Consider the following 144,179-nt stretch of genomic DNA (forward strand, 5'->3'; position numbering starts at 1 on the left):
TTTAACCATACTTAACCAAAAATTACCATTCTATATAAAGAGTCTGGTACAACTTACCTTGTGATTATTTCGTGTGGGCCATCATCAGTACAGTGTACAACCATGTTGCTTTCCTAGTCCACATAATGTTATAGTTTGTTGTTATAATGAAACCAGAACAAAGCATGAGTGTAAAGTAACCAAACAAACAAGTATCTCTGTGATGACACCTTCTCTAGTACATAACACCGTGATGACATCTTCTCTAGTACATAACACCGTGATGACACCTTCTCTAGTACATAACACTGTGATGACACCTTCTCTAGTACATAACACCGTGATGACACCTTCTCTAGTACATAACACTGTGATGACACCTTCTCTAGTACATAACACCGTGATGACACCTTCTCTAGTACATAACACTCTGATGACACATTCTCTAGTACATAACACCGTGATGACACCTTCTCTAGTACATAACACCGTGATGACACCTTGTCTAGTACATAACACCGTGATGACACCTTGTCTAGTACATAACACCGTGATGACACCTTGTCTAGTACATAACATGTGATGACACCTTCTCTAGTACATAACACTGTGATGACACCTTCTCTAGTACATAACACCGTGATGACACCTTCTCTAGTTCATAACACCGTGATGACACCTTCTCTAGTACATAACACCGTGATGACACCTTCTCTAGTACATAACACCGTGATGACACCTTCTCTAGTACATAACACCGTGATGACACCTTCTCTAGTACATAACACCGTGATGACACCTTCTCTAGTACATAACACGGTGATGACACCTTCTCTAGTACATAACACTGTGATGACACCTTCTCTAGTACATAACACCGTGATGACACCTTCTCTAGTAGTACATAACACCGTGATGACACCTTCTCTAGTACATAACACCGTGATGACACCTTCTCTAGTACATAACACCGTGATGACACCTTCTCTAGTACATAACACCGTGATGACACTCTTGCGAGTACATAATTTGCGATGACACTGTTGCTAGTACATATATGATGTCACCTTCGCTAGTGTATAAGAAATGATCCCAGAAGGACTTTGGTGCCCACCATTGAACGGTCTTTATATGATCTATGCAAGTTTTATATTTTCTTTAATTTTCTCGGCCTTCCTCCATTCCTCTTAATATGATATCCTGTAGGCCATTGTTTTCTGGATAGTGTCAAAATGCAATATCCAAAGAACAAGTGGAACCTGCATACGGAATTTGATGAAGATTCATGAAGAATATTTTTGGGAAATGGCAACATCAAATTTTAAGATTAGAAATTCAAAATGGCCTCAAAATTGAAATATACACAAATAGAGACCGACAGAAACCAACATAAGAAATTTTTGAAAGAATGATGTAGAACTTTCCAAGAAATGACTATAGTAAGGATAGGCAATAGATGAAAGAGCAGACCATAGGCTACGGACCACAGGCCATGGACCATAGGCTACGGACCACAGGCCATGGACCACAGACAAATGGCGATTTGAATAGACCCCCATCTAATGATAATGGATTGAAATTTAACCCAAACTATTGTACTACCTTTCACACATACAACTCTAGCAGCATGCACCAGAGCATCATACCAGGCCTTTGTATGACCCACTGAATCACATCTCATTCCCAATATTATACACCCTTCCATACAATCATACATAACCTTCAACAGCACCCAAAACGCCAAACGCAACAATCCCTAGGGGAAACATCCCCCCTCAAGCTCATCATAACATCCTACAGTGTTGTATGCCGACCCCTAGGGGAAACACCGCCCTCAAGCTCATCATAACATCCTACAGTGTTGTATGCCGATCCCTAGGGGAAACACCGCCCTCAAGCTCATCATAACATCCTACAGTGTTGTATGCCGATCCCTAGGGGAAACACCGCCCTCAAGCTCATCATAACATCCTACAGTGTTGTATGCCGATCCCTAGGGGAAACACCGCCCTCAAGCTCATCATAACATCCTACAGTGTTGTATGCCGATCCCTAGGGGAAACACCGCCCTCAAGCTCATCATAACATCCTACAGTGTTGTATGCCGATCCCTAGGGGAAACACCACCCTCAAGCTCATCATAACATCCTACAGTGTTGTATGCCGATCCCTAGGGGAAACACCGCCCTCAAGCTCATCATAACATCCTACAGTGTTGTATGCCGATCCCTAGGGGAAACACCGCCCTCAAACTCATCATAACATCCTACAGTGTTGTATGCCGATCCCTAGGGGAAACACCGCCCTCAAGCTCATCATAACATCCTACAGTGTTGTATGCCAAGCCCCAGAGGAAACACCGCCCTCAAGCTCATCATAACATCCTACAGTGTTGTATGCCAAGCCCCAGAGGAAACACCGCCCTCAAGCTCATCATAACATCCTTCAGTGTTGTATGCCGATCCCTAGGTGAAACACCGCCCTCAAGCTCATCATAACATCCTACAGTGTTGTATGCCAATCCCTAGGGGAAACACCGCCCTCAAGCTCATCATAACATCCTACAGTGTTGTATGCCGATCCCTAGGGGAAACACCGCCCTCAAGCTCATCATAACATCCTTAAGTGTCCCTAGGGGAACAGAACATGAACACACCAGTGCATCACTCTCAGTACATCACGCTCCAGTGCATCACTCTCAGTACATCACGCTCCAGTGCATCACTCTTAGTACATCACGCTCCAGTGCATCACTCTCAGTACATCACGCTCCAGTGCATCACTCTTAGTACGACACGCTCCAGTGCATCACTCTTAGTACATCACGCTCCAGTGCATCACTCTCAGTATATCACGCTCCAGTGCATCACTCTCAGTACATCACGCTCCAGTGCATCACTCTTAGTACATCACACTCCAGTGCATCACTATGTTTTAGTGTGTTAAGCATCATTCTATAGTGTCATGTATACCTCATCTTCTAGTGCATTAGACCATAACGATAGATTGTCAGATTACGAGGTTTGACCAAATTAAATACTTATTTCGCAAATATATAATGATAAATAAATACAAATCTATTATAAACAATTATGATTATCAATAAGAAGCTAGCTCCACTGAAAAACACACAATAACATTATAAACTACTTACACTAAAAGAAAATACAATATAAAATGTATATCAAACTTTTCCTTTAAGGGATATTGCACACAGCCAATTGATGAATGAATGATACAGCTATTTAGAGAGTTAGAATAAAATTAATTTAGTTATTTTTCAAACAAAGATTAATAATTATTCAGTTTTTAATTTAGAAAAAATCATGAAAACAATAGAAATTGAGGATTGAGCTGGGTTTGCCTTTTTCTTTTGTTGCTCATCATTCATATTGATCATTCAACAGCATTAAAGAATTGTTTTTTAACACTGAACCTAAAAATACCTGAGAATGCATTAAAAACCTGAAATTAAACAAAACCTTTATCAAAAAGCCTTTTTATCTGATGAATAATCAAATTTATCACCGGAGACCTATAATCACATTTACCACAAAACCTTCAAGAACCTTTTTATCATATAAATATTCGAATTTACCACAAAACCTTCAAGTACCTTTTTATCATATAAATATTCCAATTTACCACAAAACCTTCAAGTACCTTTTTATCATATAAATATTCCAATTTACCACAAACACCTTTATACGTTAACAATAAACCAACAATAATGATTTGCCTAGACAATATCTCCTGACTGACTAAAACCCTCTTAATCCTAACACTCAGTAACAAGAGGAGCCACCCGAGCGCTTCTCTTCCTCAGGAATGGAAACAATCTCTTCAGAAGCCCAGGTTTCTTGGTTTGACGGCTGTTTAAGTTGCTTGTAACATCTCTATCCTCATCAACATCTGAAATTGAAAACTAGGCATAGCAAACACTGGAATCGAAAAATTCTTAAGAAAAAAGAAACAGAGGCCTAATGGGCCTGTATAGCTTGCCTGTTCTGCAGCTTTTCGAGTGAAGACTGCTTCAGCACCAAATTATACCATATCTGGTACATTTCAACTCTCATGACTTTAAATGAAGGTCAAGACGATAAAATTGAACAAACTTGGAAGACCCTTATCTGAGCATGCCAGCAGCTATATATCATTCTGTTTTATCAAGAGAATATAATGTACTACTTTGTCAGCTAGCTAGAAATTTACTAGATTCTTGTTTATGACTATCTGAATGACCCAGCAGCATGACGATGTAATTAATATGAACCATATATATTTTAATGTAAAATACACGCTATAATGACCCTCCGAGACAGTTGATTTAAATCACAAAACAAATGGAAGATAATTGTATAACAACGTAGAAACACCTCTAAAGGATGAACGATGCCTAACATGGATTTCTACAAAATGTGAATGATGGGATATATATGATGTTAAACAGATCGGTTTGTTGTGTAACTGCAAACCGAAATGTGATGTACTCAATCAATATTAACTTTGCATCAAAATATCCAGTTGGCTATTGACTAGCACTTGTTGTCTAGTTTGTTTATGTTTTGTGTGATTTGATTACATATTGTGTGATTTGTTTACATATTGACTAATTTGATTGTTTTGTCGTATTTGTTTATGTGTTTTGTAATCTGTTTACACTTTACCTACATTGTAAACAAATTATCTAATATGTTTATGTGTTGTCTGATTTGTTTACATGTTATTGTTTCAATTTTATGTGTTGTCTAATATGTTTATGTGTTGTCTTATGTGTGTATGTTTTGTCTAATGTGTTTATGTGTTGTCTTATGTGTTTATGTGTTGTCTGATTTGTTATCGTGTTGTCTGATTTGTTTATGTGTTGTCTAATGTGTTTATGTGTTGTCTAATGTGTTTATGTGTTGTCTTATGTGTTTATGTGTTGTCTGATTTGTTATTGTGTTGTCTGATTTGTTTATGTGTTGTCTGATATGTTTATGCGTTGTCTAATGTGTATATGTGTTGTCTAATATGTTTTTGTGTTGTCTTATATGTGTATGTGTTGTCTAATATGTTTATGTGTTGTCTAATGTGTGTATGTGTTGTCTAATGTGTCTATGTGATGTTTTATGTGTTTATGTGTTGTCTGATTTGTTATCATGTTGTCTGATGTGTCTATGTGATGTTTTATGTGTTTATGTGTTGTTGTATGTGTTGTCTGATTTGTTATCATGTTGTCTGACTTGTTTATGTTGTCTGATTTGTTTTTGTGTTGTCTAATTTGTTTATGTTGTCCGATTTGTTTTTGTGTTGTCTAATGTGTTTATGCATTGTCCAATTTGTTTACATGTTGTCTGATTTGTTATCATGTTGTCTAATTTGTTTGTGTGCTGTCTAATTTGTTTATGTTGTCTGATTTGTTTTTGTGCTGTCTGATTTGTTTGTGTGTTGTCTGATTTGTTTTTGTGTTGTCTAATTTGTTTGTGTGCTGTCTGATTTGTTTATGTTGTCTGATTTGTTTTTGTGCTGTCTGATTTGTTTGTGTGTTGTCTGATTTGTTTATGTGTTGTCTGATTTGTTTGTGTGTTGTCTGATTTGTTTATGTGTTGTCTAATATGTTTATGTGTTGTCTGATTTGTTTGTGTGTTGTCTGATTTGTTTGTGTGTTGTCTAATGTGTTTATGTGTTGTCTGATTTGTTTATGTGTTGTCTGATTTGTTTGTGTGTTGTCTGATTTTTTATCATGTTGTCTAATTTGTTTGTGTGTTGTCTGATTTGTTTATGTGTTGTCTGATTTGTTTATGTGTTGTCTGATTTGTTTATGTGTTGTCTGATTTGTTTATGTGTTGTCTGATTTGTTATCATGTTGTCTGATTTGTTTATGTGTTGTCTGATTTGTTTATGTGTTGCGTAATGTGTTTATGTGTTGTCTGATTTGTTTATGTGTTGTCTGATTTGTTATCATGTTGTCTGATTTGTTTATGTGTTGTCTGATTTGTTTATGTGTTGTCTGATTTGTTTATGTGTTGTCTGATTTGTTATCATGTTGTCTGATTTGTTTATGTGTTGCCTAATGTGTTTATGTGTTGTCTGATTTGTTTATGTGTTGTCTGATTTGTTATCATGTTGTCTAATTTGTTTATGTGTTGTCTGATTTGTTTATGTGTTGCCTAATGTGTTTATGTGTTGTCTGATTTGTTTATGTGTTGTCTGATTTGTTATCATGTTGTCTGATTTGTTTATGTGTTGTCTGATTTGTTTATGTGTTGTCTGATTTGTTATCATGTTGTCTGATTTGTTTATGTGTTGCCTAATGTGTTTATGTGTTGTCTGATTTGTTTATGTGTTGTCTGATTTGTTTGTGTGTTGTCTGATTTGTTTATGTGTTGTCTGATTTGTTTATGTGTTGTCTGATTTGTTTATGTGTTGTCTGATTTGTTATCATGTTGTCTGATTTGTTTATGTGTTGCCTAATGTGTTTATGTGTTGTCTGATTTGTTTATGTGTTGTCTGATTTGTTATCATGTTGTCTAATTTGTTTATGTGTTGTCTGATTTGTTTATGTGTTGTCTGATTTGTTATCATGTTGTCTGATTTGTTTATGTGTTGTCTGATTTGTTTATGTGTTGCCTAATGTGTTTATGTGTTGTCTGATTTGTTTATGTGTTGTCTGATTTGTTTATGTGTTGTCTAATGTGCTTATGCATTGTCCAATTTGTTATCATGTTGTCTAATGTGTTTATGTGTTGTCTGATTTGTTTATGTGTTGTCTGATTTGTTTATGTGTTGTCTGATTTGTTTATGTGTTGCCTAATGTGTTTATGTGTTGTCTGATTTGTTTATGTTGTCTGATTTGTTTATGTGTTGTCTGATTTTTTATCATGTTGTCTGATTTGTTTGTGTGTTGTCTGATTTGTTATCATGTTGTCTGATTTGTTTATGTGTTGTCTGATTTGTTTATGTGTTGTCTAATATGTTTATGTGTTGTCTGATTTGTTTTTGTGTTGTCCAATTTGTTTACATGTTGTCTGATTTGTTATCATGTTGTCTAATTTGTTTGTGTGCTGTCTAATTTGTTTATGTTGTCTGATTTGTTTTTGTGCTGTCTGATTTGTTTGTGTGTTGTCTGATTTGTTTTTGTGTTGTCTAATTTGTTTGTGTGCTGTCTGATTTGTTTATGTTGTCTGATTTGTTTTTGTGCTGTCTGATTTGTTTGTGTGTTGTCTGATTTGTTTATGTGTTGTCTGATTTGTTTGTGTGTTGTCTGATTTGTTTATGTGTTGTCTAATATGTTTATGTGTTGTCTGATTTGTTTGTGTGTTGTCTGATTTGTTTGTGTGTTGTCTAATGTGTTTATGTGTTGTCTGATTTGTCTATGTGTTGTCTGATTTGTTTATGTGTTGTCTGATTTGTTTGTGTGTTGTCTAATGTGTTTATGTGTTGTCTGATTTTTTATCATGTTGTCTAATTTGTTTGTGTGTTGTCTGATTTGTTTATGTGTTGTCTGATTTGTTATCATGTTGTCTGATTTGTTTATGTGTTGTCTGATTTGTTTATGTGTTGTCTGATTTGTTATCGTGTTGTCTGATTTGTTTATGTGTTGTCTGATTTGTTTATGTGTTGTCTGATTTGTTTATGTGTTGTCTGATTTGTTATCATGTTGTCTGATTTGTTTATGTGTTGCCTAATGTGTTTATGTGTTGTCTGATTTGTTTATGTGTTGTCTGATTTGTTTGTGTGTTGTCTGATTTGTTTATGTGTTGTCTGATTTGTTTATGTGTTGTCTGATTTGTTTATGTGTTGTCTGATTTGTTATCATGTTGTCTGATTTGTTTATGTGTTGTCTAATGTGTTTATGTGTTGTCTGATTTGTTTATGTGTTGTCTGATTTGTTATCATGTTGTCTAATTTGTTTATGTGTTGTCTGATTTGTTTATGTGTTGTCTGATTTGTTATCATGTTGTCTGATTTGTTTATGTGTTGTCTGATTTGTTTATGTGTTGCCTAATGTGTTTATGTGTTGTCTGATTTGTTTATGTGTTGTCTGATTTGCTTATGTGTTGTCTAATGTGCTTATGCATTGTCCAATTTGTTATCATGTTGTCTAATGTGTTTATGTGTTGTCTGATTTGTTTATGTGTTGTCTGATTTGTTTATGTGTTGTCTGATTTGTTTATGTGTTGCCTAATGTGTTTATGTGCTGTCTGATTTGTTTATGTTGTCTGATTTGTTTATGTGTTGTCTGATTTTTTATCATGTTGTCTGATTTGTTTGTGTGTTGTCTGATTTGTTATCATGTTGTCTGATTTGTTTATGTGTTGTCTGATTTGTTTATGTGTTGTCTAATATGTTTATGTGTTGTCTGATTTGTTTTTGTGTTGTCCAATTTGTTTACATGTTGTCTGATTTGTTATCATGTTGTCTAATTTGTTTGTGTGCTGTCTAATTTGTTTATGTTGTCTGATTTGTTTTTGTGCTGTCTGATTTGTTTGTGTGTTGTCTGATTTGTTTTTGTGTTGTCTAATTTGTTTGTGTGCTGTCTGATTTGTTTATGTTGTCTGATTTGTTTTTGTGCTGTCTGATTTGTTTGTGTGTTGTCTGATTTGTTTATGTGTTGTCTGATTTGTTTGTGTGTTGTCTGATTTGTTTATGTGTTGTCTAATATGTTTATGTGTTGTCTGATTTGTTTGTGTGTTGTCTGATTTGTTTGTGTGTTGTCTAATGTGTTTATGTGTTGTCTGATTTGTTTATGTGTTGTCTGATTTGTTTATGTGTTGTCTGATTTGTTTGTGTGTTGTCTAATGTGTTTATGTGTTGTCTGATTTTTTATCATGTTGTCTAATTTGTTTGTGTGTTGTCTGATTTGTTTATGTGTTGTCTGATTTGTTATCATGTTGTCTGATTTGTTTATGTGTTGTCTGATTTGTTTATGTGTTGTCTGATTTGTTATCATGTTGTCTGATTTGTTTATGTGTTGTCTGATTTGTTTATGTGTTGTCTGATTTGTTTATGTGTTGTCTGATTTGTTATCATGTTGTCTGATTTGTTTATGTGTTGTCTAATGTGTTTATGTGTTGTCTGATTTGTTTATGTGTTGTCTGATTTGTTTGTGTGTTGTCTGATTTGTTTATGTGTTGTCTGATTTGTTTATGTGTTGTCTGATTTGTTTATGTGTTGTCTGATTTGTTATCATGTTGTCTGATTTGTTTATGTGTTGTCTAATGTGTTTATGTGTTGTCTGATTTGTTTATGTGTTGTCTGATTTGTTATCATGTTGTCTAATTTGTTTATGTGTTGTCTGATTTGTTTATGTGTTGTCTGATTTGTTATCATGTTGTCTGATTTGTTTATGTGTTGTCTGATTTGTTTATGTGTTGCCTAATGTGTTTATGTGTTGTCTGATTTGTTTATGTGTTGTCTGATTTGCTTATGTGTTGTCTAATGTGCTTATGCATTGTCCAATTTGTTATCATGTTGTCTAATGTGTTTATGTGTTGTCTGATTTGTTTATGTGTTGTCTGATTTGTTTGTGTGCTGTCTGATTTGTTTATGTGTTGTCTGATTTTTTATCATGTTGTCTAATTTGTTTGTGTGTTGTCTGATTTGTTATCATGTTGTCTGATTTGTTTATGTGTTGTCTGATTTGTTTATGTGTTGTCTAATATGTTTATGTGTTGTCTGATTTGTTTTTGTGTTGTCTAATTTGTTTATGTTGTCTGATTTGTTTTTGTGTTGTCTAATGTGTTTATGCATTGTCCAATTTGTTTACATGTTGTCTGATTTGTTATCATGTTGTCTAATTTGTTTGTGTGCTGTCTAATTTGTTTATGTTGTCTGATTTGTTTTTGTGCTGTCTGATTTGTTTGTGTGTTGTCTGATTTGTTTTTGTGTTGTCTAATTTGTTTGTGTGCTGTCTGATTTGTTTATGTTGTCTGATTTGTTTTTGTGCTGTCTGATTTGTTTGTGTGTTGTCTGATTTGTTTATGTGTTGTCTGATTTGTTTGTGTGTTGTCTGATTTGTTTATGTGTTGTCTAATATGTTTATGTGTTGTCTGATTTGTTTGTGTGTTGTCTGATTTGTTTATGTGTTGTCTGATTTGCTTATGTGTTGTCTAATGTGTTTATGTGTTGTCTAATGTGTTTATGTGTTGTCTGATTTGTTATTGTGTTGTCTGATTTGTTTATGTGTTGTCTGATTTGTTATTGTGTTGTCTAATATGTTTATGTGTTGCCTGATTTGTCTATGTGTTGTCTGATTTGTCTATGTGTTGTCTAATGTGTATATGTGTTGTCTAATATGTTTATGTGTTGTCTAATATGTTTATTTGTTGTCTAATGTGTCTATGTGATGTTTTATGTGTTTATGTGTTGTCTTATGTGTATATGTGATGTCGGATTTGTTTATGTGTTGCCTGATGTGTCTATGTGATGTTTTATGTGTTTATGTGTTGTCTTATGTGTTGTCTGATTTGTTATCGTGTTGTCTGATTTGTTATCATGTTGTCTGATTTGTTATCGTGTTGTCTGATTTGTTTATGTGTTGTCTGATATGTTTATGTGTTGTCTGATTTGTTTATGTGTTGTCTAATGTGTTTATGTGTTGTCTAATGTGTTTATGTGTTGTCTGATTTGTTTATGTGTTGTCTAATGTGTTTATGCATTGTCCAATTTGTTTACATGTTTTCTGATTTGTTATTGTGTTTTCTGATTTGTTTATGTGTTGTCTAATGTGTTTATGTGTTGTCTGATTTGTTATTGTGTTGTCTAATGTGTTTTCTGATTCGTTATCATTTTGTCTGATTTGTTTATGTGTTGCCTAATGTGTTGATGTGTTGTCTGATTTGTTTATGTGTTGTCTACTGTGTTTATGTGTTGTCTGATTTGTTTATGCGTTGTCTAATGTGTTTATGTGTTGTCTAATGTGTTTATGTGTTGTCTAATGTGTATATGTGTTGTCTTATATGTTTATGTGTTGTCTGATTTGTTTGTGTGTTGTCTGATTTGTTTGTGTGTTGTCTGATTTGTTTGTGTGCTGTCTGATTTGTTTGTGTGTTGTCTGATTTGTTTATGTGTTGTCTGATTTGTTTGTGTGCTGTCTGATTTGTTTGTGTGCTGTCTGATTTGTTTGTGTGTTGTCTGATTTGTTTATGTGTTGTCTGATTTGTTTGTGTGCTGTCTGATTTGTTTGTGTGCTGTCTGATTTGTTTGTGTGTTGTCTGATTTGTTTATGTGTTGTCTGATTTGTTTATGTGTTGTCTGATTTGTTTGTGTGCTGTCTGATTTGTTTATGTGTTGTCTAATTTGTTTGTGTGCTGTCTGATTTGTTTATGTGTTGTCTGATTTGTTTATATCAGATCTCAGAGTCTAACAAAAAAAAATGAGAATATTCTTGAAATTTTTAGTGTATTTCATATAGTTATCAAAATTACCTTGAGGTGATGTACAGCATACTAAACCAAGACATGGCAACTTCAGTTTTAGAGAGCCAATGGATCTTCTCCTCTGAAAAAACAAAACACAACCTTATGATTGCACTTGAAATTCTAGCATATTTCTAACAAGGACAGGTTTGACCAAGGTTTGAATCTTCCCAATCTACTGATATATCTACAAATAAATCCTATACACAATTTATCTAGGATCTGTTTTAGTATTCAACAAAATTTATCATATCTGGGAGTTAACATCTTTGCCAAAAAAAAATCTGTAGATGGACAGTATTAAGTCACAAAATCTATGTGAAACATGTCTTACAGAATAATTTATCTAAAGACAAACATTTTATAGCTTCATTTGTTTTTATTCTAATGAATAATTGGAAAATTTGAAACTGGAAACTTGTTTATTCGTCATGATTTTTTATATATTAGATACTTCAAGAGAATTGTTTTAGCCAACATCATTGAATTAACCTTGAAAATGAAATATTATACCTAAACGAATGAAACCTGTTAATAATTCACTGTATGATTTTGACATTTTTTTTATTTCAAAGTAAATTGATTTGCAGTCATTCAATATTTAAAATTAACTGATGGTTGTTATTTGAAACAAATTAACGACATAAAATACTTACATTGAAAATGAAACCAAAAACACTTTTGGAGGATTCCTTGGCATCGATAGTAGTTTCAGCTTGGTCTGCAAAGGATGGAAAATAAATCTTATGCCAAATATTTTCTGTTTCTCAAGTGATTAAAATTTCTTGAAAATATCCTTACTAATAATACAACATAGAATACAGTGTCATACCAAATGACTATATCCTCAATCAAAATAGCATACATATATTCATTTTTGCCCATCATAAAAGCATCCGGAATCACTTTTTTGCCTCATAATAAAATAATCCCGGATTACTTTTTTGCCCATCCTAAAAATACCTTAGTGTAAGATGTATGTACTTTGAATATTCTTACTTACCTAGACTCTCTTTGATAACAGTGACATCTTTCTTTTCCTCACTGCAAATGGAAGCTGGTGCACACTGAATAGAGTGGCCTTCTTTGTCTTTGGAGAATTCTTTCTTCGTCTCCTTCTCAGCCTCACTGACAGTAGATGGTGTGGCAATCTCTTTCTCCGTGTCTCTCTCAGCCTTGCTGGTGTGAAGCTCTTTCTCTGTGTCTCTCTCAGCCTTGCTGGTGTGAAGCTCTTTCTCCGTGTCTCTCTCAGCCTTGCTGGTGTGAAGCTCTTTTTCTGTGTCTCTCTCAGCCTTGCTGGTGTGAAGCTCTTTCTCCATCTCTTCCATTGCAAGCATGGATGCTGTTTCATCAACAACTGCCATCAGAGATCTGTTAATGAAATCATCAACTTGATCATCCATGGTTTCCTCATCCAAAGCATTTTCCCTGGTAATAGATGACAGAGATTCACTGACAAAGTCCCCGATTTCATCATCCAAATCATCATCAGTGTTGTTAGTTGTTTCCTTGCTTGCGACACACGATGGATCAGATACTAGGCCGGCAGCTGTTTTCTTGCTTGCAACACTCGATGGATCAGATACTAGGTCGGCAGCTGTTTTCTTGCTTGCGACACTCGATGGATCAGGTACTAGGTCGGCAGCTGTGACTCGTCTTGAGCTTGTTTCTGGCTCCTCTCGAATAACAGGTACATGATTCACATAGGAGTCAACCATAGCCTTCCGATACTGCCTGATCAGTATATTCCTCCTCAAATCCAAATCAAGTCTCACAGGGGAGGGCTTCCTCTTTACACTGGGAAGGGAGCTAGTTCGCTGTGTCTGTGGACCAGCTTTTGGAATGCCATCCATTTGCTTCAAATCTAGACAGGGCAGTGACTTTGAAGGTGAAAACTCATTATTTGTTTTTTTTTGGTTCTGATTTTTAAAATCTGGTAACGGTGATTCCTCATCCTGAAATTCACCAAGAGTGTTATCCTCCTCTATTAGATCAGTGATAGACTGGTCCACCAGTCGATTGAGATATCCCGCCACTTCATCATTGGTACCTAGGGCTGGGTCATCATCGCAGATCGGGTCCCGTTCAAATTCCGGGTCACACCCACAATCCATGATATACTGAAAAATGCAATTGCTCTTTAACAGACATATTTCGAAATTTGTGATAGAATGATCAGTAAGTAACATGTTAAAATCACTAATATATATTCACTAACTGTAAGTTTATCATTATAGCACTTTTAGTGACAAAAGTTCAGAATTTCTATAATTATAATAGTTTTAAAAAGAAAACACAGCTCAAAATGCATTTCAACATTTTGTAAATTGTGACAACTCAAACAAAAAAGACAAACTAGAAATGGCTAAGTAATATCCCTCCCCTCTTTTATTGGCAATGTACACTTGTATATCAGACAATGGTTGGAAGTATCAAGGTCATAGATAGGTAACCAGATAGACACAAGCTTAAGTAAGAAGTAGCCAATCATCAGATAGCCCATCTAAAATGTGTGCAGTTAGTGACAAAAATAGAGAGTTTTAAAACACAGACTCACTGTGCTATACTTTTTAGCTAAAATGTTATGTTTGATGACCCAACACTGCTTCAATATCACCAATAAACCTAATTTACCTAATCTCCGGCTTTAAACATTCATAATTTGCATTATTTATAAATGTTTGTGCCAACACTCCAACAATAATCAAACTGTTGACATACTGAGTACATGTATGTAATTCTACATTCACAAAATCAACTATTACCATGCATTTACAATTACTTTCATTTCATTAATATATTCACTAACTGTAAGTCTATTAGTATAGCACTTTTAGTGACAGTCACAGAGTTCAGAATTTCCATGTAAGCACAAAATATGCATATCACATTGGAATTTTATTTAAATTCACTGTTAAAAAAGTCAACCTGGAGGCATTATTCACCAATTTACCATCTCTACTCTAGCTACAGCTCTACCACATCATGTTATTGTATTGTCATTGAAAACACTAATTGACTAAGTTTTCATAAAATGAAACATATGACTGTTGAACCAATACACAAAACCTGTGTTAAATAACATGTTAAAAAGTCAATGGCAACCAACATTTGATTTCTGCTGAAAAAAAGAATGCTCATCTACACATGTGCCTAGCTATTGTGTGAAGTTTCATTGAAATTGACTTACAGGTTTAGTAGGAGTTGTCCAGACATTTTTTTTTGATACAATATGAACACAAAACTTTTGTTTAGTGACCTGGTTATCATACCGAAAAGCAACCTCACAGATTAAAAAGATATTTTTTTCTATGGACGGCCGGACAGACAGATGACGGACAGACAAGCTGACTCTAGTGCAGGTTTACCGACATAATACAACCTAAATCAACACAGCATTCAATGCAAGCAAACAGTTTTCGTCTCAACCCTTTATGAATGTGTTGACAGACGATTTTTTTAAAATTGAAATAAAAAACGATATACAATCTGCTTTTATAACAACAATGTATCGATACTGTACAGTATTGAAGGCGAAATCCATACTTTACAGTACCTAAGACGACTAAACTTAGAACGAATATTCATAGGCCTACCCTGCCTACACTGCTCTACGACCTTCTATCAGAAATTGTCCGTCCATCGTCCAGAGCTACGTTATCGCAGACTAGACTAAACTATACCTTGATGCAATATAAAAAATAATTATTGAAACTATAGCTAAGTGAGCTTACCTGTTTTTGTTGCTATAAAAGCAGTTAATCAGCAATCAATTATGACGATTTTGTAAACGAACTAAGTCCACAAAAGAAAACAATGGCTAGCTTAGTTAGGCCAAAATCCGCGCGGTTGCCACGCATAAACTTCCAGGCAACAACAACAGGAAGGGGGATAACTCTAAACATTATATGAATCAGGTTCGATTACTCTGGATTGACACTAACCACTGGCTAATTCAGTTAATAGCTGTATTTTACGATACGGTTTAGAAAACGAATTTCGGAATGACTAAAACACTCAAACAAGAATTTTATTCAAGAATCAAATAATATACAGGTGTACAAAACGCTCTTTCATTAAAAGAAATATACTATCAAAAAACAATATATGGTCTGAAAATTTCATCTTAAAGGGACATTGGACCTTAGTAAAATGAGAATTGAGGAATATTCAGGCAGTGAATGTAGGTATAAACAGAGTTCAATATTTGAAATGGTCGAAATTAATCACAATATGTCCAATTGCAGAACAATGCAAGATCACGTGAGATACAATATATGTGTAGCCATAGCCGCAATGATGACGTAAGAGTTGTATGGTATATATAGATACATATATACCCGAAATTGTCAAAAAATTAGGATGACACGAAGCTAATTTCAATAAATAATGTTGCAGTTAAAGTAATTCTAAGTTTGCGCCAGTAGACATTCCTTGCAGTATTTGTTTCATAATTCCTTCAATCAACGACTTCCAATACATTTAATTTGGAAAAAGACCATTATCTAGGAATGTATTACGTTTTTAGTATTCTGACAATTTCATGTATATAATATTATATCATTTTATTTTTTACTATATATTTGATATCGATGTGCTGCCGTTATAAAAAAAAACTCTTGATATCGATGTGCGGCCGTTATAAAAAAAAAACCTCTTGATATCGATGTGCGACCGTTATAAAAAAAAACTCTTGATATCGATGTGCGACCGTTATAAAAAAAAACCTCTTGATATCGATGTGCGACCGTTATAAAAAAAACTTCATATTAAAGAAGTGTATGTATCCGTTCTTGTTATTTTCCCGAAATCTTGGAATGATTTTACAAATCAATGTTAAGCCCTCTCTAACATCAGTAGCTCTTTGTTTGAACGTACATCTGCAGAGTGCAGACGGGTAAACTTCAGATTTACAATTTTAGCAACGATTAATGGGTTTAGTGCGCATTGCTGTGCCCCAGAACGTTTTATTTATTTACTTGTTTATTACACGCTTGTTTTGTTCTTTCAATAGAATTATTTTTGTCATTCGAAAATGAGTGATATTTGAAATAATAGGCAATGTGATACAGACACGTGATGTTTGTGAGTCTTTGTTTAAGAATACAAGTTTACTTTTTGACGCTAAATACAAGAAACGCCACTTTCGATTGTATGATTCACAAAAGGTTAACATTTTAAGACTTGTAATATTTGTACTTGCCCAACAAGTACCATCTGCCTGAGTTAACATGTTATCCATTATCACTGCACCACGAACACAGTTGTCAACCTCATTCAATAAGTCATTAATAAAGATAAGTACATTTTTTGCTGAAATTTGTTTGTTTGTTTGTTTGTTTGTTTGCTGGGTTTATCGCCCTGTGAGCAGCCAGGGTCATTCTGAGGCGGGGTTTCCTTGTAGTAGTTGGTGACTACCTCATCGAACATACGGGAGATTCGTCGCATGCCATACAGAGTAATAGGGATAAAGTGTCTTGACACAGCCACGACAGAACAGACCAACCCGTTTTTAAACTTCTCGAGAAACCATGTACCTCTGACCTTCCCCAGAGATTGCGTGGCCGGCACTCTAATCAATTGAGCTATCGCGGCCACATTCATACCATCCATCGTCTGCCACGCGTCGTCATTGTTACATATGTGTCAGTAAATCCAATCTGCTGGCAAGATATGTTCACCAGCAATTTACTAACAACTGTTGTGGAAAGCATTGCCTGACGAACGCACATGAACATGTCGATGGATAAGGCAGCTTTAAAAAAATTAATTTGATATTACGATAACTGGTTCTGTCGACATCAGAAACCAGTACCAATTACTACAGCTTATGGTTGAAATATCTGTCGTATAAATGTCAAATAAGTGCCAAAACTAGAAAACCATTGAATTGTTTTAACTCAATTCTCCTGAGATAACCAGTACGGCGCGGGAAGGATGTCATAATTAAATTTTTTGCCTAGGCAAAAATCGGTTTCTGTCTAGGCAAAATTCGATTTTTGCCTAGGCAATAATCGAAACAAAATTATTTTTGCCTAGGCAAAAATCTAATATTGCCTAGGCAGAAATATTTTTGCCTAATCAATATTCGATTTTTGCCTAGGCAGAAATAATTTTGCCTAGGCAAAAGTATTTAATTATGACATCCTTCCCGCAATAGTATATGTTGAGGGTTTATAGACCACCCTCCAACTCCAGGGTGGGGGTGCATGACGTCACACGCCTCCAAACCGTATAAAACCGGAAAATGACTGACGTCACAGGTCTTGTAATGAAGCTAATAAAGTGGTTAAAGAAGCAAAGTCGTGCATCATTGAACCGTAATGCTGTCTTTCATGTATATTGCGTGGTGAAAGTTGTCTCAAATATTCATGATATACAACAAATATTGTCGATTTAAAAGTGAATCCAAGGTCGCTGTCGCTTTTGCGGTGGAATTATCCGTTCGTTTATCATGTCTTTGGGTAGACCGGGTGGAACCTTCCACTGTAGAGGCGGTGGAATTATCCGTTCGTTTATCATGTCTTTGGGCAGACCGGGTGGAACCTTCCACTGTGGAGGTGGTGGAATTACCCGTTCGTTTATCATGTCTTTGGGTAGACCGGGTGGAACCTTCCACTGTGGAGGCGGTGGAGTTCGGTGGTTATCGATGGCTAGCGGTGGTTGTCGGTGGCAGTCGGTGGAACAGGTGGAGGGGATGTTCCACATGTGCCACTTTTTGACTGTGTGTGGAGGGGATGTTCCACTCTTCGGTGGAGGTGGTGGAGTTCTACGTTTGTTTACTATGTCTTTGGGTGGAACGTTCCACTGTGGAGTTCGGTGGCTAGCGGTGACAATCGGTGGGAGTTTCCGTACGTTTACAATGACTGTGGGTGGAGGCGATGTTCCACATGTGTCACTTTCTGGTGGAATTTTCCGTTCATTTACAAGCGGAGACGGCGGGACTAAATTTCTAGCGATTGGACATGGTGATGGCAGCTATGCCGCTGTCTTTCGTTTGGTTGATGGTTCCTTTGGGTGTTTTTTCTCTGGCGTGTCGTAACATGGCATCTTTTCTCGAGAACGCTGCTTCACAAAAAAGGACACGCCCCAATCTCATCGTCGATTGAAAGAGTTTGTAGTCGATTGATGAGACGTTGGTGTTTGTCGTAAGGAATCGAGATGGATTTTGTAACCATGGTAGATGGTATATATTTAGCACGTATTGAATGGGATTGACTCCTTTCTCTATGATTTGTCGCTTTTTAGAGGGTTTCGACTTCTTATCGCCAACTGCATACAGGTGCGAGGTAATGTTTTAATGATGCAGATGCAATAAGAATTTTTTAAGCATGGGGAGAAATGATCGTATTGAAACTCAACCTTTAAAATTGACGGACGTATACCGAGTGAAACGTCAGTGTTGATCAAACATTGGAAAATATCTGTCTTGAAAGCAAGGAAGCACTAGTTACATTCAAACAAATAAAGTATTCGGCACGGCACTAAAATCTTTCTTGGCCCTAATATTTCCGTATTGGTCGTAATGCTGGCCGGTGAGAACACCTGCCTTTCCAGGTTTTACTCTGGATTCATATACAGCAGTAGGTAGCCTGTTAATATTGACTGGTGCCGCAGGGATTGCTGTGCGGGACAGTTCCCATAGAATCCAAGAGATTTAGAAAAAATTCTGCACTTTTTACCCATTTTCTGAGATTACTATGAGTATTAATTTCAGCCGACCTTGCATATATATAGTAGAATATCTCTGCTAATGAAATTATCGGATAATGATAAGGATACTTTTAGGATCATTACAAAAGCTAAATGCTCCCCACCCCCTATTCTGACAGATCACTCAGACATCCCACCTGAGGAAGCTGAATGGCTATCTTTGGTTCCCAGGCTAAATCTTGCTGCCGTTGGTTCTTTATATCGAATTGTCATAAGCTTCACTAGTACAAGACAGACTTTCAGTTACTTCTGCATTTAATCATTTTTTAATGTGAGATTTTAAACGAAATTTCACGTTTTTACATAATTATTTTAAAAACATTGTAAAGATTTATATTAAATCTATATACAGAATTTTTTAAATCTTTAGTTTATTAAAGGTACATGCCTGTACCACAAGTGTACAAAGTTTGAAGAAAATTGGTTTATAATTTATAGGTAAACAAGGTTTCAGCGCAGGTCACGTCATTGCAGTTCCTGACATATCCAAGGTCAGATTGTATGACAGCACATCAGGGGAGATAATCTGATATATCTCGGAAACCACAAATTGCAGCTTGCTGTAACTTGGGATTTTCCTCTACGGGAACATGTAGATTGATTCTAATGAATTCACAGCTAATGAAAAGACAAAACAGAATTCCTTAAGGTCTCTCACAACTTATTCAGCCAACCAGCTGGTGTTTCACTTGAACCAAGTCCCTTCAGAAAATGCGTTTCTTAGGTTTGTAGCTATTTCCTGAGTAAATGACACATGAAATGGGTACTTTTCTATATACGAAGATAAAGAGTAGGGCCTTTGGATTTTGAAAATCAAAAGTATTCACTCCTGGTATAAATAGAAAGACGTAGGATTCCAGGTGTAAAAAGGCCGGAATTCCCCAGTCCATTGTAAATATCAGGGTTACTGTCTTTCAGGTACTGGTGTATATGCTATAAGTCCTATCCAATAACATCATTTTTTGTGGTAGGGAAATCATCAAACTTTAATTTGATATAAATTTCACAACATTTGAACTTTAAATGAGCGATTGAGAGGATGGAGTCATTGGTATTGACATATAATGAAACAATTAGTTGTGTGACACCTACCTTGTACTGGACATTGCTACGGGTCATCGATCGTAACTTAATAGTGATACATATACATTTTATGTAGTCTCTGATAGTCCATTCCGACAGTTATTAAGGATTAACATCAATTATTTTTTCTGTTATACAGTCATAACAGAAAAAAACTGGAGTGTACTCTAAATAAACCGCGAAACGGTTTATGAAGAGAGTACACTCCAGTTTTTTATGTTATGACTGTATAACAGAAAAAAATAATTAATGTTAATTCTTATAATTTAATTTCGTCTTATACACACCAAGATATTTCACTTTCTTTGGCGAACTCTTTTCTGTGATAAATTATTACGCAACGTCATAAGCCAATCAAAAATGACGTTACTTTTCGCAACGTCAAAAATTTTGTTATGGAGGTATAACAAAATTATTTCAGCCAATGAAAATGCGCGTTTCATACAAAATTAAATTATTACCCAATAACATAATCAATGGTGTTTACTATTTTATCAGTTCATCACTATACTACCTAAGGACCTATATAACTGTAAAAAAATAAAAGATTTAAAGTGTGTTAGTGTTCAATACGTGATAAGGCACCATGTGGACCGATGACAGCACCAGTAGAAATGTAAATAAGCATGCTCATATGTTTTCCTTTCGTCAGGCCTTGTATCTTGCAAGACATTTCAGAAACAAATAAAAACTGTTCATTTAGTTCATTAGGAGAGATATCACAGAGAAATACCGATATTTCTCGCTTTTCCAGTCTGGAATGAACAATACTTTCTTTTGTAGCAGACTGGCATAGGGTCCAAGTGTCCCGGTGCCTTCTCTGAACGATCTACATTTACCATAACAGTTCAACGTGTTGGTGGCAAACCCCAAACAAACACCTCCTATTTTGTCGATGTTGACATATCAGTCTATTAAACCTGGACGGAACGTACTTGACATTGACGAGTAATAGCGGAGATGGTGGTGTTCGGTGTCCAGATGGATAAAGAAAGACAAAAGTGCTTGAGCCAAAACGTAACCGGACAACGAACACCGCCGTCAATGTACTCCTAGGTAAAGGTCGGGGAACTCCGGGAGGGGGGATAGCTGTTTATAAATCTAGTCTCTTGTGCACTCGTCGTAGAGTTGATTAAGAATTCCAGATTGGTGAAGTTGTTTGGACAGAGATCCAGTTTCCAAGGAAGAAATACCTGTTATGCACTTTGTTTATAGACCTTCTGGAATCACTTTCGCTTATCTGTCGCTTGTCTTTCATGAAACTCCTTACGTCACAATCGTAAGTGATATAAATGTTGACCTTTTAACCGTAGGAAACACGCATGTTATTCATAACTTAATTCAATCATTTCACCTGAAGAACGTAATAGACAATCCGACAGGAATCGGACGCACGAGTGCTACACTTCTCGACCCAGTTTTTCTGTCTGACACGTGCACCTCTACATTCTCTGACGTTATTGACACTGACACAAAACTTTCCGACCACAAAGCGACTACCGTAGAACTGACCGTTGGGACTGCTGTAACCAGGACTTATAAACGATAAATAACATGTTATAGTGAGGCAAATTTCGAACATTTTAGAAACAGATTGAACAATATTGACTGGGTAGAGTTTTTTCGCCGACAAACTCCCCAGATGAGATGTGTTACAAATTTACAGATAAATACCTAGCCGGGGAGTGTATACCGACAAAGACTGTAACTATTCGACCTAATGACAAGCCTTGGTCTAATTCGGACTTATGATGCGAGATAAGAAAAAGACATCGACCATTAAAATAACTGAAAAAATCGTACACCAAGCAATAAAACAAAATTAAGGAAACACGTAATCACGTTAATAACTTAAATAGACGTATTTAAATGAATTGTTTCATGCGGACATACATGGAATGTTAGATCATTACTCTAATTGGGACCCTAGAAACTTTTGGAAGATTGTCCGTAGATTGTTAAAATCAGCCTATACTTCAAACTCTATACCACCTTAAATTAATGATGAATTTAAAGCCAACATCTTAAATGATTACTATGTTTCTATTTCTACAATTGACGACACTGACAGAGATGTACCTGAAGTTGAATTACGTACGGACGCTACTTTATCAGATATACCCTTTAGTTTAGATTACATTACTGACTTTATCAAACCCTTACAAACAATGGTTGCCAATGATAAAAGGGACTAAATGTAAAATTAGCTAAATACAGAGATTAATTTCATCATTATGTAGTTTTTTCCGTGTGTCGTCAATGGATCAGAGGACGACTACCCTTCCTGAACTCGGATGTGAAAATAAATCAGGGTCACTGTTGATTATCACGCCGGAGAACGTCAAAGTTCGAAACTTTTCATGATTTCGTTTTTTTTTTATATTGGAAAATGTCAAACGGTAAGAAAGAACTATGAAGTTCAGGTAAGCGTCTACTATCACGTGTTATAGTTATAGGTTCCGAAACCTGAAGTCGAAGAAAAAGTACATGGCAGACCCCATTCTCCTTTTTTATGGCCGCCATGACCAATGATACAATTTATAGAGTTCGCAGTGACTTCGTTTATATTTAGACATGCCTCCTTTTTATTATTTTGTGCTCGTCACCCAAGTTTTATGTCTGTATATAAACTATTAACATATATTTTCTCCAGACGAATACCTTGTCATCTGGGACGAACGAATGAAATCGATTTGTTGGGAGAGAGATGTAGGATGTTATAGTTTTTACTGAAGGTTATGTTGGAGATACTATAGTGGCGGTTATTAACGTGAAAATCCCCGTCAATATGAAATAAAATGTCAAAAAATATAATATGAATAATCAGTATACATTGGGTGCCGACGGTAGTTCGTCACCGATTACCTAGACGGTAGGAGTGGCCGGCGGAGATAATTATGGGGATTAGTGTATAGAGGTACTGACTTGGCCAGGGATTAGTAACTGTATTGGGGAGGAGTGAACTGTACTTAGTCTACCTGGGGACAAATCAAGAGTTACCTCCTTTATATTTACCTTGGAATGAATTAAAATTTAATGCATGCAAGCACTTTATTTTAAACTTTTGAAACAAAATTAATATGTAAATTTTTAGAATACTTTGAAAAGTTTCTTAAATATTTTTTTTTAACATGAAACATTTGCAGTGATAAATAACACGTGTAGAAACTATGAACACCTTGGGAAATCGATTTTCTTTGGTATAAAGTGGTATGATTTTGCAAGAAGGATGCGTTTTTCTTTTCAAACACAGGTGCGAATATGTACCATCGTGAAATCAAAGGTCCCCTAAGCCCCAATTGGCCTTCCTGTATGCTTGCCCTGGTGCGAATGTAAGTTGATACAGTGTACTAATACTACACTTTCATCTACATTTGCAATGCTCCTTTGATTGAGCACTACTGCTGTAGCAATTGTATTGCATCCTAGGGGTGTCTTAGTTTGGCAGGATTGCACTCTCTGGTCCGAGTTCCTACTTTGGTAGGATTGCACTCTCTGGTCCGAGTTCCTACTTTGGTAGGATTGCACTCTCTGGTCCGAGTTCCTACTTTGGTAGGATTGCACTCTCTGGTCCGAGTTCCTACTTTGGTAGGATTGCACTCTCTCGTCAGAGTTCCTACTTTGGTAGGATTGCACTCTCTCGTCAGAGTTCCTGCTTTGGTAGGATTGCACTCTCTGATCGGAGGCCCCTGCTGTGGTAGGATTGACCCTCTGTTTGCATACTCTTTGCTGATAGCAGGTGTGCTTTTATCTAATTGGAGATGTCCTAAGAGAGAGGACGTGTAAGGGAAGGGGGTGAGAGAGGATAATGAGGTAGTTAGAGAGGGAGAGTGGAGTGGAAGAGAGTGTGAGACAGAGAGAGAGAGAGGGTGTGGGAGAGAGAGAGGGTGTGGGAGAGAGAGAGGGTGTGGGAGAGAGAGAGGGTGTGGGAGAAAGGGTGTGGGGAGAGAGAGAGAGAGAGGGTGTGTGTGTGAGAGAGAGAGAGGGAGTGAGGGAGAGAATGTGTGAGAGAGAGGGTGGTGAGAGAGAGAGAGGGCGTGGGCGAGAGAGAGTGAGGAGAGGGGGTGGGGGAGAGAGGGTGTGGGAGAGAGGGTGTGGGAGAGAGAGGGTGTGGGAGAGAGGGTGTGGGAGAGAGAGGGTGTGGGGGAGAGAGAGAGGGTGTGGGAGAGAGAGAGGGTGTGGGAGAGAGGTGTGAGAGAGAGAGGGTGTGTGTGTGAGAGAGAGAGGGTGTGGGAGAGAGTGAGTGGTGGGTGTGGGAGTGAGGAGGGTTGGGAGTGCGAGGGGTGGTGTGTTGAGGGTGAGGGGGGTGTAGTGAGAGAGGTGGGTGAGAGGGGTGTGAGAGGAGGGTGTGGGGAGAGAGGTATGGGAGAGAGAGGTGTGAGGAGAGAGGAGGGTGAGAGAGGAGGGGGGGGTGGGTGAGAGAGAGAGGGTGTGGGAGAGAGAGGGTGTTGGAGAGAGAGGGGGTGTGGGAGAGAGAGAGGGTGTGAGAGAGAGAGAGAGAGAGAGGGGTCTTGTGGGAGCGAGGCCTGAGAGGGTGTTGGGTGGGAGAGAGAGAGGGGCGTGTGTGAGACGAGGGTAATGGAGAGAGAGAGGGTGTGGGAGAGAGGGTGTGGGAGAGAGAGAGGGGTGGGAGAGAGGGTGTGAGAGAGAGGGTGTGGGAGAGAGGGTGTGGGAGAGAGAGAGGGTGTGGGAGAGAGAGGGTGTGAGAGAGAGAGAGGGGGGGGGGTGTGAGAGAGGGTGTGAGAGAGGGGTGGGAGGGTGTGGGAGAAGGTGTGGTGTGGGAGAGAGAGGGTGTGGGAGAGAGAGGGTGTGGGGGTTTGAGAGAGATTAAGGGAGGGAGGGGAAGGGTTGACACAGGAAAGAGATGGAGGGAGAGGTAGTGAGCTTAGTGAGAGAGGATGAGATTGTGGGAGAGGTGGTGAGAGATGATGAGATTGTGGGAGAGGTAGTGAGAGTGGGTGTGATTTCAATTTAATTTTAATGGGAGTGAGTGAGAGGGTAGACAGGAAGAGGTATTGCCAGGTATCTTGTATGTACAACTTATAATTATAGAGGAGTGTTAGATCATAATTAGCAGACAACTTAAGGTAATTACTAAAACACGGAACGACGGAACATATTAAAATACGGAACGACGATGGATACTTTTAAATACGTAATATTATGATAACGGAACATAAAAGGTCAGAATCCAAACCGAGACACATGAAATAAAGTTAATTGGTGATTTCGCTCTGGATATTTTTTTCTGAAGATTGGCTTACAGCAGTTATATAGTTCAAGTTGATAAAAAAGTGATGCGAATAATTTTCGTAGAATAACCCTCCCGAGTTGTATGGCGAAACTCTTTGACTCTTTTGAATAAAAGACAGATAGATTGGTCAGAGTAAATCGATGTTTTAACTAATACTTATACTAATACTTTGGTAGTAAGACTTTAGATAGACTATCAAGGTAAGATAACTAAGATCCAAATAGTATCATCTTCCAGTCACAAGTATTTATCGTGGAAAGAAAAGTGATGTTTTAGAAGTTATATTTCTCGTTATTTGTAGAAGTTCAAATACTATTATATGCATTTTTATTTTTGTTGTTGCTGTTATTGCAACTGTTGTTGATATCATTTATCCTGTGAATAGAAATTAATTCATTTGTTTAAACATTTACAATTGATATTATCCTACAATGGAATACACATGGGTTGGGTTCAAATGCACTACTAGATTTGGGTACTACAAAGTGAGCGAGGGCGTTCATACTCGTAGTGTTCAGCCATGGATGCTAAATCTTTTGTCCGAAGAGGGCGTGTCTGTTGTAGACGAGCAGATTATGAAAATGTTAGGAAACGGCCGCGACCAGAAAGCAATGAAACTGATGATGAAGATGTGAGTAATGACAACGATGTATGCGATATCACAACCACGTCAAACGCGAGGTATTCTAGCATAGATAACCTCTAAAAAAACCGGCCTCACATCGGAAGTGCATTATATGTTGCAAGTACATGGAGGATACATACAAAATACCTAATAAAGAGCTAGGCACCAACTACTGTTCAATTACAATATATGGTGGTCTAAAGAGTCTATGGTATGTTCCAAACATTTGATTTGAAAGGACTTGAACCCTGATGACAGACAAATCGAAAGACAGCATAAATGATTTTTTGGAGATCAGCTGTGATTTGAGAGATGATCGTAGGAACTATTTGATTTTGAATACACGGACAATGACGATTTGATGGACAGGATGGAACAGCGACCAATTAAAAAAAAATCCATTCTACCATTATTACAAGGCATGTCAACACCTAACGCATTGTTAATGGTCTGGATAAAACTTAAAACAGATATTTCTTTTACCCAGATAGCATCATTATTCCACAAATCTACCGTAAGTAGATTGTTCCAAACCCTATGTGGCGTGCTTAAGACAACTGTTGTACCGCAAAAAAACCCCAAAAAAAACAAAAAAAAAACAACAAAAAAAAACAAAAAAAACAAAGAACTTATATTTAATAAATACTATTTTGGTTTGCTTTCCCATTCTCTAATATCGATTCTCAATTCGTCTTTCCATTCCGTAACTTGGACGTGACGTCCAGCTCACACCTCTATATTACAGCGTTCAGACATGTTGTATCCTCGAAGTCAAACTAAAAAGTGACGAACGTAACGAGGGTACAGACGTTTTATAGCAAGGAAATGCGATATTGTGATTGGATGTTAAACTGAGTGGAGACCTAAAGCGTGTGATTGGATGACCACCGGAAGTATCCTGGATCCTTTGCACGTGCACATTAGTTTACACTCGATTACAGTTTCTGTGCAGTCCGATGCACAGGATCAAAACCTCATGTCAATAAAATGTGCATGCCTCATTCAGTAATTCATCCAATATACATGAAAGACAGCATTATGGTTAAATGATGCACGACTTTGCTTCATTAACCATTTCATTAGCTTCATTACAAGACCTGTGACGCCAGTCATTTCCGGTTTTATACGATTTGGAGGCGTGTGACGTCATGCACCCCCACCCTGGAGTTGGAGGGTGGTCTATAAACCCTCAACATATATTACTTCCCGCGCAATAAACCAGTACACTATTCTTTGCGATTTTGAACGTTTTGTAACATTTGACCAAAATGCGCTTTCACTTCACATAGGTTTTGCCTGAAATTATATTACGATAATTGCAGAACGTTGGTGTAAATCGGAAAATAAGAATACAAACATCCTTCATCAACCGTTGTGCAATTTTTCATATCGCCACATCCTCCTGTATAACGGGGACATACCTGGAGCTTAATATTCAAAATAGGCCAAACAGCTATTATAATAACAGGCTCTTAAACTACAGTATAAAAATATAGTATAACGTTACATGCCATTTTAAAATCGATAATTAACAGTTAAGTACTGTATACAGTACATATGCAGAGGTTAATCTAAGAGCTTAGACGATTATAGTACCGAAATTAGACCAGTATTCCACACAGATGAATAGAAACCAATTCCCCATCAAGAAAAAATCCCATAAAACGGGAAAATACTCAAAAACAGGGGAAATCACCCAAGAAATATGAAGAATTTGAATTTGAAGAAATATGTAAGAATTATAGCAAAAAATAGCTATAGAATGTTAAAGTTTAAAGAATAATTCTAGACACTGTGGCCCTTCATTTCCCCTAAATCTCATAAAAGGTAGTACTGCATCAGTAGACTCTATTCCCTAAATCCTAACCTCTGATATTGTTCTTATTCATAGAACGTCAAAGACTATCAAAGTAGAAAACATTGAAACAATAATAAATGAGCTTACCTGTTTTTGTTGTAGTAAAAGTATTTTTGCAGCAATCAATTATGATGATTTTGTAAAGGAACAAAATCCACAAAAAGAAATCAATGTCTTGATCAGCTTATTAAATCCACGCGGTTGCCACGCATAAACTTCTAAGCAACAAAAGGAAGGGGGATAACTCTAAACATAATCTGAATCAAGTTCTATAACTCTAGATTGAAACTAAATGATAGTGTATACATTGTACTATACCCGTATGTTATGCTACGGTTAAATAAACGGTTTTTGGAATAACTAGAACTGCATAGCAATGGTATTAATTAAAACAGTATCTTATTCAAGAATTAAATAATAGTAATACATGCTACTAAAAAAATAATAAAATAGAATAGAATAAAAAACAATATAAAAAAATGATATGTATTGGAATTAAAAAAGGGCTGTTCAAGTCTCTGGTTTCAAGTTTATGCAGTCACACTTTCAGACCCGGATGATAGGGCGTTTTATATGGAATTAATTAATCCCATGTTTGATCACCACTAGTATTAAATCCTTAGAGAAACATAGCTACACATGGCATTTATTATAATGCTTCTCTAATACATAGCTACGACTGACGAGAAACGTACAAGTTTACACACGACATTTAAATACGATTGACGAGAAACATACAAGTTTACACACATTTAGTTACTACTGACGAGAAACATACAAGTTTACACACAACATTTAGTTACGATTGACGAGAAACATAAAAGTTTACACACAACATTTAAATACGATTGACGAGAAACACAAGTTTACACACAACATTTAGTTACGACTGACGAGAAACATACAAGTTTACACACGACATTTAGTTACGATTGACGAGAAACATACAAGTTTACACACAACATTTAGTTACGATTGACGAGAAACATACAAGTTTACACACGACATTTAGTTACGACTGACGAGAAACATACAAGTTTACACACAACATTTAGTTACGATTGACGAGAAACACACAAGTTTACACACGACATTTAGTTACGATTGACGAGAAACATACAAGTTTACACACATTTAGTTACGATTGACGAGAAACATACAAGTTTACACACAACATTTAGTTACGATTGACGAGAAACACACAAGTTTACACACAACATTTAGTTACGATTGACGAGAAACACACAAGTTTACACACGACATTTAGTTACGATTGACAAGAAACACACAAGTTTACACACGACATTTAGTTACGATTGACGAGAAACATACAAGTTTACACACATTTAGTTACGATTAACGAGAAACATAAAAGTTTACACACGACATTTAGTTACGACTGACGAGAAACATACAAGTTTACACACAACATTTAGTTACGATTGACGAGAAACACACAAGTTTACACACGACATTTAGTTACGATTGACGAGAAACATACAAGTTTACACACATTTAGTTACGATTGACGAGAAACATACAAGTTTACACACAACATTTAGTTACGATTGACGAGAAACACACAAGTTTACACACGACATTTAGTTACGATTGACGAGAAACATAAAGTTTACACACGACATTTATATACGACTGACGAGAAACACACAAGTTTACACACAACATTTAGTTACGATTGAGGTATTTTGAAGCGTAACGTCATTTATGCCGTATGTGATGTCATCCGTCGTTTTTTTTTTTTTTTTTTTTATTTATGGTCACACCAGATACCTATATATAGGTCTCAGGACACACATAATTCATTTGTGATTTAGTTATGTTCTTATCAGACATGATATGGAATCTTTTTTATTGAATTATTGCCAGTGAAATACAGAAATGTATCAGCGATGAGCAGCGAAAATACAGTTTTACAGTGAAAATACATGTATAAGTTTTTTTTGTTTTTGACTAATCAGAGCGAACCTTTAAATTTGTATGACTTATATGCGAGTATACCCGTGGTGCTATACGTTACTTGAATCCATCGATTGACTTATCGATTTAATTTATTTGTGGTTATATATCATTCATTCGTGATTTACCTTCTTTACAGACATAACATATCTATACTTTATTTCCTGGACAGTTATTAGTATAGAAAACATTAATCAAATACGGAGTATACGGAGACTGGGGCAGAGGTTAAGGGGTCAAAGGTAATCTTTTGTATTTTTTCACTGATGGACATTTCTGGACATATTGAAGCAAAGTTGTCAGAAATAACCTGAAAAAAGGTCAAGATTATCGTCAAAGGTAAAAGTATTTTCTCAAAGATATTTCAACTTATGGACATTCTTTGACACTATGAAGCAATGTTGGTAGGAATCAAACAATATGTCAACCAACTGACAAATTGGCAATGTCACTACATTGTAGGTCAGTCAAGGTCAAATATTGTAGCTTTTTATTGAAAAAGTATTTTGTGAAATGATGAAGTAAAGTTGGTCAGATTTAAACAAGGAGTCAACTGACCAAAGGCCAAGGTCACTGAATCAAAGGTCAAATTATGTATCTTTTCACTAGTGAATATTTTTTATGACATTTTGAAGTAAAGTTGGTCGGAATTAAGCGAGGATTCAGCTGACAAAGGTCAAGATCACATGGACAGGGTCAAAGGTCAAGATGACGGGATCAAAGGTCACGGTGAAAGTTTGTATGTTTTTACTGATGAACATTTTGTTGTCACTATGAAGCTCACTGAAATTGGTTCGCACTTTCTAAGTTGAGACTGTTGACCAGGACATATTTATTATGATATATCCAAGATTGCCTGTTAGATCGATGATTTGATCCAATGGTTTGCTAAAAGTCAACATTCACACATACAATCTCTTCTATTTTTCCTCTAGGTTCGAGTACTATAAATAATACAACACAATATAACAAATGGAATGCATGTATTTTTTATTGAAATGTTACACAAAATCTGTATGAGCAACACAATCATTACTACTATATATAAAGGTTAGTTTTGTTTATTTACTAAAGAGTTGTCAGAAGACAACATAGGTTCAAATTTAGTATTAGTTTTTCTAAAGTAGGTCAAGGTCTCTGGCATGGTCAGCAGGTTTTCTAAATTTAACACCAAGGGACAGGTCTTGTTACAAGGAACATGTATGTATCCTCAGAAGTATTGACACAACAATGTTTTACAAAACCTTTAACACAGTTATCTAAGGGCGCTGGGGATATAGCAAAAGCTCGCCTGGACACATAAAAAATAAAAAATAAAACTGGTACATCAAACACAGAACACCAGCCAAATTCAATGAAGCATTTTTCATCAACGTTATATCATTGTAATTGAGTAAAAGAGTTTTCTACAAGTCAGAATAATGAATTATCACAGTATTTGCACTTGGCTAAAATTTTCTAAATTTCTTTTTAAATTAATGGAATACATTATGTAAACATTCTAATAAAATGTTTTTAAAATCAATGAATTATTCTATAAAATGGGACTAGACTGTTTAAACAAAGAAATGATACTACAGATCATGTTCCTTCAATACCAAATGAGTTCAGCATCTTAAACTACATAATAATTGAGGATTTCTATAAACATGATGCTACAATAATGAATACACATTACTAACAAATAAGATAGGATTTCACTCAAGTTTGACCTTCATGAATAACAATAATTGTGTAGATGAGATCAGATTCAAAACACTAGTTACTAGATTAGAGAAATCAGGGAGGGCTTCACATCAGACAGACTATAATTAATTATAATTATAATTACAGACAGAAGGACAGACATAATTACAGAAAGACAGAAGGACAGACATTATAATTACAGACCGACAGAAGGACAGACATTACAATTACAGACTGACAGAAGGACAGACATTATAATTACAGACGGACAGAAGGACAGATATTACAATTACAGACCGACAGAAGGACAGACATTATAATTACAGACAGACAGAAGGACAGATATTACAATTACAGACCGACAGAAGGACAGACATTATAATTACCGACAGACGGAAGGACAGACATCATAATTACTTAAGGGCATCTGTCACACAGAGTCCTAATTATAACTATCACACCAGCATAACAAGAGATTCCGGAAGGATCTCGGTCCAGAGAAATCTTGGTGTTAAGGGTCATCTATATAGCAGAATAATGTTGAATTTCAAACACGAATACATATATAAAGATTTGCACAAAAATAGTCATGTAATATACCAAAATGTTTGTTTGGACATGTAGCTTCTTACAATCACCAATAATTTGCTGTAGATGATATCAGTTTCTTCTAAAGAGTAAATTTGTGGTAAGATGTAGCGTGGAATAATTCTAAGTCACACAAATGACCAAACCTGAAAAATAGCCAACCTGTTATGTTCACAAGTGTCTATATCACAGGGTAGGAGCGTTTGTTTGACCGGATTTGACTTTACATACGTATAAACACTTATTTTGTTTTGACCTTGAAATGCAAATGGTGGCTGTGAATAATATTACACAAATATGGCTTAAAGGGAGTCATTTCAGTTAATAAAAATGATCCCATATTGTACTTTTAAGACATCTGATCATAGTAATAAGGACCTTTTAAAGTCAAATTGTTAAACTGGTGAGTTTGCGGCCTTTTACAGAAGTAGGCATATTTTACCCCAAACTCAACGGTTGAACATTTTTTCCTAAAAGCAGTCTTCTTGCCACTTCAAGAATTCTTCATATTGTCTAATTAGAGCATTTTTGGTGTTTAAAATATCTCCTTATATGCAATATGTTTGTGATATCATTCACGACCGCCATTTGCATTTCAAGGTCAAAACAAAAACAGCGTTTATACATATAATAACATCAAAGCTGGTCAAACCAATGCTCCTATTTTGTGCTTTAGACACTTATGAGCAAAACGACAGGGCAAGTTTGTGTAATATATGATTATGTCCCCCTTTCTTCCGTTTTGTTGAAATTTACAAATAGCTTAACACATTACATGTCAACAGCAAGTCCCACGGTTTGCCATGAAACATACTAAAACTTCATCATGTTACTTCTTTGACATTGCACCATAGTAGGGATTTATAGGCCTGTAAAATATCAATGTTTTTACTGGATTTGCTGTTTAGATGCCCCTTGGTTCTTGGCCCAGACAGATCTTGGTCCAGAGAGATCTTGGTGCCCTCTACTAAATTATCCTTATAAGTTCTATGACTGATCTTTCCTCTATTTTCCCCTTCCATCACCTTTTCATTTTCCATCTGATAACAAGGGGAACCTACATAGGAAGTCTAAGAAAGATTGAAGAAGAACTTGAATCTTGCGAAATGGCGTTAACAAATTTCAATTGTTAGAATCCAAGATGGCTGTATGTTGGCCATTGCTTGTTTGTTTTCCTGATCAACTGTAAGAAGGGCAAATGATGTTACAACTTTAGTATGATTTTAGTATTTCTAAAGATACAGCAATAACCAATTCCGAATATGTTAAAAAAGATATTATTTTTATTTTCCAATCACTTTCAAAATTGGAAAGGTGTTCTTTACAAAGGAGTCTGAATATTACCTAATTCTAGCCTAGTCTCACTCCCTTCTCCCTTTTAAACATTTGCTGTACACACTTGGGTAGGTCCAAATATAAATTATCATGACTGTGCGATCTAGTTAGGGCACATGATGAACAAGGGGAGGGAACTCATACTTATCATTATGGAAAATCAACAGTTCAGAATAGTAGTATGTGAATAAAACAAGTCATTGTTTACTTTTTTACATTTTTTTTTTTTTTTATCTATTTTTATTTATTTATTTGATGGATTTCACTTTCAGAACTTGGATATGATTATTAGTGATAATGGTACACAGAGGCTAATACAACCCCTATACTAAATGAGTACAAATTATTCAAAGGGGGTCGGTTACCTTTGATCCTTAAGATTTAATTGACTTTGAAAGTTGTCAAGTGTGACCTTCAACTTTTAACTCTAATCAATGATAAATAAAATTTGACCAGATGTAAATGTTTTTGGAGTGAATATGAACCAAACTTTCCATAGGTTCATTGGACACAAACTTATCACAAGACACAGGCCTATTACCAGACATGGGCCTATTACCAGACATGGGCCTATTGCCAAATATGGACCTTTTACCAGACATTGGCCTATTACCAGACATGGGCCTATTACCAGACATGGGCCTATTGTCAGACATGGGCCTTTTGCCAGATATGGGCTTATTACCAGACATGGGACTATTACCAGACATGGGCCTATTATCAAACAAGGGCTTATTGCCAGATATGGGCTTATTACCAGACATGGGACTATTATCAAACAAGGGCTTATTGCCAGAAATGGGCCTATTACCAGACATGGGACTATTACCAGACATGGGCCTATTATCAAACAAGGGCTTATTGCCAGAAATGGGCCTATTGCCAGACATGGGCCTTTTTTCCAGATATGGGCTTATTACCAGACATGGGCCTATTATCAAACAAGGGCTTATTGCCAGAAATGGGCCTATTGCCAGACATGGGCCTTTTGCCAGATATGGGCTTATTACCATACATGGGACTATTACCAGACATGGGCCTATTACCATACATGGGACTACTACCAGACATGGGCCTATTACCATACATGGGACTATTACCAGACATGGGACTATTACCATACATGGGCTTATTACCATACATGGGACTATTACCAGACATGGGACTATTACCAGACATGGGACTATTACCATACATGGGACTATTACCAGACATGGGACTATTACCATACATGGGCTTATTACCAGAGAAATGTGGTATTCAAACAGTAGCAGACATTATAATACAACAACACACAGGCTGACAAGGTTAACACCAATTCAACATGAATTCCAGGAATACCACATACATTCATTGTGTTATAATTGTCAGTTGTAAAGCACTGTATACCTTCAGTATTTACACAATGTTTCATCTTGCTGGATGATTTGATCTTTTAGATTTTGTGATTAAAAGTACCTTCTGCTTTATCATATTTATTGAGATTTGGTCCACTGTTATCAAAAGCATAACATTTCATAGACTACACTGGACTCAGAGTGTTAGTGTGGTATATCTACAGACTACACTGTAGTGTCAGTGTGGTATATCTACAGACTACACTGGAGTGTCAGTGTGGTAAGTCTACAGACTACACTGGAGTGTTAGTGTGGTATGTCTACAGACTACACTGGAGTGTCAGTGTGGTATATCTACAGACTACACTGGAGTGTCAGTGTGGTATATCTACAGACTACACCGGAGTGTCAGTGTGGTATATCTACAGACTACACCGGAGTGTTAGTGTGGTATATCTACAGACTACACCGGAGTGTCAGTGTGGTATATCTACAGACTACACTGGAGTGTCAGTGTGGTATATCTACAGACTACACTGTAGTGTCAGTGTGGTATATCTACAGACTACACCGGAGTGTCAGTGTGGTATATCTACAGACTACACCGGAGTGTCAGTGTGGTATATCTACAGACTACACCGGAGTGTCAGTGTGGTATATCTACAGACTACACCGGAGTGTCAGTGTGGTATATCTACAGACTACACTGGAGTGTCAGTGTGGTATATCTACAGACTACACTGTAGTGTCAGTGTGGTATATCTACAGACTACACTGGAGTGTCAGTGTGGTAAGTCTACAGACTACACTGGAGTGTCAGTGTGGTATATCTACAGACTACACTGGAGTGTCAGTGTGGTATATCTACAGACTACACTGGAGTGTCAGTGTGGTAAGTCTACAGACTACACTGGAGTGTCAGTGTGGTATATCTACAGACTACACTGGAGTGTCAGTGTGGTATATCTACAGACTACACCGGAGTGTCAGTGTGGTATATCTACAGACTACACCGGAGTGTCAGTGTGGTATATCTACAGACTACACTGGAGTGTCAGTGTGGTATATCTACAGACTACAATGGAGTGTCAGTGTGGTATATCTACAGACTACACTGGAGTGTCAGTGGGGTATATCTACAGACTACACTGGAGTGTCAGTGGGGTATATCTACAGACTACACTGGAGTGTCAGTGTGGTATATCTGCAGACTACACTGGAGTGTCAGTGTGGTATATCTGCAGACTACACTGGAGTGTCAGTGTGGTCTATCTACAGACTACACTGGAGTGTCAGTGTGGTATATCTACAGACTACACCGGAGTGTCAGTGTGGTATATCTACAGACTACACCGGAGTGTCAGTGTGGTATATCTACAGACTACACCGGAGTGTCAGTGTGGTATATCTACAGACTACACTGGAGTGTCAGTGTGGTATATCTACAGACTACACTGGAGTGTCAGTGTGGTATATCTACAGACTACACTGGAGTGTCAGTGTGGTATATCTACAGACTACACTGGAGTGTCAGTGTGGTATATCTACAGACTACACTGGAGTGTCAGTGTGGTATATCTACAGACTACACCGGAGTGTTAGTGTGGTATATCTACAGACTACACCGGAGTGTCAGTGTGGTATATCTACAGACTACACTGGAGTGTCAGTGTGGTATATCTACAAACTACACCGGAGTGTTAGTGTGGTATATCTACAGACTACACTGGAGTGTTAGTATGGTATATCTACAGACTACACCGGAGTGTTAGTGTGGTATATCTACAGACTACACTGGAGTGTCAGTGTGGTATATCTACAGACTACACTGGAGTATCAGTAAGTGGTGAAGTCCTGATTAGCTTCTTCCTGGTATAAAGAAAGGCGAAAATCATCAAAAGAATCACCGAAGATAATGCTTCTGAAGGCTGCATGGAGGAAGGAAAAACTGAAACCAGAAAAAAGTTAAACATAACATTAAATACCTTAGTAGTAGTTAACCACATGAAACTGCAGATGTAAGTCTGTGAATACAGTAACTGTGACATGTAAATACACTAACTGTGACATGGTAATACAGTAACAGTGACATGGTAATACAGTAACTGTGACTTGTAAATACAGTAACTGTGACTTGTAAATACAGTAACTGTGACTTGGTAATACAGTAACTGTGACTTGTAAATACAGTAACTGTGACTTGTAAATACAGTAACTGTGACATGGTAATACAGTAACTGTGACATGGTAATACAGTAACTGTGACATGGTAATACAGTAACTGTGACATGGCAATACAGTAACTGTGACATGGTAATACAGTAACTGTGACATGGTAATACAGTAACTGTGACATGGTAATACAGTAACTGTGACATGGTAATACAGTAACTGTGACTTGTAAATACAGTAACTGTGACATGTAAATACAGTAACTGTGACATGTAAATACAGTAACTGTGACATGTAAATACAGTAACTGTGACATGGTAATACAGTAACTGTGACATGGTAATACAGTAACTGTGACATGGTAATACAGTAACAGTGACATGGTAATACACTAACTGTGACATGTAAATACAGTAACTGTGACATGTAAATACAGTAACTGTGACATGGTAATACACTAACTGTGACATGGTAATACAGTAACTGTGACATGTAAATACACTAACTGTGACATGGTAATACAGTAACTGTGATATGTAAATACACTAACTGTGATATGTAAATACACTAACTGTGACATGGTAATACAGTACCTGTGACATGGTAATACAGTAACTGTGATATGTAAATACAGTAACTGTGATATGTAAATACACTAACTGTGACTTGTAAATACACTAACTGTGATATGTAAATACACTAACTGTGACTTGTAAATACAGTAACTGTGACTTGTAAATACACTGACTGTGACATGTAAATACAGTAACTGTGACATGTAAATACAGTAACTGTGACATGTAAATACAGTAACTGTGACTTGTAAATACAGTAACTGTGACATGGTAATACACTAAGAATCTTACATGGTAATATGAAATGGTAACTATGAATTTGTCAATACATGTATTGATCAATTTTGTTTTTATTCTACTGCTACCTATCAGCAAAATGTCAACAAACAAAAATTAAAAATGATAAAAGTGATCAAATCTTTGGTACCTTTATTTAAAAATGTAAACTGTAAACAGATACAAGATATGATAACAGATAAAATGGGCTTAGAATATTATTAATTATACTGAAAATATATTTTTAGCTGAAAATACATTACCTTCGGGTTAACTTTAGATATTTGCGATATAAAAAGTGAGTTGTTATATGCCAGAATGAGCGTGTCTTTTCCTCCTTTTTCATCCCTTCTTTTAGCAGTTGGTCTTTGTACTGTGGGACGTTGGGATCATTTGCAAACCTTTTCATCAACTCCCCTGTTAAATCTGAAAATAATCGTGAAAATATGCATTTATCGTCATCTGAGAGATTTTGCCAAAGAAATCTATCAAACTGATAAAACTTATATTTTGTCTGCAGCGATGAGCAGTGTAAATATAAGATTTGCAGTGAAAATATAAGTTTTTCTTTTTTTGACCAATCAGAGCAAACCTTTGTATTCATCTCATTGAAACTTGCCGACTTTTCCAATCGAAGATAGATAGATGAATGGTTTATTTTGCTGTATTTCTGAAATATTCAGACTAGTTTTTGACAAAATACTCTCTTGACATTAGCTTTCCATGCACAGATTGATGAAATCTCAGATGACCTATTGCGATCAGATGGATTGACAGAAGGATAAAATTACCTGTGGACATGGATTGACAGAAGGATAAAATTACCTGTGGACATGGATTGACAGAAGGATAAAATTACCTGTGGACATGGATTGACAGAAGGATAAAATTACCTGTGGACATGGATTGACAGAAGGATAAAATTACCTGTGGACATGGATTGACAGAAGGATAAAATTTCCTGTGGACATGGATTGACAGAAGGATAAAATTACCTGTGGACATGGATTGACAGAAGGATAAAATTTCCTGTGGACATGGATTGACAGAAGGATAAAATTTCCTGTGGACATGGATTGACAGAAGGATAAAATTTCCTGTGGACATGGATTGACAGAAGGATAAAATTACCTGTGGACATGGATTGACAGAAGGATAAAATTTCCCATGGACATGGATTGACAGAAGGATAAAATTACCTGTGGACATGGATTGACAGGCTAAAATTACCCATGGACATGGATTGACAGAAGGACAGAATTACCTGTGGACATGGATTGACAGAAGGATAAAATTACCTGTGGACATGGATTGATAGGATAGAATTACCTGTGGACATAGATTGATAGAAGGACAGAATTACCTGTGGACATGGATTGACAGAAGGACAGAATTACTTGTGGACATGGATTGACAGAAGGACAGAATTACCTGTGGACATGGATTGATAGAAGGACAGAATTACCTGTGGACATGGATTGATAGAAGGACAGAATTACCTGTGGACATGGATTGACAGAAGGACAGAATTACCTGTGGACATGGATTGACAGAAGGATAGAATTACCTGTGGACATGGATTGACAGAAAGAATAAAATTACCTGTGGACATGGATTGACAGAAGGGTAGAATCATCCTAGGACATGGATTGATAGAAAGAATAAAATTACCTGTGCCATTGGCTGAGGCATTGACAGCCTGCCTGTACTCCTCTAAGTTGTGCATGAAGATTTCCTTGGTGGTGTTAATGTAAATGTACATGTAGCAGGACGGCTCCGATGACACTGTATGCACATTATGGAAGGCATCTGGAGGTAGCTTTAAAGACAACAAAACAAGCATGTAATCATTCAAGTAAACAAGAGGTCCATAGGGCCGATGTTGTCTCACTATCCTAAACAAGATTTCCAGAGGGCTCACTATCCAAAACAAGAGGCCCAGAGAGCCTGCATCTCTCACCTGGATATTTCAGTAAGTATGGCAAAGTACTCTGAGATTTAAGTTAAGTTTCAAATATTTTCCTACCTGTGAACTGAATCTACCAACAATGGTTCAAACTACAGGTTGACTAAATCCTGTCATTCTTGAAAAAAATAAAAAGTAATTAAGTTTTATTTTTTTTGCTACATTATCCTTCTTTTGGGGCCCCTTTCTCTCATCCTAAGGTTGTCACATCCTTCATTTATGCAACATACAACATTGCCAAATAATTTTCCAGACCAAATTTTATCAAAATCCATTTAGTTTTGAAGGACTAGTAGCATTCTTGAAAGATTTACCCTTTGGGCCAGGTGAACTAAAAAATTGTTCACAATAACATATTTCAAAGGGCAATAACTCTGTAAGTTACAGATGAATAATTCTCATTGTCGAACTCAAGATCAAGAGCTTGGCTAAATGCAAAGTTTCATCAAACTTGGTTGAAATTTACTCCATTTACCATGTTCACCAGGTCCAATAATGATATTATTACAAAGGGCTATAAGTCTGTCAGTTTCTCGTCCGAGATCTTGCTGATTTATGGCTGCATACAAACTTTCATTAAATTTAGTTGATATTCACTCATGTTATCATGTTCACAATGTTATTGCTGATGGACGGACGGACAGATGGACGCCAGAGTATGGCATAAGCTCACCTGGTCTGTGGTTCTTCACACCAGGTGAGTTAACAAGGGAAGTAAAGACTGTAAAATTCTATATGTTTTTTGAAACTTTAAAATTTAAATTAGTCTACACACAATTTTATAAAGACAATCATTTTTCCATCTTTTTGTCATGGAATTATTGTATTTTCATGAGAGTACCTGCATCTTCTGTCCCTCTGTGAGAGAGAAGTTTTGTTTCCTGTCCACAAGTTCCACAATGATCCTGCCTTTGAGTACCGTGATGCTGGTATTTCCTAGATCAGGCTGTATATAGTTTTCCAGTGTCAGTCCTACAAACCAAATACCGATATCAGTACTGTTTAGGATCTCTACGTAGCAGTTTGATTACCTTGTAAACTGGGGCCATTCTGGGTCACGTACCTCTGCCACTGGGGAGGGTAAACCCTCCATTTGTACAAAATAAAATTCCCTTATTCACAGATTATTGTTTCAGACAAAATTTGATGAAAATCTTTCTATAGGTTTCTGTTCAAAAGAAAAGATTAATCTTTATTTCTCCTACTGGGGCCTGGACAAACCTTTATTTCTCCAACTGGGGCCCTGCTAGTGTCCATAAGGAAGCCGGGCCTTTCATTTGAGAATAATTGATTCCCGTTCATTAATGACCTTGAATATGAGTCAGGGTCATTACCTTTTCAAAAACTACAAGGATCGAACTACAAATCAACTCCATGCCTTTTGGTTCTGTTTCAGTGTTTGAACCAATATGACCCCTGTGACCTTTGAACATGGGCTTTGTTGGGCTTCATACCAGCCAGCACCTAGCCCAGTAATTTTAACTTCAACTTCAGAAATCCAAGACAGCTGTCTGTCAGCAATTTTGTTTTCCTGATCAGACTCAAAATCAAATAGTCACACAAAGGGACCAAGGGTCATGACCTTTCTGTACTTCTCAGAAAATAGTGTTAACAAAGAGTTATTACGAACAGGTGGATGGGATGATAGACCACACACAAAGGGCAATTGGAATAGCCCACTTTCTGGTGATGGTGGACTATATGATGATGGGTAAAAACCTGGTAGCCCTTAAATTCATCCCTCCATATTGCTGACCCCATATCATGACCCCGGGTTTCACTTAATGAAAAAGTCTTACAAGATTTTAAGACATTTGATTCCTATGGCCTTGAAAATAGGTCAACATGATTGATTTGAAAAAACTCGGTGGCCCTTTAAGCCTTCAATTATCTCAACATACGACTTACTCCATATTATGACCCTGAGCCTCTTAAAGGGAAATGTTGGGCAGATGATTCCCAGACAGCTGAAGGAGGAATGCTGGATGATACACCATGGTAATAAAATGTGACTTTGAAACTTCTAATGGTCTCACCAAACGACAGATTTTTCTTTGGATACCTGAGTCCTATGTTTGTTTTTGGATACCTGAGTCCTATGTTTGTTTTTGGATACCTGAGTTTTACATGAAATATAGGGAAGCATACCTGGAAAGTCTGCCACAAATACGACATCTGTGTAGTTTGATAAACTGTAAAGTTCTGCCTGTATCTCGGACAGCTTCCGTCTCCAGTCCGACAGGTCACTCAGTAAGGGAAAGCTGAAGGATACTTCGGAGAACGCTCCCCACTGAGTGGTAAGTAGGTTTACATTGGGATCATAGAGCCTGAAACAACAGGAATCTTCAATCAGCATTCTGTAAAATACATCTCAACCAGAGTTTGATATACCCCGTAAGTAACATTTGTTAAGATTTTTATCATAAACCCAGACAGCAATTGAAAACTGTGATTGTTAGCGTTCAAAAAATACGTTATAACAGAAATTTTCCTTATTTTACATGAAATGTCGCAAAATTAAAAAAAATGAGTTTACCTTTGTTGGAAGCGGTCATTGAGGGACCTCCACACATCCATATACAATTCTACATTGGTGATGTTGTACTCTGTCAATCGATCAGCTATACATGTTGTGTATTGTTTGACCATATCAGCATGACTTGACCAGCGGTTACTCTGGCTTGGAGCCCACGCCTAACAAAGAAAAGATCATTCATTACTTGTCTGTAACCCAGGCTTAGAGAGGAAAAGATCATTCATTACTTGTCTGTAACCCAAACTTAGAGAAGAAAAGATTACCCAATAACGATTACATGTAATGATATGTATTTTATGTCCCTACTTCTGTATATAATCATGATCAGGACTAAGCCAACATATTTATACATTTGTACTTTGAATTTAATAACCTGAAGATTTCACTCAAAACTAGAACAAGAGTACCCTAGAGTAGAACAATGATATATTCATGTCCCATACAAAGAGTAATTATAATTGTATCTACTGAATACAAATATTGAAACGCAAGTCTTATCAAATTTTTGTTAATGTAGAATTGTCTTAACAAATTCTACAAATACTAAAAAAAATGTTGAAAACTGCGGATGAGGATCTACAGGGATAAACATATAAGGGCAATAAATCTTGAAAAAATAAAAAATCATTGTGAAAATGCCACTCAGGAAAACACCACTATGATATTATCATGGCTATGAAGCCCACTAAGTTTTAAAGAGATTGGTTGAAAAATGTAGGAGGAAATCTTTTTTTACAGGAACTCTGTAAATAGATAACAGACATAAATTGTAACACCTACTCAAATGGCCATCTACTCCTGAAGGCAGACATTGTTGGACATCAGACACCCTTAGACAGCATTTAGCAATTAAATCCGAACTTCCAGGTGACCTTATCTACCTAACCAACAAACCATGATTTCAGGTAAAGACTTGTGTACGATAACAAGATTTCCGGTATAGTGTATGATGACACCTGCTATTGTCTATAATGTAAAAGTTATTGTGGCTGACAATGAGAGTATAAAAGTTGTATGTTTTTTATCCCAAAATACTGAAACAAAATTTCTAAAAATCACAAATTTGCCAATATTTATTGGCTGCAACATATTCTTTACAGAGGTTTTACTTTGTCTGAAATAAAGCTAAATGAAGAACCTCCAATCCAATTAGCAGTATTCATTAACAAGAGGTCTATAGGCCTTTATAGGGTTTATAAGGTTTCATTTAAATATTTTGGCCAATTTCACTCTTTCAAACTTATATTATGATCAAGGTCATTCATTTGAACAAACTATCTAGTCTTAAATATATACATATATATATGTAATGGTCACCTAGCTGAGTCTTGAAATATTTAAGTTAATTTAATTTATTTTGGCATTTTTGGGTCATTTTTGCCCTGCCCATAAGCCCAGGGGGTCAGTCAGGGCCAACATGTTCATACCATTAAGCTGTCATCCTATGCTGATAATGTTTACAAAGTTTGAATGAATTCCAATAGAAATCAAACAAGGGCCCAATGGGCCCGAATCGCTCACCTGCTTTCCAGTGATCCTTTTCATACATCAACATAATTAAGAACATGCAAGTGTATCAGAGACCATATACAAGATCTCAGGGCCTTGCAGTTATTTGAAAATGTGTCTTTTAAATATTTTAGCCAATTTGACACTTTCAAACTTAAATTATAATTCATTTGAACAAACTTTCTAAAATTTTACGAGCCAAATATAAGGTCTATGGACCTTTCCATTATTGAAAAGAAGTCATGGAAATATTTTAGCCTATTTAACTGCTCTCACCATGAAAGGTCAAGGTCATTCATTTGTACAAACTTGGTAGCCCTTCACCCCAGCATGCTACAGACCCAATATCAACTCCCTGGGTCTCTTGGTTATCGAAAAGAAGTTGTTTAAAGATTTTAAGTTATTTGATCCCTATAAGCTTACTTACCCTTCAGGCAGGGAAGCAAATAAATTAAATGTCGTCAACAGCAAAAGGCACAACTAGGGCACTAACATGATATATACAGAAAGTTTTGTGGAGTTGAGTGGAACAGTTTTGAAGTTGTGGCCCGGAAAGGAAAATAAACAGTAATTTTGGATGCACATAAGGATGGACGGACCCAAATTTAATATCCCCACAAAACGCAGTTGTAGAATCAAAAAGGTCGCAGGTTTGATCCCTATCAGAGACATGGAAATGAATATATTAACAAAAAGGACACAACTACATGTTCATACCTGAAAACAGCTTCAAGGCGTTAACTCCAAAATTTAATTTCTGTTCCCAATCTTTTTCTTTAGACATATTGCATTTAGCTGTCTCCACACAATAATAACAAATTCTGGAATACTTACATGCGGATCCAGGTAGCCTTGCTCTCCAGTGTCCAGGTCACGGTAGGTAATGCGTACATGTTGAGTGGACCATGAGTGTACCATCATGTCCCAGGAATACCCATACAGGCCATTAGTCCACGAGTTGTAACCCTAGATAATACAGGACAAAAGTGTACCATTACGTCCCAGGAGTACCCATACAGGCCATTAGTCCACGAGTTGTAACCCTAGATAATACAGGACAAAAGTGTACCATTACGTCCCAGGAGTACCCATACAGGCCGTTAAGTCCACGTGTTGTAACCCTAGATAACAGGACAAAAGTGTACCATTACGTCCCAGGAGTACCCATACAGGCCGTTAAGTCCACGTGTTGTAACCTTAGATAATACAGGACAAAAGTGTACCATTACGTCCCAGGAGTACCCATACAGGTCGTTAGTCCACGTGTTGTAACCTTCGATAATACAGGACAAAAGTGTACCATTACATCCCAGGAGTACCCATACAGGTCGTTAGTCCACGCGTTGTAACCCTAGATAACAGGACAAAAGTGTACCATTACGTCCCAGGAGTACCCATACAGGCCGTTAAGTCCACGTGTTGTAACCTTAGATAATACAGGACAAAAGTGTACCATTATGTCCCAGGAGTACCCATACAGGCCATTAGTCCACGTGTTGTAACCTTAGATAATACAGGACAAAAGTGTACCATTACGTCCCAGGAGTACCCATACAGGCCGTTAGTCCACGTGTTGTAACCTTAGATAATACAGGACAAAAGTGTACCATTATGTCCCTGGAGTACCCATACAGGCCGTTAGTCCATGTGTTGTAACCTTCGATAATACAGGACAAAAGTGTACCATTACGTCCCAGGAGTACCAATACAGGTCGTTAGTCCACCTGCTGTTTACCTTGGTTATACAGTGGGAGTACAGTGTTACCTTGGTTATACAGTAGGAGTACAGTGTTACCTTGGTTATACAGAGGGAGTACAGTGTTACCTTGGTTATACAGTAGGAGTACAGTGTTACAGTAGGAGTACAGTGTTACCTTGGTTATACAGTGGGAGTACAGTGTTACCTTGGTTATACAGTAGGAGTACAGTGTTATCTTGGTTATACAGTGGGAGTACAGTGTTACCTTGGTTATACAGTAGGAGTACAGTGTTACCTTGGTTATACAGTGGGAGTACAGTGTTACCTTGGTTATACAGTAGGAGTACAGTGTTACCTTGGTTATACAGTGGGAGTACAGTGTTACCTTGGTTATACAGTGGGAGTACAGTGTTACCTTGGTTATACAGTGGGAGTACAGTGTTACCTTGGTTATACAGTAGGAGTACAGTGTTACCTTGGTTATACAGTAGGAGTACAGTGTTACCTTGGTTATACAGTGTGAGTACAGTGTTACCTTGGTTATACAGTGGGAGTACAGTGTTACCTTGGTTATACAGTAGGAGTACAGTGTTACCTTGGTTATACAGTAGGAGTACAGTGTTACCTTGGTTATACAGTGGGAGTACAGTGTTACCTTGGTTATACAGTAGGAGTACAGTGTTACCTCGGTTATACAGTAGGAGTACAGTGTTACCTCGGTTATACAGTAGGAGTACAGTGTTACCTCGGTTATACAGTAGGAGTACAGTGTTACCTTGGTTATACAGTGGGAGTACAGTGTTACCTTGGTTATACAGTAGGAGTACAGTGTTACCTTGGTTATACAGTAGGAGTACAGTGTTACCTTGGTTATACAGTGGGAGTACAGTGTTACCTTGGTTATACAGTGGGAGTACAGTGTTACCTTGGTTATACAGTGAGAGTACAGTGTTACCTTGGTTATACAGTAGGAGTACAGTGTTACCTTGGTTATACAGTAGGAGTACAGTGTTACCTTGGTTATACAGTGGGAGTACAGTGTTACCTTGGTTATACAGTGGGAGTACAGTGTTACCTTGGTTATACAGTAGGAGTACAGTGTTACCTTGGTTATACAGTAGGAGTACAGTGTTACCTTGGTTATACAGTAGGAGTACAGTGTTACCTTGGTTATACAGTAGGAGTACAGTGTTACCTTGGTTATATAGTGGGAGTACAGTGTTACCTTGGTTATACAGTGGGAGTATAGTGTTACCTTGGTTATACAGTGGGAGTACAGTGTTACCTTGGTTATACAGTGGGAGTGCAGTGTTACCTTGGTTATACAGTGGGAGTACAGTGTTACCTTGGTTATACAGTAGGAGTACAGTGTTACCTTGGTTATACAGTAGGAGTACAGTGTTACCTTGGTTATACAGTGGGAGTACAGTGTTACCTTGGTTATACAGTGGGAGTACAGTGTTACCTTGGTTATACAGTGGGAGTACAGTGTTACCTTGGTTATACAGTGGGAGTACAGTGTTACCTTGGTTATACAGTGGGAGTACAGTGTTACCTTGGTTATACAGTGGGAGTACAGTGTTACCTTGGTTATACAGTGGGGTACAGTGTTACCTTGGTTATACAGTGGGAGTACAGTGTTACCTTGGTTATACAGTGGGAGTACAGTGTTACCTTGGTTATACAGTGGGAGTACAGTGTTACCTTGGTTATACAGTGGGAGTACAGTGTTACCTTGGTTATACAGTGGGAGTACAGTGTTACCTTGGTTATACAGTGGGAGTACAGTGTTACCTCGGTTATACAGTGGGAGTACAGTGTTACCTCGGTTATACAGTGGGAGTACAGTGTTACCTTGGTTATACAGTGGGAGTACAGTGCTACCTCGGTTATACAGTGGGAGTACAGTGTTACCTTGGTTATACAGTGGGAGTATAGTGTTACCTTGGTTATACAGTGGGAGTGCAGTGTTACCTTGGTTATACAGTGGGAGTGCAGTGTTACCTTGGTTATACAGTGGGAGTACAGTGTTACCTTGGTTATACAGTAGGAGTACAGTGTTACCTTGGTTATACAGTGGGAGTACAGTGTTACCTTGGTTATACAGTGGGAGTACAGTGTTACCTTGGTTATACAGTGGGAGTACAGTGTTACCTTGGTTATACAGTGGGAGTACAGTGTTACCTCGGTTATACAGTGGGAGTACAGTGTTACCTTGGTTATACAGTGGGAGTACAGTGTTACCTTGGTTATACAGTGAGGTACAGTGTTACCTTGGTTATACAGTGGGAGTACAGTGTTACCTTGGTTATACAGTGAGGTACAGTGTTACCTTGGTTATACAGTGGGAGTACAGTGTTACCTTGGTTATACAGTGAGGTACAGTGTTACCTTGGTTATACAGTGGGAGTACAGTGTTACCTTGGTTATACAGTAGGAGTACAGTGTTACCTTGGTTATACAGTGGGAGTACAGTGTTACCTTGGTTATACAGTGGGAGTATAGTGTTACCTTGGTTATACAGTGGGAGTACAGTGTTACCTTGGTTATACAGTGGGAGTACAGTGTTACCTTGGTTATACAGTAGGAGTACAGTGTTACCTTGGTTATACAGTGGGAGTACAGTGTTACCTTGGTTATACAGTGGGAGTACAGTGTTACCTTGGTTATACAGTGGGAGTACAGTGTTACCTTGGTTATACAGTAGGAGTACAGTGTTACCTTGGTTATACAGTGGGAGTACAGTGTTACCTTGGTTATACAGTGGGAGTACAGTGTTACCTTGGTTATACAGTGGGAGTACAGTGTTACCTTGGTTATACAGTGAGGTACAGTGTTACCTTGGTTATACAGTGGGAGTACAGTGTTACCTTGGTTATACAGTGAGGTACAGTGTTACCTTGGTTATACAGTGGGAGTACAGTGTTACCTTGGTTATACAGTGAGGTACAGTGTTACCTTGGTTATACAGTGGGAGTACAGTGTTACCTTGGTTATACAGTAGGAGTACAGTGTTACCTTGGTTATACATGCAGTGGGAGTACAGTGTTACCTTGGTTATACAGTAGGAATACAGTGTTACCTTGGTTATACAGTGGGAGTACAGTGTTACCTTGGTTATACAGTAGTAGTACAGTGTTACCTTGGTTATACAGTAGGAGTACAGTGTTACCTTGGTTATACAGTAGGAGTACAGTGTTACCTTGGTTATACAGTAGGAGTACAGTGTTACCTTGGTTATACAGTGGGAGTACAGTGTTACCTTGGTTATACAGTGGGAGTACGGTAGAAACATCTGTGTTATAAGGTAGATGACGGTGACACCGGAGAACAGTTGATGGTGGATCCTTGAACCCTGTAAATAGAAAACAGAAATAGATTGTAACACCTACTCAAATGGCCATCTACCCCTGAAGGCAGACATTGTTGGACATCAGACACCCTTAGACAGCATTTAGCAATTAAATCCAAACTTCCAGGTGACCTTATCTACCTAACCAACAAACCATGATTTCAGGTAAAGACTTGTGTACGATAACAAGATTTCCGGTATAGTGTATGATGACACCTGCTATTGTCTATAATGATCGATTAGATAATATAAAACAAGATAATTCTGTGAATTACAGTCCCTAACTGAATGTTATATGCCAAGAACACAATGATTATAAATTTGAGTAAGAACTCATTCCAGACACCAAATTTTGCATTTGGTGATGTAATGTGAATGAATTCAGAAATATCACTTCCTTAAGCAGACAATATCAGGAATATCACTAATCTTAGGAGACAATATCAGGATTATCACTATAATCTTAGCAGACAATATCAGGAATATCACTAATCTTAGCAGACAATATCAGGAATATCACTAAAGTTAGCAGACAATATCAGGATTATCACTTAAGCTAGCAGACAATATCAGGAATATCACTAATCTTAGCAGACAATATCAGGAATATCACTAAAGTTAGCAGACAATATCAGGAATATCACTAATCTTAGCAGACAATATCAGGAATATCACTAAAGCTAGCAGACAATATCAGGAATATCACTAATCTTAGCAGACAATATCAGGAATATCACTTAAGTTAGCAGACAATATCAGGATTATCACTAAAGCTAGCAGACAATATCAGGAATATCACTAATCTTAGCAGACAATATCAGGATTATCACTAATCTTAGCAGACAATATCAGGATTATCACTAAAGTAAGCAGACAATATCAGGAATATCACTAAAGCTAGCAGACAATATCAGGAATATCACTAATCTTAGCAGACAATATCAGGAATATCACTAATCTTAGCAGACAATATCAGGATTATCACTAATCTTAGCAGACAATATCAGGATTATCACTAATCTTAGGAGACAATATCAGGATTATCACTAAAGTTAGCAGACAATATCAGGAATATCAATAATCTTAGCAGACAATATCAGGAATATCAATAATCTTAGGAGACAATATCAGGATTATCACTAAAGTTAGCAGACAATATCAGGAATATCAATAATCTTAGCAGACAATATCAAGATTATCACTGTAATCTTAGCAGACAATATCAGGAATATCACTAAAGTTAGCAGACAATATCAGGAATATCACTAAAGTTAGCAGACAATATCAGGAATATCACTAAAGCTAGCAGACAATATCAGGAATATCACTAAAGCTAGCAGACAATATCAGGATTATCACTAAAGTTAGCAGACAATATCAGGATTATCACTAAAGTTAGCAGACAATATCAGAATTATCACTAAAGTTAGCAGACAATATCAGGATTATCACTATAATCTTAGCAGACAATATCAGGAATATCAATAATCTTAGGAGACAATATCAGGAATATCACTAATCTTAGCAGACAATATCAGGCTTATCACTAAAGTTAGCAGACAATATCAGGAATATCACTAAAGTTAGCAGACAATATCAGGATTATCACTAAAGCTAGCAGACAATATCAGGATTATCACTAATCTTAGCAGACAATATCAGGAATATCACTAAAGTTAGCAGACAATATCAGGATTATCACTAAAGTTAGCAGACAATATCAGGATTATCACTAAAGTTAGCAGACAATATCAGGAATATCAATAATCTTAGCAGACAATATCAGGATTATCACTAAAGTTAGCAGACAATATCAGGATTATCACTAATCTTAGCAGACAATATCAGGAATATCACTAATCTTAGCAGACAATATCAGGAATATCACTAAAGTTAGCAGACAATATCAGAAGTTCAATACAAATGAACCCATCTCCAAAGGAAGAAGTTTGATGTAGGCCAAAGGCCAAAATGTAGGTCAGAGTGACCTACTTTTGGTACATGAGACACTGCCTCACCTTGATTGTTCACCCATGACCCTAGTATGAAGTTCCAGTGACGAGTAGTGCATGAGATACTTAAAATAGACATGTGAGGGTTGTATGATGATTGTGGGCCAAATATAACAAGAGGCCCAATGGGCCTGTATAATTCTAATGCTACACCAGCAACTTTAAAATTAAATTTATCTAAATAACTTATGTAGATGCTGATTAAGCTGATTACCTCTTCATTCAAATATTGGAGTATGTAAACTTTGTTTTTGTAGCCCTTCAGCATAGCATGCTCCTCATCAAATATCATCCCCCTGCCTCTCTTGTTGATTCAGACACATCAATTAAAATCAAACACATTTGATCTTCAAAGTAAGTCAATATCATTCATTCTAACACACTTGGTAGCCATCCACTAGAACATACTATTGACCCAGTGTCTCGATCCTTGCCATTGGCTATTGAGAAGAAGTCGTATAAATATTTTGACATGTTTGACCTCTGACCTTCTAGCATGCTTGTGACAATATACATTTACCCTGGACCTCTTGTTCATTGTTGTTAAAAAATACAAACAGACATGACCTTGAAAGTAGGTACTCATCATTTAAAGAAACTTGGTAACCTTTTATACCAGTATGCCACTGGCCCAACATGATGACCATGGGCATCTTAGTTATTGAGAAATAGTTGTTTAAATGGAAATGTTGACACTGGACAGACAGAAAGATGGCAAGATGTACAGACAGCCTGATGGACAGCGAACACCACACAATGGCCAGACGTACAGACAGTCTGATGGACAGCGAACACCACACAATGGCCAGATGTACAGACAGCCTGATGGACAGCGAACACCACACAATGGCCAGACGTACAGACAGCCTGATGGACAGCGAAGACCACACAATGGCCAGACGTACAGACAGTCTGATGGACAGCGAACACCACACAATGGCCAGACGTACAGACAGTCTGATGGACAGTGGACACCACACAATGGCCAGACGTACAGACAGTCTGATGGACAGCGAACACCACACAATGGCCAGACGTACAGACAGCCTGATGGACAGCGAAGACCACACAATGGCCAGACGTACAGACAGCCTGATGGACAGTGGACACCACACAATGGCCAGACGTACAGACAGTCTGATGGACAGTGGACGCCACACAATGGCCAGACGTACAGACAGTCTGATGGACAGTGGACACCACACAATGGCCAGATGTACAGACAGCCTGATGGACAGTGGACACCACACAATGGCCAGATGTACAGTGGACACCACACAATGGCCAGACGTACAGACAGTCTGATGGACAGCTAACACCACACAATGGCCAGACGTACAGACAGTCTGATGGACAGTGGACACCACACAATGGCCAGACGTACAGACAGTCTGATGGACAGTGGACACCACACAATGGCCAGACGTACAGACAGTCTGATGGACAGTGGACACCACACAATGGCCAGACGTACAGACAGTCTGATGGACAGTGGACACCACACAATGGCCAGACGTACAGACAGCCTGATGGACAGTGGACACCACACAATGGCCAGACGTACAGACAGTCTGATGGACAGTGGACACCACACAATGGCCAGACGTACAGACAGTCTGATGGACAGTGGACACCACACAATGGCCAGACATACAGACAGTCTGATGGACAGTGGACACCACACAATGGCCAGACGTACAGACAGTCTGATGGACAGCGAAGACCACACAATGGCCAGACGTACAGACAGCCTGATGGACAGTGGACACCACACAATGGCCAGACATACAGACAGTCTGATGGACAGCGAACACCACACAATGGCCAGACGTACAGACAGTCTGATGGACAGCGAACACCACACAATGGCCAGACGTACAGACAGCCTGATGGACAGCGGACGCCACACAATGGCCAGACATACAGACAGTCTGATGGACAGCGAACACCACACAATGGCCAGACGTACAGACAGCCTGATGGACAGCGAAGACCACACAATGGCCAGATGTACAGACAGCTTGATGGACAGCGAAGACCACACAATGGCCAGACGTACAGACAGTCTGATGGACAGCGAAGACCACACAATGGCCAGATGTACAGACAGCCTGATGGACAGTGGACACCACACAATGGCCAGACATACAGACAGTCTGATGGACAGCGAACACCACACAATGGCCAGACGTACAGACAGTCTGATGGACAGCGAACACCACACAATGGCCAGACGTACAGACAGCCTGATGGACAGCGGACGCCACACAATGGCCAGACATACAGACAGTCTGATGGACAGCGAACACCACACAATGGCCAGACGTACAGACAGCCTGATGGACAGCGAAGACCACACAATGGCCAGATGTACAGACAGCTTGATGGACAGCGAAGACCACACAATGGCCAGACGTACAGACAGCCTGATGGACAGCGAACACCACACAATGGCCAGACGTACAGACCGCCTGATGGACAGCGAAGACCACACAATGGCCAGACGTACAGACAGCCTGATGGACAGTGGACACCACACAATGGCCAGATGTACAGACAGCCTGATGGACAGCGGACACCACACAAAGCTCACTTGCCCATCAGGTACGGTGAACTTAGCTTAGATAGAATTATGTTACCTGCTCTTTGTGAGATTTTGGTGATTTTCTAGGGTACACACAGTGCACGTTAGACTGTAGTTGCTGTGGTGTGTTGAGACCACATGGCAAGGGAATCCTTTGAAGAACTTTCCTTGGCCAGTCAGGAGAGCAAAATAAAGGCAAGGTGGCCAACATCATGTAGGAAAACATACCTGTAGACAAAGAATTCAATATCACATACCTGTAGACAAAGAATTCAATACCACATACCTGTAGACAAAGAATTCAATACCACATACCTGTAGACAACGAATTCACTATCACATACCTGTAGACAAAGAATTCAATATCACATACCTGTAGACCAAGAATTCAATATCATATACCTGTAGACCAAGAATTCAATATCTTGTACCTGTAGACAAAGAATTCAATACCACATACCTGTAGACCAAGAATTCAATATCTTGTACCTGTAGACAAAGAATTCAATACCACATACCTGTAGACCAAGAATTCACTATCACATACCTGTAGACAATACTTCACTATCACATACCTGTAGACAATAATTCACTATCACATACCTGTAGACAAAGAATTCAATATCACATACCTGTAGACAAAGAATCCAATATCTTATACCTGTAGACAAAGAATTCAATACCACATACCTGTAGACAATAATTCACTATCACATACCTGTAGACAAAGAATTCAATACCACATACCTGTAGACAATAATTCACTATCACATACCTGTAGACAAAGAATTCACTACCACATACCTGTAGACAATAATTCACTATCATATACCTGTAGACCAAGAATTCAATATCTTGTACCTGTAGACAATAATTCACTATCACATACCTGTAGACAAAGAATTCAATATCATATACCTGTAGACAAAGAATTCAATATAACATACCTGAAGACAAAGAATTCAATATCACATACCTGTAGACCAAGAATTCAATATCTTGTACCTGTACACAAAAATTCATATCACATACCTGTAGACAAAGAATTCAATATCATATACCTGTAGACAAAGAATTCAATATCATATACCTGTAGACAAAGAATTCAATATCATATACCTGTAGACAAAGAATTCAATATCTTATACCTGTAGACAATAATTCACTATCACATACCTGTAGACAAAGAATTCAATATCACATACCTGTAGACAAAGAATTCAATATCACATACCTGTAGACAAAGAATTCAATATCACATACCTGTAGACAAAGAATTCAATATCTTATACATGTAGACAAAGAATTCAATATCTTATACCTGTAGACAATAATTCACTATCACATACCTGTAGATAAAGAATTCAATATCTTCTGTAAGATATTACAAACAAGGTGCTTATTTGGTTAAATGTTTGTACCTATACTGATACAGATATGTTTACAACAAGAGGTCCAATGGGCTTTAATGGTCACCTTTGTTCTGAAATACATACTGATAGTTGATGTTTTGTTTTTAAGTTAAGAATATGATACATCTGACATAGTGTCAGCTTGAAGGTAGGTCAAGGTCATTCAGTTGAACAAACTTTCCAGTCACATATAATATTATAATATAATCATATAATCAACTTCATTTGAATTTGTCTTTCTAAGGACAATTTAAAATAGTGTAGACAACATTTAATTACTAACCTATATTAAACATCTGGGAGTTCATGAAATGGAAAGAAGAGCCAAAAAAAAGAGCTGCTGGTCTTGTCTTGTCGAGGAACAGGAAGAAACCGAGGAACATATCAAGCAGCAGTCCGCCAATGTGAACCACATACAAATCAATTTGATCATCTGACAGCAGCAATCTAAAACAAATTGAGGTGATATATATGTCAGGGGTACAGTCACTGTACATTGTGTGGGTGATATATATGTCAGGGGTACAATGGGCCGTCACTGTACATTGTGTGGGTGATATATATGTCAGGGGTACAGTGGGCCGTCACTGTACATTGTGTGGGTGATATATATGTCAGGGGTACAGTCACTGTACATTGTGTGGGTGATATATATGTCAGGGGTACAGTCACTGTACATTGTGTGGGTGATATATATGTCAGGGGTACAGTCACTGTACATTGTGTGGGTGATATATATGTCAGGGGTACAGTTACTGTACATTGTGTGGGTGATATATATGTCAGGGGTACAGTCACTGTACATTGTGTGGGTGATATATATGTCAGGGGTACAGTGGGCCGTCACTGTACATTGTGTGGGTGATATATATGTCAGGGGTACAGTCACTGTACATTGTGAGGGTGATATAATGTCAGGGGTACAGTCACTGTACATTGTGTGGGTGATATATATGTCAGGGGTACAGTGGGCTGTCACTGTACATTGTGTGGGTGATATATATGTCAGGGGTACAGTCACTGTACATTGTGTGGGTGATATAATGTCAGGGGTACAGTCACTGTACATTGTGTGGGTGATATAATGTCAGGGGTACAGTCACTGTACATTGTGTGGGTGATATATATGTCAGGGGTACAGTCACTGTACATTGTGAGGGTGATATAATGTCAGGGGTACAGTCACTGTACATTGTGTGGGTGATATATATGTCAGGGGTACAGTGGGCTGTCACTGTACATTGTGTGGGTGATATATATGTCAGGGGTACAGTCACTGTACATTGTGTGGGTGATATAATGTCAGGGGTACAGTCACTGTACATTGTGTGGGTGATATAATGTCAGGGGTACAGTCACTGTACATTGTGTGGGTGATATATATGTCAGGGGTACAGTGGGCCGTCACTGTACATTGTGTGGGTGATATATATGTCAGGGGTACAGTCACTGTACATTGTGTGGGTGATATATATGTCAGGGGTAAATCTATTTTGGGTTAGTGCCGATTTCAAGAAAAAAATTAACAGACAGGTTCTTTTTTTAAGGAAAGTGAATGAAATATCATGACATAGACAAGGTGTAATTAAGGTCTCATTTACAAGGTACCTGTATGTTGTTCTTCAAGATGACCTATCTATCAGTTCTCACCTGAAAGGATCAAACACCCATCGACTGGAGAGGTTCTGCATGGAGTACCCTGTCACCCAGTCCATGTCTAACTTCTTTAGCCCAGCAATAAAATATACCAGGAATATCTGTTCAACAAAAACATTTGATAATGATGAAGAATTAACTTTAAAATCTCAAAACTCCTGTAGCAATAAATACAATGTTTTTCAAGAAATATGTCATAATCTCCTCTTTGATGGAAATGGATCAAAAATTTACCAAAAATTGCCGTTATCAGGAAGATTTTGAGCTGTCCCATAAACATACTGGAGTCTCTAAAATGGTAGTTTTTACTGCTGTTTAAAATTCCAGCATTTCAGGAACGGTTCACTTGTTGTCTGTACAATGTAACCAGATTGATTGTCCTGTTCACTATCTTTGGCAGTAGGCCTCAGTGTCAGTTTCACTCTATCACAAGGAGACAAAACATCAATACACTGCAGCCTCCAATAACACACCAATAACACACCAATAACACACCACAAGCATGAATCTTACACACAAGTGATGCCACCCGTAAATGGACCATATCTGTTGATAGGACGTTAAACAATACAAAACCAAACCTGGGCAAACATGCAGGTTATACAATATGTATTTTTGTTTTCTAGTAAAATATTTGAATTTTCCCCTTTTGTCCCCTGCCTCTCTTGCCATACCAAACCCATCATTTGTATATATCCCCATCACCTTTTAATTCCCAGTAACACAAACTGCCAAGATATCAAAACAAGATTTAAATACAGAAATAAACAAGCATACTGGGTATTTCTAAAGCAATACATGTCCCCTACTGGCCCCAAATAAAAATAGCTACAGTGACGTTGACCTGAATCTAAAAACCCTGAAACTCTGACTTATCAGAGATAGCATGGTCTTTTATCATTGTGTGAAGTTTGATCAAAATCTCCCAAGGAATGAAGCCGCTAGCGCTGACAAACTTGGGTGTTACAGACAGATGGGGGACATAAAATCCCCCCATCCCCCCCAGATGGGTTATCAAATGCTGCACCACACCATCAGCCACCATTGGTGAGCTCATCAACACTGTGTCTGTTCATACCTGACACCTGAGTAAGGTGTAGTTCCACAGAGGAACATGGCAGTTCCTTAACTCAGGCCTTAACAGTCCATCCAGTGACCTGTTCTCAAAAAGAAACAAAAAACAATTTAGAAATATCGACACAATATTCCCATTAAAATTAAGATGATAATGACCGAGGGGATTCATATCAGAAAATGTTACTTCCACGATCATTATGAGGTATCACTTTAGATTTCAAAGGCCATATTTACATTTATTATATATATTGTGTTTGTAGAAACACCAGTCATTTCTATAGTAACACCAGTCATGTCTGTAGTAACACCAGTCATGTCTGTAGTAACACCAGTCATGTCTGTAGTAACACCAGTCATGTCTGTAGTAACACCAGTCATGTCTGTAGTAACACCAGTCATGTCTATAGTAACACCAGTCATATCTGTAGTAACACCAGTCATGTCTGTAGTAACACCAGTCATGTCTGTAGTAACAGACCAGTTACATTTGTAGTAACATCTATACCTGTCAGGTCTGTAGTAACACCAGTCATGTCTGTAGTAACAGACCAGTTACATTTGTAGTAACATCAGTCATGTCTGTAGTAACATTGGTCATGTCTGTAGTAACACCAGTCATGTCTGAAGTAACACCAGTCATGTCTGTAGTAACACCAGTCATTTCTGTAGTAACACCAGTCATGTCTGTAGTAACAGACCAGTTACATTTGTAGTAACATCTATACCTGTCATGTCTGTAGTAACACCAGTCATGTCTATAGTAACACCAGTCATGTCTGTAGTAACAGACCAGTTACATTTGTAGTAACATCTATACCTGTCAGGTCTGTAGTAACACCAGTCATGTCTGTAGTAACAGACCAGTTACATTTGTAGTAACATCTATACCTGTCAGGTCTGTAGTAACACCAGTCATGTCTATAGTAACACCAGTCATGTCTGTAGTAACAGACCAGTTACATTTGTAGTAACATCTATACCTGTCAGGTCTGTAGTAACACCAGTCATGTCTGTAGTAACAGACCAGTTACATTTGTAGTAACATCTATACCTGTCAGGTCTGTAGTAACACCAGTCATGTCTATAGTAACACCAGTCATGTCTGTAGTAACAGACCAGTTACATTTGTAGTAACATCTATACCTGTCAGGTCTGTAGTAACACCAGTCATGTCTGTAGTAACAGACCAGTTACATTTGTAGTAACATCTATACCTGTATCTGTTGGCATCACAAAGCAGCAGTATGACGGCCATGAGGCCGTAAAGGTAGGAATGGTTGTTCCAGCTTGTCTTGTCCAACAGAAATATATACCAGTATGTCAGCAGGAACATTAAACAGCTGATTCTGTACAGTAGTCCTAGCATGATCCCCACAGCACCTGTATAAAATATCTATATTAATATGATCCCCACAACACCTGTATAAAATATCTATAGTAACATGGTCCCCACAACACCTGTATAAAATATCTATAGTAATATACACAGCTTGGCTATACTCCAACATGGTCCCCACAACACCTGTATAAAATATCTATAGTAACATGATCCCCACAACACCTGTATAAAATATCTACAGTAATATACACGACTGGTCCCCACAACACCTGTATAAAATATCTATATTAATATACACAGTTGGGCTGTACTCCAACATGGTCCCCACAACACCTGTATAAAATATCTATAGTAATATACACAGCTTGGCTATACTCCAACATGGTCCCCACAACACCTGTATACAATATCTACAGTAACATGGTCCCCACAACACCTGTATAAAATATCTACAGTAATATACACCGCTGGGCTGTACTCCAACATGGTCCCCACAACACCTGTATAAAATATCTATATTAATATACACACCTGGGCTGTACTTCAACATGATCCCCACAACACGTGTATAAAATAACTATAGTAACATGGTCCCCACAACACCTGTATAAAATATCTATAGTAACATGGTCCCCACAACACCTGTATAAAATATCTATAGTAACATGGTCCCCACAACACCTGTATAAAATATCTATAGTAACATGGTCCCCACAACACGTGTATAAAATATCTACAGTAATATACACAGCTGGGCTGTACTCCAACATGATCCCCACAACACCTGTATAAAATATCTATAGTAACATGGTCCCCACAACACCTGTATACAATATCTATAGTAACATGGTCCCCACAACACCTGTATACAATATCTATAGTAACATGGTCCCCACAACACCTGTATACAATATCTATAGTAATATACACAGCTTGGCTATACTCCAACATGATCCCCACAACACCTGTATAAAATATCTACAGTAACATGGTCCCCACAACACCTGTATAAAATATCTATAGTAATATACACAGCTTGGCTATACTCCAACATGATCCCCACAACACCTGTATAAAATATCTACAGTAACATGGTCCCCACAACACCTGTATAAAATATCTATAGTAACATGGTCCCCACAACACCTGTATACAATATCTATAGTAACATGGTCCCCACAACACCTGTATAAAATATCTATAGTAACATGATCCCCACAACACCTGTATAAAATATCTATAGTAACATGGTCCCCACAACACCTGTATAAAATATCTACAGTAACATGGTCCCCACAACACCTATATAAAATATCTACAGCAATATACACAGCTTGGCTATACTCCAACATGGTCCCCACAACACCTGTATACAATATCTACAGTAACATGGTCCCCACAACACCTGTATAAAATATCTATATTAATATACACAGTTGGGCTGTACTCCAACATGATCCCCACAACACCTGTATAAAATATCTACAGTAACATGGTCCCCACAACACCTGTATAAAATATCTATAGTAATATACACAGCTTGGCTATACTCCAACATGGTCCCCACAACACCTGTATAAAATATCTATAGTAACATGGTCCCCACAACACCTGTATAAAATATCTATAGTAACATGGTCCCCACAACACCTGTATAAAATATCTATAGTAACATGGTCCCCACAACACCTGTATAAAATATCTATAGTAACATGGTCCCCACAACACCTGTATAAAATATCTATAGTAACATGATCCCCACAACACCTGTATAAAATATCTATAGTAACATGGTCCCCACAACACCTGTATAAAATATCTACAGTAACATGGTCCCCACAACACCTGTATAAAATATCTATAGTAACATGGTCCCCACAACACCTGTATAAAATATCTATAGTAACATGGTCCCACAACACCTGTATACAATATCTACAGTAACATGGTCCCCACAACACCTGTATAAAATATCTATAGTAACATGGTCCCCACAACACCTGTATACAATATCTACAGTAACATGGTCCCCACAACACCTGTATAAAATATCTATATTAATATACACGGCTGGATCTTAACAGCAGTGTAGTAAGATCCCACAAATCGCAGTATCCCTCAATAGTCCTTTCTGCTTTAATCCCATTTTGTATATTAGTGGAACAAAACAGAACAGAAAGAAGTGTCGAAAAGATTACATACCCAACAACATGATGAAGTATACTACATACATCCATTCAAGGGGGAGGGGTCGCAGCCAGTCAAATAAAGGGAAATGACAGACAGAGTTGTCTCCCCACCGAGTATCCGCCACAGCCATGCCCCTCTCCTGCGGAATGTCAATCACCATCAGAAGACCTGCCCAAACAGAAAATCATCACTGGTTCAGGCTTTGCATTTGCATCCCTTTAAGATTAAATGGGGTCCCCTATGCATTGTATGAATGGACTTCGTAAAAATAACTGGGGACCTTTCTAATTTCTGTGCTTCGAAGGTCTATATGCATTTTGAAGTGTTTTGATAAACAAATTAACAAATTAATGATGACCAGACACTGGACTTCAGCTCCGAGTCTTTTGGACCATGTAAATTAGCTTTTGATTCGTGTGCAGCAATATGGCTGATATATAGTTGTTACATAGCCACACACAATATTTGTTTGCAACAAGAGGCCCAGAAGGCTTGTATCACTCACCTGGTTGGATTTAACTAAACATCAAAATATGTTCAATTTTATTAATAGATTTATATGTTGATGTCAAAAAATGCTATATATGGTTATGGGGAAGGGATCTCAACTGTTTCAAAGATAAAACCTAGAAACGAGGTCCATACACTGTATGGGCATGATAAGACCCCAGGGATTGTTTTAAAACATGCTTGTGTTTAAAGAAACTAAGTCTGATGGGGTAGGGAAAGACCTCAGGGCCTATTTTTACATCATGATTGTGTTTATATCTTTATGACAAGCAATGCTGTATATGTTTATAGGCTGGGGATCTGAATGGTTTCAAAGATATATCAAAGAAACTAAGTCCCTAGGGATTGGGAAAGACCCCAGGGCCCATTTTTACAACAGGATTGAGTTTATCTCTCCATGCCCAGCAATGCTATATATGGTTATGAGGTGAGAATCTAAACAGTTTCAAAAATACAAACAGTAGTTTATAGCAATATAGCCAAATTGCTCCCTTCTGGCCCCGCTCCTCAGCCCTCTGCAGGTCAATCTGACAATTTGTATTTTTTGAAATCCCCATCACCTAAAGATGTTACTACTAGTAATTATATATGAGAAATATTCATCGCTTAGTTCCAGAGAAGAAGTTCTTTATAGCAATTAAGCCAGATTGCTCCCTTTTGGCATCGCCCCTGAGCCATTGGGGGTCAGCTGGACCATTTGTAGCTTTTTGATTCCCCAGCCCTAAGGATGCTATCAGTCAAATGTGCATGATATCCATTGCTTACTTTCAGATAATTAGTTGTTTATAGGGATATAGGCAAACTGATCCCCTTTGATGAATCAGAGAATGCTGGATCTTTACTACTTGTATTTAAAGACAAGAGCCCTGGCCCAGAGAGCCTGCATCGCTCACCTTGATATTTCAGTAGTCTAATGTTTTTGCTGCCTCTCCAAACAAATGTAGACCAATCCTGTCATTCAAGAAGAAGGATTTTAGGTTGGCATTGTTTGTATTTTTCTTTTTTTTTCTGTCTCTCTTTTTTTGCAATGTTTCCCCAATAGGGCCCTTTCTCTCTACCCCCAAGAGAGATATACCCTCAATTTATGCAACATCAAATTCCTTTACCCAATAACACTACAGACTACATTTCATCAAAATCTATTCAGTAGTTCAGGACAAGTAGTGATTTAAAGGATTTACCTAAATCTCCACCATAGGAAGCACACACTCCATTTATACAACATTACATTGCCTTTGCCCGATAATGCTCCAGATTAAATTTCATCAAAATCAATTTAGTCAATCAGGACCAATAGTGATTTAAAGAAAATGTTGACGGCAAGACAGATGAAGGACGACAGATGCTGCGCAATGACATAAGCTCACTGGCCTTGAACTTGGACCAGATGAGCTACAATGCTTTTAACCTTTAGATAATTGGATCTGCTCACCAAACATAAATCGTGTAATTCCTAAACTTGCTGAATCTGTTGGCCTACAGAGGAGCTTCACTATTGAGGAATATGATGTGAGTTCATGTAGGCCAAACCCAAAAACTGTGGAAAACTTTCCTTGTCCTTCTGACTGTTTGACTGTCCACTCCGCTGACTGCTCGACTGACTGCTCTGCTGACTGGTCGACTGACTGTTTGAGAACATTTTTTACCTCGGTGTCTCTCTCCTTGAACTTTTCTCTGTGCCTCAGATTGTAGCGTTGCGCCATGACTCCTTCCACAAAAGTCAATCAGTATGAGTAGCACAGGACACAACCTTCCTGTTAAAACACAAATATATAATTTAGTGTCTGTATCAATTCACAAATACTGTATCTCGTCAGTGTACCTGTATTGTACCTGTATTGTACCTGTATTGTCAGTGTATTGTCAGTGTATTATCAGTATACCTGTATTGTCAGTGTACCTGTATTGTCAGTGTACCTGTATTGTCAGAGTACCTATATTGTCAGTGTATTGTCAGTGTATTATCAGTATACCTGTATTGTCAGTGTATTATCAGTATACTTGTATTGTCAGTGTACCTGTATTGTCAGTGTACCTATATTGTCAGTGTATTGTCAGTGTATTATCAGTATACCTGTATTCTCAGTGTATTGTCAGTGTACATATATTGTCAGTGTATTGTCAGTGTATTGTCAGTATACCTGTATTGTCAGTGTATTATCAGTGTACCTGTATTGTCAGTATACCTGTATTGGCAGTGTACCTGTATTGTCAGTGTACCTGTATTGTCAGTGTGCCTGTATTGTCAGTGTACCTGTATTGTCAGTGTACCTGTATTGTCAGTGTATTGTCAGTGTATTGTCAGTGTATTGTCAGTGTACCTGTATTGTCAGTGTACCTGTATTGTCAGTGTACCTGTATGGTCAGTATACCTGCATTGTCAGTGTACCTGTATTGTCAGTGTACCTGTATTGTCAGTGTATTGTCAGTATACCTGTATTGTCAGTGTATTGTCAGTATACCTGTATTGTCAGTGTACCTGTATGGTCAGTGTACCTGTATTGTCAGTGTACCTGTATTTTCATTGTACCTGTATTGTCAGTGTACCTGTATTGTCAGTGTATTGTACCTGTATTGTCAGTGTACCTGTATTGTCAGTGTATTGTCAGTGTACCTGTATTGTCAGTGTACCTGTATGGTCAGTGTACCTGTATTGTAAGTGTACCTGTATTGTCAGTGTACCTGTATTGTCAGTGTACCTGTATTGTCAGTGTATTGTCAGTGTACCTGTATTGCCAGTATACCTGTATTGTCAGTGTACCTGTATTGCCAGTGTACCTGTATTGTCAGTATATCTGTATTGTCAGTGTACCTGTATTGTCAGTGTATTGTCAGTGTACCTGTATTGTCAGTATACCTGTATTGTCAGTGTATTGTAAGTGTACCTGTATTGTCAGTATATCTGTATTGTCAGTATATCTGTATTGTCAGTGTACCTGTATTGTCAGTGTATTGTAAGTGTACCTGTATTATCAGTATATCTGTATTCTCAGTGTACCTGTATTGTCAGTGTACCTGTATGGACAGTGTACCTGTATTGTCAGTGTACCTGTATTGTCAGTGTACCTGTATTGTCAGTATACCTGTATTGTCAGTGTATTGTAAGTGTACCTGTATTGTCTGTATACCTGTATTGTCAGTGTACCTGTATTGTCAGTGTACCTGTATTGTCAGTGTACCTGTATTGTCAGTATACCTGTATTGTCAGTGTACCTGTATTGTCAGTGTATTGACAGTATATCTGTATTGTCAGTGTTCCTGTATTGTCAGTATACCTGTATTGTCAGTATACCTGTATTGTCAGTGTATTGTCAGTGTATTGACAGTATACCTGTATTATCAGTGTATTGTCAGTGGATTGTCAGTGTATTGACAGTATACCTGTATTGTCGGTATACCTGTATTGCCAGTATACCTGTATTGTCAGTATACCTGTATTGTCAGTGTACCTGTATTGTCAGTGTATTGTCAGTGTACCTGTATTGTCAGTGTATTGTCAGTGTATTGTCAGTGTATTGTCAGTCTATTGTCAGTCTATTGTCAGTATACCTGTATTGTAAGTGTACCTGTATTGTCTGTATACCTGTATTGTCAATATACCTGTATTGTCAGTATACCTGTATTGTCAGTGTATTGTCAGTATACCTGTATTGTCAGTGTACCTGTATTGTCAGTGTACCTGTATTGTCAGTGTATTGTCAGTGGATTGTCAGTGTATTGTCAGTGTATTGTCAGCGTATTGTCAGTATACCTGTATTGTAAGTGTACCTGTATTGTCAGTGTATTGTCAGTGTATTGTCAGTGTATTGTCAGTGTATTGTCAGTGTATTGTAAGTGTACCTGTATTGTCAGTATACCTGTATTGTCAGTGTACCTGTCCTGTATTGTCAGTATACCTGTATTGTCAGTGTATTGTCAGTATACCTGTATTGTCAGTGTATTGTCAGTATACCTGTATTGTAAGTGTACCTGTATTGTCAGTATACCTGTATTGTCAGTGTACCTGTATTGTCAGTATACCCGTATTGTCAGTGTATTGTCAGTGTATTGTCAGTGTACCTATATTGTCATCGTAGCTGATACCCTGTCTTGTCAGTGTTTTAAAAGTGTGGATGGATATTTTCACGCCCTTCCCACTTTGATGACACAAAGTACTTACCAGATTGTGGTCAGAAAACATAAATAAAGATAAAGCAACACGATCTAGTAACGATAGAGGATGTTCTACATTTCTATCTTACTTGTAGGATTTCCCTCTGTGAAATTAATCAACAAGATACCTTATCTATACAGATCACATGTGGTATCATCTAAAACCAAATCATATGACACTACACTACACCCTCCCCACTACACTACACCCTCCCCACTACACTACACCCTCCCCACTACACTACACCCGCCCACGACAACCGACACCCGCCCCACGACACGACACCTCGCCCCACGACAAACCACAACTCCCCACACACACACCCCCCCACTACAACTACAACCCCCCCACACAAACACCAACACCCCACACAACACACACCCTCCCCACACAAACCTACAACCTCCCCACTACACACACCCTCCCACTACAACACCCTGCCCCACGACAAACCAACAACCCCACACACACACACCCCGCCCCACACAAACCGACAACCTCCCCACGACACGACAACCGCCCCCACACACGACAACCCTCCCACGACACCAACACCCGCCCACACACACGACACCCCCCACACAAACCACAACCCCACCACACGTACACCCGCCCCTACGACACGACACCGCCCCACGACACAACCAACACCGCCACACTACACCACCCGCCCCATCGAACCAAAACCGCACACCCCCCACCCTGCCCACGACAACCCCCCCCACTACACGACACCCTACCCCACGACACGACACGCCCGCCCCACTGACAAACCGGACAACCGCCCCCACGACACGACACCCGCCCCACGACCAAACCGACAACCGACCCACAAGACACGACAACCGCCCCACGGACACGACACCCGCCCCAGACCACGACATACCGCCCACAATACACTACACCCGCCCCACGACACGACACCCGCCCCACGAACACGACCACCCGCCCCCACGGACACGAAACCACGCCCCCACGACAAACCGACACCGCCCCACCGACACGACACCCGCCCCAGGACACGACAATCCGCCCCACGACACGACAACTCCCCACGACACTGACACCCTGCCCGAGGACACGACACCACGCCCCACTACACGACAACCGCCCCACGACACGACACCCGCCAACCCGGACACGACACCCGACTCCGACGACAAACCGACCACCCGCCCAGGCGACACGACACCCTCCCCATGGTACACGACAACCGCCCCACGGACACGACCTCACCACCCCTCAGGGGGCCCCACTACACTACACCCTCCCCACTACACTACACCCTCCCCACTACACTACACCCTCCCCACTACAAACCTACAACCTCCCCACTACACTACACCCTCCCCACTACACTACACCCTCCCCACTACACTACACCCTCCACACTACACTACAACCCTCCCCACTACACTACACCCTCCCCAGTACACTACAAACCTCCCACTACACTACACCCCCCCACTACAAACCTACACCCCCCCACTACACTACACCCTCCACACTACACTACAACCTCCCCACTACACTACACCCTCCACACTACACTACACCCTCCCTACTACAAACCTACACCCTCCCATCTACACTACACCCTCCCCAGTACACTACAACCTCCCCACTACACTACACCCTCCCCACTACACTACACCCCCCCACTACACTACACCCTCCCCACACAAACCTACAACCCCCCACTACACTACACCCGCCCCACGACACGACACACCCCCCCACGACACGACACCCCCCCACGACAAACCGACACCCGCCCCACGTGACACGACACCCGCCCCAGGACACGACAACCGCCCCACGACACGACACCCGCCCCCACGACACGACACCCGCCCCACGACAAACCGACAACCGCCCCACGACACGACACCCGCCCCACGACAAACCGACAACCGCCCCACGACACGACACCCGCCCCACGACACGACACCCGCCCCACGACAACCGACAACCGCCCCACGACACGACACCCGCCCCACGACAAACCGACAACCGCCCCACGACACGACACCCGCCACACGACACGACACCCGCCCCACGACACGACACCCGCCGCACGACACGACACCCGCCACACGACACGACACCCGCCCCACGACAAACCGACAACCGCCCCCACGACACGACACCCGCCCCACGACAAACCGACAACCGCCCCACGACACGACACCCGCCCCACGACACGACACCCGCCCCACGACACGACAACCGCCACACGACACGACAACCGGCACACGACAAACCGACAACCGCCCCACGACAAACCGACAACCGCCCCAGGACACGACACCCGCCCCACGACACGACACCCGCCCCACGACACGACACCCGCCCCACGACACGACACCCGCCCCCACGACAAACCGACAACCGCCCCACGACACGACACCCGCCCCACGACACGACACCCGCCCCACGACAGGACAACCGCCCCACGACACGACAACCGCCCCACGACAAACCGACAACCGCCCCACTACAAACCGACAACCGCCCCACGACAAACCGACAACCGCCCCACGACAAACCAACAACCGCCACACTACACGACACCCTCCCCACTACAAACCTACAACCTCCCCACTACACTACAACCTCCCCACTACACTACACCTTCCCCACTACACTACAACCTCCCCACTACGCTACACCCTCCCCACTACACTACACCCTCCCCACTACACTACACCCTCCCCACTACAAACCAACAACCTCCCCACTACACTACACCCTCCCCACTACAAACCAACAACCTCCACACTACACTACACCCTCCCCACTACAAACCTACAACCTCCCCACTACACTACACCCTCCCCACTACACTACACCCTCCACACTACACTACACCCTCCCCACTACACTACACCCTCCCCACTACACTATACCCTCCCCACTCATAACATTTTAATTACGTTCCATTGTCTATAACTAGATAAATCAAGTTATAAACAACATGACGACATTTTGACTATACTTTGGTAAGCCTGTGAAAGAAAATAATGCAGCTGGAAAGGTTAATTTTAATTTCTTCCAATATAAAGTAAAATTCAATTTTCTACACATGACTGGTGATTTTTGGATATGGAATTTATTTCACACGAGTAAGTTATTTTTTAAAAGTTACAAAAGACGCTCGTTAAAGCTCGTGTCTTTTGTAACTTTTAAAAAATAGCTTTCTCGTGTGAAATAAATTCCATATCCAACAACCACTCGTTGTGCAACCTCTATATATCCTTCTGTATATTCAACATTTGGCCCTGTGGAACCATATAAAGGTAGAATAGTCACTATATAACACAGTGCAGGCATAACATCATGACAGAATGTGTTGTACGATGCTGTTGTGGTCCACGTCCTGGGAAGTTAAGGAAGCCCACTCGTAGAGCTCTCCCCGTACGCTGACCCTATCTCAGGCAAGTGACAATAGTAAGATACGGCAAGTGTTAGCAGATCCCCCAGTTAGAGAAACAGCATATATTTCATTTAGTTATATTGTAAGTGAAGGGTCTGCAATTTATAGGAACCACTGGCATGTGAAGTTCCTACGCTACCTGTACAGGTATGTAGAAATCTGGTTTCACCTTGACCTTCTCATGCAGTAATATACTGTAAACGTGATTATTTTTGCCGTGGGTTATTTTTGCGATTTCAATATGTAAACTATTCACGTGAGGGTAATTTTCGTGATTGATCCACATTCGCTTGTAGTTGAATATTACGCAAATTGATATAAAAATAATACGTGTGGGGGTAATTTTCGCGAACAAAAGGATTCCTCGTAATTAGCGTAAAATTCCCCCTCGCGTAAATTTCAAAGTTTACAGTAGGATATCCTACGTTGGCTTCGTCAATTCTTTAAATTCTATTGATTTGTTTTGTATGTTTTCTATTTATACAGTGTATACAGTTGTGTTATATTTATACAGTGTATACAGTTGTGTTATATTTATACAGTGTATACAGTTGTGTTATATTTATACAGTGTATACAGTTGTGTTATATTTATACAGTGTATACAGTTGTGTTATATTTATACAGTGTATACAGTTGTGTTATATTTATACAGTGTATACAGTTGTGTTATATTATTTATGCACAAATTCAACATGGGGAGTATATGCAAATAATGGTTGTTGAATGTTAGTATTCAGTATATAACAGGTTTAAGAATTTATTAAGACAAATGGTAATTGTATTTTTGAGATGAACAGTAAGACTTTTATAGGGTAGGACTGAATTGTTTACAGTTGATGGTAATTTATAATCATTTATGTTGTGTTGCTAATTAAGCATGTGCTATTTTGTGAGCGGATTAGCAGGTTACGGAGGTATATGCAAAAACTTGATCACTGTTGACTCTGGTGATATGTGTATTCCAATGTGGGTTTATTGTATTCAGAAACAAGAGGATATTCGTTACTTAAGTCATTGTTTCATGACATATACAATGTACATGAAATTACCTGTAACAAATAATACCTAATTAGCTAATTACATGGTTGGTAAAAAAAACTGAGGCAAAAGACTTAAGATCATTATCTATGATGGAAGTAGATAGGTTTTCATTAGAATATTTCATATCTCTGTCCAAGTAAAGCACAGCTATATATCTGGTGGTTAAATATGAAGACACATTCCCGAATCCTACAGAGAAAGTAGGTCAAACTGAAGTAGAAGAAAATGGCATGGACAATGGAGGTGAATCTCCAATAAAAAATACCTCATGCATGGAATGAAATGACTACAGGTCCTGAAAAAGGAAGTGTGTGAGATGAAATGGAATGGAGTAATGGAGCAAAGAGTCGGTACCAATAGTCTAGGGGAGACAACTCCATGTCAAACCAGGGTTGACAGGATTGTTAAACATCCCTAGTCTCCATAGTAGTATGCAATGAATTTAATTTTGAGGATGGAAAATAGAAAAAAAAAATGTCTAAATATGCAGAAATTATAAAGAACTGAATGAAATTTAAAATTAGCTTCACTAAATGTATATTAGAGGTACCTGAAACTGTCATTGTGGGCTCTCCAGAAATGGATTGAACCGACACATTTTGTTGGTTTCTAAGATTGTCACACCACCCCATGGATATTTTACACACCGACGTTCCTCAGCAGGAGAGGGCAATATTGGATGAAGATATATGTTCTGTCCAGTAAAAGGTTGTGAGGAGAAAGCATGTATGATATGATCACCTCAGGCTGCATAGGATTAAGACCCACCAACCAATGGCTGCCTACTTTTGTAACAGGAGAGGGAAGATGCGACAATTGGACCCGAGGACTTGAACCTGGACCTCCAAACTCTAAATGGATGCTCTAATTATTTGAGCTACTTGGCCATCACCGTTCAGCCAAGTCAATTTAAGGTACGCGACACATTTGCTGTCAGATGTTTATTTTTTCTGTCAACACATTGGAACCAACTGCAGCAACACTAAAGATTGCAGCCAACATGTTGTTTTGATGAGAGATCTCAGTGGTGGGCACGAGTCAGATCGATCATTATGTTGTTTAGATGAGAGATCTCAGTGGTGGGCACGAGTCAGATCGATCATTGTGTTGTTTAGATGAGAGATCTCAGTGGTGGGCACAAGTCAGATAGATCATTGTGTTGTTTAGATGAGAGATCTCAGTGGTGGGCACGAGTCAGATCGATCATTGTGTTGTTTAGATGAGAGATCTCAGTGGTGGGCACGAGTCAGATAGATCATTGTGTTGTTTAGATGAGAGATCTCAGTGGTGGGCACGAGTCAGATCAATCATTATGTTGTTTAGATGAGAGATCTCAGTGGTGGGCACGAGTCAGATAGATCATTGTGTTGTTTAGATGAGAGATCTCAGTGGTGGGCACGAGTCAGATCGATCATTATGTTGAATTATGGATAAATAATCAAATTATAATGTAAGATGTGTTTCTGTGACTGAAGATAGGTTTCATGGGATGGTTTACACTTCATCCTCCATATCAAAGGCATTCACTTTCACCTTCTAAAATTTGAAGGGCTCCTGCAAATTAGATTGGTCTACAGCAGTATTCTGGAGGGGAAAAAATGACCAATCAAAATATACATTATTAATGTCTTCTGGCTTTGCAACTTTCTGTAAACACACATGATAATGCCTTGTTGCATTGTCATTTGCGTGACGAGCAGCTTTTAATACCAGTGAGATTGCTGTGCGATACTTGGTATGTTTTTTCATGGTGTTCATTACACTGTACCTGCAGCTAACGACTACATTACAGCTTTTTAATATACCCCGCCCCCCCCACCACCAGAACCTACGAAAATGTTATAATTCATATGGACAATTTTTTCTGCAGATGTAAATTATAATACTACTTGGTGTATACAGCAGGTTTAGGAAAACCACAAACACTCTCGAAATAATTATTATACATACATCAGTTGGAATATGGATTTGTTACTAAAAATAACCAAAATCACTTTAACAGTTCATTTTACAGTACATTATTTAAAGTCGTAATAATTTACGACAAGGTATATGATATTTTACCAAAGGATCTTTACTGAAAGTGTTGTGTACTTAGAAACTTGATGCGACTCTACCGGAAAAGGATTGCATCAATTTTTGGTACTTTTTCACATGAAAACTATTTCATTTTTGCAGTTATGTGATGTTTTATGACTAAACAAATGTGATATGGATGAATGATTTAAAAAAAAAAAGTAGATAACTTTAAAGTAGCTGGCTATTTTTAGTAACAAATTTAAGCTATACCCTAATAGGAAAGTTTTCATATTATATATGCGGGTTGGAGATTTCCCCCAACCTGTAGAGTAACACGAGACAGACCATAATGGATCACAGGGGCTCCAGTATGAGAAATCAGTTAACAACCACAACACTATAAATTCAGTATTAATATACATTCTGAAACCTTATACAAATCAGACTTATCGATTTACACACCGATAACCCTGACTTTTATAAGGTTTCAGAATGTAAATCCATAACTCCTACTTTTATAAGGTTTCAGAATGTACGTATGAATACTGAACTACAGCGCGGTGGTTGATACATGTATGTTTATTGTTACTCAAAATCCGAAAACCGAAGCCCTCTGTAATGGACAGATGGATAGAGAGTTTCTTCCGAGATGAGAGATGGGGTTCTGGAGTTTCTGATCAGCACAAAGGCGAAACTGGAGTCGTAATTTGTGGTTCCATGTCAGCTAAATAATCGTGTAGCTAAAATAAGTTAGTGCTTACCTATATCACACAGAAAAGCCAGTCAGCATCCCAAACTACGACCCTCTGTGTGCTCTCGATCTGATGGAGGCATGGATCTCTACTTTCACTTCAGCGACGTTCGAGGCCTAGTCTAGCTCGCTGTTTACATCCGGCTTGAAACAAGAACAGTCCGGCTCAGACTGAGCGGAGCGCCGCTAGTGGCTAAGCCTCGTAGGATATCGATTTTATGGACAGTGACGCTAATGGGGCGAAATGTGTATTTATATATGTGATATGTGTAACTGGTATGCCCTTACTTAGCCCGAGTTTCTACTGGCCCGACAACATCACTGGCGTAGAGCCCCTTATTGGGCCCCTGCAACAGAAACGGTGTCAGGCCAGAGGAAACTCCGAATAACCCTTACTGCACGCTGTGTGACTGGTATACTGTGACTGATATATTGTACACGTATTAGATACCGGCAGAACGATTTACCCCAAAACACCCAAAAACTACCAAAAACACCCAAAAAACTACCCTAAAACAGCTCACAACATCAACGCATCTCTGATACAGGAAGCTTACCAGTCACACAGAGACAGTATCTGATACAGGAAGCTTACCAGTCACAGAGACAGTATCTGATACAGGAAGCTTACCAGTCACAGAGAGACAGTATCTGATACAGGAAGCTTACCAGTCACAGAGACAGTATCTGATACAGGAAGCTTACCAGTCACAGAGAGACAGTATCTGATACAGGAAGCTTACCAGTCACAGAGACACTATCTGATACAGGAAGCTTACCTGTCACACAGAGACAGTATCTGATACAGGAAGCTTACCTGTCACACAGAGACAGTATCCGATAAAGGAAGCTTACCAGTCACACAGAGACACTATCTGATACAGGAAGCTTACCAGTCACGCAGAGACAGTATCCGATACAGGAAGCTTACCTGTCACACAGAGACATTATCTGATACAGGAAGCTTACCAGTCACACAGAGACACTATCTGATACAGGAAGCTTACCAGTCACACAGAGACAGTATGTGATACAGGAAGCTTACCAGTTACACAGAGACACTATCTGATACAGGAAGCTTACCAGTCACACAGAGACACTATCTGATACAGGAAGCTTACCAGTCACACAGAGACACTATCCGATACAGGAAGCTTACCAGTCACACAGAGACACTATCCGATACAGGAAGCTTACCAGTCACATAGAGACAGTATCTGATACAGGAAGCTTACCTGTCACACAGAGACAGTATCTCATACAGGAAGCTTACCAGTCACACAGAGACAGTATCGGATACAGGAAGCTTACCAGTCACACAGAGACAGTATCTGATACAGGAAGCTTACCAGTCACACAGAGACACTATCCGATACAGGAAGCTTACCTGTCACACAGAGACAGTATCCGATACAGGAAGCTTACCAGTCACACAGAGACAGTATCTGATACAGGAAGCTTACCTGTCACACAGAGACAGTATCCGATACAGGAAGCTTACCAGTCACACAGAGACACTATCTGATACAGGAAGCTTACCTGTCACACAGAGACACTATCCGATACAGGAAGCTTACCAGTCACACAGAGACACTATCCGATACAGGAAGCTTACCTGTCACACAGAGACAGTATCCGATACAGGAAGCTTACCAGTCACACAGAGACAGTATCCGATACAGGAAGCTTACCTGTCACACAGAGACAGTATCTGATACAGGAAGCTTACCTGTCACACAGAGACACTATCCGATACAGGAAGCTTACCAGTCACACAGAGACACTATCCGATACAGGAAGCTTACCTGTCACACAGAGACAGTATCCGATACAGGAAGCTTACCAGTCACACAGAGACAGTATCTGATACAGGAAGCTTACCTGTCACACAGAGACAGTATCTGATACAGGAAGCTTACCAGTCACACAGAGACAGTATCTGATACAGGAAGCTTACCAGTCACACAGAGACACTATCTGATACAGGAAGCTTACCAGTCACACAGAGACACTATCTGATACAGGAAGCTTACCAGTCACACAGAGACACTATCTGATACAGGAAGCTTACCAGTCACACAGAGACACTATCCGATACAGGAAGCTTACCAGTCACACAGAGACACTATCCGATACAGGAAGCTTACCAGTCACATAGAGACAGTATCTGATACAGGAAGCTTACCTGTCACACAGAGACAGTATCTCATACAGGAAGCTTACCAGTCACACAGAGACAGTATCCAATACAGGAAGCTTACCAGTCACACAGAGACAGTATCGGATACAGGAAGCTTACCAGTCACACAGAGACAGTATCTGATACAGGAAGCTTACCTGTCACACAGAGACAGTATCCGATACAGGAAGCTTACCAGTCACACAGAGACAGTATCTGATACAGGAAGCTTACCAGTCACACAGAGACAGTATCTGATACAGGAAGCTTACCAGTCACACAGAGACAGTATCTGATACAGGAAGCTTACCAGTCACACACAGACAGTATCTGATACAGAAAGCTTACCAGTCACACAGAGACAGTATCGGATACAGGAAGCTTACCTGTCACACAGAGACAGTATCTGATACAGGAAGCTTACCTGTCACACAGAGACAGTATCTGATACAGGAAGCTTACCTGTCACACAGAGACAGTATCTGATACAGGAAGCTTACCAGTCACACAGAGACAGTATCGGATACAGGAAGCTTACCTGTCACACAGAGAAAGTATCTGATACAGGAAGCTTACCTGTCACACAGAGACACTATCTGATACAGGAAGCTTACCAGTCACACAGAGACAGTATGTGATACAGGAAGCTTACCAGTCACACAGAGACAGTATCTGATACAGGAAGCTTACCAGTCACACAGAGACACTATCTGATACAGGAAGCTTACCAGTCACACAGAGACAGTATCCGATACAGGAAGCTTACCAGTCACACAGAGACACTATCTGATACAGGAAGCTTACCAGTCACACAGAGACACTATCTGATACAGGAAGCTTACCAGTCACACAGAGACACTATCTGATACAGGAAGCTTACCAGTCACACAGAGACACTATCTGATACAGGAAGCTTACCAGTCACACAGAGACAGTATGTGATACAGGAAGCTTACCAGTCACACAGAGACACTATCTGATACAGGAAGCTTACCAGTCACACAGAGACACTATCTGATACAGGAAGCTTACCAGTCACACAGAGACAGTATGTGATACAGGAAGCTTACCAGTCACACAGAGACACTATCTGATACAGGAAGCTTACCAGTCACACAGAGACACTATCTGATACAGGAAGCTTACCAGTCACACAGAGACACTATCCGATACAGGAAGCTTACCAGTCACACAGAGACAGTATCCGATACAGGAAGCTTACCAGTCACATAGAGACAGTATCTGATACAGGAAGCTTACCTGTCACACAGAGACACTATCCGATACAGGAAGCTTACCAGTCACATAGAGACAGTATCCGATACAGGAAGCTTACCTGTCACACAGAGACATTATCCGATACAGGAAGCTTACCAGTCACACAGAGACACTATCCGATACAGGAAGCTTACCAGTCACACAGAGACACTATCCGATACAGGAAGCTTACCAGTCACACAGAGACACTATCCGATACAGGAAGCTTACCAGTCACACAGAGACAGTATCCGATACAGGAAGCTTACCAGTCACACAGAGACAGTATCCGATACAGGAAGCTTACCAGTCACACAGAGACAGTATCCGATACAGGAAGCTTACCAGTCACACAGAGACACTATCTGATACAGGAAGCTTACCAGTCACACAGAGACACTATCTGATACAGGAAGCTTACCAGTCACACAGAGACAGTATCCGATACAGGAAGCTTACCAGTCACACAGAGACAGTATCGGATACAGGAAGCTTACCAGTCACACAGACAGTATCTGATACAGGAAGCTTACCAGTCACACAGAGACAGTATCCGATACAGGAAGCTTACCAGTCACACAGAGACAGTATCCGATACAGGAAGCTTACCTGTCACCCAGAGACAGTATCCGATACAGGAAGCTTACCTGTCACACAGAGACAGTATCCGATACAGGAAGCTTACCAGTCACACAGAGACAGTATCCTATACAGGAAGCTTACCAGTCACTCAGAGACACTATCCGATACAGGAAGCTTACCAGTCACACAGAGACAGTATCCGATACAGGAAGCTTACCAGTAACACAGAGACAGTATCCGATACAGGAAGCTTACCTGTCACACAGAGACAGTATCTGATACAGGAAGCTTACCAGTCACACAGAGACAGTATCCGATACATAAAGCTTACCTGTCACACAGAGACAGTATCCGATACAGGAAGCTTACCAGTCACACAGAGACACTATCTGATACAGGAAGCTTACCAGTCACACAGAGACAGTATCTGATACAGGAAGCTTACCAGTCACGCAGAGACAGTATCCTATACAGGAAGCTTACCAGTCACTCAGAGACAGTATCCGATACAGGAAGCTTACCAGTCACACAGAGACAGTATCCGATACAGGAAGCTTACCAGTCACTCAGAGACACTATCCGATACAGGAAGCTTACCAGTCACACAGAGACAGTATCCGATACAGGAAGCTTACCAGTCACACAGAGACAGTATCTGATACAGGAAGCTTACCAGTCACACAGAGACAGTATCCGATACAGGAAGCTTACCAGTCACGCAGAGACAGTATCCGATACAGGAAGCTTACCAGTCACGCAGAGACATATTTCGTTTCTATTTTTCATCACTTTGTTGATATTTCATAAGGAAATAAGGAGACTGATGTGTATCAACACAGGGTCAAATGTCACGTGTATCAACACGGGGTCAAATGTGACGGGTATCAACACGGGGTCAAATGTCACGTGTATCAACACGGGGTCAATTGTGACGGGTATCAACACGGGGTCAAATGTCACGTGTATCAACACGGGGTCAAATGTCACGGGTATCAACACGGGGTCAAATGTCACGGGTATCAACACGGGATCAAATATCACGGGTATCAACACGGGGTCAAATGTCAGGCATAAAGAACACCACGTGATAGTGTGAAGCATTATCACAAAAAACTATCCTTCAATGTACCTTTTCCCAAATCCTACGGTAGTTTTTATTGACTCCATTCATGACTTAAGTGGACAGGGAAGCAATGACTTACAGCTGGACAAACGATACCTTCACAAGAGAGTATGTCCAGTAATCAATTGATAACTTAAATGTCACATCAATGCCTATCACTCACTTATTGATATGATGTTTAGTTTTGTTTAGACGAGCTAAAAGAGAAACTCATATAATTGGGACCAAACCAACGAGACCCGACTATATTTTACAGTATACCGGCGCGGAGCTGACAACACGCCGAAAGGACATAGTGCCACACGAGACAAATTATTCCCGCTTCTACTGCGAACCGCAAGCGGACGGTGTGAGGGGAACACTGACATCAAAGATCATATGGGGACGGTGTGAGGGGAACACTGACATCAAAGATCATATGGGGACGGTGTGAGGGGGACACCAACATCAAGGATCATATGGGGACGGTGTGAGGGGGTCACTGACTACAAGGATCATATAGGGACGGTGTGAGGGGGACACCAACATCAAGGATCATATGGGGACGGTGTGAGGGGGACACTGACATCAAGGATCATATGAGGACGGTGTGAGGGGGACACCAACATCAAGGATCATATAGGGACGGTGTGAGGGGGACACTGACATCAAGGATCATATGGGGACGGTGTGAGGGGGACACCAACATCAAGGATCATATGGGGACGGTGTGAGGGGGACACTGACATCAAGGATCATATGGGGACGGTGTGAGGGGGACACCAACATCAAGGATCATATGGGGACGGTGTGAGGGGACACCGACATCAAGGATCATATGGGGACGGTGTGAGGGGGACACCGACATCAATGATCATATGGGGACGGTGTGAGGGGGACACCAACATCAAGGATCATATGGGGACGGTGTGAGGGGGACACCAACATCAAGGATCATATAGGGACGGTGTGAGGGGAACACCGACATCAAGGATCATATAGGGACGGTGTGAGGGGGACACTGACATCAAGGATCATATGGGGACGGTGTGAGGGGGACACCAACATCAAGGATCATATGGGGACGGTGTGAGGGGGTCACCGACATCAAGGATCATATGGGGACGGTGTGAGGGGGACACCGACATCAAGGATCATATGAGGACGGTGTGAGGGGACACCGACATCAAGGATCATATGGGGACGGTGTGAGGGGACACCGACATCAAGGATCATATGAGGACGGTGTGAGGGGACACCGACATCAAGGATCATATGAGGACGGTGTGAGGGGACACTGACATCAAGGGTGATATAGGGACGGTGTGAGGGGGACAACAACGGAGACACCAACAGCCAGGGTTATAGGAGGTCGGGTGTAAGGGAGACACCGACAGCCAGGGTTATAGGAGGTCGGGTGTAAGGGAGACTCCGACAGCCAGGGTTATAGGAGGTCGGGTGTAAGGGAGACACCGACAGCCATGGTTATAGGAGGTCGGGTGTAAGGGAGACACCGACAGCCAGGGTTATAGGAGGTCGGGTGTAAGGGAGACACCGACAGCCAGGGTTATAGGAGGTCGGGTGTAAGGCAGACACCGACAGCCAGGGTTATAGGAGGTCGGGTGTAAGGGAGACACTAACAGCCATGGTTATATGAGGTCGGGTGTAAGGCAGACACCGACAGCCAGGGTTATAGGAGGTCGGGTGTAAGGGAGACACTAACAGCCATGGTTATATGAGGTCGGGTGTAAGGGAGACACTGACAGCCAGGGTTATAGGAGGTCGGGTGTAAGGGAGACACCGACAGCCAGGGTTATAGGAGGTCGGGTGTAAGGGAGACACCGACAGCCATGGTTATAGGAGGCCGGGTGTAAGGGAGACACCGACAGCCAGGGTTATAGGAGGTCGGGTGTAAGGGAGACACCGACAGCCAGGGTTATAGGAGGTCGGGTGTAAGGGAGACACCGACAGCCAGGGTTATAGGAGGTCGGATGTAAGGGAGACACCGACAGCCAGGGTTATAGGAGGTCGGGTGTAAGGGAGACACCGACAGCCAGGGTTATAGGTCGGGTGTAAGGGAGACTCCGACAGCCAGGGTTATAGGAGGTCGGGTGTAAGAGAGACACCGACAGCCAGGGTTATAGGAGGTCGAGTGTAAGGGAGACACCGACAGCCATGGTTATAGGAGGTCGGGTGTTAGGGAGACACCGACAGCCAGGGTTATAGGAGGTCGGGTGTAAGGGAGACACTGACAGCCAGGGTTATAGGAGGTCGGGTGTAAGGCAGACACTGACAGCCAGGGTTATAGGAGGTCGGGTGTAAGGGAGACACCGACAGCCAGGGTTATAGGAGGTCGGGTGTAAGGGGGACACCGACAGCCAGGGTTATAGGAGGTCGGGTGTAAGGGAGACACCGACAGCCAGGGTTATAGGAGGTCGGGTGTAAGGGAGACACCGACAGCCAGGGTTATAGGAGGTCGGGTGTAAGGGAGACACCGACAGCCAGGGTTATAGGAGGTCGGGTGTAAGGGAGACACCGACAGCCAGGGTTATAGGAGGTCGGGTGTAAGGGAGACACCGACAGCCAGGGTTATAGGAGGTCGGGTGTAAGGGAGACACCGACAGCCAGGGTTATAGGAGGTCGGGTGTAAGGGAGACACCGACAGCCATGGTTATAGGAGGTCGGGTGTAAGGGAGACACCGACAGCCATGGTTATAGGAGGTCGGGTGTATATTAGGACAGCGACAAAGAAGGACAATGTTGCCATCGTGGCATTGTTTATTGTGACTTTCCTTGTTTGTTTTCATTTTGAGTTTGAGTGGGGTGGTGAGTGGGGTGTTTCGGTATGGTAGAGAATTATCCCTAATGGTACTGTTGAGTCGGGTGTTATGGTATGGTAGAGAATTGTCCCTAATGTTACTGTTGAGTGGGGTGTTTCGATATGGTAGAGAATTATCCCTAATGTTACTGTTGAGTGGGGTGTTTCGGTATGGTAGAGAATTGTCCTTAATGGTACTGTTGAGTGGGGTGTTTCGGTATGGTAGAGAATTATCCTTAATGGTACTGTTGAGTGGGGTGTTTCGGTATGGTAGAGAATTATCCCTAATGGTACTGTTGAGTGGGGTGTTTCGGTATGGTAGAGAATTGTCCTTAATGGTACTGTTGAGTGGGGTGTTTCGGTATGGTAGAGAATTATCCCTAATGGTACTGTTGAGTGGGGTGTTTCGGTAGGGTAGAGAATTATCCCTAATGGTACCGTTGAGTGGGGTGTTTCGGTATGGTAGAGAATTATCCTTAATGGTACTGTTGAGCGGGGTGTTTCGATATGGTACAGAATTATCCCTAATGGTACCGTTGAGCGGGGTGTTTCGGTATGGTAGAGAATTATCCCTAATGGTACCGTTGAGCGGGGTGTTTCGATATGGTAGAGAATTATCCTTAATGGTACTGTTGAGCGGGGTGTTATGGTATGGTAGAGAATTATCCCTAATGGTACTGTTGAGGGTGGTGTTCCGGTACATTCCAAGCTGCTTTGTCTTATGATATAACGGTGCCTACAACCCATTTACTAAATTTATATTTGTCCAATCTGCCAGACTGCTACTCCCTATACATACACGATAAACATGCGCAACATCAGAGTTGATCAGAGTATTGTTGTCGGTATTAGGACGGATTACACAGTTAACTCAACTTGTCGGTGTTAGGACTAACTAGAGTTGTCGGAGTTAGGACGAATTAGAGTTGTCGGTGTTAGGACTAACTAGAGTTGTCGGTGTTCGGACTAACTAGAGTTGTCGGTGTTCGGACTAACTAGAGTTGTCGGTGTTAGGACTAACTAGAGTTGTCGGTGTTAGGACTAACTAGAGTTGTCGGTGTTCGGACTAATTAGAGTTGTCGGTGTTAGGTCTAACTAGAGTTGTCGGTGTTAGGACGAATTAGAGTTGTCGGTGTTAGGACTAACTAGAGTTGTCGGTGTTCGGACTAACTAGAGTTGTCGGTGTTAGGACTAACTAGAGTTGTCGGTGTTCGGCCTAATTAGAGTTGTCGGTGTTAGGACTAACTAGAGTTGTCGGTGTTCGGACTAACTAGAGTTGTCGGTGTTCGGACTAACTAGAGTTGTCTGTGTTAGGACTAACTAGAGTTGTCGGTGTTAGGACTAACTAGAGATGTCTGTGTTAGGACTAACTAGAGTTGTCTGTGTTAGGACTAACTAGAGTTGTCTGTGTTAGGACTAACTAGAGTTGTCGGTGTAAGGACTAACTAGAGATGTCGGTGTAAGGACTAACTAGAGTTGTCGGTGTAAGGACTAACTAGAATTGTCGGTGTTAGGACTAACTAGAGTTGTCGGTGTTAGGACTAACTAGACTTGTCGGTGTTAGGACTAACTAGAGTTGTCTGTGTTAGGACTAACTAGAGTTGTCTGTGTTAGGACTAGCTAGAGTTGCCTGTGTTAGGACTAACTAGAGTTGTCGGTGTTAGGACTAACTAGAGTTGTCGGTGTTAGGACTAACTAGAGATATCGGTGTTAGGACTAACTAGAGTTGTCTGTGTTAGGACTAACTAGAGTTGTCGGTGTTAGGACTAACTAGACTTGTCGGTGTCAGGACTAACTAGGGTGTCTGTGTTATGACTAACTAGAGTTGTCGGTGTTAGGACTAAGTAGAGTTGTCGGTGTTAGGACTAACTAGAGTTGTCGGTGTTCGGACTAACTAGAGTTGTCGGTGTTCGGACTAACTAGAGTTGTCGGTGTTAGGACTAACTAGAGTTGTCGGTGTTAGGACTAACTAGAGTTGTCGGTGTTCGGACTAATTAGAGTTGTCGGTGTTAGGACTAACTAGAGTTGTCGGTGTTAGGACGAATTAGAGTTGTCGGTGTTAGGACTAACTAGAGTTGTCGGTGTTCGGACTAACTAGAGTTGTCGGTGTTCGGCCTAATTAGAGTTGTCGGTGTTAGGACTAACTAGAGTTGTCGGTGTTCGGACTAACTAGAGTTGTCGGTGTTAGGACTAACTAGAGTTGTCTGTGTTAGGACTAACTAGAGTTGTCGGTGTTAGGACTAACTAGAGATGTCTGTGTTAGGACTAACTAGAGTTGTCTGTGTTAGGACTAACTAGAGTTGTCTGTGTTAGGACTAACTAGAGTTGTCGGTGTAAGGACTAACTAGAGATGTCGGTGTAAGGACTAACTAGAGTTGTCGGTGTAAGGACTAACTAGAATTGTCGGTGTTAGGACTAACTAGAGTTGTCGGTGTTAGGACTAACTAGACTTGTCGGTGTTAGGACTAACTAGAGTTGTCTGTGTTAGGACTAACTAGAGTTGTCTGTGTTAGGACTAGCTAGAGTTGCCTGTGTTAGGACTAACTAGAGTTGTCGGTGTTAGGACTAACTAGAGTTGTCGGTGTTAGGACTAACTAGAGATATCGGTGTTAGGACTAACTAGAGTTGTCTGTGTTAGGACTAACTAGAGTTGTCGGTGTTAGGACTAACTAGACTTGTCGGTGTCAGGACTAACTAGGGTGTCTGTGTTATGACTAACTAGAGTTGTCGGTGTTAGGACTAACTAGAGTTGTCGGTGTTAGGACTAACTAGAGTTGTCGGTGTTAGGACTAACTAGAGTTGTCTGTGTCAGGACTAACTAGAGCTGTCGGTGTTAGGACTAACTTGGGTTGTCTGTGTTAGGACTAACTAGACTTGTCGGTGTTAGGGCGGATGACATGTAGCGGTGGCTATGTTGTGATAACACTTGTTGTCTGTGATGCTATATCGATTTATCCTCCGTTATAGGCCGCCTCGTTCGACATGTTCTCGTTTTGGCTGAAATGTCAATAATTCCCCGACTTCTTATTTGTTGTTTAATTTGACAATATACACCAAAATAATGAAAGCGTGATACCATATCATCATTACTTGTCCTAAAGGAGCATATCCGTACACAAGTAAATAACACTGTACACACCGAGGTGTGCAGCCGTACTCGGAACGTTAGCCTCAGTGAAGCTATGCTGATCGCTTTGAGTGAGATTGATCAATATTTGTTTGGGCTACTCTATCTAGAAGAAAGATAATCCTTTTCAATATGTGTAAAATTAAATGTCGCTCCTCAAATTTCCATCTGTCACTGGGGTGATTTGGATGGTGCTTCGACCGACAGCTGCAAGCCCAACGTCACATGTGGCAAATCCATGTCGTCTGCTTTTTCCCGCTCTTTGTTTGTCGTCTGCTCGTCTTTGTATACACGAACTGTACGGGGTCACCTCTCGTTGTATTATTAGACACCTTGCTGATGATATGTGCCCGACCTAAATACTGGTGATAAATACCCATGTCGAGTAACGGTCATAAACGGAGCTTGGTGACATACGGAGCTTTATCAGTATGGTCTGTCACAAGTTATAGAAGTGACTGCATATAGACGGGAATCCTCACTGTCACAAGTTAGAGTAGTGACTGTATATAGACGGGAATCCTCAATGTCACACTTTACAGAAGTGACTGTATATAGACGGGAATCCTCAATGTCACACTTTACAGTAGTGACTGTATATAGACGGGAATCCTCAATATAGACGGGAATCCTCACTGTCACACTTTACAGTAGTGACTGTATATAGACGGGAATCCTCACTGTCACACTTTACAGTAGTGACTGTATATAGACGGGAATCCTCACTGTCACACTTTACAGTAGTGACTGTATATAGACGGGAATCCTCACTGTCACACTTTACAGTAGTGACTGTATATAGACGGGAATCCTCAATGTCACACTTTACAGTAGTGACTGTATATAGACGGGAATCCTCACTGTCACACTTTACAGTAGTGACTGTATATAGACGGGAATCCTCAATGTCACACTTTACAGTAGTGACTGTATATAGACGGGAATCCTCAATGTCACACTTTACAGTAGTGACTGTATATAGACGGGAATCCTCAATGTCACACTTTACTGTAGTGACTGTATATAGACAATGTCACACTTTACAGTAGTGACTGTATATAGACAATGTCACACTTTACTGTAGTGACTGTATATAGACAATGTCACACTTTACAGTAGTGACTGTATATAGACGGGAATCCTCACTGTCACACTTTACAGTAGTGACTGTATATAGACGGGAATCCTCACTGTCACACTTTACAGTAATGACTGTATATAGACGGGAATCCTCAATGTCACACTTTACAGTAGTGACTGTATATAGACGGGAATCATCACTGTCACACTTTACAGTAGTGACTGTATATAGACGGGAATCCTCACTGTCACACTTTACAGTAATGACTGTATATAGACGGGAATCCTCACTGTCACACTTTACAGTAGTGACTGTATATAAACGGGAATCCTCACTGTCACACTTTACAGTAGTGACTGTATATAGACAATGTCACACTTTACTGTAGTGACTGTATATATACGGGAATCCTCACTGTCACACTTTACAGAAGTGACTGTATATAGACGGGAATCCTCACTGTCACACTTTACAGTAATGACTGTATATAGACGGGAATCCTCACTGTCACACTTTACTGTAGTGACTGTATATAGACAATGTCACACTTTACAGTAGTGACTGTATATAGACGGGAATCCTCACTGTCACACTTTACAGAAGTGACTGTATATAGACGGGAATCCTCAATGTCACACTTTACTGTAGTGACTGTATATAGACGGGAATCCTCACTGTCACACTTTACTGTAGTGACTGTATATAGACGGGAATCCTCAATGTCACACTTTACAGTAGTGACTGTATATAGACGGGAATCCTCACTGTCACACTTTACAGTAGTGACTGTATATAGACGGGAATCCTCACTGTCACACTTTACAGTTGTGACTGTATATAGACAATGTCACACTTTACTGCAGTGACTGTATATAGACAATGTCACACTTTACTGTAGTGACTGTATATAGACGGGAATCCTCACTGTCACACTTTACTGTAGTGACTGTATAAAGGCAGGAATCCTCAATGTCACACTTTACAGAAGTGACTGTATATAGACGGGAATCCTCACTGTCACACTTTACAGTAGTGACTGTATATAGACGGGAATCCTCACTGTCACACTTTACAGTAGTGACTGTATATAGACGGGAATCCTCACTGTCACACTTGACAGTAGTGACTGTATATAGACGGGAATCCTCAATGTCACACTTTACTGTAGTGACTGTATATAGACGGGAATCCTCACTGTCACACTTTACAGTAGTGACTGTATATAGACGGGAATCCTCACTGTCACACTTTACTGTAGTGACTGTATATAGACGGGAATCCTCACTGTCACACTTTACTGTAGTGACTGTATATAGACAATGTCACACTTTACTGTAGTGACTGTATATAGACGGGAATCCTCAATGTCACACTTTACAGTAGTGACTGTATATAGACGGGAATCCTCACTGTCACACTTTACAGTAGTGACTGTATATAGACGGGAATCCTCACTGTCACACTTTACAGTAGTGACTGTATATAGACGGGAATCCTCAATGTCACACTTTACTGTAGTGACTGTATATAGACGGGAATCCTCACTGTCACACTTTACAGTAGTGACTGTATATAGACGGGAATCCTCACTGTCACACTTTACTGTAGTGACTGTATATAGACGGGAATCCTCACTGTCACACTTTACAGTAGTGACTGTATATAGACGGGAATCCTCACTGTCACACTTTACAGTAGTGACTGTATATAGACGGGAATCCTCACTGTCACACTTTACAGTAGTGACTGTATATAGACGGGAATCCTCACTGTCACACTTTACACTAGTGACTGTATATAGACGGGAATCCTCACTGTCACACTTTACAGTAGTGAATGTATATAGACGGGAATCCTCACTGTCACACTTTACAGTAGTGACTGTATATAGACGGGAATCCTCAATGTCACACTTTACTGTAGTGACTGTATATAGACGGGAATCCTCACTGTCACACTTTACAGTAGTGACTGTATATAGACGGGAATCCTCAATGTCACACTTTACAGTAGTGACTGTATATAGACGGGAATCCTCACTGTCACACTTTACAGTAGTGACTGTATATAGACGGGAATCCTCAATGTCACACTTTACTGTAGTGACTGTATATAGACAATGTCACACTTTACAGTAGTGACTGTATATAGACAATGTCACACTTTACTGTAGTGACTGTATATAGACAATGTCACACTTTACAGTAGTGACTGTATATAGACGGGAATCCTCACTGTCACACTTTACAGTAGTGACTGTATATAGACGGGAATCCTCACTGTCACACTTTACAGTAGTGACTGTATATAGACGGGAATCCTCACTGTCACACTTTACAGTAGTGACTGTATATAGACAATGTCACACTTTACAGTAGTGACTGTATATATACGGGAATCCTCACTGTCACACTTTACAGAAGTGACTGTATATAGACGGGAATCCTCAATGTCACACTTTACAGCAGTGACTGTATATAGACGGGAATCCTCACTGTCACACTTTACAGTAGTGACTGTATATAGACGGGAATCCTCACTGTCACACTTTACAGTAGTGACTGTATATAGACGGGAATCCTCACTGTCACACTTTACAGTTGTGACTGTATATAGACGGGAATCCTCAATGTCACACTTTACAGCAGTGACTGTATATAGACGGGAATCCTCACTTTCACACTTTACAGTAGTGACTGTATATAGACGGGAATCCTCAATGTCACACTTTACAGCAGTGACTGTATATAGACGGGAATCCTCACTGTCACACTTTACAGTAGTGACTGTATATAGACGGGAATCCTCACTGTCACACTTTACAGTAGTGACTGTATATAGACAATGTCACACTTTACAGTAGTGACTGTATATAGACAATGTCACACTTTACTGCAGTGACTGTATATAGACAATGTCACACTTTACTGTAGTGACTGTATATAGACGGGAATCCTCACTGTCACACTTTACAGAAGTGACTGTATATAGACGGGAATCCTCACTGTCACACTTTACAGTAGTGACTGTATATAGACGGGAATCCTCACTGTCACACTTTACAGTAGTGACTGTATATAGACGGGAATCCTCACTGTCACACTTTACTGTAGTGACTGTATATAGACGGGAATCCTCACTGTCACACTTTACAGTAGTGACTGGATATAGACGGGAATCCTCACTGTCACACTTTACAGTAGTGACTGTATATAGACGGGAATCCTCACTGTCACACTTTACAGTAGTGACTGTATATAGACGGGAATCCTCAATGTCACAGTTTACAGTAGTGACTGTATATAGACGGGAATCCTCACTGTCACACTTTACAGTAATGACTGTATATAGACGGGAATCCTCACTGTCACACTTTACAGTAGTGACTGTATATAGACGGGAATCCTCAATGTCACACTTTACAGTAGTGACTGTATATAGACGGGAATCCTCAATGTCACACTTTACAGTAGTGACTGTATATAGACGGGAATCCTCACTGTCACACTTTACAGTAGTGACTGTATATAGACGGGAATCCTCAATGTCACACTTTACAGTAGTGACTGTATATAGACGGGAATCCTCACTGTCACACTTTACAGTAGTGACTGTATATAGACGGGAATCCTCACTGTCACACTTTACAGTAGTGACTGTATATAGACAATGTCACACTTTACAGTAGTGACTGTATATAGACGGGAATCCTCAATGTCACACTTTACAGTAGTGACTGTATATAGACGGGAATCCTCAATGTCACACTTTACAATAGTGACTGTATATAGACGGGAATCCTCACTGTCACACTTTACAGTAGTGACTGTATATAGACGGGAATCCTCACTGTCACACTTTACTGTAGTGACTGTATATAGACGGGAATCCTCACTGTCACACTTTACAGTAGTGACTGTATATAGACGGGAATCCTCACTGTCACACTTTACAGTAGTGACTGTATATAGACAATGTCACACTTTACAGTAGTGACTGTATATAGACGGGAATCCTCACTGTCACACTTTACAATAGTGACTGTATATAGACGGGAATCCTCACTGTCACACTTTACAGTAGTGACTGTATATAGACAATGTCACACTTTACAGTAGTGAATGTATATAGACGGGAATCCTCAATGTCACACTTTACAATAGTGACTGTATATAGACGGGAATCCTCACTGTCACACTTTACAGTAGTGACTGTATATAGACAATGTCACACTTTACAGTAGTGACTGTATATAGACGGGAATCCTCACTGTCACACTTTATATATAATGTATGTCATAGTATTTTGGTAATTCTATCCACACTTTAATTCAGACAGCCATGACACAATAGAACAAAACGGTTTCTGAACTTCCCCACATTAGATAGAAAGACGGCAGCACAACTCCAGCTGTTTTACATAAAATTTTCATGCCAATATGACGTTTGTTATCTCGAACTCAAATTTATTTATTCTTCAATCGAATTAAGATTTCAGTTAAGACAGTAATATCTACTCCAATACCTCTGATTCTTGGAATGTCTCAAAAATCTTCTATAACCCGATTGATTTCGAGAGAATAAGTTTAGATATATAGATGCATTGTATGTTGGAATTTGTGCCAAATGCCCATGGATTATTTTCATTATCTTTAGTTTCTTTAAACAAATAACACAAGGACATCTCAACTTACAGCATAATCATTTCATTGTCATAAAACAAATGGATTTGGTAGTTCTGTATGTTAATTAGCATAGTAATTATTATTCCCTCGTAAATGTTACACTTTTTTGTGAGGGCTCCCACGAATTCATTTATCAGGGGCATTTTGTTATATGAGTTTACTATGGCAGCATCTCGAATGAGTTCTAGTCTCAGAACCCGCGCTTCTATATTGATATAGTTATTGCCCTTAGTTGATGCCTATTTAACTCACAAGTTCATTTCTTAACACAATTTCCTGAAACTTGATACAGTAGCTTCCTATGGCAATATCCTGGATGAATTTAGAGTTATTTTCTTCAGTTTATTTCACTCAAATAAAATTTTGTCGGCACTCTAAAAAGTTTATTTATCAATGGAATTTCACGAAATTTACTGTGTGATATGGCAATATTTCAAAAGGTTTCAGAACCGGCGCTCCCTTAATTACAGAGTTGTTGCCCTTAGTTTATTTCACTCAAATGCAATTCTGTAAGTACTATCAAAACGGAATTTAATGAAACTTGATATATGATTTTATTGTGGCAATATCTCGTATGAGTACAGGTTTCATACTCTGCGCTTCCTTATCTTATGAGTAATTGTCCTTAGTTAAATTCGCTCCATTTAATCTTTGTCAACACTCTCAAAACACCATATCTGAATGGAATTTCATGCGACTTGATACGTGAGTTTATTATGGCAATATCTTGGACAAGTTCAGTTCGCTTTTTTTCATATGCGGCACCCTCTTATTTTTAGAGTTATCGCCCTTACTTCAAATCACTCAAATTTAACTCTATCAGCGCAAGTTCATTTCTGAACATAATCTCACGAAACTTTTTACTGGGTTTACTCTGTCATTATCTCTCACTAGTTTGCTTTTCACACGCCACGTTGTTGCCTTTACTTTCTTACACTAAAATTAAACTTCGTCCGTGCTCACGCCAAGTTTTATTGCTCAACAGAATTTCTATATAATATTATAGTGGTCTAGTTGTCCATTTACTTTAAACATCTCGAGCAGGAACAAGTTTACGCAGGTATAAATGTGTTGTTTATTGCGAGGGGTTTGTATCACGTTTGACACCTTGATGTCATTAGTATTTTTTGCTAACAACAATGATTCAATATGTCTCTGATCAAAACCATACAGTAACTGTCCAGTGTGTTGCGTGATGTCCATACAGTATACGGAAGGCAGATTAGCGTTGAACTTCGTATTCAGTAACCAAAAGTGATCCGCCCTTCCCACCCCTTCCGTAATTATTCCCTTTAAAATATGCAATGAACATGTTTAGTGCCGTTTCAGCCTATGCAAATGATGATTATGGTCAAAATAACCCCGATACCGATATTAGAATTCTGGATCAACAAGCTTAATTAAGGTGTGCAAGTCCATGGGGTTCCGAATTAGAAACGGTAGGGAACATCCACTGGTTTCACGTTTTATAGCCATAAATGGTTTAAGTGTAATGGGGTTTTTATCGATGCTTTATTTCCAACTGTGACAAATTAGATTGCGCATAACTGTGCAGTTCTACACATTGTTCATATCGCGTTCCTTCACGTGTACGACTTGTTACTCAAAGGTGAGTATGGTCAATAATTTGGCTAAACAAAACTGAGTCTAACGGAAGTGTCAGACCTATTTTCATGTGGATTAGAGATAAAGAGTCCATTAACGATAGTGTCTTGTATATGGACCTCCTCCTTGTTAAGGGAAATGTACCTGCGTATTGTTTTAATAAAGCTGACGTTAGTACTATATACATTGTCGTATTACAGAAGATAAACCATGACTTAACGACAAAATTAAAGTAATTATATAGTGTTTGTTGTAGTACTTTCAATAAAAATAAGAATTCAGCGACGCATACTTTTCTGATCGCAAAGAAAAGACAATGCACCATCTGTGTAAATCAAATTATGGATAGATATTAAAAGAAGGTTGTTTGCTTCGTCGTCGATAAAGAAATTAAGGGAGCCAAGATAAAAGGTAGATAATTTGTTGATGACATTGCCCACACCTTTAGCTGTGTAGTTGTAAAACATTGATGGTCCAATCTCTTACATAGCCGGGGATAAAAAAAATATATATTTCTGACTCATAATTCAGTCACCGGAAAAACATTTTTGACATCGAACGTCAGTCAACCACTCAATGTTATAACACTTTAAGATACTGGGCTGGGAGGGGTAGGGGGCGGGGGTATTCTAACACGGCTATCATTAAGTGTATGTTTTCCTTTAGCACCATTAGTATTGTATGTAAACCTGTAAATTAACAGTTTGCATGGTTACCGTTGTTGTTATATTCCTGTTTTTAGTTGAATAATAAAATATACACGTACCATTCATCAGTAAAGTGTGTAGGATTAAATACCTGTTGTAATATTTGTATGTTGTTATTAACAAAATTGTTGAAGCGTGGCCGCTGATGACCACCAAAACTACATGGAATAGATCTGTCGGAAACCCGCAACACTCTTTTCTTTTGTTTACAAACATTAACACGTGCTCAAAGTAGTTTGTTCGAACAAATGACAATGGTGAAGTAGTATATACCGAGGGAACCAATAAATATGCATGGATCTGTCATAGGCCTAAATAGCAATGTAATTATATAATAAATATTCTATATTTAGGTATCTGGATCTGATGAAGACACACTATCTTAACTCATTGGCATTAATATGGAATGAGTCGAGCCATTGTGTTCAATATGTTAATATTTGTCATTTTCTTTTATTTCAAAGAGCTTATTTATTCCTTGGTATGAAACTATTAACTAATAGGCTAATATATTTAGGTCTTCATTTAGTATAGATCTGTGCTCATAGGAATCAAAGCATATATCACTTATCACCATTGACCAATCAGAATTCGTTATTGTAAAGAACAGGACAAATTGTTTCAACAAACCCAAGCGGAGGGAGAACTAGACTAGGTCGGGATCCGGAAAAATAGAAAAATAAAACAATGCAAAATTAGTAGTGTTTCAAAATATTGTAATATGATAGGAACATATGCACTGCGTTCGTTTCTATATAATTTAGGTATATAGATAGTCACATTTCGTTGTAAAAAATGCAAGAGTAGTTAGAGTATTGACCTAGTTATCTAAATTCTCCCAACGATCCACGGGCGTCCGTAGTTCATTGGTAGCCATATTTTCAATGGCGGACGGCTAGTCGAACCGAGGAGACCTGGAGGCTTGTGATTTTACTTTTTCTTGACGTTTAGAGGCCCGGACAAAACGAATTGTGTATGTCGTATTTAAAGAGATACTTTAAACTATTGGATTGAAATATTTTGAAGGGAATCAAACGGTAAGTTTGCCGATATTTGATGTTCGTTTACACGGTTAAAATTTTGAAATCATTGTTGACAGTCCAACATGACGATGCAAAACATTTTTTGTGTTAAGATACTTCTGGGTAATTATCATAGTAAACTTTTGTGATATGTATGTCTTGGAGGTATTATCGATGCTATACCTATATTTTCCATTGTTAAAACATCCTCAATATGTTACATTTCAAGTGTAATAATCGTCAACACGGAGTTGCCGCCATTATTATCATGGCTGCTATTCCGATGTACCCTTAGTCGCCATTTTACGTTTTATTCTCAGTTCGGGCCATGCGTTGCAAAGCGGATTGTGCAAATCTGATAATTTACAAACCTATCGTTTTAGTTTTTGTGAAAGTTTGACTTTAACTTGTCAAATAACATTGATAACGGGTTTCACGGGTTGCCAGTGTCGGGCGATGGGTTTTTGTAAGAAATATTTTGATTTTTGTAAAGAAATGTAGATTTTACGAAGAAATTAAACTTGTCGGATCAAAACCTCAATCGGTTAACAACACGACTTATAATACATTTCGATTTAACTGTACATTTACTGGAGTTTTTCTAGGATAATCATATTTTCTTTGTACAAATAGTCCTATTGTAAGAAAAATTAAGTCCGTAATATTTTCTCAATATTTCACACCTTTCAAATATTGAAGTATTGCTTTTATCTAACATTGTATTTATTACATTTAATAAATATTTCATGTCTCTATTCACTATTTTATTGATAAGAAATGTTTATAAAGCTGAATTGATATCTTATTTTGAATTAACAATAATGATTTATTGATAATGCAATTAGTAAACTCATGACGAAAAAAATCCCGGAATATGTTTCCGTAAAAGACCAGAATTTTCCAATTCAGTGGACATTTTGTATGAATTTAAGATACTATTGAAATTTACATTATTGGGATTATGACGAATGTGTTGTTAACTTTAGTTTTAGAACATTTCTTTTTACGATGAACTACCATGTTCTATAAGAGAAATAATGTAAGCATATATATTTATGACAGTAAATCACATCTTATGCTGTGACAAATTATCAAAAACTATTAAAATTTACATCCATAAAAATCTGGTGTAAGCTCCTATTGCAGCTGAAATATTAAAAATATTGATGTCTCTAAATTATTTTATTGTTTTGTTACACCAGTTTAAACTTCAAACCTATGTTCTTTGATCTTATAATTGATATATTTTGGAAATGTTTTTTAATGATTACGGGACATGAATTTACTTTTTTTGTTTCAGATTCGTGATGAAGTTTTTAAATGTATTTAAGATGCGTCCTAAGCGCTGGGAAGTGATTGGTGCCTAATGAAAGAAAACAATTCATGGCGATTGGAGGATAATTGTTTCACATTTTGACTACACTTTTAAGATGTAGCACAGAAATATGTGAATGTTACATTTTTAACTCCTTATAATAACCCATTTTTTGAATAGAAATGGTGAAAGAGGGAGAGCGGGAAGGTCTTGCTAATCCAACATATTTGAAATGGATTTTAGAGGCCATTGGGAAAGTGAAATGTCAGAAACAGCGACCTAGTTTGGATCGAATCTGTCATGCAATTCAGCAATATCACAAAGTCACCAAAGAGTCCATTGAAGAACAGTTAAATCTTGCTATCAAGGATGGCACTGTATTGCAAGTATATAACAAAGGTTTGGTCTCGTACAAAGATGCGGATGCAAATGCACACCTCAAGCCTAGGGTTTTACATGTGGATAAATCAACAGATTTGTGCAAAATCATTGTTAGGTCAATCAGAGCATTGGGTGAGGCGGAAGGCACGTCCTTATCAAAGATTGAAAAGAACATTCAGAACAGTTACAATGTGGAACTGCATGATGGGATTGACTTGATGCACCAGTTGAGGGATTCCTTGAAGAGAGGAGAGTCGTCAGGGTTGTTGGTTAAAGATGGACGCATCGTCAAGCTTGGGGAGAAAAGTCAGGAGTCGGACTCTGCAGGAAGCAGTAGTCATTCTGGATCATTTGATGAAGATTCAGGGAGTGATCTGTCCTTTTCCTTCGAGCAGAATTTGGTAACTATCAATAGTCAGGACCCCAAAATCAAATGCACAACAGAAAATCAAATGCTCCCAGATTATAATTTGAGACTTGAGCACAGAACATAAAATGATTTTCACCCAGGAAACACTGTGAAGCATCTTGTTTTTAAGGTGTTTCAGAAAGGACAGATTAGGAGTAATTAGACAATTTCTCGTTTGGTTTGGTGAGGAATAATCGTAATTATTCATTCAGTTACCAATATATGTTATTCAGTGGCTGGTGCTAGTCAGGTGCTCACTGCTCAAATTTATTTTTAATATTATTGTTTCTTTGAGAGTTTCTAATTAGATGTAACATCATTTGTTAGGGGGTCTATTGCGAATTAACTTCACTCCAGTAAAATCTAAAACTTGTTTCTCATTATATTATCAGTGTATTAGAACACTGATTGCAAGATCAATTATGTAACAATGACATGAAATTATATTTATAATGTAATTCTTACTTGAATTTTTGATTTCTGCCCTTTGCAACTTGTATTTTGGACAGGGTGAATTCTTATAGATATCATTTATCGCTAGCTATAGGTTTTTGCTAATGTTTGCTAGCTGAAGGGTCAAAACTTGCAACAAATAGACATACATCCTTCAATATTGTCGCATTTTGGGGCGTCAAAAACATACTCCTATAGGTCTACTGGATGCTCCATATTAGACATTTTGCTATGATCTTGTGATAATGTTGGGATAGAGGGAAAACAAACTACTGACTTGTTGGGTGAAAAGTTGTTGACAAGAGACTATATGGAAGGACAACTCTGTAAGTGTGGCACAGTCCAGTATCAGTAGAGGTTTCAGCTTTTGTTGTTAGGTGGATATTTAGTGCTAGGGTATTTAGTGCTAGAAAGTGGCTGTCAGTGGGAACTATATATGCATGAATTGATGATGAAGACAAGTATATATTTTTGGTGGTAAGGGACATCTTCTGTGAGAAGCCAGGTAGGAAACTTGACTTGTTTCATATTCAGGTAGCCAGTGATGATCATATATATGAGATTTCACCTTGTGTATTTATCTAGTCCTTAATGAGACATGTAATAGGGCTCATACAGCACCCAACAGTTACATGGAGCACAGCTTGTCTGGCCACCACCATAAACAAAATCAATATACTGTTGTATAACAGCATTCCACCAGATTAATTGATTAGCTCTATAGCCAGTAGCTAAAGGTAGCAGCTCAGTTCAAAATGACAGGATCATAATACAGGGAAAGTCTCCTCATATCTTTTGGAGTGGCTGTGTTTTCTAAATTCCACATCTAGCTCCTAGGGTTCAGGTAAATTAGATTTAACTAATGGGTGGGAAAGTCGGGATATCGTCCCCTAGAACACCCCCTTGTCTTTTCCTGTTGCAGTGTTTTTGTCATCCAATCCTTCCTAGAGTAATCCTTCCTTATGACACAAAAAGTATTAACCCAACATACAAAATTTTAGACGTAAGTTATTGTAACAGGCCTAGAAACATTCATGGGCCTGACGAAACATTCAACAGCATGACCACTTAACTAGTAAAAAGTCTAGAATAAAAAGTTAACAAATCCAGTTAATTTCAGTATAAGATGTTGTTAGACTTAGCATTCTAAATGTTTCATTGCTTCTAGTGTATATTGTCACTGTAAACGCCACCTGTCTAGCAGCATGGTAAATTGTACAACAGTTTTCAGTGAAATTGTCAGAAACAGATCATGGTTACAAGTGTCATTATACACACTCAAGTCATCTGTTGACAATTTGGCTGTCCGTTCAGATAATCTCAAGATTTTATCTTTTCTTATTGAATTATCTGGAATACTCTAGTGTCCTCACAGTCTTGATTATAGAAATGGAGGTTAGGATATTGAATAGTTTCCTGACAATAATTGCATAGACCTATAAAATATATATATGTTCCACCCTCCATCTGACTGCCAGGACTAAAATTTCATGTTAGTTTGGTATTTAGTGAGTAAAAATATTAATTACATTATGAGTAAATGAGTATGAAAATGTGGAATTGATTTTTCTAAACCTGACTTAAGACTAGAAATTTTGGTCAGTAGGAAACATTCGGATACATGAAGGCGGGGGAGAGTATATACTGCGTTTCTCTGTTTTGACAGGTTTTGTGAATAAGTCAGTATTTTATATTTCTTCAGGGAGGGATGTCATGAATATCCATTGATAAGCTTGCTTAATCAATACATGTTTGTACAGTGGAACAAGTTATTAAAGTTTTGGAGTGATTTTCAAGCAGTATTAACTATTTAGTAGTCAAAGCATTATGATGAAGTGTTGTCCATCACAGATATTCATGCTATATATATGTATATGGGTCCTTAAATTTATATATATATCGCTTCTTCAGAAATGTGCCAAACCTATTCCAATCTGCTGCTTCTGCTTGGGGGATGAGAAGAAGAATCGTAATGATGAATATGAGGATCTGATCTCCTGCGCTGACTGTGGTAACAGTGGTAAGTGGTTGTGTATATGATGTATTGTGTTATCAACTATTGTCATATTTTCTGTAGGTAGTGGAATTATAATTACAAGAACTCTGAGCATAAAAACGCAGACCTAATTCTTTTCCTTTCGAACTTCATAGGGGTCTGTGCTTAGACTTACAAATGTTTAACTCCGAATCTTGTTTTTCAGGTCACCCATCTTGCCTGAAGTTTTCTGCCGAGTTAACGGAAGTGGTTAAGGCTCTAAGATGGCAATGTATTGACTGTAAAAAATGTTCCTTTTGTCAAAAATCTGGAAGGGAGGTATGTACTTGTACAGTTATCATTTCACTGCCAATTGACCCATGGGTTTTCAATTTGGAAAATATGTTGAGGTTTTGGAAAATTGGGAAAATATAAAAAAAAAGTGTTTCTAATGGCAGGTATTAGGATCACCAGTTTTTAATTATTTTTTTTTGAATGAACACTTGAAGATCTGAAAACAAACTATGTAACAGTTCAATAGTTAATACTTATAAATATATTGAGACTGTTTGTAACAACACACAACCAATAGATGGAAAGTGATCAAATTTACATAAAAATGAGATCAATATCAGGCCAGTAATTGAACCTTTAAGAATGAAATACTTACCTTGAACTTTGAAAAAAAAAAACCAGTGTAATTCAGCCATATTGTGTAGTGGCTTAGTATGAGGGAGAAAATTACCTTATTCGGTGGTAGTCGTTGGGTTTTATCAACACACTTTTCGGGGGAGAGCTACATGCATGTAATTATTTATTTTATGTAATGGTTGCAGGATAACATGCTTTTCTGTGATTGCTGTGACCGTGGTTTCCACATGGGATGCTGTGACCCACCACTAAACAAAGCCCCTAAAGGTTTAGTATAGCCTTAATATCTCTTTGTGGGAAATTTTTCAAGTGATATAAATCTTACCACATTTGATCTATATATATCAGATGAAATTTATGCTGACGAAATAAATTGTCATTAATTTCAAATATGTTTTGCTGAAATTTTGGATTTATTAGCTCACCTGGTCCGAAGGACCAAGGTGAGCTTATGCCATACCGTGGCGTCCGTCGTCCGTCCGTCCGTCCGTCAACAATTGACTTCTTCTTCATAACCACTGATCAGAATTTGACCAAATTTGGTCAGAAGCATCCCTATGGGTAGGGGACTCAAAATTGTACAAATGATGGGGCTGACCCCCCCAGGGGCCTGAGGAGCGGGGCCAAAAGGGGTCAATTTGGCTATATTGATATAAACGACTTCTTCTCTGAAACCCAGCAAAGGATATTGCTCCTATTTGTCTGGAAATATCACTATGGGGTGGGGATTCAAAATTGTACAAATGGTGGTGCTGACCCCCAGGGGCCTGAGGGGCGGGGCCAAAACGGGTCAATTTGGCTATATTGATATAAACGACTTCTTCTCTGAAACCGAGCAAAGGATATTGCTCCTATTTGTCTGGAAGCATCACTATGGGGTGGGGATTCAAAATTGTACAAATGGTGGTGCTGACCCCCTAGGGGCCTGAGGGGCGAGGCAAAAATGGGTCAATATAGCTATATTGATATTAACGACTTCTTCTCTGGAACCGAGCAATGGATATCACTCATATTTGCCTGGTAGCATCACTTTGGGGTGGGGATTCAAAATTGTACAAATGATGGGACTGACCCCCCAAGGGGCCTGAGGGGCGGGGCCAAAATGGGTCAATATAGCTATATTGATGATACCGACTTCTTCTCTGAAACCGAGCAATGGATATCGCTCATATTTGCCTGGTAGCATAACTTTGGGGTGGGGATTCAAAATTGTACAAATGATGGGGCTGACCCCCAGGGGCCAGAAGGGCGGGGCCAAATGTGGTCATTTGGGCTATATTGATATAAACAACTTCTTCTCTGAAACCGAACAAACGATATTGCTCATATTTGCCTGGTAGCAACACTATGGGGTGGGGATTCAAAATTGTACAAATGGTGTGGCTGACCCCCGGGGGGCCTGAGTGGCGGGGCCAAGAGGGGTCAATTCGGCTAAATTGATATAAACAACTTCTTCTCTGAAACTAAGCAATGGATATCACTCATATTTGCCTGGTAGCAACCCCCTAGAGTAGGGATTCAAAATTGTACAAATGACAGGACTGACCCCCAAGGGGCCTGAGGGGCGGCGTCAAAAGGGGTCAATTTGGCTGCATTGATATAAACGACTTCTTCTCTGAAACCGAGCAAAGGATATTGCTCCTATTTGCCTGGAAGCAATCACTATGGGGTGGGGATTCAAAATTGTACAGATGGTGGTGCTGACCCCCTAGGGGCCTGAGAGGCGGGGCAAAAATGGGTCAATATAGCTATATTGATATTAACGACTTCTCTGAAACTAAGCAATGGATATCACTCATATTTGCCTGGTAGCAACCCCCTAGGTTAGGGATTCAAAATTGTACAAATGACAGGGCTGACCCCAGGGGACCTAAGAGGCGGGGCCAAAAGGGGTTATTTTGGCAAAATTGATATAAACAACTTTTTCTCTGAAAATAAGCAATGGATATCTTTAATATGTGACTGGTAGCATTCACTTTGGTTAAGGATTCAAAATTGTACAAATGATGGGGCCGACCCCCCGGAGGCTGAGGGGCTGGCCCAAAAGGGGTCAATTTGGCTAAATTGATATGAACAACTTCTCTGAAACAGCTCATATTTGACTATTAGCATTCTATTGGGGTAGGGATTCAAAATTGTATAAAGGAAGGAGCTGACTCCCAGGGGGCAGAGGGCAGGGTCAAAAGGGGCCAATTGGTCTAAACAAGATCTCTGAAATTAAGCAATGGATATCACTCACATTTGTGTGTTAGCATCCCTATGGGGTCGCGCCAAAAGTCAATTTCATTTCATGGATTAATGTATCTTTTGGCATTTTTAGTATTAAAATAAAACCATTGTACATGTACCCATATAAAATGCTTATGATATATATTGACATAGCAATACCAGCAACAAATGTACTTAAGCATCATTCTTGTTTCATATCTCATGAAACCAGGTGAGCGATACAGGCCCTCTGGGCCTCTTGTTAGGTGCTCACCATCAAGCTAAATCATTACGTAGTATATAAATGTAAGAATTATATCTGTTGTGTGTGGGATTTGACCCTGTATTGGTAGGTACATGTATGTAGCATTTAATCGTATAGCCAAGTCTTAACTGACAATCCTTTACCAGATCAAAGTGAACACAATTAATACAAATATACTGGCCAGATATATAGGTAACATCTCAATTTGGGTATCCTGTCATAAGTTGGTTTAATTTTTGCCAGCTGAAGTAATTTGAGGATGAAAACATAAATATATTGATGGCCATTTCATTGCTCTACCATGTTAAACTTTCAGCTCAGGCGGAGAAATAAGTGCCATGAATGTGAATGATTGCTGTAAAGTATTGCTATTGCTGAAGCAATCATGGAAATGTCCCATTAAATTATACTCCTGTTGTAAAAAATAACTGAGGAAGACTGATATGAGTTAAGTTAATGCCTACTGATGACTATTTTCTATAATCTGACAGGCAAATGGAAATGTAACATATGTGATCCAAATAGAGGCAGCAAGAAGGGGAAAAGATACCTGGAACTGGCAGCTAAAATGAAAAGGAAGTTCAGCACAGCAACAAAGAGTGTGCGAACACCAAAGGAGAAACCCCCAGTGGCAAAGTAAGATTATCAGACTGACACTGGCTGATTTATTTTTCCAATCACTAATAAGTCGACAAGGGGATTAGTAGAAAAATATGGTAACTTGGTTTGCAAGTTTCATATATAAGTAATGGGAGAGTATATGCACATGTATATATATATATGATGCTGAGTACTGACCAGATTTGTACTGTTAGGTTCTTTCTAACTTCAAAAAAAGATTAAGGCCATTATAATTAAATTCCTAGATTCTCATCCCCACCTGCCCCCACTTTCTGGCCCCATCCCATCCTGATTTTTTCATTTCTGTGGAAAAAAAAAATATTTTCCAGTCTCCACATTTTACTGTACATCTAAGACTGTGTGCAGTATTTGCAGTATGATGACATGTCACAAGAGAAATTACACTTAGGATTTCCAACAAAAGTTAAACTTCCAAAGTATACATCAAAATAATTAATTTGTAATTTTAAGTTATTTTTTATTTATGCTGTAAGACATCACTATTTTTAAGTTGTTGTCGCTTCAGCGTGATTAAAAAGTGGGAGTAAAACAACTATTAAACATACTTTACATTACAAGTGATACAAACCATCAAAGTAACAATCTCTGTAGCCAATTAAATATATTTTATTTCACATAGGGATCTTGGTTAGTTCATCTGTTTGAAAAGTCGACAGTGATAACCATACTGTCAGCCATGTTTGTTTTCTAATAAGGGAGGCAACATCCTGGCATATAATCCGTTATATTGTCTATTGTTTTATTTTTTTGTTGGCTCTGTACTGTAATATGGCACTGTAACATTGATGACTGAAATAATGCAAGCAGTAAGGACACATAGACACTGCACATGCTTTTATCTAATAATTTCTAAATATTTTCAAAAATAGAATTTGGGGCTGCTCCCCCACTGATTTTTGCAAAAAAAAAAAATTTAAAACAAATGGATGAGAATTTGCAAATTAATTTATTATGGCCTAACTAGAATATACATATATAATACAAAAGCGAGCTCCAATTTCCCTGAATGAAGGCTTGATGTTTTAATATGATCTGTAGAGTTTCAGGAAATGCTTCCCTTTTGTAGATGTGCGACACCAGGCTGTGATGGAGCTGGTAATGTCAATGGCAAGTCGGCAGTCCATCGCACGTGAGTACTGACTCTAGTTTCATTGTTTTCAGTCAAGTTTTGAATTTGTGTTGATTCAGAATTTGTTCTTAGTTTTGGCCAAGTTTTCAGATGAATTGGTGTACATTGAACTGTTTAACTATTGAGCTAGTATAAGGTGATGTGTTGTCTCTATAGGGACGAAAAGTCGCTTGTGAAAGGAATACTTGATTGTTACTTTTTTTAAGGTGATGATGTGGTCAAGATTTCACTTTACAGTTCAAATTTCTGGTTGCCCAGAACTAGAAATGTCCAATTCTATCCAACCTTATTGATAGTTCATAAACTTGACACCTAAAGCACCTATTGTTTACAAGTATTTACAGTTTTCATGGTCCGAGGAAATTCTGAAAATTAGGGAATGCTGTGTACTATACTCAGTTTCTTGATAATAAGTATCACTAAATTCTAACCAAACTTGGGATATTGCATTGTAGACAATTAAACCAAAATGGTTGCATAGATTGATGTTTTATTTTAGGTGATTTTTTTTTTGCAATATCTGTATCTGTAATATTGTTTATTTCACTTCAAACTTGGTATTTAGTTTGTTTGATTGTTTGCTTGGCCCCATGAACAGCTAGGGTCATAGTGGATTTAACTGAAACAAGGTGTGTAACATGTGAGACAGGTTTCATTTAGTTTTTCACCCCATATAAAGTTAAACACAATTCAGAGAATGAGTGATTTTGCTAAATTTACATTTCATGTTAACATCCCCTATTTAAACATGTCTACAACATATATAGTAGAATGCTTGGTATTGTTTAATATACATGGAAAATTTTGGTAAAATGCATACTTTTTAGTGAATTGTGGAGATGGTGTCTGACTTACTTTCAAGACAAAATATCATTATATAATTATGCCTAATTGTTTTATATTAAACAGTTCAAAACAGAAAAAGCAGTGAAGAGTGAGTCTCTGAAAACTATAATGAACATTTGGTTTGCAGGCAAATATTTTGTCCGCTGTTGACGCCGCAGCAAAGACGAATTTTCCGCATACAGAAAAAATTTGGGGTCAAGAATGGCATTCATGGCAGCCACTCTGGCTCGGAATCTGAGGATGAGTCCTCATCTGGTAAAGTAGCATCTACTAAACACACAAAGGATGCCAGTTCTCCCGGTGATCAGTCAGAGAGCGATGAGGAGACCTTTGAGCCGTTTTTTGCCTTGACCAAACCCAAGGGCTTAGTAGATGGCTTGTCACGGTTTTTCACGCCATCAAACAAAAGAACTTCTAGGGTGTCTTTGAATTCTGGTGACTTTACGGCGTTGTCCAATAAAGCCTGTTCTATAAACAATGGTGTAAAGCAAAGCAATTCTCAGCAGGCCGCCAGTAGGATACTTAAACGATCTAGAATGTTACAAGCTGCCAAAAGGTACACAGGGCCTCCGGGCAGTGGGCAGTTAAAGGGGCTATTTGATGGACTTTCCCATTTGTTTACTGCTCAAGGGGAAAGAAAGAAACTGGTTCCAGACTATGCTCCTGTAGCACGGGGCCGACGTCGAATGAAAATATCAGATTATTTCAATAAGTGTAGCCCTATTTATAGTAATAACAACATCAGTGACATTCTAGAGAAACCGGCAATGAGATCATGCTCTCCCTCTTCCTCTGTTGACTTGCTAGAAGGGCCAGACCAGTCTACCACATTAGTTGAACCGTCCAATGACTTTCCCCTAGTTATACCTGAGCTGTCTGTGGCCCGAGGGCGAGGAGCAGTTCGAGGTAGGGGGCGGGGTCGAGGCAGGGCTAGGGGTAGCAGTACACTTAATTCAGTGCGAGGGAGAGGGCAGAGTAGAGGGCGACCCTTTGTGAAAAGGGGAAGGCCATTTGGTAGAGGGAGGCCATTTAATTCTAGGAGTAGACCCTTCAGTCGGGGTAGGCCTTTTAGTAAAAGAGGACAGTCTTCAAGTAAAGAACAATCATGTGGTCGTGGAAGGCCCTATAGTGTAGGTAGACCATTCAGTAGAGGTAGGCCCTTTAGTCGAGGGAGGCCGTTCAGTAGAGGAAGGCCATTCAGCCGAGGGAGAGTAAAACTGGGGAGACCATTCAGCAGAATCCTTTCACCTGGTCGAGGAATGAGTGCTGGCAGAGTAAGTCGTGGTCGAGGCATGGGTAGAGGAAAAGGCAGAGGTGTTGGCAGAGGACGAGGTGCAAAGAAGGAACTTGTTAGCAATCTATTTGAGTCCAAAGACCTGCCAATGACTTCACCGCCAGTATTTGACAGACCTGCTAGAGGAGCACATTCCAAACTCACATCGTCGCCGATCATCCATTCCCCAGTGAATCATACACCAAGAGGCCGGGGGCGGGGTAGGGGTGGCAGTCACGGAACCCCTGTCCCCCAGGCCCCTTCATCAGACAGCGATGATGAAAGTGATGACAGTGATGACAGCGATGATGAGGATGATGATGATGATGATGATGATGATGATGAGGACTCTGTCATCCTTTCCAGTGGATTAGGACACAGGGGTAAGACTCAAGTCACGTTTACAGAGTTCTCCTGTCAAAAGGTAGTGACCCTGTGTAGCACCTGGCCCCCTGCTCACCATTGCTTGAGTTGCTGTGTCCCATGCCCGGAGGGTCTGTCCGTCCACTCACACACCTGTACCTTTGCTAGCTAGGGCAGTAGTGCATGATGTGGTTGGTAGCCTTGGCCTTGTTTCCTGGTTGACTATGATCTTGACCTCTACAGCATGAGAGGCATGACATGCTGCCCTGCCTACTTTTGCATCCATCGATCATTTGTTTTTGTCTGCGTCAGTAAAATATAAATCTGAAAAAAAACAAATTGGCAAAGGATTTTGTGTCTTCCGTTCAAAATGAATTTTAAATTCAAAAATTGCATTTAAACGCAAAAATGGTTCAAAGGTGTCACTCATGCTTCTCTGAACAGATTGCAGATTTGTCGGGATGAAGTATATCAAATTTTGTTCACTGCCCTATTTTGTTTTCTTGGCAGTGTGTACTGTTTTGTAAAATTGTTCTTTGTAGTTTAAATCTGTCAACTGTATTTTCTTGTTATCATCTGTACCTATGTGAAATGTAGTGATGTTTATACAGCAACAGACTATGCATGGGTTGTCCACACATTTTCCTGCTTATGTGTTCTGCTGTGTTTCCTTTCAAATCTGCATTCTGTTCACAAATAAAGATTGTTGGTTTTGAAATGGAAAAAAATCTTCTTGTGAAGTTTGCCTTTGTTTAATTGCATGCGTTTTGTTTTCACTGTTCCATGTTTATTATGTAATGATAATACTGTACAATCAGCCTGCTCAAACATTTTACACAGTGATTGTAATCTGTACAAAGAATTTATTTGGATTTCTCATAATAGGTATGATATAATTTCATAATAGACACAAATTACCATTAATTTTTTATAAGAAATATATACTTTTAAGAATGACAAAAAGAGAAATGCTTCAAATGCATTCTCAAATTCAAATAATAAGGTACATTTCACAAAGTCCAGATATTATTTTAAGAACGTATGTGGCAAAGGTTAGTTGCAGGTTTGACTGTACAATGACTAAGTGGTGTTGGGCTTGTAGAGTTAGTATGGCTATTGGTGGTAGTGGTGATGGTATCTAAACATTTTACATCTGGCTCGCAGGGTTTGACAGAGCCATTGTCATATTTTACGTAAGATAAGTTGTAGTATATTACCAGAGCGGCACAATGTAAAATCACTCTACATAGAATATGTTGGTATCTAATTTTGCACTCATGTCACTGGAATTGCTGTTCAAACCCCATATTAATGCATAGCTTGCTTTACCCCCTTAAGACTGTTGCCATCGTTACTGAAAAAGGTCTCTAGATAGTTAGTCAAAACTATTTTTCCTATAAAATTTGTATACATTGTATTTATAACTGCTTTCTTGTCAACTTGGTGTGCAAGCAAGATGTCTATATCCATTGCCACGAACAAAAGTAGATGTCTTAAACAAAGTTTCAGAAAAACCCCTTTTCACAAAGGTTATGAAGAATAATCAGAATAAGTGAATATTTCAAGGTGTACAAGAAAAAAAGAAGTCCAGCATCTTATCAATTTTTAGAATTGCATCGCTTGAACAATAGTTAAAGTTTGGAAAGTTTGGCTTGAATACATCCTGAATGAGGGGTTATGTAAGAATGTTTGATTTGAATTAATTTTGAATGAAGGGTTATCCGAAAGCTATACCTGAATACATTCTGAATGAGGGGTTATCAGTAGATTACATCCTGAATGAGGGACTATGAATTGGAAGATGATATGAGAGATTTAAGACAAGATGATGTTATTCTATGATATAGAAGGTTCAGTAGCTGGGTACAATGGTTTGTGTTGAAGATAGATTTAATAGTCATGCATAATTTGTTTTTCAGTCAATTTTTAGGTCACCAGAGACATAGCCTCAAATGACCTCCAAATAAACTTTTGTCGATCGTAGTGCTTCATCCTTGTTGTACTTAGTCATGCGTTGTGCATTCATATATAATTTACATTTCAACTTCTCTGAAACATCTGAACCAATTTTATAGACAAGGTCAAACAAAATTGTGAATTATGTGGTCCCACCCTCAAAATTTCTGAGGTATGTGGTCCCACCCCCAAGATTTCTGAGGTATGTGGTCCCACCCCCAAGATTTCTGAGGTGTGTGGTCCCACCCTCAAGATTTCTGAGGTATGTGGTCCCACCCTCAAGATTTCTGAGGTGTGTGGTCCCACCCCCAAGATTTCTGAGGTATGTGGTCCCACCCTCAAGATTTCTGAGGTATGTGGTCCCACCCTCAAGATTTCTGAGGTATGTGGTCCCACCCTCAAAATTTCTGAGGTATGTGGTCCCACCCTCAAGATTTCTGAGGTATGTGGTCCCACCCCCAAGATTTCTGAGGGTGGGACAAAAAGGTGTCAAATTGACCAAATTTGATGAACCTGTGATCTCATGTATCCCCTAAGGAAGGGTAACATTAATTTGCTTTAGTTTATATAGGGAATTCAGTCTTGATTAAAACTATCGGTACGGGATGGCAGATTGATGGTATGCACATATTGGTCCAGTCTGATCCTGGGGCCAAAATGTGTCGAATCGACTGAAATATATTAGAATTCAGATGACCTTATGTCCATGTCATGGGCCTTTTGTTCTCCGTGGGGTGTATTAAGAATTCAGTGAAAATGAAAAAAGAAGAAAATAGGTTATTTGCATCATATATAGACAGACTTTATGGAAAAAAAGTGAATTGAGTTAAATATGCTCACATTATTGAGTATCCTAAACGATGAATTCATTGTTGGAACAATTTGAGGAGTGAGTCATAGGCATTTGTTTGTAGGTATGTGCAAATGAGCAAGAGCTCCTTTTTCAGTATCAAAACAGATGAAAAATTATTGTTGCATTTAAAAGATTGATATATAATATATGTATGTCTTTTTGACATAGATGATGAAAAAGTTGAGCTCGACAACAACGGACTTCCACCACACGTCACAGACGATGATGTGGATCTCTTCAAACTTGCCCAGGAGAAGGCACAGGAAGCTCTCAACCAGGTAGGCTCGGTTTATGTCCTAATGCAGTGTGGTTACAAACAGGGGGTCTAACACTTGTGATGTGACGATATTCAGTTTCACGAAAGGCTGCTCTTGCTTTTGCAGCATATTATTTTTGTTTGTTTTTTATTTGTCTGGTTGATTGATATCTGATTTGCTTTTGGTTTGGTTTCATCACTTCTGCTCATTAGCTCACTATCATCAGATGCTTGGCTGTTTAAATTGCCTATTGTCCATGGTCTTACATGCCTTGAACAATTCTTTTTTTTGTTATTGCCATTTCCCAGAAAGTACTGCATTATTCTTTGTCAAAAAGTGTAGGTTCCTTCTTTGTCCCTAGTTGTGCATGTGCATTTTGAAACTGACAAAATGGCTAACAGCCTCCGGTCTTGGATATTGACAGAACTTTGAAGTATTCATATATAGATAGTCAGTCTTAAGTGGCCAACAGGAGACCACTTTAGATGTTGACAAATGTTGTTGTCGTTTGTTGGAAAGTACTGTATATTATGAAATAGTACATTTATTTGTTAGATACTTTACATTGTAACTAAACCTCATGAGTGCCTCAGGTAGGTGTGTGTTTGTAAATCATAGCTGTGATGGTTTTCTTTAGTTGATCATTGTTATTTTGATAGGGAACTATTCACAAACGACACCCTCGATACTCATGTTATTGTGATGCAGTAATTAGGTAGTTTAGTGTTGTAAGACAAGGACTCGCTGTTGATGTTTTCTTCTGAATGGCTGTGATGTTGTTAAATGTTGTCAGACAAGGACTCGCTGTTGATGTTTTCTTCTGAATGGCTGTGATGTTTTTTAGTGTTGTTGGCCTGTTGGACAAGGACTTAGTGTTGATGTTTTCTTCTGAATGGCTGTGATGTTTAGTGTTGTCTGTGATGTTGTTTAGTGTTGTTGGCCTGTTGGACAAGGACTTAGTGTTGATGTTTTCTTCTGAATGGCTGTGATGTTTAGTGTTGTCTGTGATGTTGTTTAGTGTTGTTGGCCTGTTGGACAAGGACTTAGTGTTGATGTTTTCTTCTGAATGGCTATGATGTTTAGTGTTGTCTGTGATGTTGTTCAGTATTGAAAAGTGTAGAACAGCACACATAACATATGATAGACAACTCCTTACTGTTGGGAGATTTGGCTGGTTAGATAATCTTTGTTCTGTATGACACAAAGAAAGAGCTTGGCTGACATACTAAGGGGGATAACCTGCCTTTGCTTTTTAATAACAATGGTGCTGGATAGGACTGGGACAATATATTCCTTACTGAGATATGTGGTGGATAGGACTGGGACAATATATTCCTTACTGAGATATGTGGTGGATAGGACTGGGACAATATATTCCATACTGAGATATGTGGTGGATAGGACTGGGACAATATATTCCTTACTGAGATATGTGCTGGATAGGACTGGGACAATATATTCCTTACTGAGACATGTGGTGGATAGGACTGGGACAATATATTCCTTACTGAGACATGTGCTGGATAGGACTGGGACAATATATTCCTTACTGAGATATGTGGTGGATAGGACTGGGACAATATATTCCTTACTGAGACATGTGCTGGATAGGACTGGGACAATATATTCCTTACTGAGATATGTGGTGGATAGGACTGGGACAATATATTCCATACTGAGATATGTGCTGGATAGGACTGGGACAATATATTCCATACTGAGATATGTGCTGGATAGGACTGGGACAATATATTCCATACTGAGATATGTGCTGGATAGGACTGGGACAATATATTCCTTACTGAGATATGTGCTGGATAGGACTGGGACAATATATTCCTTACTGAGATATGTGGTGGATAGGACTGGGACAATATATTCCTTACTGAGATATGTGGTGGATAGGACTGGGACAATATATTCCATACTGAGATATGTGCTGGATAGGACTGGGACAATATACTCTATACTGAGATATGTGCTGGATAGGACTGGGACAATATATTCCATACTGAGATATGTGCTGGATAGGACTGGGACAATATATTCCTTACTGAGATATGTGGTGGATAGGACTGGGACAATATATTCCTTACTGAGATATGTGGTGGATAGGACTGGGACAATATATTCCTTACTGAGATATGTGCTGGATAGGACTGGGACAATATATTCCATACTGAGACATGTGGTGGATAGGACTGGGACAATATATTCCTTACTGAGATATGTGGTGGATAGGACTGGGACAATATATTCCTTACTGAGATATGTGCTGGATAGGACTGGGACAATATATTCCATACTGAGACATGTGGTGGATAGGACTGGGACAATATATTCCTTACTGAGATATGTGGTGGATAGGACTGGGACAATATATTCCTTACTGAGATATGTGCTGGATAGGACTGGGACAATATATTCCATACTGAGATATGTGCTGGATAGGACTGGGACAATATATTCCTTACTGAGATATGTGCTTCAGTGTTACTTGTGCATGCAGTGCACAGTGTATCACTATTGTGATAAATCACATTTAATATTAAATAACTGATTTCCTTTAGATATTAATTTACTAGCAATAATTCTTGTACATTGTAGATGTGTGTAATCTATAAGAGGTATAATTTACCTCCCTGTATAGGAAAGCTGAATTGACCCTGGCCCTATGTTACAAAACCATAATTAATTTAACTATTCTACAAATAACCTCATTGGCGGCAGGGGTGGGGTGGGGTGGGGTGGGGCATATGAGTTGGCCTCCGGAGAACAGTACTAGTTTATGAAATGCACATATCGGATCTTAAAAGGCTGAACATAACAAAAAGAGAGAGCAAATTTTACCATGATACATGTGGAAATGTCAATGTGGGAAATCAAAATTAATAGTACTAAGAAATGAAGTGAAAATAGAAGTAGCATCTTTAATTCGGGGAAATATAAAAAAAAAAAAAATAAAACATCACTGTAATCCATGTGATTTAGGACATTTATATACAGTGCTGAATTAGGACAGATTGCATCTTACAATGTTTGCTGCAAGGGTGATTTTTTTCTGTGTTCCTCAGCTTAATGTATGGCTATTTTAAATTTCGGAATATTTTGAAGTAGTTAAATGTAGATTTATCATTGTATAGTCATCATTACACGTTGCATGCAATTCAATTTGTCATATGAAGTATTATCATAATTCATCAAGATCTGTTGTGTAGCAAAAGTTAATTGTCCAACATGAAAGAAAACAGACTTCAATATAATTTTTTGCATTAAATGATTCAGAAAGAAATTCTAATTTGAAATTTTTGCATGATTATTTTTTATGGACATTGAATTATGATGTTGCTTTGTCATTAAACTCACCATTATCTGATAGTGGTCATTTTAATCATATTTGTCCGTGGGCCACATTCCCTTCCAATTCTTGTTAGAGGGGTACATATATAATAGGATTTTAATATTTCTCACCTTGGATCCTACTTGTGTTTGTTCAATTTTCGGTCATCTGACCCAAAGTGATATTTTGGGGGCTTTTCAATCAAATAATCTGTTGTAAGTGAAATAACGATACCATTATTGAAGTCAGATGACCACTCAGGCCCTTGGGCCTCTTGTTCTTTAGATATTTTGATAATTTCATTTGTAGGTTCTTCTCTCTCCCATGTTTTTGTATGTTCAATTTTCAGACTAAAATAAAAGGTGCTACACCTCCGACAAATAATATTTTTTATCAATTAAAAACATGAATAGACTGACATGTATTTTTCTTCAGCAATAAAAGTCACACACTTTAACACTATTACCACCCTCGGAAATTAATTGCGTCACGAAAAAATCCATTTTGCTCTGCCTCCATATTGAATGAAATACTGATTGTGCATATGCCCAAAACATAAACACAAATGAGTAATGGCGATGGCACAAAGAAGTGTAACATTGTCTGTTGTAATCTTTACTGTAAACTGGGGTAACGCTAAGTTAACTTTTCAGTTGGTGGGGGCAGCATACAGAGGATCGTAATTTTTTCGCAATGGATAATATTGAAATGTTTATTTTGTTTTTATAATTTGCAGTTACGATAAGCATCAGGCAGTATTTGCCCCAGCTAAAGTCCACCATATTTGTTTTCTTCTGTATGTAAGATCATGTGTTTTTGGCTAATTCATTACCACAATTTTTGACAATTTTTTTTTTATTATTTGTAGGTCTTAATATATATAGGCATACATGATATACATATGCAGGACTAAATGTCATTCATTGTCAAAATAATAAAAGTTTATTACACTGTCGGAGGTGTAGCATCTTTAAGGTACAGTCATATTTTATCAGTACAACTTTATGATAGAACATAAGAAAGAGAAAATTGTCGAAAAGATGAAACTTTTATTAACCTATAAAACTTTTGTGATAATGGGTGCCAATATCCCTTTAGGAATTCTAGTACTTGTAACGAGTTCTTCATAGAGCATGCATGAGGTCCTGTTGTTATTAGCTGTGTGTATTGTCATTGAAGTGCTACATGTTATCTAGTGTGGTTCTATTTATTTACTGCAATGCAATGTTTGGTTCACTTATTACTCCTTGCACCTTAAGATTTTAGTCTTGATTTTTAACTGCTGTCGTCACATCACATTACAATTGTTAAGTGCCGTATTTGTCAATTTGAACATTCCATTAATCCCAATTTTTTTGGGTTACAGTATGATATTGATTTGCAGGATGCGGCTAGCAACTGCAGCAGTGAGCTTTCAGAAGCTCCGGCCCCTACACCAGTTCAGGGCCGCTTTCCCCCCTGCATTGAATTTGGGAAGTATGAAATACAGACATGGTACTCATCGCCCTACCCGCAGGAATACGCCAGGTAAGCACACTTGTTGGCACCGTTTGGTCTTTGGGTTTGAGGTGGCATTTGTGTAAGGTAAAGATGTCTTTTGGGTTACAGGAACCAAAAAAACTAGGATGTGTTGGTTTGTATATAGTGCATCATGTGAATATTGATTTCACACTTGTGCTGTATGGTAAACCTAAATGCCATTCTGAAGTAAGTTTGGTGAAGCAAGTTGAAGCAAGTTTAGTGAGGTCAAGCGTATAAGGGCATGATGCCTATATATGAATTAGCCAAAAACACATGATTTTACATTTGAGTGATCTAGATTATTAGCAACTGAATTAAAAAACAGAAAATGGTTGCACAAATTTGTAAGAATGCAGATATTGTTTTTCCACCAGCCAATAAACCCTAAAGACATCTTTTTTTCTGTTTCTTTTTTGCCTTACATACACATGTTGTTATTTCTTTTACTGTGATTTAAGGCTTCTATGATCTTTTAGATGAAGATCACCATAACTCAAGAATTTTATCAAATATTTCTTTGATTAATGTTTTCATTACATTACAAATGAAGAGAGAAATGAATTAGTTTCACATGTCATTGGTTTGGAGGTCATGGTAAATTAACTTATTTCAAATATTTTATTATCGGGTAAATATATTGCTATGATATTATGAAGCAAAAAAAGTTGGCCAGATTCAAGAAAAGGCTTGGAGGAATGTCAAGATCAATGGTTTCAAGTTCATGGTCAATTTTTTTTCTCATAAATATAAGAAACTAATAAGTATTTTCTTATAACATTATTAAGCAAAGTGGATCAAATTTAAATGTGAAAACAATAAAAAAAAAAAAAGAGAGAGAGAGATGAGATCACTGGGTCAAAGGTCAAGATAAATTATTGTTCTTGTTACTGGTACATAGATATTTTGTTACGACATTTTGATTAGAAATGACAATGAATCTAGTAACATGATCAAAGGTCAGAGGTCATGGTTGACTTAAGAAACAATGTAAGAAATCAAAGTTGATTTGAATCAAACGACGAGTCACATGACCATAATTCTAGTTGATGAGTGAAATATTTCTAAGAGGTAGGAGGGTTATTTTCTCTCTTGGAAATTTATCCATAAACAGCAGTAGTTTGGCCTTGATTGATATTGATTTCTGATCATTCATACTTTGATGTTAATTGATTTTAATGTTTCTCATTTCAAAAATGTTTCTTATTTCAAAATTACCAAATTACCAAATTTGAAATATTTTGTAATGGATTTGGATCTGCTGGCAAATGATCATGTATAAATTTCTCATTCGTTTACTTTGTAATTATTGTGATAATGAAATAAGTTATAACTGTCAAGTTGATTGACTGCCCTGTATGTATACTAAAACCTTTGTGTTTTTGTTTGTAGATGTAAAACTTTATCGAGCTTGACTTTATTATCCCTTATGGGATTATCTTCATTTAATTTCCTTCAAATCGGCATAGTTGTCAACAATTCAGAAGTAAGGTATGCAATAAACATCTAAAAATAGAATGTGAACCAACCCTGCGCGTGCTGAGTTAATCCCTGGATGGGTTTGTTGATCAAATGCCGAGAACTTTCACTGCCAAGTCATGGTGGCTTTTCACGTTTTACTCGCCTTTTATTTTTGTCAGTCATGTTGAGACTTGTAAGTCGTAGATGTGATTTTAATCCTTTTCTTTGCCTTCGTTGCAGCAACCAGTAGATAGACTTAAGGCTGCTGTGATCGCCAGTTTGTCATTCTTCAAAACAAACTTTGCACATGCGTGTATGACATTTTCTGTGGCTCATTTACATATTTGGAATCGAGCACCACATTGGAGATTCTTCGTAATCATTAGGGAGTTTCTCCAATTTAAGTTTCTCCATTTTAATTGCAATTATGAAAAACTATGGTATTAATTCTCATATTATATCATCAGTAGGGTATATATTACACCATTTAACACATTTTTATCAAAATATATATGTTACAAAAACAAAGATGGGCTTTTAAGAAGTGTTGCATGCACATTACTTTCTTTGAAGGGCTCTAGTACAGCTGACTTTCTGAACTTCCTGTTTTGTTACAGCATGCTGTTACTGGGTGATTGTATCGTGAGATTGAGGTTGGATTTATTTGTCTTTTTCAGCTTGAGATTTATGAATTATAAATAAATTATAAAAGAACATGATACATTGTATGCTATAGAGGACAGCTACTGACTGAGCGAAAGTGCCTTGTAGATTTCCATTTAAGTATGAATGTTGGATGTGATTCAAATTAAGTCAAATAGTGAAATGTCAGTGAAGGAAAAACAGGGTGTTACTATCAGGCGAGTATCTGGGTGTGATCTGAAGACAGTGAATGCACAGGTGTAACTATCAGGCAATCATGGGCAGCTGAGTATAACGTGAATCCTAATCATCAGGCGAGTATCTCAGTGTGATCTGAAGCGTAATAATCATCAGGCGAGTATCTCAGTGTGATCTGAAGCGTAATAATCATCAGGCGAGTAGCGGAGTATCATCTGAAGAGTAATAATCGTCGGGCGAGTAGCAGAGTATCATCTGAAGCGTAATAATCGTCGGGCGAGTAGCGGAGTATCATCTGAAGAGTAATAATCGTCGGGCGAGTAGCGGAGTATCATCTGAAGAGTAATAATCGTCGGGCGAGTAGCAGAGTATCATCTGAAGCGTAATAATCGTCGGGCGAGTAGCGGAGTATCATCTGAAGAGTAATAATCGTCGGGCGAGTAGCAGAGTATCATCTGAAGAGTAATAATCGTCAGGCGAGTAGTGGAGTATCATCTGAAGCGTAATAATCGTCAGGCGAATAGCGGAATATCTGAAGCAAACAACAGTACAGGTACTGCTGTGGCAGCTCCTGATTGTGCAGTACAAGGAGGGATGAGTAGAAGATTTATTACCCTCTGGCTAGAGGGTTTTAGGGTACATCCTCTGCCCAGTTTTTTTTTTTTTTTTTTTTTGAGATATCGGATATTGCAACATAACTTGTACGACACTGGTATGATATCAGATGTTTGGGTTGTAATAGATCTGTATGACACTGGTATGATATCAGATGTTTGGAGTGTAATAGATCTGTATGACACTGGTATGATATCAGATGTTTGGAGTGTAATAGATCTGTATGACACTGGTATGATATCAGATGTTTGGAGTATAATAGATCTGTACGACACTGGTATGATATCAGATGTTTGGAGTGTAATAGATCTGTATGACACTGGTATGATATCAGATGTAGGAACGTAATTTGTATACCTCCAGATTTAATGGTTGACACTTGTATAATTGTAGACTGCCCAGGCTATATATCTGCGAGTACTGTCTGAAGTACATGAAGAGCCGGAACATTCTACAGCGACATATGGTAAAACATTTAACAAAGCATCTCCTTCGTCCATGGTCTATTCATAAGCAATCCTTTGTTATAGCTATTTCTGAAAAAGATATTTATTGTATCTTGGAATACGTAACTTGCAGGTTTCCCTTGGTCCATTGTTGTGCATGATAAATTTGAGACTGATCGGAAAAAACAAAAATGGCCTTCATGCAGCCATTTTGAATTTTGACAGTTGAAAGCTTGTTAACGCTTTTTCTCAGGTAGTACGGAATGGATCTTTCTCGAATTTCATTTATCGGTTCCCCTTGGTCCTTAGTTTTGTCTGTTAAACAAAGTGGCAGACAGGCTGCCATCTGTGAATTTAACAGATAAAGTTTGTGATCACAATTTTTGAGAACATTAATTAATAAATATATGGAATGTCATTCAAAGTTTCTTCATCACTAATTATACACATTCTAATAATAAGACAAACAAATTAACTGAATTTTTATATGCTTGTCATATTTTAAAAGGAGTTCTACTGGTATGCTGTCTGTCCAGCGTAAACTTTTGTTTGTCCAGAGATGTACATTTTTCAGCTGATCTTTTTGAAGCTTAATTAGATGGAGATGTGTTTCCCTAAATGTCATATATATGCAGAAGTTATTCCCCTTTGTTCATAGAAGTTGTTTGATTTTGTTTGGATATTTCTTCCATTTCTTAACCAATCTCTTTGAAACATGGTAGGTTTCTTTAACATATGTTGTGTTTTCCTACATGGCATTTTGATTCTAATATTTTTGGGAAAGTTATTGCTCTGCTTTCATGTATGTCCCTGAAGATCCTCACATTCGATTTCCAACCATTTTCTTTCAAACTTGAACTTGTCAAGATGTCTCTGGAATCTCTTGTTAATCAATCAGAACCTTGCAGTATTTTTTCAGCAGTGTTACTTTCACTTGGTAAAAGAGAACATTTCAAACACCAACAAACTAAAATTTCAAAAAACAGTAAATTCATGAGTTTAAAAAAAAAAAGGAAAAAAAAACCACACAAAATTGAAGTACATAGTGGATACATAATGTTATTTTAGGTTTGCACTTACATTATTGTTTTCTGGAATAAATTCATTGTGGAAACTGATTCATTTTTAATTAAGATTTATATGATAAGTACATATACGTATATATTCAACACAATGCAACTAGGAGATAATTTAAATCTTTAAACTTCAGAGCAATAACACATAGTGCATATGGTCATTGTGTTAATAATTAGATATATATTAACACAAATGATGAAGGAAGGCAATTTTATGACTCGTGCTCTGACCGGGCCTTGAGTCAACCAGTTTATATTGAATGTCATGAAAGTTTGATGTTGTGCCATCTACTTGTGAAAGTATCTAAAGACTTGTTTCCTACTCCTGAAACATATCAACAGGGAAGTAATCAGTTGATCTGAAATGTGCACCTTGTGAATCCTGGACTTTTGTTACAGAATAAATGTGACCTGCACCATCCGCCAGCTAATGAGATCTACCGTAAAGACGGAATATCTGTGTTCGAGGTTGATGGTAATGCCAGCAAGATCTACTGTCAAAATTTGTGCCTTCTCGCCAAACTTTTCCTTGACCATAAAACCCTTTACTACGACGTAGAGCCATTCCTGTTCTATGTTGTTACCACGAACGATGAGCTTGGCTGTCATGTCATTGGCTACTTCTCCAAGGTAAGAAGCTACGTCAAAGTTTCATTTCATGGATGTCTTCTGATTTATGTTAGAATTTCATTGGCAATATGATTAGATACTTGATTTGAATGAGAGCGATTTCATTACCAAGTAACTACTCCTTTTTCATGTCTGATGTGGAGGAACGAGAACAATTTTTGTAACAAATTTCATATCTTATGGAAATGCTTAAGATGTTTCTGCAAACAAAACTTAGAAACAGCATTTCATTGAGTTCTATGTTGTTTAGCATGCCTGGGCTGAAGGACAAGTGAGCTTAATCTGTGTTGTGGTGTGGCGTTTGTCTTCTGTCCGCTCTCCATCGGTCCAATTGACATCAATTTTTCCCTTTAAATAATTTCTCATTAACTAAGAGGCCCAGGATTATGATACATGGCACCACTTGTATATGAGTGTTACAACACTGATTTAGTTATGTGAGGGGTGTTATGACACCGAGTACAGTTTGTGTGCCGTTACAACACCGAGTACAGTTTGTGTTGCGTTACAACACCGAGTACAGTTTGTGGTGTGTTACAACACTGATAACAGTTTTTGTCTTATTTTCCAATTTTCCAGGAGAAGCACTGTCAGCAGAAGTACAATGTGTCATGTATAATGACAATGCCCCAGTATCAGCGTAAAGGCTATGGCCGTTTCCTCATCGACTTTAGTTATTTGTTATCAAGGATCGAGGGACAGCCGGGCTCTCCAGAGAAGCCTCTCTCTGATCTTGGCAAAGTCAGTTACCAGGCCTACTGGAAAAGCATTATTCTGGAATACCTTCACAAGTATCCGGACACAAAAGTCTCCATCAAATGTAAGTGCTACAGGCCACATATGTGTATGTGTTTCCGCTCCCATTGACACACAAGGCAATTTGTGAAAATTCATATTAAAACCTGAATGTATAACTGAACTTGTTAGCCTGGATGGAAGTATGCAAGGGGTCTTAATGTCCAAGTCATGAAAGGGAGTACGATATCCACTTTGCCATACAACCACACCATTTGGCTTCATTTTTAGGTCAGACCCAAAGGGTCTTAAGACTTTTTAGGTCACCTGAGACGAAGTCTCAAGTGACCTATTCTAATCGCCTTTTGTCCGTCGTCGTCCGTCGTGCGTCGTGCGTCGTGCGTCCGTAAACTTTTTACATTTTCGACTTCTTCTCCAAAACCACTTAACAAAATTCAATGAAATTTGGCAGAAAGTTTTTATGGCTGAAGGTCAACCAAAATTGTGAATTATATGGTCCCCACCCCCCAGGGGCCTGAGGGGTGGGGCCAAAAAGGGTCAAATTGACTAAAACTTCAAAAATCTTCTTCTCTACTCTCAGATATGGTGGAGTCAAACACTCTTTATAGATGAAAGGGTCTTGTGGTGCTTTACCAAAATTGTGAATTGCATGACCCTGGGGTCTCACGTTTGCCCCTGGGGAGGGGGTAAACTTTACTATAGTTTATATAGGGAAATCACATTTTTGACTATTATTTGTTGGATTTGTATTGGAATTCATTCTAACTTGGTTCAAATTATCAGCATGGGATTACAGTTTGATGTTATGTACATATTGGCCCTGATTGACACCCAGGGGCTGGTGGGCGGGGCCAAAAAGGGTCAAATTGACTGAAATTTCAAAAATCTTCTTCTCTACTCTCAGATATGTTAGAATCAAATACTCTTCATAGATGGAAGGCTCTTCAGGTGCTTTACCAAAATTGTGAATTTCATGACCCTGGGGTCTCACGTTTGCCCCTGGGTAGGGGGTAAACTTTACTATAGTTTATATAGGGAAATCACATTTTTTACTATTATTTGTTGGATTTGTATTGGAATTCATTCTAACTTGGTTCAAACTATCAGCATGGGATTACAGTTTGATGTTATGTACATGTTGGCCCTGGTTGACCCCCAGGGGCTGGTGGGCGGGGCCAAAAAGGGTCAAATTGACTGAAATTTCAAAAGTCTTCTTCTCTACTCTCAGATATGTTAGAATCAAATACTCTTCATAGATGGAAGGCTCTTCAGGTGCTTTACCAAAATTGTGAATTTCATGACCCTGGGGTCTCACGTTTGCCCCTGGGTAGGGGGTAAACTTTACTATAGTTTATATAGGGAAATCACATTTTTTACTATTATTTGTTGGATTTGTATTGGAATTCATTCTAACTTGGTTCAAACTATCAGCATGGGATTACAGTTTGATGTTATGTACATGTTGGCCCTGGTTGACCCCCAGGGGCTGGTGGGCGGGGCCAAAAAGGGTCAAATTGACTGAAATTTCAAAAGTCTTCTTCTCTACTCTCAGATATGTTAGAATCAAATACTCTTCATAGATGGAAGGCTCTTCAGGTGCTTTACCAAAAGTGTGAATTTCATGACCCTGGGGTCTCATGTTTGCCCCTGGGGAGGGGGTAAACTTTACTATAGTTTATATAGGGAAATCACATTTTTGACTATTATTTGTTGGATTTGTATTGTAATTCATTCTAACTTGTATCAAATTATCTGCATGGGATGACACTTTGATGGTATGTACATGTTGGCCCTAGTTGACCCCCAGGGGCTGGTGGGCGGGGCCAAAAAGGGTCAAATTGACTGAAATTTCAAAAATCTTCTTCTCTACTCTCAGATATGTTAGAATCAAATACTCTTCATAGATGGAAGGCTCTTCAGGTGCTTTACCAAAAGTGTGAATTTCATGACCCTGGGGTCTCACGTTTGCCCCTGGGGAGGGGGTAAACTTTACTATAGTTTATATAGGGAAATCACATTTTTGACTATTATTTGTTGGATTTGTATTGGAATTCATTCTAACTTGGTTCAAATTATCTGCATGGGATTACAGTTTGATGTTATGTACATGTTGGCCCTGGTTGACTCCCAGGGGCTGGTGGGCGGGGCCAAAAAGGGTCAAATTGACTGAAATTTCAAAAATCTTCTTCTCTACTCTCAGATATGTTAGAATCAAATACTCTTCATAGATGGAAGGCTCTTCAGGTGCTTTACCAAAATTGTGAATTTCATGACCCTGGGGTCTCACGTTTGCCCCTGGGGAGGGGGTAAACTTTACTATAGTTTATATAGGGAAATCACATTTTTGACTATTATATGTTGGATTTGTATTGTAATTCATTCTAACTTGTATCAAATTATCTGCATGGGATGACACTTTGATGGTATGTACATGTTGGCCCTAGTTGACCCCCAGGGGCTGGTGGGCGGGGCCAAAAAGGGTCAAATTGACTGAAATTTCAAAAATCTTCTTCTCTACTCTCAGATATGTTAGAATCAAATACTCTTCATAGATGGAAGGCTCTTCAGGTGCTTTACCAAAAGTGTGAATTTCATGACCCTGGGGTCTCACGTTTGCCCCTGGGGAGGGGGTAAACTTTACTATAGTTTATATAGGGAAATCACATTTTTGACTATTATTTGTTGGATTTGTATTGGAATTCATTCTAACTTGGTTCAAATTATCATGCATGGGATTACAGTTTGATGGTATGTACATGTTGGCCCTGGTTGACTCCCAGGGGCTGGTGGGCGGGGCCAAAAAGGGTCAAATTGACTGAAATTTCAAAAATCTTCTTCTCTACTCTCAGATATGTTAGAATCAAATACTCTTCATAGATGGAAGGCTCTTCAGGTGCTTTACCAAAATTGTGAATTTCATGACCCTGGGGTCTCACGTTTGCCCCTGGGTAGGGGGTAAACTTTACTATAGTTTATATAGGGAAATCACATTTTTGACTATTATTTGTTGGATTTGTATTGGAATTCATTCTAACTTGGTTCAAATTATCAGCATGGGATTACAGTTTGATGGTATGTACATGTTGGCCCTGGTTGACCCCCAGGGGCTGGTGGGCGGGGCCAAAAAGGGTCAAATTGACTGAAATTTCAAAAATCTTCTTCTCTACTCTCAGATATGTTAGAATCAAATACTCTTCATAGATGGAAGGCTCTTCAGGTGCTTTACCAAAAGTGTGAATTTCATGACCCTGGGGTCTCACGTTTGCCCCTGGGGAGGGGGTAAACTTTACTATAGTTTATATAGGGAAATCACATTTTTGACTATTATTTGTTGGATTTGTATTGGAATTCATTCTAACTTGGTTCAAATTATCAGCATGGGATGACAGTTTGATGGTATGTACATGTTGGCCCTGGTTGACCCCCAGGGGCTGGTGGGCGGGGCCAAAAAGGGTCAAATTGACTGAAATTTCAAAAATCTTCTTCTCTACTCTCAGATATGTTAGAATCAAATACTCTTCATAGATGGAAGGCTCTTCAGGTGCTTTACCAAAAGTGTGAATTTCATGACCCTGGGGTCTCACGTTTGCCCCTGGGGAGGGGGTAAACTTTACTATAGTTTATATAGGGAAATCACATTTTTGACTATTATATGTTGGATTTGTATTGTAATTCATTCTAACTTGTATCAAATTATCAGCATGGGATGACACTTTGATGGTATGTACATGTTGGCCCTAGGTTGACCCCCAGGGGCTGGTGGGCGGGGCCAAAAAGGGTCAAATTGACTGAAATTTCAAAAATCTTCTTCTCTACTCTCAGATATGTTAGAATCAAATACTCTTCATAGATGGAAGGCTCTTCAGGTGCTTTACCAAAAGTGTGAATTTCAAGACCCTGGGGTCTCACGTTTGCCCCTGGGGAGGGGGTAAACTTTACTATAGTTTATATAGGGAAATCACATTTTTGACTATTATTTGTTGGATTTGTATTGGAATTCATTCTAACTTGGTTCAAATTATCAGCATGGGATTACAGTTTGATGTTATGTACATGTTGGCCCTGGTTGACTCCCAGGGGCTGGTGGGTGGGGCCAAAAAGGGTCAAATTGACTGAAATTTCAAAAATCTTCTTCTCTACTATATGTTAGAATCAAATACTCTTCATAGACTAACCCCATTAGGACTGATGGGTGGGGCCAAAAAGGGTCAATTTAGTTGGCCGAAATATTTCAAATCTCGGGTGACCGTTAAGGCCCTTTGGGCCTCTTGTTATTTCAAAACGCTTCTCCTCCTTAACCCCAAGGTGGATTACTACCAAATTTGGTTTGAAACATCATTGGGGGAGGGCAATCTCATATTTTGCAATAATGAGGCTGGTCTGACCCCTGGGGACCAGGTAGTGGGGTCCTAAAAGGGGAACTTTGCTGAATTTGTTGTGAAACATCATTGGGGGTTGGCCATGGGTTACAACCATATTTATTATGAAACATCATTGGGGAAGGGCAATCATAATTATTTAAATAATGCTGTTCAAACCCAGGGGGAGAAAAGTGCATGGCCCCAAACTGGGAATTAGCTGAGAAATTTTGCTTTAAAATGCTACTCCTCCTTAATGCCTTCATGAACTACACCCAGATTTAGTTTGAAACATCATTAGGGGAGGGCAATCATAATTTATATATATGAGGCTGGTCCGACCCCTGGAGACCACTGAGCTTTAAGATACTACTCCTCTTTCAAGTCAAAATGGATAAAAACCAAATCAAATTTGATCTAAACATTACTGGCTGTGAACAACATTTTATGGTAAGGATGCTGGTTTGAGGGTGTGTGTTCCTGCTGTAAGCCCATGGGCCTTTTGTGCTTTCCCAAATTCCCAAAATTGCATGCACTATCTGTGCCTACATCAATTGAGAAAAAAATACTAATATCTGAATAGGAATATGGAAGATATTCCTGATGTTTTCTTCATTTTGGTTTGAGTGTGTAATGTTTGTGTTTCAGCTATTAGCCGTACGACTGGTGTGTGTCCTCACGATGTTGGGCAGACCTTGCATCAGCTTAACATGGTTGCTCACAAAGACAGCAAGTAAGTAACGCTGGTTATTAGTGTCCCTCAGTCACCAAGTACAACTCCATACTGTGATGGTTATTAGTGTCCCTCAGTCACCAAGTACAACTCCATACTCTGATGGTTATTAGTGTCCCTCAGTCACCAAGTACAACTCCATACTGTGATGGTTATTAGTGTCCCTCAGTCACCAAGTACAACTCCATACTCTGATGGTTATTAGTGTCCCTCAGTCACCAAGTACAACTCCATACTGTGATGGTTATTAGTGTCCCTCAGTCACCAAGTACAACTCCATACTGTGATGGTTATTAGTGTCCCTCAGTCACCAAGTACAACTCCATACTGTGATGGTTATTAGTGTCCCTCAGTCACCAAGTACAACTCCATACTGTGATGGTTATTAGTGTCCATCAGTCACCAAGTACAACTCCATACTGTGATGGTTATTAGTGTCCATCAGTCACCAAGTACAACTCCATACTCTGATGGTTATTAGTGTCCCTCAGTCACCAAGTACAACTCCATACTCTGATGGTTATTAGTGTCCCTCAGTCACCAAGTACAACTCCATACTGTGATGGTTATTAGTGTCCATCAGTCACCAAGTACAACTCCATACTCTGATGGTTATTAGTGTCCCTCAGTCACCAAGTACAACTCCATACTCTGATGGTTATTAGTGTCCCTCAGTCACCAAGTACAACTCCATACTGTTTATTTCTTCTATTGTAGCCACATGAGATTGTCATAAGTATAGTGCAAACTGTGTTGGGAGATTTCAGTAAGGTTAATCTACTTTATCATTATTAAAAGCTGAATGTCCTTTTTATCAGGGTCACAGGGGCTAAATGTTCTAAAATCTTTAAAATGATGGCTTCATCTCAGTAAGTTAGTAATAAAGTCATTCCTAGATTCTAATCGCAATTTTTTTTTTTTTTTTTTTTTAAGCAAGAATTTCCTGTATTTGTAAATATGTGAAGATTAAGTGATAAAAACATGTGAAGTGTCTATGTGTCTTTACTGGTTACATTATTCCAGTCAATGTTACGGTTGCTTACTACAGTACAGTGATTCCTATGTGTCTTTACTGGTTACATTATTCCAGTCAATGTTACGGTTGCTTACTACAGTACAGTGATTCCTGCTTGTTGTGATGGTCTACTTTCAAGTGAAAAATATAACAATGAAGATATAATTATGATAGCAAGTGATTTGATCCCTGTGAAATGCACATTAGACCCTTTACAAAATAAAATATATTTAATTGATTAGTTGAGACCAGATGTATCTACAGTAAAATGTGGCAACCAGATGTATCTACAGTAAAATGTGGCGACCAGATGTATCTACAGTAAAATGTGGCGACCAGATGTATCTACAGTAAAATGTGGCGACCAGATGTATCTACAGTAAAATGTGGCGACCAGATGTATCTACAGTAAAATGTGGCAACCAGATGTATCTACAGTAAAATGTGGCGACCAAAAATATAATATAGATTTCATTTTCTCTACAGAAAGTACAAAAGAAATTAGGGCAGGGCCAGAAAGTTGGGATGGGCAGGGATGAGAAACTAGGAATTAATTCATAATGGCCTAACCAAGTGATGCGGAGACCTGCTTATTGGGCCAGTTGTATGCTGGGACAAAGGGTTATCAAATTGATTTTGTTGATAAACCTAGCCTTCTCTTGTATTTGAATAAAGTCATTAAAAGTGTTCGCATACTGATACAGATCAGATGAGCAAACCAGGCCCATTGATCCTCATTGTCAGTATATTGAAGAACTGTGCATAGTAGTTTTAAGATAAGGATTGCATTTGTGTAATGATAGTTAAACAGTGTTTTCTCTGCTGTAGAATTGTGATAGCGGTCAATAAGCAGTTGGTTAAGGACCATATGGAAAGGTTGGAGGCAAAGCGCCATCAGCGGATAGAACTTGACCCAGACAGTCTGCGTTGGACACCCCTCATATCTAGTCATTGTATCAATGAGGAGGAGCGCCGCGCAGAAACGGAGGTAAGCTTGAGGCCGAAAAGTATGACAAAGGGCTGGCATGGCTTGGATGTGATTGACCCATCTACATGAAATTTGTTTAAGATGTTTAGTTCACAAAAATACATACCGAGGACAAATCAAGGTCAAAGGTCCAGGTCAAAATTTTTACTGATGAACATTTTGTTACGACAATATGAAGCAAAATTGGTTCAAATTATACGAGAAGTCAACAGACCAGAGATCAAGGTTACTCTTTCAAATGTCAAGGTCATTTGGTCCAAATGTCAACGATAAAGAGGATTGCTGACTCTTACCATGGTTTTTATTTGGAGAGATATTTAAGTTTTAAATTTTCAATACCCCAGCAAATATAGAGGTGGATGGAAACAAAGAGTAACATAATACATGTATAATGTATATTTTGCTTCATATGAATTTTGCAATATTTTGTCTATTCTGTTACAAAAAAAACTAAACAAATCCTATCATTATTAGCATTAATTAATTTAGATCATCTGCTACGCATAAAAAAGTTTAGATGTCTAAAATACTAAATCAGAAGATGGTTACAACTAATAAGATTCATATTGAAAATGAGATTTCATGCATACATTTAACATGAAATCTGGATTATATTGCAGTTGAGAGAGATGTCAAAAATGGTGAACACTATAGCTGAAGACCGAGAGTGGATGCAGTCTGTTAGTCCCAGAAAATGTGAAACGTCCTCACCGAAAAAGAGAGACTCGCCATACAAATTAGAAATCAGTCCCCGGAGAATGGAGCTCTCTCCTCGTAAAAGTATAGACAATCCAGTGAAAATTCCCCAGGATGGAACTCCGTTTACAAGTCGAGAATCATCACCGCAACCTTCTCCTAAAAAGGAAGATGAGACCTCCAAGGATGAAAGTGTAGAGCATTTAATAGAGCAATATGTGGACAAAAGGGACAATAAACTTAAACGAAAAGATGACAGCCCAAGTGATGATAGTCCCGCCCCTAAGAGAAGGGTAGGTGTCGGCTCTAGTGATGATAGTCCCGCCCCTAAGAGAAGGGTAGGTGTCGGTCCTAGTGATGATAGTCCCGCCCCTAAGAGAAGGGTAGGTGTCGGTCCTAGTGATGATAGTCCCGCCCCTAAGAGAAGGGTAGGTGTCTGTCCTAGTGATGATAGTTCCGCCCCTAAGAGAAGGGTAGGTGTCGGTCCTAGTGATGATAGTCCCGCCCCTAAGAGAAGGGTAGGTGTCGGTCCTAGTGATGATAGTCCCGCCCCTAAGAGAAGGTTAGGTGTCGGTCCTAGTGATGATAGTCCCGCCCCTAAGAGAAGGGTAGGTGTCGGTCCTAGTGATGATAGTCCCGCCCCTAAGAGAAGGGTAGGTGTCGGCTCTAGTGATGATAGTCCCGCCCCTAAGAGAAGGGTAGGTGTCGGTCCTAGTGATGATAGTCCCGCCCCTAAGAGAAGGGTAGGTGTCGGTCCTAGTGATGATAGTCCCGCCCCTAAGAGAAGGGTAGGTGTCGGTCCTAGTGATGATAGTCCCGCCCCTAAGAGAAGGGTAGGTGTCGGCTCTAGTGATGATAGTCCCGCCCCTAAGAGAAGGGTAGGTGTCGGCTCTAGTGATGATAGTCCCGCCCCTTAAAAGAAGGGTAGGTGTTGGTCCTAGTGATGATAGGTCCTGCCCCTAAGAGAAGGGTAGGTGTCGGCTCTAGTGATGATAGTCCCGTCCTATTGTACCATAAACACCGGTTAACTTGTAAATGCCCCTTGTAACATGTATCAGTGGTTGGGAACACCTGTTAACTTGTAAATGCCCCTTGTAACATGTTTCGGTGGTTGGGAACACCTGTTAACTTGTAAATGCCCCTTGTAACATGTTTCGGTGGTTGGGAACACCGGTTAACTTGTAAATGCCCCTTGTAACATGTTTCGGTGGTTGGGAACACCGGTTAACTTGTAAATGCCCCTTGTAACATATCAGAGGTTTTGAACTCTGTCTGTTTACTTACAGCCTGGCAGGCCACCAGCAAAGAAGCGGAAGCTGACGGACTCCGATAACAACAACTCCAGTAATAAGAAGTCCCGGAGAGAAAGTGGTCGTGGCGACAGACAAACAGATGGTGGGTTTATGATCAATGTCAATCATACAGTAAAAACTACATATCACATACCTAATGTGTAGAAGGTATTGATATATTAGCCTAGGTTTACTGACATGACATGAAGCATAAGTGCCCGGGTGCAAATTTCCCTGCATTGTACGCTTTGATCTAAGAATATTTGACATTTTACTGAATTCTTCGTACATTACTTGATAACATTAATAGTGGGTATGTGATATGTGTATTGCTAGTCTTTAATCTGTAGCACCATACATTGGTGTGTTGCTGTAGTCTTCATTGTAGCAGATTTATTAGGCATAATGAATAAGATTGCTTATAGTCTTATAATGTGTCATTATCATTGTGTGTTAATTAATAAAGAAGCTGTTAAGAAAAAATGTCAAAGGGTGTGACTACCAAAGTAGAACGTTTAAAGACCACAAGCTTTCCACTTGCATATTTAATTTTGTAACCAAGAAATCAAGAGAAAATATTCATAATCTTAACATTTGTGTAGTTTTGTTGTTGTTGTTTTTGGAAAGAAGTAAAAATTCAAATGCAAAATATTACTGGAATATCATTAATATGATAATTTTCATTTTCCCTGGTATAGATGCAGTGAGCTTGTCTGATAGTGCTATGGAATTCTCATCCTCTGGCTCCTACAAAAGCCACATGCCACGAGAGAAGATGAATGGTCAGTCCGATACCCATCTGGAGTCGGTGCCAGAAGAGGATGAGGAAGAGGAGAAAGTCCCAACTCCAAAACAGCGCCGCTCTCGTCAAGGGTGGCCAAAGGGGGTGCCACGTGGTTCACCAGTGAAGAAAGTAAAGAAAGCTCGGGGCAGGCCCCCAAAGGTACATTCATTTATCAGGTGTCAAAATGAGTACTGAAATCACAGGGAAATAGTTCAGGAATTAGTCATACTATAGCTGGACTATCTTCCATCATTTATAAGGAAAGTTCAGAATTAGTCATACTATAGCTGGATTATCTCCCATCATTTATAAGGAGAGTTCAGAATTAGTCATACTATAGCTGGACTATCTCCCATCATTTATAAGGAAAATTCAGAATTAGTCATACTATAGCTTGACTATCTCCCATCATTTATAAAGAAAGTTCAGAATTAGTCCTACTATAGCTGGACTATCTACCATCATTTATAGGAGAGGTACAGTTTTCATACATTCGCAATGATAACACCTTTACTTTACAAGTGCAGCTACTGTGATACAACTTTAGTAGTGGTGATAAGTTTGACGGTCACAATGACCACATTATCCTTAGTTTTACTGGTAATCTTGTTAACTATTTCCTGAAAAAGAGTCCCTGGGAAATAGTGTATGAATGAGTCCTGCCACTAAAACTATCTGTTTTCTATTTCCAGTGTAATTACCGGTCACTTGCAGACACAAAGGATGAGAGTACAGACAACACAGTTGACACAGATAATGATGTGGATGGAGGAACTGACAAAACAGATACAGATTTAAATGGACATACAGTAAATTCTGCTGAGGAGGACATACCTATGGATGAGACAACAAAGGAGACACTGCACAAGTCATCGAAAGAGTCTCGGGAATTGTCAAATGAACCATGTAACTTGTCCTCCACAGAGGAAGCTGTCAGCCACATTCTGTCAGAGTCTGAGGACCTACCCACGAAGTTATTTGGTGATGTCACCGATGATAATGACTGTGATAATAGTAATGGGAAGAAAAAGTCGGATGAAAACCTTAACAAAACCAATGATTCTGCAGACGATTCGGATGATGACAGTGAAGAGAACAGTCGTGAGATTGAGGAGGCTGTCCATGCTCTCCAGGAGGCTGAACAGAATCAGGAAGGTGATGACAGGGGAGACGACTCTGAAGAGGAGACTAACAATGCGGGAGAGATGAAGGCTGACAGTCCTGAACAGGAGAGGGAGCATTTGACACCAGATGTACTGCCAGTCCACGAGCCTAGTCCAGCCCCACAGCCAACTGTGACCGACTGTGTGTCAGACACAAACAGTGATGTGCCTGCCCCTCTAACACCTCAGGTCCCCACCCCACCCCCTGTGGTGGAGGGGCTCACTCCGGAGTGTACCTCACCTGTGGAGGAGCAGACGTCGCCAGTCCCTCAGGTAGATACCCTGCCACTGGCTGAAGGTAAACCTGTGGACAGCACGCCTCAGAAACCCCCAACACTGATGGAAACTGATGATGTAGACTCAGCTTTAGAGGATGAGAATTCGTCTGATGATGACATTCCAAGTGACGACAACTATCCGGGACAGTATTGTGATTCTCCTGTGAGAGAGACGATGAACACTTCACAAAACTTTCAGGAAACTTTCACTGAGGAACTGCGTACAAACTTTGACCGTGGTCCAGCTAGTAACATGTCTGGTCATGCTAGTAATATGTCGGGACCAGCAAGTAACATGTCTGTGACAGGACCGGCCAGTAACATGTCTGTGACAGGACCGGCTAGCAACATGTCTGTGACAGGACCTGCAAGTAACATGTCTGTGACAGGGCCAGCCAGTAACATGTCTGTGACAGGACCAGCTAGTAACATGTCTGGCCCAGCTAGTAATTTATCTTCAACTACTGATCAAATGGCACAGAGAGACAGTATGAATATGGGATGTGTAGAGACTCCCCCAGCTGCGACTGTGTCGGCACCCTCGGCCCCTCCCCCTGCCCCTACACAGGCTCCCCCTGCCCAACCTCCAACCCCAGCCCAGCCCCCTGTTCCAACTCCAGCTCAACAAACTCATCCAAATCAAAACTGTGGCAATGTGCAGAGCATCTATCCATCACCAAACAATCCCATCAACAACATTCCTAACGCCAACATGGCCTCCAGCAACTACCCAAATGTAGACATTGATGTGGCTCAGCTGGGCCTGGAGTCGCCCACTTCCATCAGCAGTACAGAGATGACAAATCCAAACATGGGCGGCGATTCGGTGGGCAACTATTACGACTGTGCTCAGACACAACAAATGTACATCAGCAACATGATGGCTAGTGGTCGCTACATGGATATGGTAAACTCTCCACATCCAGTCAGCTGTTCGAGTGCTGGCAGTAACTATATGCAGACTGGTCCAGCTAACACTATGCCTAGTTACTGCCCGCCGCCACCTGTGTCCTCGTACGCATCAGTGCTATTGCAACAGAACAACACTCATAGACTCACCCACAACAACACGCCGTGTTCCGTCCCTGTAGGTCGTCAGTTCGCAGGCCAGAACCCAGGACCAAATCAAAACAATTCCAGCTGTAGTATTGCCAAGCTACAACAGCTGACTAATGGGTTGGTGGACATTAATATGCCTGACAACACCATGACTCCACCTCCTAACCTCACTCCCCCACCCCCTGTGAATATGACACCTCCTCCATCTATGATCAGAAACATGGCAACCCCACCCATCTCCAACCTGCAGGCTCAGAATTCATCGTCGCTTGTGCCTCAGTACAAACAGTACCAAAGACAACGATCCTCATCAACTTCCGTAAGGAAAAGTCCCAATGTTACAGTAAACCCAAACATGCCCCCTTTTACTCCTAATGTGACAATTCGGCCAGGTTCCAATATGATCACTGGTTACAACATGCTGGATAGCTATCGCATGCGTCAGCCCATGCTTAACCCAGGATACATCAATCATGCTGGCTTCATCAACCAGCTTGGCCAGACACCACAGCTGCCCATGCAAATGTTGAATATGAACATGAACATGAACTCTGCGGCACACCAGCAATTTCAGCAGCACATGCAAGCACCTCAGTCCAACAATTCTTACCCAGCGTACGGATACATGGCCGCGCCCACACTTAATATGAATGGAATGATGCGCAGGTAGCACCCACTAACTTGGGTGTATCTACAACATATCTTGTGCTGCAGAGTTCTTTATTTTTAATGGTTCTCATGCACTCTATTTTCATGGTCATCTTTTTTTACCATTCAGCACCATTCTTACATCGTGATGACATTTTTTTTCATTCAGAGACAAAGAAGTAAAAATGAAATATGACCTCATGAACACATTTTCAATTGCGAAAAAAAGAAATGCTGAGAAATTTGAGCCATCAAAAATGAAGTACATTTACAGTAATTTCTCATATCTCATGTGATCACCTCTTTCCATGCAAATATTATAGTAATATAAGTACTGCCTTTGTAAATACTTTTCTTAAAGTTATTTGTACATTTTTGTTTGTCATTATTAACATTGTTACACGATATATATAGATATATATATATATATATGTCCAGAATCATCATCGCTCTTTCATGTCATTTCCAGAGGACAATGTCCTCCTTGGTTCATTAATGTAGATCTAAGTTGATGATAGGAATTATACTTGTGGTAACACAGGTTCTCATTGTTAATGCTATCTGCTTGTATATCTTAAAATCCTAGTAAAACTGATGCAGTGTTTCGTGCTGATTGTAAAGGGTTTTACTTCTCAGCTTTCGAAAGAAGGTATATTTAAAATTTCATGCACAGAAACAAATTTTTGGACACTTCAACCCCCCTCCCCCCTTACAAATAACCCCCCTCCCCTTCAAGTTAAATTTATAACAAGGAGAAATTCAAAGTTGTGATATTGTTGTCGAGTTTACCAGAGGGAATGTTTGAGTTGGGATACCTGTGTATTTATATAGTCCAATGAACAATTATTTACTAAAAATGCAGATAGCATGACAATGAGACAGCTGAATACTTGTGATTGTTTAATGTGACATGGTGCATCATCACATGGTGGTATTTGTTTTTGTGATCAATAGATTGTCCTATCAACTTTTCCTCAGGTATTCCTCTCGGACCTGTAGTCAGTGGCTGTTTATATGTTGATGTGTGTGTGATGTGAGGGATGTGTGTATTTAACAATGTATGTTAGCGGGGAAACAAAGTTGTTACAACTTGTACAGACTTAATTACCACATTATTGGATTTGATAAGAGCACCTGACTGTCAAATTACCAGGCAATAAGATATGACAGTGGTGCTTTACTAGAGCATACAATACAAATCATACCAGATTTTGGGTAACAGCCATGAGGAAACAATTGTTTTGAGATACGGAATACCAAGGCGTAGGCTTTTATTTTGATTTAGGTGTTTATCACATCGTTAAGGTGTTTATCACATCGTTAAGGTGTTTATCACATCGTTAAGGCCAAGTTGGTGACAATCTTACAGAAATATCTCAAAATTTATAGCTCAAGCTCTCAGTATGTGACATATACTCTTTGAGTATGAAGAACATGTTCTCAAAGTAAAGTGCTTAATGAATTGTGATAGATTTGGCTGAGAGTTCCATAGCCAATGAATATATGGTTCCCACCGCCATAGACCTTGAATGGCTGGACCAAAAAGAGGTCTTAATAATGTATCTAAAACAATCTTTATTATATAATTTATACCAATGAGTCCTAGCATCAGTTGATTTTCATGGATAGAGAGGTGCTAAGGTGTTTACCAGAACTTTCTCTTTTGAAGGGTGAAGTTATATAGGAAAATGTCACCTGATAGAATAATTATAACAAAATAGCACATTGATGGCATATACCGTGAAACCTGTCTAATCTCACACCATGGGGGAGTGACAGTTTTGGTCGGATAAATCAGGGTGTTAGAAAAGTCCGGTATTGTTGTTAACTTGGTATTTTTGCTATCTGCGAGATACATCAAAGCATGCCTACAACTAATAATGTGCATACAAGTACATTGATGTTTAAATAAAAGTATTGAATCAATGACTATTTAATTTGACGTTCTGATATAAAAGTACCCTACATATTTTGTATGGAGATATATGGTGACTCGATCGTATGGGGTTAGATACACCTATATCTACTTACCACCTACTTAAGAAATGTGTCTATTGCCACATGTTTCCATGTAGATCGATCATCTTTTGCAAACTCACTCATTGATGTCAACATCAGCAAATTATTGCTGTGTGTGAATTGACTTAAGGATTCATATGTCGTCATCCTCAACGATTAGACATCTTTTATTTTTGACTCCGACATTGACAAATTTGTCCGCAGAACCGTAAGTGGTACATAATTCATTTTGTTATCAGATTTTGCATACACAGTGATTGCAGGGTCCTCAATGGGGGAAACCGACCTGGTGTGAAAAACAGGCTTGAATTGTTGATTGTGAAGAGGCTATGCTAGATTTTTAACATCCTTATACAACATAGTAAATCAAGCACTGCGAAAATATAACTGCTACTGATAAGTTCACATCTGTGTCAAAAACACCTCTGACGTTTACTCACTACGTAAACAGTATACAGTACAAAAATCCTCCCTTTTGTATCTCCGCTGCACTGACTGACCATCGTCGCGTCGAACATAATGGCTGTTTACACATGCAGTGCACCAAACTTGCACATTTGTAATCCTCACTGAATCTTGTTCCATTACGTGTCGGATTAACCAGGTACAATTAAGTACCATAGATAAGTTGCCGTCATAGAAATATGTCGGAATTCGGGGAATAAGGTACAGTGACAAATTTGACAGGATGTTGGAAAAGTCAAGTGTTAGATTATACAGGTTTCACTGTTATGCAATAAACCTTAGCGGAAAGAGTGAAAATAGGTTGAACTAGAATTAAAGACATTTTCAAATTAATGATAAAGCTGAAGGGTTATGTAGTCTGACTGTCGTTAATGGTAGAGTTTGTCCCCTCAGACTCGTTTTTCATCAACTACTGGGGCTTGCCTGTTACCGTACAGGTAACAATCTGTTCCAATACTGCCTTCTGAACTGTCACAGCCATTAATCTCCTTTTCCCCTTAAAATGCTACTGGTTTAGCTGGGTGACTGCTTGCCAGCCTTTAAGCTTATCTATGATATTTTTATCCAACCATCAAATAGAGGGCTGTTTTAATTGCCATTTGTTCATGGTCCGTCGTGGCATCGTCTGTAAGATTGTGTGATTGCCCCTTGGTCCCTAATTGTGCATTAATCAGAAAACCATATGGCCATCTTAAATTTTTACAGGGTGAAGTTTGTCATCACTACATTTTGTATTTCTTGATCTTCATTGATCTTTGACAGTTGAAAATTGATACCACTATATCTTCAGAAGTAATGAAATTTTATTTAGTTGATGTGTAGGTTCTCCTTAGTCGCTAGTTGTTCCGTTTAATTTTGAGTTTGATTTGAAAACAAAATGGCTAATAGGCAGCCATCTTTGATTTTGACAGTTTATGTTTATGGAAGCTTGATGAAGTAAGCAAAAAGAAATACTCTGACGAAAGGGTACGAGGGTTACAATTACTGCTAATCATTCAATATCTTCTGCTGACATTTGGCCTTTACTTCATAGAAAACAAAGACAATGTCATAAGAATAAAACGGGTTTCATCTTGACCCACATTAAATTGTGAATTCTGAATAGCATTGAATACTTGGTGAGTGATGCAGGCCCATTGGATCTGTTGTGTTATACATGTGTGAGCTAGTTATGTGAGGTCATTCTAATTGTTAACTATGTTGATTTCAACTAGCAGGATATGATTTTGATAAATTACTTTCTAACCATAGTGAAACCTGTTAAAGAATTCTGCTATAGCAACATTTTCCCAGACTTTAAATGCAACATAAGCTCTACTGAACTAAAATGTTTACTTTATCTCTAAGGGACCAAGTTTGAACTGTTACTAGAGCTCCTGCCCTACACTATTGAACATGCTCACATTTCAAGTGATATACTACAATTATATCTTTGTGTGGAATTGTAATGAAGCACTTTTCAAACAATTTTGATACAGGTCGTTTTGTTATGTATGCATATGAGAATTCCGTTTTCTTCACTTTTTAGTTGTGGTTGAATCTCAATCTCCGTTTTATTACCTCAATCACTTACATGGGCTGTGCATCCAGTTAAAATATTTCAAGTTTGAATTGACCATATGCGAAATCTAGGTCCAAACTTGTATTCGCTTATACATTTGTAATTAAGTTTGATATATATAATGTATTTTGTCTGCTTTTGTGACACAAAATTTTGTATGGAAGTCTTGAATCTGAAGAGACCAACAAAGACCCTGTGTGCTTAATGGGCATATTATGTTTACAAACTATGCATTGTTTCATCAAGGTTTTGACTAGTGTGTGGAGTATGGCCATGTTGGCAAATTTAGGTGGCAAAAAAAAACAACAAATTCTTGTCATTGCTCAATCGGACTCATTTCAAGATGCATTTTAATGAAACGTTCACTTGCTGTTAAGAACTAGATAATCTCGGGTTAGTGTTTTGGACATCGCATCCCAAAAATAAAGGTCAACTTTATTTTGGGCTTTGGACTTCGTAGAATTTGGCTTATTCCAATACGGCCCATATATACAGATTTTTATGAACATGGTCAGAATAAAAAAAGAAGTCACATGACTCAAGGTCACCAGGTCAAAGGTGAAGCAGGATTTAATAAGAAACTTCTAGCTAAATTTAGTGTGACTTTTTTTCCATCCTACGTAAAGAATTAACACCAAATAGTGAATGTCCGTTATCAGAAAAATGACACTTTCAGATATTGTTTTTAATTGTTAAAAGGGATGAAATTGGCAAAAATTTTGACCCGTTTAAATATGCTGGAATCAAATACTCTTCAACTTCACACTAGATATAAGTTTATTTGTTGTACTGAAGATTTTGCTTTCTTGACTTAATGATTTCATTGAGGTCACAAATATATTGGACAACACCCTTGGTACCCATGTTCTGAGTGCAAATGCATTGCTTCATCACCTACTAGTAAACAGATAGTTAACAACACGGGCGAGAGTTAACAACACGGGCGAGAGTATAATTGCTGTCTCTTTTACCCCACCATCATTAAAAGATACTCGTTGTGCCCATTTAACTTTGAGTTGGATCTAGAAATCAAAATGGCCGATAAGCACCCGTCTTTGACTATGACAGTTGAAATTTGTTATTGATATGTCAAAGTTCAAATCTTTTTTCGACTCTTTATGTAGGCTCCCCATGTTAGGAAATGATTAATAGGAAGAGCGGAAAAGTAAGGGAAAGATTTGTCTTTCATAGGACCAACCAAGATGATTTAATGGTGGGCACCAGGATCCCTTAGGGATCTCTTGATTGGTTTTAAATTGAACTGTATTTGAAGATTAATGCCATTAAGACCATGTCCGTAAAATTCCTCAACAAAGTTCTAAAATATACTTAAGTTAGGACCATGTCACCAAAATGTTTAAAGTATAGAGTCGTGTAAAGTATGTAACAATCACCCCAGCATCCCCCACTAGGTTTCAATAGACGTTCAATAAAAACCGAGGATATTTTTGTAGAGGGCCGTGGAGCCTGTACCAGTAAGAACTTAACAATGTGCAATAAAATGTGTATATTTCTATCTCCTCATGCCATTAAGATAGTTATATGTAAATACTTAAAGTAAATTATGTAAAAACATTATAACCAAGCCAACAAAAAATTGATTGATTCTGAAACTTGCCATATTAGGTTGAGTGCTTGAGAAGTGTGTTGATTGTGTAAGTTGGAATTTGAAACGAGACATTAGTGTAAAAAAGGAGTGTGTTGGTGCATTTTATGTGTGAGGAGCTTATATAGGATGTGTATCAGTAGGATGTGAGAATGTGTTAAAGTGAGGTAGCAGGCTTTGAAGGGTTTGGTTGTCTTTCGTTCTGTATAATATTGCTGGTGTTCATTCATCTTATCAGATTGGCATCCTGTCACATGCCACTCTGGTAAGCATCAGAATACTTGTTATATTTTTGTCTAGAATGTATATATATATATATGTGATGCCATCAATTTGTGGATTGTGCATTTTAAAACAACCAAAAAAAGTTAACAATAAATTATGATCTTTTTTCAGAACTGAAATACATTTCGTTTTCTTGTGTTATTTCTTGTCCTCTTGTCTGTATCCCAATAGTACCATAATTGGGGCCGGCATCAGATAGTGAGCTGTTCAAATCGCCCTTCAGGTCCATCCGTAAATAATCTTTGTTAGGCTATTTATTGAGAATAATTTAAGGATTTTTTTCATTTGCATAATTTTGTACCACTAGGTGTACACTATCAACTCTTTAGGTCACCTGAGACGTTGACCTATTGTGATTGCCTTTTGTCCGGCGTCGTCTGTCGTAAACAATTTAAATTTTCAACTTCTCAATTACTAACAGGTCCAGAGACCTGATATTGGGTCTGTAGGTAGCATGCTGGGATGAAGGGCTACCAAGTTTGTTTAAATAGATGACCTTGACCTCCATTCAAGGTCACAGGGGCCAAATATGCCAAAATCTTTTAACAACTTCTTCTTGATAACCAAAAGGCCCAGGGACCCAATATTAAGTCTGTAGCATGCTCGGATGAAAGTTTGTTCAAATGAATGAACTTGACCTACATTCAAGGTCTTAGGGCTCAAAAAAGCTTTCATTGACTTCTCAATAACCAGGGAGTTGGTATTAAATCTGTAGCATGCTTGAGTAAATGGCTACCAAGTTTTCTCAAATAAATGTTGACCAAATGATACAGTAGTTGTGAGGGATCTGACTAGGGGGCATACCAAATGGTGGAGGTGAGGGATCTGACTAGGGGGTATACCAAATGATGAAGGTGAGGGATCTGACTAGGGGGCATACCAAATGGTGGAGGTGAGGGATCTGACTAGGGGGTATACCAAATGGTGGAGGTAAGGGATCTGACTAGGGTGTATACCAAATGATGAAGGTGAGGGATCTGACTAGGGGGTATACCTAATGGTGAAGGTGAGGGATCTGACTAGGGGATATACCAAATGGTGGAGGTGAGGGATCTGACTAGGGGGTATACCAAATGGTGGAGGTGAGGGATCTGACTAGGGGTATACCAAATGGTGGAGGTGAGGGATCTGACTAGGGGATATACCAAATGGTGAAGGTGAGGGATCTGACTAGGGGGTATACCAAATGGTGGAGGTGAGGGATCTGACTAGGGGTATACCAAATGATGGAGGTGAGGGATCTGACTAGGGGGTATACCAAATGGTGGAGGTGAGGGATCTGACTAGGGGTATACCAAATGGTGGAGGTGAGGGATCTGACTAGGGGGTATACCTAATTGAGGTGAGGGATCTGACTAGGGGGTATACCAAATGGTGGAGGTGAGGGATCTGACTAGGGGATATACCAAATGGTGGAGGTGAGGGATCTGACTAGGGGATATACCTAATGGTGGAGGTGAGGGATCTGACTAGGGGATATACCAAATGTGGAGGTGAGGGATCTGACTAGGGGGTATACCTAATGGTGGAGGTGAGGGATCTGACTAGGGGGTATACCAAATGGTGGAGGTGAGGGATCTGACTAGGGGGTATACCTAATGGAGGTGAGGGATCTGACTAGGGGATATACCAAATGGTGGAGGTGAGGGATCTGACTAGGGGGTATACCAAATGATGAAGGTGAGGGATCTGACTAGGGGGTATACCAAATGGTGGAGGTGAGGGATCTGACTAGGGGATATACCAAATGGTGGAGGTGAGGGATCTGACTAGAGGGTATACCAAATGGTGGAGGTGAGGGATCTGACTAGGGGATATACCAAATGGTGGAGGTGAGGGATCTGACTAGGGGATATACCAAATGGTGGAGGTGAGGGATCTGACTAGGGGATATACCAAATGGTGGAGGTGAGGGATCTGACTAAGGGGATATACCAAATGGTGGAGGTGAGGGATCTGGCTAGGGGGTATACCAAATGATGGAGGTGAGGGATCTGACTAGCGGGTATACCTAATGATGGAGGTGAGGGATCTGACTAGGGGATATACCAAATGATGGAGGTGAGGGATCTGACTAGGGGATATACCTAATGGTGGAGGTGAGGGATCTGACTAGGGGGTATACCAAATGGTGGAGGTGAGGGATCTGACTAGGGAGTATACCAAATGACGGAGGTGAGGGATCTGACTAGGGGATATACCAAATGGTGGAGGTGAGGGATCTGACTAGGGGTATACCTAATGGAGGAGGTGAGGGATCTGACTAGGGGATATACCAAATGATGGAGGTAAGGGATCTGACTAGGGGATATACCTAATGGTGGAGGTGAGGGATCTGACTAGGGGGTATACCAAATGGTGGAGGTGAGGGATCTGACTAGGGAGTATACCAAATGACGGAGGTGAGGGATCTGACTAGGGGATATACCAAATGGTGGAGGTAAGGGATCTGACTAGGGGGTATACCTAATGGAGGAGGTGAGGGATCTGACTAGGGGGTATACCAAATGGTGGAGGTGAGGGATCTGACTAGGGGATATACCTAATGGAGGTGAGGGATCTGACTAGGGGGTATACCAAATGGTGGAGGTGAGGGATCTGACTAGGGGGTATACCAAATGGTGGAGGTGAGGGATCTGACTAGGGAGTATACCAAATGACGGAGGTGAGGGATCTGACTAGGGGGTATACCAAATGGTGGAGGTGAAGGGATCTGACTAGGGGGTATACCTAATGGAGGAGGTGAGGGATCTGACTAGGGGGTATACCTAATGGCGGAGGTGAGGGATCTGACTAGGGGATATACCAAATGGTGAAGGTGAGGGATCTGACTAGGGGGTATACCAAATGGAGGTGAGGGATCTGACTAGGGGGTATACCTAATGGTGGAGGTGAGGGATCTGACTAGGGGGTATACCAAATGGTGGTGAGGGATCTGACTAGGGGGTATACCTAATGGTGGTGAGGGATCTGACTAGGGGGTATACCAAATGGTGGGTGAGGGATCTGACTAGGGGGTATACCAAATGGTGGTGAGGGATCTGACTAGGGGGTATACCTAATGGTGGAGGTGAGGGATCTGACTAGGGGTATACCAAATGGTGGTGAGGGATCTGACTAGGGGGTATACCTAATGGAGGTGAGGGATCTGACTAGGGGGTATACCTAATGGTGGAGGTGAGGGATCTGACTAGGGGATATACCTAATGGTGGAGGTGAGGGATCTGACTAGGGGGTATACCAAATGGAGGAGGTGAGGGATCTGACTAGGGATATACCTAATGGTGGAGGTGAGGGATCTGACTAGGGGGTATACCAAATGGTGGAGGTGAGGGATCTGACTAGGGGGTATACCTAATGGAGGTGAGGGATCTGATTAGGGGGTATACCAAATGGTGGAGATGAGGGATCTGGCTAGGGGGTATACCAAATGGTGGAGGTGAGGGATCTGACTAGGGGATATACCAAATGGTGGAGGTGAGGGATCTGACTAGGGGGTATACCAAATGGTGGAGGTGAGGGATCTGACTAGGGGGTATACCAAATGATGGAGGTGAGGGATCTGACTAGGGGGTATACCAAATGGAGGTGAGGGATCTGATTAGGGGGTATACCAAATGATGGAGGTGAGGGATCTGACTAGGGGGTATACCAAATGATGAAGGTGAGGGATCTGACTAGGGGGTATACCAAATGATGGAGGTGAGGGATCTGACTAGGGGGTATACCAAATGATGGAGGTGAGGGATCTGACTAGGGGGTATACTCAATGGTGGAGGTGAGGGATCTGACTAGGGGGTATACCAAATGGTGGAGGTGAGGGATCTGACTAGGGGGTATACCAAATGATGAAGGTAAGGGATCTGACTAGGGGGTATACCAAATGATGGAGGTGAGGGATCTGACTAGGGGGTATACTCAATGGTGGAGGTGAGGGATCTGACTAGGGGGTATACCAAATGGTGGAGGTGAGGGATCTGACTAGGGGGTATACCAAATGATGAAGGTGAGGGATCTTACTAGGGGGTATACCTAATGGAGGTGAGGGATCTGACTAGGGGGTATACCTAATGGCGGAGGTGAGGGATCTGACTAGGAGGTATACCAAATGGTGGAGTTGAGGGATCTGACTAGTGGGTATACCTAATGGTGGAAGGTGAGGTATCTGACTAGGGAGTATACCAAATGATGGAGGTGAGGGATCTGACTAGGGGGTATACCAAATGGTGGAGGTGAGGGATCTGACTAGGGGGTATACCAAATGGTGGAGGTGAGGGATCTGACTAGGGGGTATACCAAATGATGGAGGTGAGGGATCTGACTAGGGGATATACCAAATGGTGGAGGTGAGGGATCTGACTAGGGGATATACCAAATGATGGAGGTGAGGGATCTGACTAGGGGGTATACCAAATGGTGGAGGTGAGGGATCTGACTAGGGGGTATACCAAATGGTGGAGGTGAGGGATCTGACTAGGGGGTATACCAAATGGTGGAGGTGAGGGATCTGACTAGGGGATATACCAAATGGTGGAGTTGAGGGATCTGACTAGGGGATATACCAAATGGTGTTGAGGGATCTGACTAGGGGGTTTAACCAAATGGTGGAGGTGAGGGGATCTGACTAGGGGGTATACCAATGGAGGTGAGGGATCTGACTAGGGGTATACCAAATGGTGAAGGGGGGGGATCTGACTAGGGGGTATACCTAATGGAGGTGAGGGATCTGACTAGGGGTATACCAAATGGTGGAGGTGAGGGATCTGACTAGGGGATATACCAAATGATGAAGGTGAGGGATCTGACTAGGGGGTATACCAAATGATGGAGGTGAGGGATCTGACTAGGGGGTATACCAATGGTGGAGGTGAGGGATCTGACTAGGGGGTATACCAAATGATGGAGGTGAGGGATCTGACTAGGGGATATACCAAATGGTGGAGGTGAGGGATCTGACTGAGGGGTATACCAAATGGAGGTGAGTGGATCTGACTAGGGGGTATACCAAATGATGGAGGTGAGGGATCTGACTAGGGGTATACCAAATGGTGAAGGTGAGGGATCTGACTAGGGGGTATACCAAATGGAGGAGGTGAGGGATCTGACTAGGGGGTATACCAAATGGTGAAGGTGAAGGATCTGACTAGGGGGTATACCAGATGATGAAGGTGAGGGATCTGACTAGGGGGTATACCTAATGGTGGAGGTGAGGGATCTGACTAGGGGGTATACCAAATGACGGAGGTGAGAGATCTGACTAGGGGGTATACCTAATGGAGGAGGTGAGGGATCTGACTAGGGGTATACCTAATGGAGGTGAGTGATCTGACTAGGGGGTATACCAAATGGTGGAGGTAAGGGATCTGACTAGGGGGTATACCAAATGGAGGTGAGGGATCTGACTAGGGGATATACCAAATGGTGGAGGTGAGGGATCTGACTAGGGGATATACCAAATGGTGGAGGTGAGGGATCTGACAAGGGGATATACCAAATGGTGAAGGTGAAGGATCTGACTAGGGGGTATACCTAATGGAGGAGGTGAGGGATCTGACTAGGGGTATACCTAATGGAGGTGAGTGATCTGACTAGGGGGTATACCAAATGGTGGAGGTAAGGGATCTGACTAGGGGGTATACCAAATGTTTGAGGTGAGGGATCTGACTAGGGGATATACCAAATGGTGGAGGTGAGGGATCTGACTAGGGGATATACCAAATGGTGGAGGTGAGGGATCTGACTAGGGGATATACCAAATGGTGAAGGTGAAGGATCTGACTAGGGGATATACCAAATGGTGGAGGTGAGGGATCTGACTAGGGGATATACCAAATGATGAAGGTGAGGGATCTGACTAGGGGATATACCAAATGGTGGAGGTGAGGGATCTGACTAGGGGATATACCAAATGGTGGAGGTGAGGGATCTGACTAGGGGATATACCAAATGTTTGAGGTGAGGGATCTGACTAGGGGATATACCAAATGGTGGAGGTGAGGGATCTGACTAGGGGATATACCAAATGGTGGAGGTGAGGGATCTGACTAGGGGATATACCAAATGGTGGAGGTGAGGGATCTGACTAGGGGATATACCAAATGATGGAAGGTGAGGGATCTGACTAGGGGTATACCTAAATGGTGGAGGTGAGGGATCTGACTAGGGGATATACCAAATGGTGGAGGTGAGGGATCTGACTAGGGGATATACCAAATGACGGAGGTGAGGGATCTGACTAGGGGGTATACCTAATGGAGGAGGTGAGGGATCTGACTAGGGGTATACCTAATGGAGGTGAGGGAT

The 144,179-nt window shown here is 39.5% G+C and overlaps 4 protein-coding genes across 6 annotated transcripts; 1 reads left to right on the forward strand and 3 right to left on the reverse strand.

Moving 5' to 3' along the window:
• Window positions 1-3,185: 3,185 nt before the first annotated feature.
• LOC117332081 lies at window positions 3,186-13,498 on the reverse strand. The gene is made up of 4 exons (XM_033890996.1): window positions 12,385-13,498; window positions 12,038-12,102; window positions 11,391-11,463; window positions 3,186-3,891 (listed from the first exon to the last, which is right to left on the reverse strand). Exons 1-4 carry the CDS (start codon window positions 13,493-13,495, stop codon window positions 3,758-3,760), a joined length of 1,383 nt encoding a protein of 460 aa, XP_033746887.1. The 5' UTR covers window positions 13,496-13,498; the 3' UTR covers window positions 3,186-3,757.
• Window positions 13,499-17,777: 4,279 nt separating this feature from the next.
• LOC117321587 (leucine-rich repeat extensin-like protein 3) lies at window positions 17,778-20,200 on the reverse strand. The gene is made up of 2 exons (XM_033876057.1): window positions 20,187-20,200; window positions 17,778-18,333 (listed from the first exon to the last, which is right to left on the reverse strand). The coding sequence occupies exons 1-2, from the start codon at window positions 20,198-20,200 to the stop codon at window positions 17,778-17,780; spliced, it is 570 nt and encodes a 189-aa protein (XP_033731948.1).
• A 15,515-nt stretch (window positions 20,201-35,715) lies between these two features.
• On the reverse strand, window positions 35,716-73,439 carry LOC117339305 (vitamin K-dependent gamma-carboxylase-like). Its single transcript, XM_033900825.1, has 16 exons — window positions 73,115-73,439; window positions 63,135-63,456; window positions 61,205-61,360; window positions 58,878-59,043; window positions 57,665-57,743; window positions 56,581-56,687; window positions 55,214-55,377; window positions 53,574-53,746; window positions 48,833-48,925; window positions 44,706-44,837; window positions 42,363-42,520; window positions 41,975-42,153; window positions 40,668-40,798; window positions 39,532-39,679; window positions 38,124-38,286; window positions 35,716-36,785 (listed from the first exon to the last, which is right to left on the reverse strand). The coding sequence occupies exons 2-16, from the start codon at window positions 63,403-63,405 to the stop codon at window positions 36,674-36,676; spliced, it is 2,232 nt and encodes a 743-aa protein (XP_033756716.1). The 5' UTR covers window positions 63,406-63,456; window positions 73,115-73,439; the 3' UTR covers window positions 35,716-36,673.
• A 19,672-nt stretch (window positions 73,440-93,111) lies between these two features.
• LOC117339309 (histone acetyltransferase KAT6B-like) lies at window positions 93,112-137,999 on the forward strand. Of its 3 annotated transcripts, none has more exons than XM_033900837.1 (19): window positions 93,112-93,283; window positions 94,569-95,365; window positions 97,738-97,846; window positions 98,028-98,140; window positions 98,638-98,719; window positions 101,417-101,561; window positions 102,634-102,696; window positions 103,670-105,198; window positions 108,156-108,265; window positions 112,951-113,111; window positions 116,412-116,484; window positions 117,940-118,170; window positions 118,750-118,990; window positions 123,933-124,017; window positions 125,861-126,020; window positions 126,641-127,009; window positions 128,003-128,111; window positions 128,707-128,951; window positions 129,485-137,999. In XM_033900837.1, exons 2-19 carry the CDS (start codon window positions 94,766-94,768, stop codon window positions 131,960-131,962), a joined length of 6,903 nt encoding a protein of 2,300 aa, XP_033756728.1. In that variant the 5' UTR covers window positions 93,112-93,283; window positions 94,569-94,765; the 3' UTR covers window positions 131,963-137,999. The 3 variants fall into 3 exon arrangements, with proteins under 3 accessions (XP_033756728.1, XP_033756737.1, XP_033756744.1); XM_033900846.1 differs by having other exon boundaries at window positions 112,969-113,111; XM_033900853.1 differs by having other exon boundaries at window positions 93,114-93,283; window positions 103,670-103,797.
• The last annotated feature ends 6,180 nt before the right edge of the window (window positions 138,000-144,179 follow it).

The sequence above is a fragment of the Pecten maximus genome, chromosome 1 (assembly GCF_902652985.1).
Source record: "Pecten maximus chromosome 1, xPecMax1.1, whole genome shotgun sequence".
Classification (NCBI taxonomy): Eukaryota; Metazoa; Mollusca; class Bivalvia; order Pectinida; family Pectinidae; genus Pecten; species Pecten maximus.

Bases quoted from the DNA above. Each gene is read 5' to 3' on its own strand.
- LOC117332081 (XM_033890996.1), bottom strand. From the start codon at position 13,495: ATGGATTGTGGGTGTGACCCGGAATTTGAACGGGACCCGATCTGCGAT. The intron at 12,103-12,384 runs GTAAGTAAGAAT...CATCCTTTGCAG, and splicing joins TGTTATCAAAGAGAGTCTAG to ACCAAGCTGAAACTACTATC. The intron at 3,892-11,390 runs GTAATTTTGATA...TTTCAATTTCAG, and splicing joins ATGCTGTACATCACCTCAAG to ATGTTGATGAGGATAGAGAT.
- LOC117339305 (XM_033900825.1), bottom strand. From the start codon at position 63,405: ATGGCGCAACGCTACAATCTGAGGCACAGAGAAAAGTTCAAGGAGAGA. The intron at 61,361-63,134 runs GTGAGCAGATCC...CTGTTTGGGCAG, and splicing joins AATTACACGATTTATGTTTG to GTCTTCTGATGGTGATTGAC. The intron at 55,378-56,580 runs GTGAGAACTGAT...AATTTGTTTTAG, and splicing joins TGGGTGTTTGATCCTTTCAG to ATTGCTGCTGTCAGATGATC.
- LOC117339309 (XM_033900837.1), top strand. From the start codon at position 94,766: ATGGTGAAAGAGGGAGAGCGGGAAGGTCTTGCTAATCCAACATATTTG. The intron at 118,171-118,749 runs GTAAGAAGCTAC...CCAATTTTCCAG, and splicing joins TCATTGGCTACTTCTCCAAG to GAGAAGCACTGTCAGCAGAA. The intron at 126,021-126,640 runs GTAAGCTTGAGG...ATTATATTGCAG, and splicing joins AGCGCCGCGCAGAAACGGAG to TTGAGAGAGATGTCAAAAAT.